General features: G+C 46.5%; 4 protein-coding genes across 24 annotated transcripts; 3 read left to right on the plus strand and 1 right to left on the minus strand.

The window, feature by feature from the left end:
* Positions 1 to 936: 936 nt before the first annotated feature.
* SEC31A (SEC31 homolog A, COPII coat complex component) lies at positions 937 to 44,923 on the plus strand. Of its 19 annotated transcripts, none has more exons than XM_062633939.1 (30): positions 937 to 1,099; positions 1,370 to 1,610; positions 2,180 to 2,262; positions 2,781 to 2,904; positions 5,690 to 5,888; positions 7,189 to 7,284; positions 8,661 to 8,801; positions 10,088 to 10,230; positions 11,046 to 11,145; positions 12,403 to 12,564; positions 12,746 to 12,898; positions 13,599 to 13,838; positions 14,416 to 14,490; positions 16,807 to 16,857; positions 17,664 to 17,741; positions 20,162 to 20,237; positions 20,876 to 21,054; positions 22,978 to 23,104; positions 24,113 to 24,258; positions 25,869 to 26,042; positions 26,590 to 26,763; positions 29,388 to 29,480; positions 30,120 to 30,249; positions 31,263 to 31,616; positions 35,521 to 35,568; positions 37,270 to 37,328; positions 39,376 to 39,648; positions 40,032 to 40,151; positions 43,143 to 43,214; positions 44,191 to 44,923. In XM_062633939.1, the coding sequence occupies exons 3-30, from the start codon at positions 2,184 to 2,186 to the stop codon at positions 44,368 to 44,370; spliced, it is 3,846 nt and encodes a 1,281-aa protein (XP_062489923.1). In that variant the 5' UTR covers positions 937 to 1,099; positions 1,370 to 1,610; positions 2,180 to 2,183; the 3' UTR covers positions 44,371 to 44,923. The 19 variants fall into 19 exon arrangements, with proteins under 19 accessions (XP_062489923.1, XP_062489925.1, XP_062489926.1 ...); XM_062633941.1 differs by having other exon boundaries at positions 35,521 to 35,559; XM_062633942.1 differs by having other exon boundaries at positions 31,263 to 31,571.
* An 8,053-nt stretch (positions 44,924 to 52,976) lies between these two features.
* Positions 52,977 to 86,301, plus strand: SCD5 (stearoyl-CoA desaturase 5). Its single transcript, XM_062633959.1, has 5 exons — positions 52,977 to 53,257; positions 75,570 to 75,700; positions 80,083 to 80,288; positions 83,785 to 84,017; positions 84,578 to 86,301. Exons 1-5 carry the CDS (start codon positions 53,098 to 53,100, stop codon positions 84,766 to 84,768), a joined length of 921 nt encoding a protein of 306 aa, XP_062489943.1. The 5' UTR covers positions 52,977 to 53,097; the 3' UTR covers positions 84,769 to 86,301.
* An 11,506-nt stretch (positions 86,302 to 97,807) lies between these two features.
* On the plus strand, positions 97,808 to 119,368 carry TMEM150C (transmembrane protein 150C). 3 transcript variants are annotated; one of them, XM_062633963.1, is made up of 8 exons: positions 97,808 to 97,868; positions 109,802 to 109,886; positions 110,958 to 111,011; positions 111,131 to 111,163; positions 111,264 to 111,331; positions 114,423 to 114,550; positions 116,723 to 116,900; positions 119,091 to 119,368. In XM_062633963.1, the coding sequence occupies exons 2-8, from the start codon at positions 109,807 to 109,809 to the stop codon at positions 119,297 to 119,299; spliced, it is 750 nt and encodes a 249-aa protein (XP_062489947.1). In that variant the 5' UTR covers positions 97,808 to 97,868; positions 109,802 to 109,806; the 3' UTR covers positions 119,300 to 119,368. The 3 variants fall into 3 exon arrangements, with proteins under 3 accessions (XP_062489947.1, XP_062489945.1, XP_062489948.1); XM_062633961.1 differs by having other exon boundaries at positions 109,805 to 109,886; XM_062633964.1 differs by lacking the exon at positions 97,808 to 97,868 and adding an exon at positions 97,945 to 97,968 and having other exon boundaries at positions 109,805 to 109,886.
* Positions 119,369 to 122,247: 2,879 nt separating this feature from the next.
* Positions 122,248 to 127,813, minus strand: ENOPH1 (enolase-phosphatase 1). The gene is made up of 5 exons (XM_062633960.1): positions 127,583 to 127,813; positions 126,699 to 126,901; positions 123,940 to 124,072; positions 123,578 to 123,701; positions 122,248 to 122,571 (listed from the first exon to the last, which is right to left on the minus strand). The coding sequence occupies exons 1-5, from the start codon at positions 127,796 to 127,798 to the stop codon at positions 122,432 to 122,434; spliced, it is 816 nt and encodes a 271-aa protein (XP_062489944.1). The 5' UTR covers positions 127,799 to 127,813; the 3' UTR covers positions 122,248 to 122,431.
* Positions 127,814 to 130,558: the final 2,745 nt, after the last annotated feature.

Genomic DNA, 130,558 nt, shown 5'->3' on the forward strand with positions numbered 1-130,558 from the left:
CACTCTGCCTTAGCAAACGCCCCCAGCAGTACCTGAAAACTGTGCCTGCAGCAAGCTTACGGTTTCCTCCGAAAGGTGCTGCTTTTCCACCAGCTCCCACAGGACGCTCAGCACCGTTCTGGCCGAGCAGGTGCGGGGGCACCTCCCTGCCGCCGGGAGCTGCTGCTGCTGCTGCGAGCATTCTAGCGGCGGCCGCGCCTCCTCGCTCCCCGCCTGCCGCCCCTTCAGGCTGTAGTTGTGGTCCCTGCGGAGGGGCTGGGGGGAGGCTGCTTCAGAGCTCCGACGAGGGCTTTGCTTCTCCGGCCGGCGCGCAGCGGCTCCTACCGGGGAAGGGAGAGGGGAGGTCATCGCGGCCCAGCGTGGCGGGGAAGAAGGGGGCATGCTCGTTCTCCACACGCACCGGGTGTGGGAAGCGGGAAGGCACGGCGCCCCGCCGCAGCTTCCGCCGCAGCCCGTAGCGCTCGAAGTCGGCTTCGGCAAAGTGCCGCGAGCAGAGGATGGCGCGGCCGCACTCACTGGTGGAAGGAGATGCCGCGCTCCCGGCTCCGCCCGTTGTCGCGAGCAGTGCAGCCCAGCGCCGAGCAGCTCCGTGTCATGGCCGCCACCGCCGCCGCCGCACGGCACGGACAGCGCCCGCCCATTGGCTGCCACCACCGCACGGCACGGACAAGGCCCGCCGATTGGCTACCACCGCCAGTCGTCCACCGCTTCCTCCCTCCCCATTGCGTAGCGAGCTTTCCCGCCCCTCGTCACCGCTCCTTTTACAGCAGTGCTGCAGTTCCGCCTCGGTTTGACGTGAACAGAACCGAGCCAACCGGTGGCAGCGATAGAGGAAAAAGCAGCCAATGGTAAACGGCGATCCTCGCAGCCAATGGGAGCAGCGCTTCCAGCCCCTACATATATAGCGGGGCCAGGAAATAGGGCTCTCTCCTGCCGCGGGGTGCTTGGCGGTGGTGGTCGGGGACGTTCGTGCGGCCGCGCCATGCCCGGCGGCGGGGCCTCTGCAGCCGCGCCATGGCGCTGGGGCAGCCCCCGCCCCTGGCGCACCGTCCGCCCTCTGAGCGGCGGCGGAGCTGTGCTGCTCCGACTGCCGTGAGAGGTGGGTCAGGGGCTGTGCAAGCCGGCGGGCCGCAAACTCAAGTGTGTTAGTTCCGTTTCCCCGCCCCGAAAGGCGGGAGAGCCCCTGGCTCGTGGGCCTGGCGCCTGTCCGGTGATGAGCCTCACTGCTGTTCACATCATGACCGCCATGATTACTGCCATGGAGCTGAGGACAGCCGGCACCAGAGCCCCGCGTTGCAGGCGCTTTCCCCCGGCTCCTCTACACCCCAGAGAGGCGACCGCCCCTAATGCCTGTCTCCCTCTTTCCCAGGGCTGATCGCCGCTCCTGCACCGAGAATCCCGGAGGACAGCCCGAGGAAGGAGGCGGCTGCACGCCCAAGGCTATCCCACACCCCCGCCGCACTCCTTCCCGCGTAAAGGAAAGGTGGAGTCCCGCTTGCCGCCGCCCGGAAGGCGCGGGGTGCGCCCGGAAACCGGTGGCGGGCTAGAGGCGGTTCCGCGGCTGCCACGTTGGAGCGGGCCGGGGCTGGGTGAGCGCCGGGGACGCAGAGGTGAGGGGGGAACCCGCGTTTTCCACCTTTTTAACTTCTGTTCCTGGCGGAAACGGGGCGCCGGCGCCCGCTGACCGTGCACGGTGTTTCCGAGGCGGGGGGGGAGCCCTTGAATACTGAAATAAGATCCAGAAATGAGACGGTGGAGGCTGTTAAACCGTTTTTCGTCCTCAGATCTGGCTGGCTGCTGATGGTGTTCGGCAGCAAGGGTTTTCTGGAGGATGGATAGGCTTCGTGGGTTAAGAATGAAAGCTGCTGTAGGGTGCCTTATGTGTGTCTTGATGCTGCTAGAAGAGGATTTTTCGGAGCAGTTGAAGTTTTGCCCAGGTTTTCCTGTGTTATAATCTGTTTAGCAGCCATCGGTTTCCTCTGTGTGCCCACTGGGAATTATTACTCCCCTTCTCCCTGAGCGTGCTCTGGAGAGGGTGGATTTGATGTCTGTGGGATATCCTTAGGAGAATGAGCACTCTGGCAGCTTCTGCCATGTCCTGATGCAGCTGCTGAATCTGTGGCACTGCAGTCTCCCCATGCTTCATTTAAGCATTATCTTTCTTCTCTTTATTTTTCAGTGAAATGAAGCTGAAGGAAATTGATCGTACTGCTATGCAGGCATGGAGTCCTGCACAGCAGCACCCCATTTACCTGGCCACAGGTGAGTTTCTGGGAAGCATGTGCTAGTAGGCTACATGTGGGGGCTGCCATGAAGCAGTCATGATTCAAAGTTGTAAGAGTTATTTCGTGTCCTGAAGACTGGAACTGGGTATATGGTGCAGTGCCTTTAGTGGAGTTATCCAGTTGTGCCATGCATGAAAACATGGTTTGCTTTCTGCAAGTGACAGCAAGCATCTTCTTCCTTCTGCCAGGGTAAGATGACAGCAATCTTAATTGCTGGCTGTCCCTTGCTGCTTCTTTGTAACTAATCGTTTTCTGTGCAAATCAGGAAGGGAGAGGCACTTGCCCAAAGCTTTTCCTATTCCTATTGGTGAAGAAACCCCCAAAGGGGGAACCATGGGGAGGGCAGTTACGTAGAACTACATCTAACAAACAGAAACCTGACCCCATCCCAGAGTCTTTGTGCAAGCATTATGTTTTTATGCCCCTACTTATGTTGCTTTTACAGTGACTCTTGTGTGTTGTGGCTTTCTCACTGTGAAGCACACTTCTTTGCAGGTACATCAGCTCAGCAGCTGGATGCAACCTTTAGTACAAGTGCTTCTCTAGAAATCTTTGAGTTGGACTTATCAGACCCTTCGCTGGATATGAAGTCCTGTGCCACCTTCTCCTCCTCTCACAGGTCAGCAGTGGGGTTGTAGGGGAAGAGTAATGGCTGTGCAACTGTTAAACGTGGTGCATGTGGAAAGGCCACTTCATGAGGTTTATCTGCAGTTGTTAAAAAGAGGAGCAGAAATTCAGTGCTGAGGTGTGGAGGCATGTGAGTTCTATTGATGTGGAGTAGTGAGCTTGGACTCTGAGGAGTTGCAAGCAGCTCATAGTCTGAAATAAGCCTAAATCTGACGCTGGTGGGTTTGGATATGTACGCAGACTGTTTACTTTGGGGAGCCTCTGGGATTCTCTAGACAACAGAGAAATGTGAAGTTACGAAAATGCAGTCACAACTTTTCACATTGCCCCGTCCTGTTTGTGTTTTAGGTATTTCAGGGAGATTCCTGTAAACTGAATCATGTTGTGTGTGTAGTATCATACCTTACCCCACAGCTGGGAAGCCAAGTTCCTGACTGCAACTCAACTTAGCTCTTAATTCCTTACTGTGCACTTGTCCAAAGAAATATTAGTGTCACAGAGTCCAATTTCCACCTCCCCAGCACTTGTAGCTGCTCTGGCGGCTGGTCCAGTGAGTGCTGCTGGTTTTGATGAGCTGAAACCATGTAGCTGCAAGTGCAGGATGCCTCTGTGGGTAGAGAAGCAGGTGAAAATTTTCACTGTGGTTGGATTGGGTCCATGACTTTCTCATACTAGTTACAGTGACAGCATAACCACTCTTTCATCTGATCATCTGAAACAACGTGACTGGAGGTGCAGACACTTGCAGCATTTTGCCGTTATGTTCAAGTGAGAATTTGACACTTCTTTCGAAGCAATTGCCATCTCCCCCATCTCTGGCAAGAGTAGAAATTAATTAGACGTGAGCCTTCATTACTTGTTCTAAAGCTGTAACTTCAAGACCTAAAGGCCTACAACTGTTTCCTGAAGTTCTGGACCAAATGCAGTTTGCTGGGTTTCTAGAGTTTTGCCTATAAGAACTTGGGAGTGGTTGAAATTGTGTGTCTTTGCACTCAATAAGGTCATGACCCTATGTAGTTTTGCTCTCTTATTTGGCTAAATAATGGTTGTGGTAGCTTTTGCAGGAGGAAGAACAAGGCATTGAGCTGCTGGCTTTGTGCTGTGTCAGTTTTTGGCTTCCCCCCCTTTTTCCCCTGTGTTTGTCTGCATTTTAGTACATGGAGCTTGTGTGAAATGGCCACAGTCTACGTTTAATGCCCTGCATTGTGGGCAAAGCTGATGTTAACACATCCAACTTGCTGAGAGCAGGGAAAGGTGTTTGATCTTTTTGATTCTAAATTTCCTTAGTCTACCTCATTTTAGCTGACTGTGTTTTTCCACCCTCAGCATGTGACATTTGCTTAGAGGATTCCAAAACCCACTCCTTATACCCAGGATGCAGTGCTCCTTTGCAAGTACTTCCCTTGGAGAGCACCACAAGAGTTTGACTTTGCCCCAGAAAATACATTACAAAGGAGGTCAATTTATTTATTTGTTTAAATTGAAGATGACAAGAAGTGCCCCAATTAGCTTTATTTTAGTTTGCAGTGAATTAAAATGTCCAGATGATTAAACCCACAAAAGATAAATCCTGCAACAAGCTTTGTTATTTGTTCTTCAAGGAAAGTAAGGTGTAATACTAGTGCCCAGACAGCCCTGTTGCTCACTCTGTTTCTCATAGCCTTACGTAGTTTGGTACAGAAGGATAAAATTGTACTCGGGGAAAGGGTCTGTCTGATATCACAGACCAACTTCTGTTTGCAGCGTTGTTTGGTGAACCCCCACTGTCAGCTGAACACTGCACTAGGGAGACTAAGCACTTGGCTGTTACGGTATTTGTCACCCAGCATGTGCTTTTTGTCTAGCTTTCTAAAGTATGCATTTTATCATGCTGAAGTTATTGTGACTTAAAGAAATTACTTGAAAGTTGTCCAAAGATAATAAAAGGAATTAATAATAACACAGCGAATGCTGAAGTAACTCGTTGCCACCTTCCAGTCTGTGTTGTTTTGCTTTGTGCTTGCTTAAGAGCTGATATGTGACAGTGTGTCATTTTGCGTAGAAGTATTCATCCTTTGCATGGCTGAATACACAGGAATGCTGTTTTCTTATGCAGCAAGTTCATTTTGTTGAAGGAAATGTGGGTATTTGCAGCTAGACACAGTGGTGTGAAAGTACTTAATTTCTGGAAGTGTGTTTAATTCCTCTTGATTTAGCCTGGAAAATAGACTGTGGTCCAAGAGACAGGTGTGCCTGATGCAAATAAACTACTTGCTGAGCTTTCAGTACAGCAGATGAAACATACATCCAGGAGCACAGTTATGGAAAAGGATTAGCAATGTTTATAGTTCCACCTTTTTCCTCTCTTTGTGAGAGCTGCTCACAAATAGCAGAGGTTTACATCCAGGGATTTTTGGTGGGCTTATAGGCCTTACTTTGATTACCTCTATTGTTTCGCAAAGCTGAGCTCAAAATCACAGTGCAGTAGCGAGCACTTACCTGATTTTGCAGCCGGGAGATGAAAGGAGTTTTATCAGTTTCTCGGTTATTGATTGTGTATGTTGTGACCCTGTGTTTTGATAACAAGCAGAATTGGAACCTGTGGCCTTGCTGATAGAAAGCGTTGAATGTACAGGGACTCTTCTTTAAGGAGAAATGCCTGTAGTGCTTTGATGTGTCTGCTCTGCCTGTTAGTAACAGCCTGGAAGGTTTATCTGGTGAGCAAAATGGGGTGCATCAGCATGCGTGGAGCTGGTGGTGGATAGTTGTAGACCGGAGGGGACCTCTGTGTCTTACAGGTACCACAAGCTGATCTGGGGGCCGCACAACATGACCTCAGGTGAGATGATCTCTGGAGTCCTGATTGCTGGGGGTGAAAATGGAAATGTCATTCTATATGACCCAGCCAAAATCATAGCTGGAGATGCTGAAGTAATAATTGCCCAGAAAGACAAGCACACAGGACCAGTAAGAGCGCTTGATGTCAACATGTTCCAGGTTAGTTTTCTGCTGTTCTTTATCGTGTACCATCATAGATGGGTGACCTGTCTTAACTTGTAACCTCAAATGTTTCTCTCCTTTTCACCTTCCCTGAAAAGCATGAACTGAATTTGATGTTTGAGCACCTGTATTTAGTAGGTAAAACCTGTCCTGTTACTGGTGTTTCAGAATGGGAAATGAAAGAATGTAAGGTGTCTGGTTCATTCCTTCTTGTCAATTTACACTGTCAGTTTGGTGGGTCTTTAGCTCAGCCCATGTGTAAAGTATGGGTGGTTTTATGTGGTGTTTTTAGCCAGTCTCTATTTCTTCTTTTTTTTTTTTTTTATTTTGTTCCATGTGCCAGTATTGCTCTCATCACATGGGAAGTATTTACATGCACTCACTCATGTTTCTGGTGACATCAGATTTTTCTGTCTCTCCTTTAGAGGTTGGGTAGGCCCATCTTCAAGGCCTCTAAGTATTGTTACTTGTGAAGAGGAGACAGACGAAAAAACGTGGCCCTGTATCCTCTTTAGCAGAAGAGCTCTCAAAACCAGCAAGCTTTCCTCCAGCACTAATGAACATTTGTTTACTTCTAGATGCATTAGGTTGTTTTTTCCTTATCTTTACCAGCTGTGCGAGAATTCAGTTTGTTTCCTAAATAGTACTTCTGTCCCTGCACACTTGCTTTCAGCAAGGCCGCCCTGGGTTCATTTTGTCCTCTGAATCAATTCCTTTCCCTTTCTGCCTGTTGCAAAGTCAGGACTCCCTCGGGATGTGATCAAAGGGCTCTCAGTGCCCTTTGGCTCATGTCACCCCGCCTGGACTTTTGCATCCCAGATGCAGGATTGCTCTGGATGACTGCACTCACTGTTGGAGGGTGCTGTCCACTGCTGGAGGCACAAATGCTACACTCCTTCCAGCCTGACCCACATGTTATGGTCTGCTCAGAGTAAAGCTGTGTGGTGCTCTCTAATAGCTGCAGCACTGTTTCCTTATCTGCCCTCTCCCTGAAGTGTCACTCCTTTCCACTTACCTATCAGTGTTTGCCATGCAGTACAAGGAGCACTCCACAGAACAGGAATTTTGGTCATGGCATGCCAGTTTAGTGCAGTGTAGGGACTTCTGTATTTATTCAGCTTTACCTGCAGTCTCAGACTTGCTTTTTTCAGAGAGCTTATGCCCTGTGAGCCAAAGGCTGTATCCTGAGCCAACAGTAGAAATTGGCACAGTCCTGAGGATCTGATGCCTCCTAGCAGCTAAGACTGTGAAAGCTGATGCAGAAAATAATCTTAACATCTATTAATGTGTCTTACAGACTAATCTGGTGGCCTCTGGTGCTAATGAGTCTGAAATCTATATCTGGGACTTGAACAATTTTGCCACACCAATGACACCAGGAGTGAAGACACAGGTACCAGATTTGCATTTGTTAAATACTGCAGACAGACTAATGGAAAATATGCATGTCACTTAAGTTGAGAGCTCTTTGAAACCTACAGTTTTAAAGCTGTCTCACGTAGGGGGGTGCTTTCTGAAGTCTAACGTGGGTAGCAGTTGATTATAGTTGGCCATGAGCTATGTTTCTGGCAATGTTATATACCGGCCTTAAGGGGTGGTACAACAGGTATCTCCTGTTCCTGCATTTTGTTCTCCAGTGGCTTTCCCGAAGGCCAACAAAAATAGGCCTTCTATTGGCACTTAAATTTTGTAATGTGCTTATTAAACTGTGGGTCTTGAGATATTTGTCTCCATGTGACATGCCTGTGACTCAAAGCATGTTTCACTGCATGTGTGAATCTGAAGGTCATGAAGGTTCAGATTGAGGAAAATGAGAGGAATACAAAAAACAGCTACTGAGAAGTCAGAAGATGAGGCAGTAAGTTTAACAGGGAGTGCTTAATTGCTATACTTAAGGGACAGCGTTCAGCCCGTGTGTCTTAATAGACGATCTAAGGGAAACAATAGCCTTTTGTAGTTTTTGTCTTCTGAAGGTGATAGAATGGGAGTAGGTTGTTTCAATGCATATATGTTTCTGTAGCTGTTAAACAATTGCATAGCAGTTTGTGGTTACTGGAAGATAGATTTATTACTGCATGATAATTTAGAGACAACAAAGTGTGGAAATGGGATGAGACATTATCTTTGTTTTAGAGATTTTTACTTTAAACACTGTGGGTTTGGATACTTGGTTTAGTCTGAATTGTTTATTACTGTGTGGGCATTTTGGAGGATGCTCGCCTCAGTTAAACATCCCTGTGTAGGATTTTTTTATATCTTATACTAATTTTTTAGTCCAGGAAATCTTTTAGTCCCTTAGCATAATGACAGCTGGAAATAATAGGGCAACAGGGGCTGGGGTAACATTGCTTTTCATTCTTGGAGTAAAAATAAGCAGTTGGGGGAAGAATAACAAAAATAAATATAATTGCTTGAAGGAATTTTGTGGGCTTTTTTAAGTCAAATCCTACTACAAGGCAAAAGGACAATTCATGTACCTGGGTATACTTCCGTGGAGTAATTTGCTGGTCTTTAAGGCAGTTGTGGTTAGTCGTCTTTAAATGACTAATGTAGCACATTGTAAAGCTGAAAATGCAGATACTAGTGAAATACTATCAGCTGATAGTTTGGGGTTTTCTACCCTACAGCATGTATACATAGAAAACTAGAACACATGCAGTACCTGGGGTGATCTCCCTGCAGATTTGTTGTTTAGCAAGTCCTGAAAATAACAGGCTTTGAGTCTTGGATTTGAAAAGGTTGTGAAAGGCTGTTCTGTGTGTGCAACAGCCTCTTGAGGACGTCAGCTGCATTGCCTGGAACAGGCAAGTCCAGCACATCCTGGCATCTGCCAGCCCTAGTGGCCGAGCTACCGTGTGGGATCTCAGGAAGAACGAACCCATCATCAAAGTCAGTGACCACAGTAACCGGGTGAGTTGGCTCTTGCACAGCTGCATGGGTGCTTTTTGGGAGGCGTGGCATGTCGGGACAAGTTATAGCATCCTTTGTTTTAATACTTAGAGATACTGGTGCCTGGCCCAGTTTTATACGATCTAATAAATATCTAATGCTTTCTCTTAAAAGGTTATGGATATGCAGGGGTTTTGTCATCAATTTAAACAAAAATAGGCAGATGCAGATTGAAGCAAGGCACTCTGATTTCCTATTAGAGCAATAATTTAGTTTGGATAATGCCATTACCGATCTGGTAGGAACTACCACAGAAAGACTTTTATCCAGCTACTCAGAAATGACATGTTTTTTGTGCTGGAGAGATGAGGTTGCAGCTGACATGCTCTGGGTGAGCACATGTACTTTTGCAGAGCAGGTAATGTCATGACTTAGTGCTTGGGCAGAGAGGGCTTACTCCTTAGTTTCACTGGTGGGATGAGCACAAAAGGGCTGAGCCCTGGCAGGACACTGATGGAGCTGGGGCCTGTGCTTCTGCAGTTCTAGACCTGGAAATGAAAGCAGGCTGCAGCTGAGCTTGGAGAAGGCATGGTCTGTGGCCACAGAGGAGTGTTGCCATTGTGTGGGTCACAAGGGACTGCCCTGCCTCGTATAGTTACAGCCACCATGCATGCTCCTCAGGCAGTGTAAATGTAAAAAAAGATCCTGGCAAACTTGTAGAGAGTGACATATCTCTGTATAATCCTGTATATTTTAAATGGAATATTGCTGTAACAAACTTGGAAGATGTAGCAAGAGTTCAAAATGGAATTTACAAATGGATGCTCCTGAAGTAGCTGCTTGGTCACTGCACTAATACTCTGATAAGCTGTGTAACTCTCCATGTTTTCTGTATTTGTTGCCTAATGTAACAGTAGTACAGTGGATTGTCTTCATCTATGATTGTATTCTAGTGATACAATATTTGCATGACAATAACATCTGCCTAATGATGGCTTTTATTATAAAAATATTAGAGGAAAAGGTTTATACAGAAGGCTGCATGGTTTTCTTACATTGAAATGTCGGACTGTGTACAAGAAAGCACAAAGTCTCTTATTTGAGAGGACCTTTGGAAACTAACTGCAAATCTCCTCACCCGTGAAAACAAGGAGAGTATCATAAGCTACATGCAATCAGAAATAATGCCCAGCAACAGCTGCAAATTTCTTTGTTTTACCATGCATGTAGACATATTTAGGTTATTTGTCTTTTGTCCTTTAGTGCTGCTTTGTTATTTTATGCTGTGGCATAATGTTGTCCCTCAGATGCACTGCTCTGGCCTGGCATGGCACCCTGATGTTGCTACCCAGATGCTTCTGGCTTCAGAGGATGACAGGATGCCTGTGATTCAAATGTGGGACCTAAGATTTGCCTCCTCACCACTTCGTGTTCTAGAAAGCCATTCAAGGTAATGAGGCTTACGTGGCCTGCTGCTTCTCAGTGTTTGGTGATTGCATACCAGTTTGTACATCTCACTTCTTGCTCAGTCTCCTGTGAAGATTCAATTGGAGGCAGTGATTCCAGCAGCAGCAGTGTTACATGCTTGCTTGCTGACTACCCTGGTCCTGTGTCCTGAAAGGCTTGCCTTTTGGAGGCCTGCTGATTTATTTGGAGAACAGGCCCCAGAGTAAAAAACCCACCATCCTGCTGAGATACTGAAGTTGCTAGTTTGTTTCTAAATGCCTTTAATTTGGGTACAAGGAAATATTTTGTTCAATCCTTGTCCCTCCTCAATTGCTAGTGAAACTTTCTATATTGCCCAACACGTGGGTTTAAGGAGGGAGAGCAGCAAGAGGTCAGTGTTGCAGCTTCTACCAAAACTGCTGCCAGTGGTTCTGCTGACTTTAGTCTTCTGCTAATAAAAATCAGCTGACAAACTTTGTACTCACCTACCTTAACTACAGGTTTTTGCACTGTATGTTAATGATATCGCAGGCAAACAAGCCCTTTTGTTACATTGGTGTCCAGGTTCTGCATGACTGCTGCATTTAATTTTCACATGCAATGGCTGCACCTTTATACCTCTTCATGCAGAAAATAGGAAGCATCTATTTCAATAAATAAAGTGCTGATAACTTTGAAAAACTTTATTTGTAAAAGGAAGGAGTGGAGAGGATATTTTGAAGTTAAATGCTCAGCTAATGTAGAAACTTCAGTTATAAATACGCTTTATCATCATTTTGTGTTTACATTAAACTTTTTTGGTTGTGACTCTTCACACAGGGGTATACTGGCCATTGCTTGGAGTATGGCAGATTCAGAGCTGCTGCTTAGCTGTGGGAAGGATGCTAAAATTCTCTGCTCCAATCCTAACACAGGAGAGGTATTGTACACACACCATTTAAAAACATCTTTGTTCAGAGGTGGCACAATAGCATATGCAAAGCAGTGTTGGTATGCTTGCATTCCTAGGAGTGATGCTTCTGTGGGATGTTCCTCCATATCCTCTGTGCCTGTGCTTGGTATATGTGCCTTCTGAGCTTATCCTGGTGGTGCAGGATTCCTTCCTGGTATTCCAGTATTACATATTTGTCTTTACTGCTTCTCTCCTAAGCAGTAAGGTCCCTGCTCATTATAAGGGGTAGAAATGGCCCCACTTACACGAAGTATTTGCTTCATAGTCTTTCAATTTGGGGCTGATGTGGCTGTTTTACTGTTACAATTGCCTTTTTCCTTCTGTAAGTGTTAAGAACTTTTATCCAGACTAAAGAGATTTTGTACTACAATAGTGGCAGATCAGTGAAAGCCACTTCAGTGTGTTCTCACCCTGCCCTTTTGTGTCTGGGGATACCTTTCAAAACGAATACAGATCCTTTTTTCAGACAACTTTAGTGTTTGCCCCTTGAGGGCTTTGGGCACACTGGAGGGCTCCTTTCCTGCAGTGGGCAATAATCCTGGGCGACAGAATGAGAAGTGTTGTAAAATTCAGACATAAGCACAAAAGTGAAAAAGCTGTGAGGTGGTAAATGAGTTATCTGAGCTGGATCCTCTGCTATTGGGAAAGCTTTACAAGTGGATGAATCATGCTACATATTTTGGTTAAAAATGAAAATCAGTTTCCTGGGACACAGCAGGACAGTTAACATTTTGCTCCATTTCCTAGTTTATGATTAAATGCCTGCTTCAGTGGTGGGCTTGTCTATTCCAGGGCAGTAGAGGCTTTCTGCCCAGAGTGCAAGTTTCAACGTTCCTAATTTCCTGCAAAAACAGACTTATTTTGGAGCCTGGACATGTCTCTGTGTAGTGTATAGAGATACACAGATTAGCTCTGAATTAGTTAGCATGAATATCAGCAGCAGCTTGCAGTGGGACAACACAGACATACCCTGCCTGCATAGTTTGTCCTGTGTGGATTAAACAGAAGATTTAATGGGAGGAGGAGAAAGAAATTAAGTAGTGGTGTGTTACAATCTCCTGTTTGGGGATTGTTAGGGCTTGCCCACTGTTAGTGTGTACAGTGATGTGGAGGCTGTTGGGAGCAAGAAGAGCAGACCAGTCTCAGGGCAGGCAGAAGAATTCTTGCTGTTGGACATGGTGCTCCATAAAAGCCCTAATTTGTTGGACTTCTTTTGCTGCCCAGGTTCTGTATGAGTTGCCCACGAACACACAATGGTGCTTTGATATCCAGTGGTGTCCTAGGAACCCTGCTATCTTGTCTGCGGCTTCTTTTGATGGACGGATCAGCATTTACTCCATCATGGGAGGCAGCACAGATGGCTTGAGACAGAAGCAAGTTGACCAGGTATTGAAATATGTTCAGCTAAGAATATGGACAGAAAGAGTAGGGAACAAAACATGGGCTTATGGGCAGTGTTTGCATGAGCTGGCAGGAGCACCAATCTGGTGCAAATAAATGCTTATGTTTAGTTTATTGGAGATGTGTCACTTGTCACACACCCTTTTCCCCTGTTTTGTTATTGAAGCTTTCATTGTCATTTGGGAACCTCGATCCATTTGGTACGGGACAGCCCCTCCCACCTTTGCAGCTTCCCCAGCAGACAGCCCCAAAAAGTGTTGTTCTGCCCCTGAAGAAACCACCCAAATGGATCCGGTGTCCTGTGGGAGCATCATTTTCGGTAAGAGGAGACAAGGCTGGGCATGGTTGGCCAGGCAAGAAGGGAAATAATGGTGGCACCTGAAAACACTTTAGGAAGAGGGGAGTTCAAAATTGTGCTCCACCTTGGGAGAAATTCCCTTGTTGGTCATTGTGGGGGGATGTGCTTGTGGCAGCTTCCAGATGGGGCCCTTGGGATAGCAAGCTAGCAAAGGCATGACAAAAATGCTTGGGGAAAAAGAAACAAAGTGGTGTTGTGTTGCCAACAGGCATTTGTTTCTCTCTGTTCTGGAATTAGGACTTTGCTTTTATTTGTGTGCAGTGGTTGCTTTGGAGTTAACAAATATACACTGGGAGGGGAGAATGGGACCAAACTGAGCAAATATGTTATGGTTTTCCAAGAGCTTGCTGTTAGTCTTTTTTGTGGCTAGGCTTTTTGCCTTGGTGACTTTGTCATTTATTGGACTGGCTTGTGTAAATTAACTTTGAGTTATAGAATGAACTAATATTATAAGCCTCTTCTGATTTTTTTTTTTCTTCTGTTGATTTTATTTCTCTCCAAATGATGACACAACTTACTGTCCATTTCTAAGTAGGTTTTTAAATGGTGAACATTTGAGCATATACTTAATCATAGAATGGTTAGGGTTGGAAAGGATCTTGAGATCATCTAGTTCCAACCCCCCTATATTTTATATACTGCATGTGTACCTCAATTCCAGTTTGGAGGCAAGCTGGTTACATTTGAGAATACCAAGACTCAGCAGCAGCAGCCAGGCGTTGAGCAGCAGCAGCAGCGTCACCATGTCTACGTGAGCCAAGTTATTACAGAGAAGGAGTTCCTGGCCCGCTCGAACCAGCTGCAGGAGGCTGTGCAATGTGAAAGCTTTGTCAACTACTGTCAGAAGAAAATAGATATGGCCCAAGCTGACTTTGAGAAGAATGTGTGGGCCTTCTTAAAGGTAAGAGGTTCAGGAGTTCCCCACTGGAAAGTCACTGGAGAGGTGGTTCCTTTTGCACAATACATGTTTTAGCAGAAGAGATGCTGGGATCCAGAAGTGTAGGCTCTGGGAACAGTGCTCATGAACCCTGTCGTTGGAAGTGGCCCACCAGTGGAGAAAGGATCCTTAGGATATTCACGGGGTTCATGAGAAATCATTGCAGAAGCCAAGATGTGGGGGAAAGTATCCTGTGTTTTTTGACATCCCCCATCACTACACCTTTTTACAGTGAGCTGGTGAGTAGGAATAAGGCTTTGGGACATTCTTAGATGTGCTTTTCACTGCTCACTATGAACATTTAGAGGTTTCAAAGTGAAGCAGATAAAGCAGACTTTACCTACAATAACCAGATTGAAGCCTTGCCTACCTGATTGGGTGACAAAGTCACTGTAGGCCTTTTCAGTTCTGTCTATTACACTGTCTCCACTGTCATTAGTTCTCACTGGGTAATCTGTGCCAGTCAAGTAATTAGAGCCAGTGAGGGAGGAAATGGAAAAATTGTTAATTGCAATATAATCTTTAACTTTCATTTTTAAAGGTGAACTTTGAAGAAGATTCACGTGCTAAATACCTTGAGCTTTTGGGATACAGGAAAGATGATCTCAGGAAGAAGGTAAGTGTGCCTGGAAGCTGTGCTTGTGTTAAATGCATTACTGATGGATATATCCACAGAGTAAAGCCTAAAATGTTGATTTGTGGTTGAAGTATTCATTTACTTGAGACTGGAATAGCAATTACCAGTATATCCACAGGCTATTCAATATAATAAAGTTTTATACAACATCATTTTCAGTGTGTTTCCCAGCAGATGGTAGTTGTCAGTGCTGCAGCTCTCCTAATAGCCATAATACAGCTGTTATCTATGGTGCTGAATCTTCTGTTTGAGTATGGCTGATTTGAATAGTTGTGTAATTTAAGGGATTTCTTTGTTCCTTAGGACACTAGAAATCTTCCTCTGTTCTTTAAACTTTGTCTAGATAAGCCACTTGTGACTAACTTCAGAATTCTTACAGCAAGCAGTTTGCTTGGTTGGTGTTTTCCTATTAGCTGTGTCATCTTGGAGTGTGGATGTCTAATGAAAATTTCAAAGCGGGCAACAGACTTCAGAGGCGTGTCTACATGTGACTGTCCAAGGTTGATCTGAAATTCTTACCCATCAAGAAGCTTTGATATTTGCTGGTTCAAGATATTCATGTAATTTTGCTATGTGTCATCTTTCTACTGTAGCATCATCAAATCTGATCTGGGTTTAGCCTTTCTCGTTGAAGAACATGGTAGCAGTCTTCAGGGTTTCATTAACTACCTTGGAGAAACTAAAATAGTCTTTTTTATGCATGGGACACCATTCATTTTTAGGAAAAAAAAAAAAAAACTATTGGAAAGGCAAAGTTTGGATTACCAGGAAGCAATTTGCACATCTTAAGTACAGAGCTTTCTTCCAAGCTGGAGGAAGATTCTTATCTCGATGTTATGGGGGGATACTGCTGTGCACTTTGGGTCTTTGTTGCTTTCCGTGCTGTACCTAGGAACTGTCTAGTATTTTTTTAGTTCTGATTCAGTGGATTTGAATGTTTGACTCATTTTCATTGTATTAAACTGAAGTTTTCCTTTCAAAGGCTGACTTCATAGAAATATTTTTATGCTTATGCATTAAATGGCCTCCAGGGCAAACTTACTACTGTGACAGAAAAAAGCCTGTGGTTTTGCTAACAGTCTGTCCTCAGGTTCTGTATTTTTGTTGCAAGACTCAAAGGCAGTCACAGCAAGGGCAATCCTGGTTTTGAAAAGCAGATCTCAGTTAGAAAATCCAGTTGAAATTTAGAGGTAATCCTGCAGAGCTGCTTCATGGGGCTCACTGCCACTCTTGTCTGGGTTTGATATGTCTTGTGCATGGGGTGAAGCTGGGAAAATCATAGAATCACAGAATGGTTTGGGTTGGAAAGGACCTTAGAGTTTACCCAGTTTCAACCCCCCTGGCATGGGCAGGGACACCTTCCACTAGACCATGTGGCCAAAGGCCCCATTCAGCCTGGCCTTGAACACTGCCAGGGATGGACCATTCACCACTTCTTTGGGCAGAAATGCTGAGCCTACCCTATTATTTCAGTATTTGAGGAACAGATGAGGGGAGTTGCAAGGCCATGTTTTCATGTACCTGTTTCTCAACAAAGAATTCAGTGTCAAGTTGAATCCGTGATTTTAGTGTAAGAAAAAAATTCAGGACAACTTGTCTGAAAATTTGATACCCAAATGATAAACTCACTAAACCAGAACTAAATCAGAACCGGGCTCAAGGGTAAAATAAAACCTGGAATACTAAAAGCAGTAGATAACATGAGCAGCATTAGAAAACACACTCTCTCAGATGCCAAACTAATATCTTTCTGCATGTATTCTAAACTCCATACATTAAATTGGCATTTTTGAGGGCCCTAACTGAATCTGGAGTCATGATTTGCTTTGCAAAGTTGTGAAAGCTGGGCATTTTAAGTCTTCTGTACTTTGGAAAATCCTAGCCCACACCTATATGCCTGCTGTGCTTGAAACCATGGCTTCCTGACAGGCCCACTGCTCCGCAAGAGTTGCCACTGCTTCATTTTCCCTGACTAGAGCAATTGGAGTGTTTTGTCCTCCATGTTCTGATATCATGTTTATTACTGTGGTTTCCAGCAGCTCTAGTGAGTTTTGAGGCCCTTGAGTTAACAATTAAAGGTTTAAAGGCATAGAGTAGCTGTTGTTCCCATCAAAGCTTGGGATACAGAGGGCTTAGCAGTAAATCCATTGCCAGTGTTGGAAAGGAAATAGCTTTGGTTTCGTATTAAGTGTTCTGTAAGCAACATATTAACTACGTGTTCCAGTTTTTCAGTCTGATAGATCAGTGAGTGATCTGCCTTTCTAAAATAGAGCACTGCTTGTGGTTGTTTTCTAGATTATGTCCACTCTGAATGAAGAGAGTCTTACAGATGGTGATTTGGGAGAGGTAAGCAAACACATTTGTGTACAACTCTTTAGTTTTATGATGCTGTAGTCATATGCAAAGTAAGAATAATTTTGCTTTCCAATTGATAGCTGTTCCAAAGTAAGTCACAAATAACCCAGCAAATGACAAGTTCATACATTCAGTAGGATGAATGTACTTCTGAAGAAAAGCAACCACTTTTTTTCTGCTCAAATGCCTTTCCCAACAAAGGGCTCTCAGTTAGGGATCTTGGTGATGTCCCTCCACCTTTACTCTTTGCTGCCTGTTTCTTGCCTGCTGTGACATTTTGTGATTCCTGCTGTGACATTGTGATGTCTGTGAGATATGGATAGGGCAGCGCTTTGCTGACCAGCAGCTTCTTTCAAAAGTAGTACCTTCCCCAGGCTGTAAGAAAATCAGCACTGAGAGTATGGTCCTATAACACTTCCCTGCAAGAGTGATAAATACAGTTCAGCCATTGTAATTGCAATGTCCTGAGTCTACAAAGGGGAGCCTGCGTTGCATTTGTGTCATAGACATTTCAGATGTCATCTATATTTGCTTAATGGGGAAGAAAATGTTTGCTGCATGTTTTCAGGCAGCTAAGATGAAAACAGCACAAAGTACTGTGTGATGACCAAGAGTAAGGAAATGGAGGGCCTCTACCATGCTTGTTGTCCTCAAGCATGTATTACCAATGCCTTTCAGTGATTAGCCGTCAGGGTTTGGGTGTTGTTGGTGGGAAGGTGGCTATACTCTGCAGTGCAAAGTATGTCTTCCTCTTTTGCTGGCTTTTTTGGTTTTATGGCATCTTCTCTCTGCTGAAGGCTTCTGCAGAATCTGATGAATCTGTGCCAAATGAGGGAGGCGAAGGCCAGGCTGCAGAGGAGCAATTCTTGGGAGAGGTATCTGTCGCCCTCTAAACTAACCCTTTTGACTTTCTGTGTATTTACTTTTTTACTATATTAAGTTTGTTGGCTTTTCCTAGTGCTGAGGATATATGGAAATTGAAGAAGTTATTGAGAATGAGTAAAACATGGGCTTTTATTAAGTTGCTTGAGATTTTTCTCATCAGCCTCAGATAGCATGTGAATAGATTTTGGTGGCAATGGAGAACAAGCTCATTTTCTAATAGTCGAGTTGTCACCAGACTCAAGGATTTTATTCTGATGTAATTTTCATTCTGACATTTCCCTAACACATATTAAATGATCTTCTGCCACAACTGTAATGCATTCCTTTTTTTTATTTTCTTTCTCCCCCTCCCTTTCCTCTTTCTTCTCTGGTTGATTATTACGAAGCTGTCACCTTATTACTGCCCTGTTCCTAGGAATAACCCTTTGCAGAGGTGGCAGCTGTGATACATCAAGGCTTTGGTAGCTAGCTGACTTATGAATGTCTGTTGCAACAGTGCAGCCACATTCATCAACAGGCAGCTTGTGCTCCACCAGGTCTGTCTTTGGGATCCTACAGCTTTTATTCATTTCTGTCCATTTCAGCAGCATTTGTTTTCAGCCCTCTGTTTTAAATATGGGGACAAGTCTCTCCCCATATTTAAGGACACAGCCTTTGCCATGTGAAAGTACTAGTACCACTGTGAACAGGCCAGCTTGATTCTTCCCCATTCTCTCAGTCTCTTTTTGGTTAGAATTTGAGCTGTTAGCCCAAAACTACCTGTGTTCCCTGTGCTCAAATCTGTGCTTAATGCTTGTCTGCAGTTGTCTGTGAAGGTGAGTATGATGGTTTATAGCTCATGCATGTTGGAATGGTGCACTTGCTCATATGACAGTCTGTTAAGGGCACCAAAATAGTGATGTCTTAGGCTAGGTGCTTGATTACTTGCTAATTCATTAGACCCTGTAGTGACAGACACTTGTATTTGACTGCTTAAGGCTTTTGCTGTATGCAGTCATGAAGATGTTAGATATCTCACAACAAATGTCTCCTCTAGGAGAGCATTCACAGCCAAACATGATGTCTGCCTACCAGCATGGGTGGTAAATATTTGTGAGGTTGGCCTGAAGCCACTGGGGATTGCTGTCACACACGTAAAGTAACTGGATGGGGACATTATTCCTGTGATAGTCACAACATGCTCTTAACTCATACCAAACACACGTCACACATTATCTGACAGCAAAATAATTTTCTAGGTGCTGCCTCCTTTCATAAGTCAAACCGACTTGTTTCAGACTCACCTTCCCATCCTATATGCTTGTTCTTGGTCGACTGTGTACTTGTTCTTCATCCCCTGAAGTATAGTTTCACTGATCAGCATTTAAGCAGGGTATTCTCAGCAGACTCTTGACCTCCCACTGCATGTACTACCATACTGGCTTATGACAGAGAGGGCAATTTGGGGGACAATTTCTGCACTCTTCTTAGACTTTACTGTGAGAATTGGTGATGGAGAGAGACTTCCCTCTTGGGTTTGTTTTGTTTGTTTAACTGTAAAAAGATTTTGTTTGAAATCTCAAAATCCAGGTACTTTCAGGGAATGGTCTGTAACTTAATTCCTGGTGGAGCTTTATAAAAAAGTAGCTTCTGTCCACTTCTGTTCTCAATACAAAGCACTTAAGTCTGTGTGGACCACACTGGTCTGTGTTGAAAATCAAGGCATATGTTCATGTGCTTTGCATAATTAAACTAGGGTGTGTGCCAAGTGCTGCGTGTTTCAAGGATGAGCTGAAAGTCTTTAAGCGGAGCACAGTGAAACTTAGGTAGCATTATGGTAGTCTGTTCTTGGTAAGGGTTGAAGGTCAAAGAGGAGAGAAGGGAGGTGGTTCCTGATTTTATAATTGTAGCTGTTGTTTGGCTTTGGGGGGTTGTTTGTGTATGGGTGCAGATGTGTGCATGCAAGTCAGTACCCAGGATCCAGGCATCTGGTTGTGGTTATTCGTGATCTCTGTGTATGCACACTTGTGCTTGTATAAGCCTTCCCTGGTGGTTAGAAATCTGGGGCTTCCAGCACTTTTTCCACTTGGTAGCCATTTTAAAAACTCTCATCTCTTAGAACAATTATTTTATAGTGGTATGCCTACATGCACTGGAGGTCCTTTGATAAGCCCAGGCCTTTCCCAGTGTGCATAGGGATGACTTTATGCAGGCACCAAGGGAAGCTGATTATCCCTGTGCTGAAACAGTGACAGGGATACTCTTCCCTTCTAAGTTAATGATCTCTTAGGTGACTGGTAGTCTGAAGGTCTTTTACTTGTAATGCAAGATATGTATGTTTTTAAATGTGTGTATATAGTCTATGTATATATTTTAAATGTTTACATAATCTCAAATACATAATCTCAAAAAATTATTTCCTTTTTCTTAGAGGGTGAAGGACCATAAACAAGAAATGGAAGATTTGGGAACTGCAAAGACGACATTTAACATCTCTGTTAGTGGAGGTAAAAAAACCCTTGATACTGATTTTAGTGTAGTGCTGATATTTATAAATACTGATGTTGATACTGGTGTTCCAGTGAGAAGGCAATTTTCATGCAGATTGGAAAGATTATCATGACTTTCCATTCACTTCAGTCTCAAAGCACATGAAAATACAGCTTCTCTAGGGAAGGAAAGGAAGTATACAGCACTCGCATATCCCATAATTGAAATGCAGCTACTCTGAGTGATTTATGATACGAAAGAACACACACCTGATTAGGCATGAAGAGCTAACATTTCTGTTTGTACAGAAACTCGTAGCGGATGGTGAATAACACAGAAGCCACTGATCCCTATCTAGGCTTGACTGTTTCTGGCAGTGTATGCAGGGTAGTTGTTTCAGAGATTATTTAGACCTCTAGCACGTTGCTCTGGAGTAGGTAAGTGATGCTTGACAGTGCCCCACCTGATGTTGCTGTGACCGTAGAATGTTTGAGGCTGAAGACGGACCTAAGCATCCCTATAAGTACCTGCCTGGAGCAGGCTGATTTGCAGAGAAGTTTGCACAGTGTTGTACATTTGAACAGAATCACGTGCTGTTACATATTTTAGTGACTGTTGTGCCATCTTTTGAAAATGCACTCCTCTCTTGTTGCAGATGTGGACGGTTTGATTACTCAGGCTTTGCTGACGGGTAACTTTGAGAGTGCGGTAGATCTCTGCTTGCATGATAACCGTATGGCTGATGCCATTATCTTGGCCATCGCAGGCGGACAAGAGCTGCTTTCTAGAACACAGGAAAAGTACTTTGCTAAGATGCAGAGCAAAATTACCAGGGTATGTTTTTTCAGTTAAGAAACAACATGCATGTTGGCCTTTGGCAACTACCTTTTTCACCTTAAAAGTTTTCTTGTGATTTCATGGGTTTATTTCTGTGAGAAAGAATACTTATAGCTGAGAAGCTATTTAGTATCCAAGTCATCCACAAGATTTCAGAGCAGAAGGATTTCAGTTTTCTGGTTTTAATGCATTGATAAGGAGAGAACAGGCACATTACCTGGATATCAATATACGAGACAAGTATTCTTTACGTTGTCTCCAGTGTCTGAGTTGCATATACACTAGTAGATTTTCACTGCTAAAGATAATTATCTTAAGCAGCACACATTTCAGTCTCTTGTGTTGTCCCATTTTTCAACAGTTACACATGACTCATGTTCCATGCCAGCAACATTGTGTTGATTTCTGCCTATGATTAGTCTTAACGCATTTTGCGGATGCTTCATTGCACTGCATGCACAGAAGAGAGCAAAGTATGCCCAGGGTAGGTCAGTCACCCTTTGTCTAGGAAACAGTGTTATGGCCAGCTGATTATTATTCTTTTCAGGTTTTTGCAATGCTAGGGATTGCTGATGCTGCTTGTTCAAATCTTTCTTCTTTACTATTGTGAGAAAGTAGCAACAGGGGGATATGAAGCAGGAGAAGCAGCCTTAAAAGAGCACTTAAAAGGACAATAGTTTGGCAAGTATGGCCACTTTTAGAGGAGGGGAGAAAGTTGCTCATGGTCACTTTTTAGCAGTCTGTTGCCAAAGAAGGATGTTTCATACAGTTAGCAGGAAGCAGCCTATAAAAATGGGCATGTGCTTAAGTGCTTTCCTGAAGCAGGGCTGAAGGCTGCAAAGCGTAGTCATTTGGGTAGTTACGGCATGCAGCACCAAGGGCTGGGGTCTGTAAGTGGGATTTTGCTGATCATCGCCTGTGATCCAGTTCAAGATAGGAACAGTTTATATTTGTAGTAGTGGACAAGTGAAAAGAGGAATGTCTCAAGTATTAAGACTGCAGGATTTCTTCCCCTTTGCTGTCTCTGGCCTAATCAGAGAAAGCAGAATTTTGTTGTGCATGGGGAATTTCTTCACTGTAGTTCATCCTCTGGGAAAAGGTATTTTTACAGAAGGCTGACCAGTTATTTGTGCCTGTGCTAATACATGAGGGTTAACCTTGTAGTTAGGACCTTGCATTTGTTGTTCAGGTGTGGGTTTTTTTTTTTTATTTTCTGGTCCCAAACTGCACACTCCGAATTGTTTAACTGTTTTCTGAGCTTGAAATCTTGGCATGACAAGGGCTCTGTTCACTAAATAGCACAGCTGCCAGGTCTCTATTGTCTGAAGCAAAATAACTCGACAGTTTCAGGTGAAACTGGACTTTCATTCTGAAGGCCTGTGGACAGGCAGCCTGTGTTTGTGGGTGCAGGGTAGGGATACTGCAGACAGCTCAGGCTGGTAGTGCTGCCAGGTTGCTACTGCTTTTCAGGCAGCCTTTTCCACTGCCCCTCACTGATCAGCCTGAAGCCAGGAACTAAAAGCTGAATGAATCAGTTTGACAAATAAAATTTATACACCTTTCTGGACGAGATTTGTAGCTAAATACTGGATATGTTACCATTGTCTGAAGACAGCGCCGAAAGCCATCTGCAGCAAACCCAGCTTTCAGAGATTTGTACATTCTTTTCTTGGATGTTTTGTAGCAAGAATAACTGGCCTGTCTGTTATCTGAGCTTGTTTTGTGATTTTCACTGATATCCTTTTGTAGTAAAATGTACTCTTGTGTGGCTGTTGAGTTGTAGTGCAGTACCTTCTGTGACCCTGGATACAGTGAGGATAAATACACTTTAATAGATACATATTGTACTCTATACTAAAAAAAAAAACCAAAGGAAATCCTACCAGGATCTTAACTGCAGTCTCTCTCCTTCTGGTCTAGCTCATCACTGCAGTGGTAACGAAGAACTGGAAAGAGATTGTGCAGTCTTGTGATCTGCAGAATTGGAGAGAGGCTTTGGCTGCAGTGCTCACTTATGCCAGGCCAGATGAGTTTGCAGCCCTTTGTGGTAAGGATACTTTACAGACTGGATGTCACTTATTCCACTTACAGCAAAACTGCACTTTGCCAGATTGTTTTCCTTCAAGTAAACTATTGTAATGCCTTTATAGATAGCTTCTTTGATGGATAATACAGTTCTTTGGTCCTGTTGCAGAAGAGGAGGGGAACCCCTGGGGTGCTGTCTTCCCAGTACGTTCCCTGATTGTCTAAGCACAGAACCCAGACCCTTGCATGTAGCTGTGTCCTGGCATCGCCTGTGTAGTGCACGGCTGCTGGTCTCTTACTGTTTTCAGATGGATAACAGTGATGTTTATGTGATAAATGTTTCAGCCAAGGGACCAGTGTCTTGGAGTGTGTGTGGAACACAAGTGGAAATGTGTTCAGGAAGCACTTCACTCTTATTTCCTATGAGCAAATTTAACTTATTGGAAGGAGTCTTTTTTCACAGGCAGTGTGTGTGACTGCCCTTGTGTTGCATGGCAGACAGCTGGCTGGGTTTTTAACCCCGAGGGAAGTTATATTGCCAATAGGTGTGTATCTGACATCCTGTGCCTCTCAGACACCAGCCATGGTGTCTGGGGAGCTGTATAACTCACTTTCCACACCTTGACCTGGAGCAGTACTGGGGATTTGTCGCTTACAGTTGCAGCGTCCAGTTGTGCTCCTGAAGTGAGAGACTGCAAAAAATGGGTGGCAGAGAGGAGACTCAAACCCTGGCCTCTTGTCCTTTGTCAAGTTGGCAGATGGGCTGTCCTTTCTGATGTCTCAGGATTACAGGCATTTGGCAAGTTCTTGCTGCCATGACAGTAACTGCCTCTGAAATGGCCTGGGCTCCCATGAGATTGTCTGTGTGGGATATCAGAGTATATCCTCACCAGTGGAACCCCTAGGCAATATCCTTTCTCCAATGCTCTGAGTAGACACAACAGGCATTGCAGGCTTCCTCTGCCTTGGCAATGATGGAGGGATTACCCAGGTGATTCATCAGTGTCTTCTTTGTTCATGTTTTTCCTAGACCTCCTGGGTAACAGGCTGGAGAACGAGGGGGACAGCCTTCTGCAGACACAGGCTTGTCTCTGTTATATCTGTGCTGGCAATGTGGAAAAACTTGTTGCTTGTTGGACCAAAGCTCAGGATGGAAACAGCCCCTTGTCCCTTCAGGTTGGTAATTCTGTAAGAAAGATGTTGGAAGTCATGCACTGCAATCATTCTACACTTAAATGATCTAGTATAGAGCTTTGGTGCTGTCATAGATGCATGCGTCTCAGGATGCCAGGCTTTTCATTCTGGAATGGGTGGCTTTCACAGAAATAACATAAGGTATGGTATTGGGAAATGTGTCATGAATCACAATGGCCCTTGTCTGCTCTGTTCTTTGGGTAATTGTGCTAATATGCTGCTTGTATTAAAAGGTAGTTGTAGGGCTTAGGGGGTTTTGGTAACAAAGGAGCAGCTTTGAATGCTTGTATCTTTTGCAATAAGGGAATTCTTGGATATTTTTGCTTTTGAAAGAGATGTCATGGATGTTCAGGACAAGAAATCTAATGAATTAGAGTTAAATCTGGAGATAATTGCTCATGTTAGGAATGTTCTCATGAGAGTTTTCTTTAGGGGGTTGCACATACATGCTTTGGTTTCCAGCGGTGAAAATATATTGCATATAGCAAGTATCTTGGGGGAATAGGATTGATGGCAGTGAGATGAAGCAATTATGGAATCATTTATTTTATACTATAATCTTAGGTTTTTCCATCTGTTCAGGGCCTTTGAAGGACCAGTTTTAGAAAGTACTTACCATAATGTTACCTGGTAGTGCTGTGAGTCTCTCTGTAGTTAATTGAAGGAACTGGAATATATGTGAGCTTTGCTTCACGTTATTAACTTCCCTCAGTTTTGAATTATCAAAATTACTTTCTAGTCTCTTGATTTTGAGGGCTCTGTTTCTACATTTACCTTTCAGCTGAATTTGCATTTTGATTTCATGGCTTTGCTTGCTGAGACACTAAAATTGAAAAATATTGTTGGTGTCATTATCAGGCTGCTTGTTTACCATGATGTGGAAGTGCTGAAACTTGTAGAAGCTGCTGCTTTGAATTGTTTTTTTTGCATTTTTTGAAGTACTGATTTGTTGGGGAAAAAACAAAAATGTATTATTGAGCAGTCAGTAAACTGCCCTTATTAGTGATGTGTGGTTGGAATCCTGTGTGTCAGACACTCTCACTAGATCTATTACAAGATTTTAAAGAGGGATTGCATGTTAATACTGGCAAATGAATATTTGTAGTATCTTCCAATAAAATGCAGTGAAAATAAGAAAACCATGAGAGAACTGACCAGGAAATGTTCCTGGAATTTAGTACTACGAGAAAACCCAACCAAGACCAGCTCTGGTATTTGGGGATGTGCAAGGAAGGCACAGATATGGAGTATTCCTGGTGAATACCAGGAAAACCATTTTTGCAGTAACAACTGGAAGACCATGGACAACCTCTCCCAAGGAGCTGTGAGATCTTTTTGATTAACATAGTGAAGAAGTGACTTACTAAAACACTGCAAATGAATGTGCAGGACCCTAGCACTAATAGCAGTGATTGGGCACGATGTTTCTCTTCACTCTCATGTCTCTCACCAGATATTGTTATGAAAGCATACTCTTTTGGTGAACATGCTCAGTGCTCATAGGGCTTTCAAATCCTGATTAATAAAAGCAGTACTTTTGGCTTTGGACTCCACCCAATGTTTTTGGTTTTGGTTTCTTCTTTCTCTTCCAGGATTTAATAGAGAAAGTTGTAATCCTGCGCAAAGCTGTGCAGCTCACCCAGGCTGTGGACCCAAATGCTGTGGGGGCCCTTTTGGCTGAGAAGATGAGTCAGTATGCCAACCTTCTGGCTGCCCAGGGCAGCATTGCTGCAGCTTTGACTTTCCTTCCTGCAAACACCAACCAGGTACAGGCCATTTAGGTGTTTAACTCCCTCTCTCTGTGAGCAAGTGTGCTTCAAGCAAATGTCTGTATATGTAGGTAGCCAGCAGGACTGCCATTCGAAATGCACCTTGGGATGTGACAGACTGTTTCTCCGCTCCCTGTGTTGGCCTCTCTGAGCTGGCAGAAGTACATGGGTTTGTTCTTCTCCCTCTTCATTTCACACCCTTGTCCTTGCAGCTAGTGGCTGCCAAAGGGGCAGCTGTCTCTCCTGCAAGCCAGACACAGTGAAATATATACCTTGACACTTGGTTGTTTTCTTCTGATTTCTCATCTTCAGTCAGCTGCTATTCTTCATTGGCAGGCTATCTTGGGAATAATGGAGCCCAAGATAGGAGGCAAGCAGTTCTAGTGGCCCCATGTCTCAGGCAGAAAGGGCTTATTCCAATCAAATAGCCAGAGCAAGCTTCTGAGAGAGCTCATCACTATGTGGCCAGTCAGCCTCTTGATGTGATGCACTGGGTGACAGGCAATGCAGTTAACCTTCCTTCCCTGTCCTTTTCTGATTGCAGCCAAACATCATGCAGTTACGAGACCGGCTTTGCAGAGCCCAAGGGGAGCTTCCACAGGGACAGGAGTTCATCAAAGCACCATATGAGAGACAGCCCATGCCCAAAGGACGAGCTGGCCCTGTGGCTGGACAGATGCAAGGGCCCCAGGCTCCAGCTCAGCAGTATTACCAACAGGTAAATGGCTTTTGGCAGTCAGTGAGGAACATGGTGTTTGAGTTCTGGAGAGTGATGGGATAGAGGAATTTGTCTTTCTCTTGATATGAACTGGAGCAATATGACATGCCTCTGCTGAGAGCCTTGTGGTGGAAGTCATTGGTGCTGCTTTTCAATCAGTACAGTTGGCATCCTTTACTCCTTATCTGGAAACATCTGTTAAACACCTTGTCAAGTAGCCTGCTTCTGAAGATCAGGCGTTTTCCCCCCTTTGTTTGAAAATGTGCTTCAGTGCCAGAAATGACTGTGGGAGAGCTCTGCAGGATTTTTCTGTGCTTGCACTTTAGTTCCTGATGTTGTCCTGTCCCTGCAGACCTTGGGCTGCTCACTGGCCTCTTCTGGGGCTGTTGTGTTTTCTCCTCCCAGCTTTGGTGTTGGCTGCAGAAGCAGCCGAGCAGTGGCAATAGCAAACTGCGGGCATGTTTCAGCAGTCATGGGTCCAACCTACTATGAAAACACCTTCCCAGCTGGGCATAAGGTGGCATAGGCATGGGCCAGGGTGGGATAGAAGTGGGAAACTGACCTAGGCTGAGAGTGATCTGCTTGAGAAGAAACACCTGGTGAGTATGGGACTAAAAAGGGAGCTGGAGGCTGTGCAGGGGGGAAGAGGAGAAACAGAGGAGGCAGATGCCCTGGTTTTATCTGTAGCTTGAGGGTGACATTGCACCAGACCACACTGGCACATCAGAGTGTGGTACAGTGGGCAGCCCTGACTGTGTGAATGTTTGAGGACCATCACCAAGTCTGTAATCCCTCAGCACAGAGCTGGAGCTCATCTGGCCATGCTTTACACAGGAGCTCTGGGCTAGGCTTTCCTGAGAGCAGAGCTGTGTTAGTGTTGCTGGTGTTTTCCTTATGCAGAGGAGATTGGCACAAGCAGAAGCATGTTGCTGTCAGTGCTGCCTTTCAAACACTGCCTGCCAGAAAAATGGGGCAGGAGAGAAGAAGAACTGAAAAGCTAGGGGGTTGGACTTTGTTCTCTCCCTCTTAATGTTAAGAAGACATCCCTGAAACAACCACAGAAGAGGGAACTGCCCATTTAAAATGCATCAGTGTTATTGAGAGGAAGAGATGCCTTTAGCTTCTCTTCAGGGTGTTCACAAGGTAGTTTTCAGAAGGGACAAAGCCTTCGTCCTGTTCATGCCAGATTACCTTGCTAACACCATTGCGTATAACTCTAAATGCATCATTGTCAATAACTACTGTTTCCTGCATCTGTTGCCTTCCTCCTTGTAACTGGTGAATTTCCTTGAGAAGCAATGCTGCACTTCCCGTTTGGCTGTGGAAAATAGCAACTGTCCTGTAGGTGACAATGCCTTTTGAGCCGGAGTTCCCTCTCCTACTGCTGTTTCAGGAATGCCTGAAGCTATTATTCTGAGCAAGCCCTGCTCATTTATAAAAGGCTGGGTGTATCACAACCCCACAAGCACACTGTGAGTGTGAGTTACCTCTGTGTTCTTGGCTTTCCAGGGAGCTCATGCTCGGCAGGAAAGGCTTGAAAGAGACAAGTGCTGTGTCAGGTGCCCAGCAGTATGCTGGTGAACCAGAAGAGAAAGAAATTATATATTTGAGGAAGTGCATACACAGGGCTTGTTCAAGCATGAGGCAGCCTTTTTTAAATTGCTATCTGAAATAGGACCATGTACTTAAAACTTAGTTTCCTTTCAGCAAAGTTTTTGAACCTTCTTTTTCATCTGAAAAAAAACAGGCATGCAAGGGTATGGAAGAGTCTTCTAGATGAATCCAGTGATGACTTATGCAGACATTAACAGTGGTTGTTGTACAGCTGACTGCACCATCAGTCCAGCACTGTAAAGGGCTTAGAGACAGATATACTGAAGTCAGCTGGGCCAGCCAGGACTTTAGGTCACAGCTTTCCCTCTGTCTGCATTCCATTGTCAGGCTCCTGACCCTCACTGTGCATGCCAGGCACGGCACATCTTCTCCTTGCTTGGGAATGTCACAGGCATAGGAGGTTCCTGTCTGATTGGAAAGGTAGTAGTGGTCATATGGAACTGAAAGGCTTTGGAGTGGAAAAGAAGTAAGGTAGAGGAAAGTTGCTGTGAGAGACTGCCTGGGAAGCAGTTAGCATTAAGATGTTTGTGCATGTGCAAGAGTTGAATATCGACTTTTAACCTTTTTTTAATTAATCTAAAGCTCAATCTAAACTGACTGCTTTTGTGTGAGGCAGTACGTTTGAACTTAATATGGAGCTTCCGACTGTGGTTAGCAATGCTCGGTGTCCTGCAGTAGTCTCAGGGGAGCTTCCGCCATAGGAAGGTGTGATGAAAGAGGCAGAACTGGCTCACTGGCACGTGTAACCCTGCACTTGCTCCACAGCCTGTTGTAGCTGCGTCTCTGCTGTGCTTCGTCTTCACTCTGCAACTCACTTCAGTTCCAGCGCACAGTGATTTCATCTGTCTTGAATGCACTTTTCCTTCTTCCCCTGAGATTTTATGGCTGTGCTGCAAGTGCCAGCATGCAGACCTCTTAGTGTCACTTCTTTGCATATCATTCTGTTGAAACCCTTTAGAGTTATTTTATTGTTTTGTTTTCCATGATTGGTATTTCTTTGTTCGATTCAGGTTAGAATTGCCCCTACTGTCACTACCTGGAGTAACAAAACTCCTACTGCCTTTCCCAGCCATCCTCCTGCAGGCTGTCCCTCTGACACACAGGTATAACCTTCATTATTCCTCTCTGAGCCCCTGATCTACCCCAGTATGTCCCCTGCTGTAGTCTGTGTGCTTGACACAGTCTGATATGGACAGATGGAAAGAGCAGCTTCCACGTGGTTTTGCTCCTCTATGTCTCTTTTTCACCAATGCCCAGATGAGTGGCTCTGCGAAGCCTTGGGTGGGAGGTCAGTGTGACCTGAGCCCCCTCAGCCCTTGCCTTACACTGGATGGTGTGGTAATATTTTTCTTTTCCCTCTTTCCCATGGAAATTAGAAGATTCAGAGTTAATGTTTAAGTTTTTTGGTTGAAAGTTGTGGATGGCAGAGCACTCTCAGACTGCTTGAATAACAGGCAGTGCTGGCAAGGACCTCTTCCTTGTGCAGGAAGGTATGTGCTGCCCTGCTGCTGCTGAAGTCACTGCACATACAGGCTGTGCTTTCAGTGTTACGCTGAGCACCCTAAGGCACTGGGGTGGTTGGAGGCATTTGTCCCTGTGCTGGTGGTTCTTCCAGGGAATGTGGTTTCAGACCTTGAAATGTGAACTGATCATTTTGTTACAGTTCTGTTTCACATTGCATTGCCATTGCTGACTAAATCTTATCTTACCCTACCCTTTTTTCCTGCAATCTTTTTCTACAGGGAGACAACCCACCTCCGCCAGGGTTTATCATGCCAGGTGCCATTAACCCCAACATGCCACCTCAGCAAGCCACATCTGACAATTACAGCATGTACTCACAAGCAGGGACCCGGCCAACGTATCCACAGAGTGAGTAACAGCAGCTCCCTTCTCCCTCCTACCCAGATGGGTCAGCCACTGATGAGGTTGCATTTACTTGGGGGTAGCCAAGTTGGAGATGGAAGTGTTCAAACCATGCCAGTTCCACATTTCTTGGGTGGGAAGCTCCTGAGATAGTATCTGGGGCTTGTTGTTTCTTGGTGGGGTGCAGCCATCAGGCACCCTCTGTCAGACCTTGTCTCCTCTGCTGAGGGGTCCACCCATGGCTCTTAGACTCACTCCTCAGCTGGCCCTTCCCAAGGGTGTGTTGGGATCAGAATCCCCTTAGTGTGAGTCCTGAAGAAGCAGTATGGGCCTTGCAAAGAGTGACCCAACTCATTTGTGTGTGTCTGGGCCATCCATTTCTCACTGGGATTCCATGAAGATGGGAAGAAGGATGAGGAGGGAAGGGCAGTAGTAGAGGTGGGTGAGGAAGGGAGTAGAGTACTGACTGTACACTCAAAGCAGGAGACTGAAAGTACAGGCACCAGGGAGGAATAAACGGGCATAGTTGAGCAGAGAAGAGGCCGTGAAGTTAACTAAGCTGCAGGGGCCCACGGTGAAAGGCTGTGAGCTTGAATTCACTTCCAGAGGCTGCTGTTCACTTCTTTGGCCTAGGCTTTTGCTTTTTGCAAACCGGGGGTGGGTGTTTCTCTTCACTGAGAGGCACCGTGAGGATTGTAGTGGTCCAGAAAACAGCCAGAGCATCAGCATTCATGTGCCCCAGTCTCAACCCAAGTGGCATGGTGGGTCTGGACAGAAGAGTTTGTGAGGTAGAATGGGATTCCTTGCTCTGGCACCCCACTCCCAGTGCAGGCTGAGGTTTTGAGCAGTTCTGTAAGTACAGGCAGAGTTGTGGGAGACAGATTTGGGTGGGCAGGTAAGTGGTTTGAGGGGGAAGGGGCAAGAAGAGAGGAGAGTCAGGTGGAGAAGGAAGCAGAGACAGATGAAACTTGCTCCTCTTATGAACTCACTGACTAAATGCCTTTTCTCCCTGTTTGTAGCATATCAGGCCGCACAGCAGTACTCCCGTGGAGCAGGGGAACTAGCTCTCTATCAGCCTCAGCAGCCTACTGTTGCCCCTGCTTCAGCTTCTTACCCAAACCCTGCTCCTAATACCACCCCTCCTTACCCGCCCTCTGCCCCTGCCCATTTCATGTACTCCCCACTGTATCCCAGGCAGCCCCAACCCTCCCCAACAGGCTTGAATCCCTCTTCCTTCCCTCTTCCTCCTTCGGGTGCATCCTTTCAGCTTGGCAGGCCGGGACCTCCAGCAACTTCTGTGGCTAATGCATTACCTACTGGACCAACAGGTACTCTGCCTGCAACCAGTGACCTTCCTGCATCCCAGAGAACAGGTCTGCGCTTGGACAGGGGTGGGCAGGCAGGGAGGGGGGACGGGGTTTGCTTCACTACTCACTCAAATATGCACCTTTTCCTTGTGAATGCTCCGTACCAAGTTTTCTTTTGCTTAGAGGTCAAGTTAAAGCATTTCTAAACCACATCATCTTCCTTGTGAATCTAGCAATGATATAGCTGTGTTGCTGCATGAGCACTTGCTGAGCAGCGCAAGCATTCATTTTTCTCTTGCGAGTCAGACCTTACCACAAACTCAGAGCTTTTCATAGCATCATAGAATGGTTTGAGTTGGAAGGGACCTTAAATCTCATCCAGTTCCAACCCCGCTACCATGGGCAGGTGCACCTTCCATGAGACCAGGTTGCTCAAAGCCCCATCCAGTCTGGCCTTGAACACTGCCAGGGACGATGCAGACACAAGCTTCTCTGGGCAGCCTGTGCCAGTGTCTCACCACCCTCAGTAAAGAATTTCTTCCTAATATCTAACCTAATTCTCCCCTCTTTCAGTTTAATGCCATTCCCTCTTGTCCTGTTGTTACATGTCTTTGTAAAAAGTCCCTCTCCAGCTTTGTTGTAGGCCCCTTCATAGGAGAGGTGCTCCAACCCTGTGATCATCTTCATGGCCTTTCTCTGCACTCACTCAAGCAAGTCCACATCCCTCTTGTCTTGGGAGCCCCAGAGCTGAATGTAGTACTGCAGGTGGGGTCTCACCAAAGCAGAGTAGAGGGGAGAATCACCTGTTCATGCTCCTTTTGAGATGGATTTTTGACCACTTTTTACTTTTGATTGTAACTTTTGACTTGCCCAAGACAGGGTGCTACAGCATTGTTTTGTTATGAGGCTGTCATATACTGTGGGTGGATGGTGGCACAGTTTTAAACTTGTGAGGCTGGTGTCAAAACCTATGTGGCTGAAGAGTAAAATACAGAAATTAGCAAGTTTTCCTCATTGCTGCAGAGAAGTTGATGCCAATTCTCCTTGCAGAACAACTTTGAAATGAGATTTGTCCCTGTGTCCCTCGTTTGTGCTTCACATTTCAAGCCAAGGGTTGGCAGCATTTTTAATTCTAATAGCATTTCCTGTGGCATCAGCTCCCACTATTATTTTCCTAACCACTTAGTGTGATGGGCTATAATGTAGCTGTGAATGCCTTAAAAGATAGGAAGAAGTGATCTAGAAATGCTTTTACATGTCTCTTTCCTCAATATTAATTAAAAGCATGTGTGTGTGGCTGACACAAGAGCATGTTTGAGCACGCATGGTGAGAGAGCATGCACTGAGGTGGGGCTCAGTATCTCCTTGTGACTGCCTGGATGTGTAACTGCCTTTGCAATGGGACAGTGACCTTGCTTATGATGACAAACCTGCCTCTTCACTTAGTGGTCTCTGAAACAACAGTTTTGCATATGTCAGACTGTATGAGCAGTACTTTTCTAAACCTGCCCGTAAACATACTTCGCATTTGGGTGATCCAGTTGGAGAGCTGCGTTCCAGATTTGGAAAGGAGGGAGTAGAGGAATATTAGGCAGGATTTGAGGGATGTTCCAGAGGTGCTGACTGCTGACAGGCCCTAAGGACCCCACTGTGACTCCCTGTCTTACTTTAAGTCTGCTAGAGGTGATGCAGTGCAGAAAAGGCATATTACCTTTGTCTTTGTCTTGGCAGCAGCAGCAGTCCTGTGAGTTCTGCTGGCATCTGTAAGAGTGGGAGCCCTCACCTCTCCAGCATTACCTACAGACAGGCAGACTCTCTTTTCCCCACTCTGTTTGCAGAGAAAAAGGGTGTTTTGCTCTGTCAAAAGATAGAGAGGACTGGTATAGCGCAGCTGCCAGAGCTGCTAGTAGAAGATCTTTCAGCTCCATCCTGCAGCCAGATTCAGTGTCCTCTCTGTTCTTGGAGATGCTGTACTGTGGTCTCTCCTGACCCTGTGGTATGAGGCATGTCTAACTTGTTTCTCTAAACCAGAGGAATTTTTATATTGGACAGAGGAAGAGATGTTGGATAGGGTTCTAAGCCTGGGGCATGAAGGAGCACATTACAATGCAGACAGCATAGCTTCTGCACCTGCAAGGAACAAGAAAATTGTTCCTTCTTGGACATTTTACTACTTGTGTCACTGGCAGGCACTTCAGATCTGTCACTTGCTGGGTTTCCTGTGTTAACATTGAGGTGATACAGTCCATGCAGCGTACTCAAAAGTGGGTGAAGGTCTGTACTCCAAACAGTAGAAATTAGGGACACAGGGAATTGAAGCAGTTGTTGCCCATGTTGCCTTCCTAGATTTCCTTTCAAAATTAGAAGTTGCTCATACCAGGCTTTTTGAGAGCTATCAGTGCTGCCTATGCCCTTCCCAGCAGTGGGGGTGAGAAGGTGGCCAGTGCAAACTGTCAGACCTTCAGGAACCCAAACTTTTGTCGTTGCCTCTTATTCCTGGCAAACACCAGCCTTGCACTGAAATGCAGAGGTGTGGACTCCAGGGCACAGTGAGGTGCTGAGGCCAGATGGTTTATGCAAGTGGGCTATTGGCTTGCAAATTCTGCCTGCAGCTGGATAGCTATGGAAAAAAAGAGGTACCTAAAGAGCACACTGTCCTTTAGATCACACTTGTCAAGAAAACAAAACAAGAAGGAAAAAAATGTGCTTTGTAAATGCAGAAATGACAGTGTACATGCTTAATATGATTAACCATCAGCATATTCTCCAGAGTAGCTGCACTGCTTAGTGAAGGATGCCTTAGCATGAGATTCCATAGAACCACAGAAATCTGCAGCCAGAAGTAGACAGTGATCTCACCTTAACTCTGGGTGTTGCAGTACAGAGTGTATAGTGATGCTGATCTTGGCTTTGAAGTGGTGTGCTTTTGGGTGTGGTAATGATCTAATCTGGGAACATCATGTTTCACTTTGCAAATGTGATTCATTTCAAGGTGGAGATAAGGGAGGACAGAAAAAAGATCTCAAATTGAAGTCTTGAAAAGCACCTGATCTTTGAACTAGCTTGGATTTAAAGATGCACTTAGAAATGGTTGTATAAACATGTTTATTGCAAACGCATATAACATCAGAATTTTAAGCTGTGCTTGGAGCTCCAGTAGGCCGGAAAAGCCCACGTTTCATTTTCAACCTATCTCACTTTGTCTTGTGAACCTGCTGCCAAGGGAGTTCTAATTTTCAGTCTTGAATCTTGTTTGAAATTGTGATAGAGCATTTCTGAGCTAGGGGAAGGGTTTGCACTATATGTGCATCAGTCCAGCCCCAGCGATGGGAGTTATCTCATCCCCAAAGTTGTTTCCTATGAAATGGCAAAGGCTTTATTTGCTGCACTTTGCTGTTTGGATTTGTTGCTCAGTCTGAGCAGGCAGTGTGTCTTTTCACATGCGAATAAAGCTGCTGTGTGAACACACAGCTTGTTATTCTACTGGGCTGGATGCAGTCAAGAGCGCACCTTGATTTGGGAGAATACTTGGCATCCACCTTGAGTTCAAGTACTTTAAGCATCTCCTGAAAAGCTTTCTGGAGTGGTAAAATGATGGTGAGAAGATTGTTGCTAAGAGTAATGATCTGTTGTCTGCGCTGCCTGGTAGGAATAGAAAATATGAACACCAGAAGAGGTAAGAAAGTGGGCCAAGACTCTGCAAGATTTCTTAGGAACAACCAGAAACACAGATTTACAGCATGGAAGGACCAACAGGCTTGTTTTCACAGAAGGCAGACAAAAACAATTCCCCAGGGTGGTTTGGACAAATGACATGTCTCAAAACTGGCATTGTAATTAGGTTAGGTGCTTTTCCCCATGACTTCTCGTGCTTATGGAAACTAAATTGCTCATCATAAGCTACAGACCAGTTGTTTTGTTATTTCTGAAGAACATCTCTGGTTTAGTTCTTTTTGCATTTTATCTGCAGAAAACTCACCAACTCAAGACCAGGCCTCTCCTTTCACAGGTGAACTAGGTACCACCTAACCTGAACATAATTACAGCCACTACCTGAAATTAATTGAACAGGCATCAATAATGCACATGTTCTTCAGAGAACATGAAGTGTGCAATGCTGTTTGCCAATTAGACTTTAATAAAATCCATTTTTAATTCCTTAATTAAAACTAATAACAACAGATCTGGAGTTTTTAACCACAGAAATAAATGCTGCATTTCCTTTTTTAAAGTAAATTATCCCAGGAAATTCACAGCAGTAACAGTCTGGGAGATTTTCTTAACATGTTGCCACCATCAGCACTGCAGAAACTAGACTTACTGTATCAGAAATACTCTGGGATATTCTGGATAGGTAGGAACCTAACTGTTGGCAGAGGGCAGATTGGTTCAAAATGAAGCATATGTGAAAGGGGTTTTAAATTGTTTTCCATTTACCCCTTTAACATGCATTTCCCTCTTCTACATGCATTTTGTTTAAGAAAAGCTTGAAAGCAAATGAAAGTTTAGATAAACAAATTCTGCAGTGATGTTAAGCTCTGCTGTCTGAGGTGAATTCATCATCTGCTAAGTGAAAACACTGTGGTGAAAAAGTCCATTGAACAAGGATTTGTCTTGTTGGCTTTTTGTGCAATAAATGCTGATTACTGGGCAAGGTAATGCTGTGGTTCCAATCATATGCGCTTCCTGATGAAATGGGGAATTACTTCTAATGCACTAGTGTGAGCTTTGATGTACCAGTCTTGCAGCTGCACAGAGAGTGCTTTCCTGGGAGAGCAGAAGGTTTGGTACAGAACAACATGCTGGACTCTGAATTTGCTCAAATATCCTCTGTGCTGCTTTCAGTTTCAAACAAACTGCCCCTGGTGCTGAAAGCTAGATTTTGCCACCTTGCTCTAGCAGCTCTGCTTTGCTTTTGGGACACAGCACCCATAAGTGCTGTAGCTGGCAGAGGAAACTTGGTTTTATGCCTCTTCTGTGTCTCCAGGGTGCCTGGGTGAATCTTGCCTGAAGTGTTTAAGGCTCCTTTTGCCTCTTATGCCTTCTCTGTGTGTGATGTTGCTGCGGAACACGTCTTCACTGTCATCTATAAATCTACCACAGAACACAATCGCAGAAGCAGCAGCTCTTGGGGGAATGGATGCAGCTTAGTGGTTTTTACTCACCCATGGGTTCTGACATCTCTGCTGCTGATTAATGGCTATGATAATGTTATGATGATGATTAATGGCTATGATAATGTTATGGTGATCATGGGTGAAAAGAAGTTCAAAACTGGTTCTTGTTCTCATACTGTACAGATGGAACTTTCACTGATAACTGAAGCTTCTCTTCATGTATACAGTCTGTGTAGCAGAATAGTCTGTGTTTTGGGCAACTGACTGCCTTTTCAAAGGTGTCTGCTCAAAGTTGCTTTCATGCAAGAGAAGAAAAAGTTATGACTAAAGAAAAGGAAGCTACTTCTTTCAAACTTGGGAACAGTTGATCTTGATGCCAAATATGCACAGTGGGCACAGAGCCCAAAGGGACTGATGGCTGGGATGTTGGGAAGCTCTGGCTGGCACAGGAGCTGTGCTGGCCCCCAGGGAAGCGCAGAGGAACAGGCAGGCAAGGGTTCTGCCAAACCCCTGCCAGTAGAGCTGTGGCAAGGAGCTGAGCTCAAGAAGACACTGCTGCACTCATCCAAGGTACTGAAAAGTCTGTTTTCTTTCTGTCCCAGGGCCTCAGAACGGCTGGAATGATCCTCCTGCCCTCAACAGAGCTGCCAAGAAGAAGAAGGTACTCCAGGAAATTCTGTCTCAACACAATTGAGTGCTGACCACTTGAAAAGTAGTAACTTCAGCTGCTCATGGGTGGGAGAAGGACAAGGAAGGGTTAGCAGCAAACAAAAGCTGCACCTCATTGGAAGAAATGGCCTTTATGCTTCTCCAATATGCATTATCTCTCCAAGTATTTAAGCCTTTAAAGAGATAGTGGGGTTTTGCTAAAGTTGTGGTTGTTAATAACATTGATCCTGGTTTGAGGGAAGAAAATACCTCAGGTTATTTTCATTTGCAGTAAAGCAGATGGGTTTTGCAGGAAATGATAGTTGCATGAAGTGATGAGGCCAAGCAAATTGTTACAGATTACTGACTTTGGTGGAGCTGAAAGCAATTTCTCCTGATTAAGGGTCTGACCCTGAGAGATCTACTGAGAGTATTACAATTTTCCTGATGGAGGCAATGTAGTTTTCTAAAACGCATTTAGATTGCAGCAGGACAGAATAACTGGGGACATTTGGCACAGAGCAAAGGGAGCACTTGCATCCTTTGGTGCTGCTGTAGTCTTGTGCATCCCCACAGCAGCGTCATCCCTGCTCTCTGAGCCTGCTGCATTTGGAAGCAGGAGTCAGTCTGGTGTGTGTGAAGTATGGGGAGAAGAAAAGAAGTTGCAGCAGGCAAGGTCTAAGTGATGGTGAAGGCAGAAGTCTCCCTTTCCCTTTGGGTTTTGGTCTCTGCAGCTCAAGATTAAGACGGTTTTGGAGGATGGATTAGGGGTTGCTTTGTGTGCTGCAGACTGCCCCACTGCTGGGACATCCATTGCATGGCAGCTGGGTTGCTGCCTTTCAGGGCTTCAGGCTCTTAAGTAGAAGGAGGAAAGTTGTCAGTGAGAATAACTGCTGCAGCTCAAGAAGCAAACAGTTTTGCTACTGCTGTGTGTGAGTCACAGCCAGAATTTCTGCCATAGCAGGGGCTTGAAGGTTGGCTCCCTTCTAAATGAGGATCCATGTTTGTTGCATTACCTGTTGGGTATTCAACAAAACTCTGTCAGAAATGTTTGTGTTTGTTTCTCTTATGTCCACTGTATGAGGCAGTGGTTTAGGATATTATAAAATGACTCACCGCATTGCAAACCACAGCATAATTTGCAACTGTCTTCCACCTAAGAGCATATTCACTACTCAAGAAGTTTATTGCTGTGATTCATTGCTTTATAAATGACTTTTTTGGTGCTAGATTGGGAATGTTTTTCTTGCTGTGCCAGACCACTAGTTTAATTCTGGTTTCTTTAATTCAGGGTAGCATTCAGTGTTCTGTAATATTTCCTTTCTCCATGCACACCCAAAGAAATGTGTGCATTCCCATGGGAATTTTCCTTTGGATTCCTGTATGATCCACAGCAGAAGCCAGTAGCTCATTTTGTTGTCTCTTCCATCTGCCAAATGCTTCTGAAATGTCTCTGTGTAAAAACTGGCAGATGCTTAGGGATAAATCTGAAATGCGCTCATAATCTGTTTTAGTAAAAACCTGTTGGCCAGAAGCTTGAAAGGCTTTCACAAGCTTTATTGGTGCGTGCAGCTAGCAGTGACCTATGTACTGCATGGACAAAAACATACCCTTAAAGTGAGATGAAAGAATCTAAATAAAATATAATCACCCGATAGTAAGAGTAGATGTAGGTGTGGGTAAGTTTCCATTACTGCAACTCTTCTTCTGTTAGTGCTGCTCTGCCAGACCTCTGTTTTGTGCTCTTAGCAGAGGGAGAGTGGCTCTGATTTGAGGTGGCTGTACTCAGCTCTTGTGCCAGGCAGAGCACTCAGGGCTAGAAATCCTGGAGGATATTACTGCCCCTGAGTACTTGCAGTTGCAGCCAGAGGAATGGGTTTGTTTAACCAGACTGAAATCCTGCATCCCTGCCCCTGTTACTTCTGTATCCTGGGGGCTAGCACTCCGCTTGGCAGAGCTCACAGTTGCTTTGGGTTGGCAGTCAGTCAAAGCTGAGTGTTGTGCTCTGCCTGCAGCCGACACAGCAGCATAAATGCACTGTTTGTTGTTTCTTTCCCTAGGTCCCTGATAACTTCCTGCCCCCAGTTCCCATCACGTCCCCCATCATGAACCCGCTGGCAGATCCTCAGTCCCAGATGCAGCAGCCTCCAGCTCCAGCAGCACCAGCCGGTGCATCCAGCTTCCAGCTGCCGCACGTGTCTGCAGGGCAGCCAGTGCTGCAGGGTGGCTGCCCACCTGCTTCCCAGCCCCTGGGGCCAGCCAGCATGCCACCCACTGCTTCCAAAACCAGTACGGAGGGGGCCCCTGGGGCTCCCATTGGCAATGCTATCCAGGTAACGTAGCTCCATCACTGCACCCGTTTGGTTTGTTACATCAGCAGAGGCTGTTGGCCTGGTATTTCTTACACCTCCAAAGTGTAATGCAGACTTTTTAGTCACTAGCTTTGCACCACGCTGTCATTTTGCTACTGTAATCACCTAGGCACTACCTCTTGGCAGTTAATACTCAGTATGGACCAACAAGCTGTTTTCTTTTGCAACTTCACAGCTCTCCAAAGGGAGTGACAGCAGATGCTGATAACGTCACCTCCACACTCCCCGAGGGGAAGAAATAGAAGTTGTGCCAAGCTGGCTAATAATGCCACTTGGTTTAGTTGAAAACCACATGTGGTCACAGTGACCTGGAAAAAGCCTCACCTGCTCTCTGTGTTTCTCAGCATGTGCAGGCACTGCCAACAGAGAAGATCACCAAGAAGCCCATCCCTGAGGAGCACCTTATTCTGAAGACTACGTTTGAAGCTCTTATCCAGAGGTGCCTGCTGTCTGCCTCTGATCCGGTAGGTCTCTCTGGTATTCCCAGAGCACCCCTGTGTTTGGGTGGATAGGCTGGTACCCGCAGCACATCCAGCTGTCAGAGCCTCCCCTGAGATAGCTGCTTCCTTCTGACAGCTGCTTTGAGCACCACAAGCAATGTACAGGAAAGCTGCATGCACATAAGAATATGGCAACCTGGGGCTAAAGCACAGCCCAGCTGCCCAGTCACTTTGAGTCTGGTCCTTACAGCCCTTAGCATGGGCAGAGCAGGATGCTGTTCTTTATGGGCAGGAAATTAACCCACTGCAGCCCTCTCTGCTGTTCTTTTCTAAAGAGGAGGGTTGGAATTGGTTACAGTTGAGGTTTTGATGTTGATGGTTCAAAGAATAAACAAGTACAAAGGGCTGTCCTTCCTTCTGTTAGGTGATCACTGTGGAGGCTTTACCTGTGCTTAACTGCTTCTTACTTCAGAGCAGGAAGCAGCTGGTATTATGCCAGGTGTGAGCCAAGGCTCACATGATAACATGCCTCAGATTTTGTTCCGTAAGCTGTGATTTGCAACAAACTCATTTCAAAAGGAAACAGTAGGTATCGGAGAAGTGGAAGGTTATGAGCTTTAATGTGACCACTGAAGCTGGATAGGAAAAACCTCTTCCGTAGCAGTCAGTACTTTGTAAATGAGCCATCTGCCTCAAAGCTTCTCATTTCTTTCCAGTGGTCAGTAAATAACACACTGCCCCAAAGCCCAGATGCTGACTCTTCAGTTTGTCCCTGCCACGTGCTGAAAGGTGGATGATGAAAGACAGGCTGGTGGTGTACTGAGGGCTTTGTGCGCTAAATGTGCTTGGTCAGCAGCACAGACTCTCACTGTTGTTATGGTGACTGGGAGCTGAGGGCTCTGTGGCAGTGGCTGTGGGAGTATATTGGGCATAAGGTGTCAGTTCTGTGTTATGTCTGCTGTACAATACAGCTGGCTCTGTAGTTTAGACTTGGGATCTGCATATACATACTTCTTTTCCCTGTGGATCTCAGCCCACAAGTTTCAGGGTGGACTCACCCACGCACTCCTTTACAGAAACTTTTTGAGGCCAAAGACCTTTCTTTGGACAGACATTACAAGGTTCAGTGGCCTTTGATTACTCAAAATTCTTTCTTTAAAGGTTAGGCTGTTGAGTGCAGGGATAGAAGTCATATACTGTGTGGACACATTCACCTGTTTTTCCTCCGAGTGCCCCTTCTCCCAGACACAAAGAAGGCAAAAGCATTCAGTTCACATCTACACCCAAGAGTTCTTTTCTGCTCTGTCAACACTTTTTGCTTGCTTCTTAAGTTTGATTTTCTTAGGCAGAGCAAGTGCTTCCAGCATGCAGCAGTGAGAGAAACCACTCTGACTGTATACATAAGTTACTGTCAGAACAAACGCAGGCACTACTCAGTTAGAATCATAGAATAGTTAGGGTTGGAAAGGACCTTAAGATCATCAAGTTCCAACCGCCCTGCCATGGGCAGGGACACCTCACACTAAACCATTCTCACCCAAGGCTTCGTGTAACCTGGCCTTGAACACCGCCAGGGATGAAGCATTCACAACCTCCCTGGGCAACCCATTCCAGTGCCTCACCACCCTAACAGGAAAGAACTTCTTCCTTATATCCAATCTAAACTTCCCCTGTTTAAGTTTTAACCTGTTACCCCTTACTACAGTTACTACATTCCAAAGGGGACAATGGGAACAGGAAGCAATGAGTGAGGAGAACTAACAGTTTGCACTTCTTTCACCTTGTTTGTTTTGGCTGGATAGATGTGTTGCTGTTTACTAAAGACAATTTATTCTTCTTTGCCCTAGCTGGCCATCTGTAAAATGAAAATAGCATGTACACCTTTACACAGGTTTTGAAACAACTGTTCCAAAGTCATGTATCTGAGAAAGTTGGCCAATACAAAAGAATTAGCCAGTTTCTTACCTGCTTCTCCTGGGGCACAAGTAAAAGTACAGTTTCTTCTTACTTGTCTCAGTTTCTTGGCAACATAACTACTGCTTGAGGGGTTTTCCACACATGGCCGGAGATACACGTGCATGTTCTCCTTTACGCCCTTTGCCATCTGAACAGCTTTCTTAATTTCCAGCACAGCAGACAGCCACCAGTCTGTCTTTATCCCGAGCTAGAGCATTCCCTTAGGTTTTGTTATTTTCTCTCTGGGCAATTATTTAATCCAGGGAAACATTTCCAGTTGCCAGGGGAATGGCACTGTCCTAGAGAAGATGGATTGATGTGTGTACTGATTTAGGAGTGTACTTGTGCACTGATGTCATTTCTACTGCTGTTTACCACCAATTTTTTTGTGCTTCTGTGATTGTAACCTTGATGCTTTGTTACTGTTCTATTATTCTGGATTTAAGTCTTCAACTTCGGTAGCTTTTTGTTTAAAAAAACATGGAAACACCAAGGATCTATAAGAACAGTTTGGGTTAAGCTGTTAGGGTTTTTTTCTGTTGACAGCAAAAGCTTATAAACAAACTCTGGGTTTTACTAATCACATAATGAAAAATATTAGGATTTGCCATAAACGATGACCAGGTTGTACATACTTAGTATTCAGTGACTGCATGTGCCTTTAAGCTCTCATTGACATTGCTGGATACTTGATTTCAGTAATAACTTTATTCATCTATCATGCTTTGCCAGTAAGCCATAGAAAAAAATGATGGTGGAACTTGGAATTCTGTTACTTTCCATATCTTATATGCCAGTGGCTTTTGGGATACACTTCCACAGTTTACTGTTCCCTGTAGCTAACTAGAGCAGTTAAGTGTGGAGAACTACAGTGATATCACGTGGGGTTTTTAACTAGCAAAATCAGGAGAGAAAAGTACAGTGCACAGAATTCAAACTATGTGTAGGGAAAATGTTGTTGAGAAAGGACTTTATGTTCTGTGTGGACCTTTTGCAATTATACCAGATCAATATGGTGTTCATAAAATCACTGTGGTTTAATTTACCTATTTCTTGCAGCAAACCAAGCGGAAACTAGATGATGCAAATAAACGCCTGGAGTTTCTGTATGACAAGCTAAGGGAACAGACAGTAAGTTCTGGTTTACTTCCTTCTCCTCTGCACCCCCAGCCTCCCATCAAATACTGCAGATATGGTCAAAAATTTCATCAGTGGTGCAGACCCCTCTGCAATATGTAGCAGGGGCTTGTTCTTTCTTCAGAAGTGTGCTTCAAATCCATGTATTGTATGCTTCCATGGCATGGGGTTTGGAACTAGATAATCTTAAGGTCCTTTCCAACCCTAAATATTCTATGATTCCGTGTATTTCCCAGAAACAGCTATGTATAGTACTTGCTGTGCAGACCTTAGTGTTTTGGGGTTATGTCATGAGTTTTATGTTGCTGTGCAGGGACTGTGCTGAGCCAGAGAGCATTGCTCCTTGCAGTTGGAGGCGTTAGGTGAATGCATCCAGAGGGTCCCTGTCCCCAGGTGCTGGTAGAATGAGCCAACACAGCAAGTTCCCCTGCTCCCACCAGGAAGTGAGGCATGCAACATGAGGTCAGAAAGAAACAAACCAGAAGATTTAGGTGTTGGAGGCTCCCTGGCTTCACTGGAAGGGAGATGCTGAAAATCTGGTAATTTTTCCAAAGTGTTTCTGGAGGTCTCTGCAGAACAAAGGAATAGGCTTAGAGCTCTTAGTACCTTAGGATTAGATACTTGTCAGGCCATCTTTGCTGAGCAGTGAACCTTATGCAAAGGCTTGAAAGCTCAGTAGGTCTTTCATGTGCCAGAGTCTGTCAGGGCAGGTCTCATACCTCAAGGAATTGCATCCAGGAGCTAATAGTGAAGGCTAGCAGGGCTTTGCAGTACTGCAGAGAAGGTATGTTCTGGTTGAAGTCTGCTGTTACTGTACCCAATATGGTACAGCTCAGGAGATGGCTATCTTTAATGGAACCAATTGACGCACTTTGCTGAGGGCCAGACGTTACAGTTGGGATTTTTCTAGCACTCATGTATGTACTGTTTGTTTCTTTCTGCTGACCTGCTTTGCCTGGCTTCCTTGCAGCTCTCTCCAACCATCGTGACTGGTTTGCACAATATTGTGAAGAGCATCGAAACCCGCAACTACCAGGAAGGACTGAACATCCACACACACATAGTCAGCACCAGCAACTTCAGTGAGACCTCTGCTTTCATGCCTGTTCTGAAAGTCGTCCTCACCCAGGCCAACAAGCTGGGTGTCTGAAGGAACCCTGCATTTGCAAAGCCCTGAGGGTTGCTTTTCCAAAGAAGTGCATTTCTACAGCAAACATGCAGGAAATGGACCAAATGCTAGTTCCTCATGGCACGTCACAGTAGAGCGCTGACAAATGGCATTACACTCTCCCTGCAAAATACTTCGTTCTAGGAGGGCCATGGAGCCCTGGTGCTTTTCTTTTTATTTTAATCTTTTTCCCCATCCCTAATGATTCTTGTCTACAAATAGTATATTTAATGAATTATGCCCCATATTGTCAATTTTTAGATGCATGTTATACTGCTTAACAGTGGCTTTTAACAACAGATATATGTGTTAAAACAACCAGATAGGTTGTGTATCAGACCCTAAACCAGATTATTGCCTTCCAGCAGATTAAAGAGTCTGATTGTATTATAAGTGTATTTGGTCTTTCATTTTATGAAGCTGCTTGCAGTTCTGTTATTACCGTTTACATGTTCAATAGCTTAATTTTGCACTGGGGCAAATGAGCAAAATAAAGGCTGATGTGATATTTTCAATAAATGTTAATTTATTAAAATGTGTCTTTATGAAGTGCAACTTGGAGATTCTGAAACCAGAGCACAGTGGGCAGCTTTCTGTTGCAACCTAGGTATGAGGATGTTTGTTTTTTTACCTCCATGCTCATCACTAAAAGCTATGTTTAACATTTATACTGAGTAAGAGATTCACATTTCAAAGAAAGGTTTAGCAAGGACTCCAAACACAGCTGTGTGTTCTTTAAAAGCTCAGAGAAGAAATAATGCAGAGTGGCTTAAGCCACCGGTACAGACACATGGGTATTTTGTGTGTAAACAAGGTGCAAATTGTTTCATGCAGTCTCCTGAACCTGAAGGTTGCTGCCTCTGCTGCACTGTTAAACTGTTAGCATGCTTCTGATGGCCCTTGGCAAGTTGGGTCAGGTGAGTTTCACAGTGTGTTGTCCTTTCCTGTGGCACAGCTGGAGCTGGCTTTAAGTCTAAGAAGAACAGCAGCTGGAAGAAACGTCCAGGTTTTGGGGCCTTTTTTTGTTTTTAAAAAGGTAGTTCTGCCCAAAACCTACCTAAAATATCAGTGCCTGTGGCATGTAGGTTTGGCAGTACCTACTGGAAGAAATATTATAAATAACGATGCAAATCATTGCTGGCTTCTATGATTTAAACTGATTATGAGCTACAGATTTGTCAGGCAGAACTGTTTTAATTCCTCTGAGAAAATTGAGCTTAATTTTATTTCCTTACAGCCTTTTCTAAATAAGCTTTTATAATTGGTGAACATAAAGCACCAATTTGGACTGGCTTTGTTTCAGGAGTTTAAAAACACAATTGGAGTAATTTTTTCCCTTCAATCTAGACTATAGGTTTCTAAACAGTGTTATAAGTATATTGTATTCCACTCCTGTTATGGGGAAGGTTTGAAGATATCCTTTATTCATCTTTGCTCAGCAGACTCTGATATTGGCAGAATCACATCAAAAACGCAAGTTTGTTAATGCTGCCAGAAACTGGTAGTAAGGAAACAGCAGACTACCTCAGTGGGAGAAACTCACCAGCCCCGCTCCTGAGTACTCAAACCACATAATTTACTCAACGTTGCAGCACTTCCTCGTGCAGATGAGAAAGGGTGCTCCACCTTTCATCCCCTTGGACTGCATCCTGCATGCTTGAGATGAAATGCTGGGGCCCTGATAACAGGGAAGACAGGATAAAAGCAGCTGCACAGAAGCAGGAATGTTACCATCTGCAGCAAAAGCAGAATTCCAATGGCTTAGTTGCCTGGGATCTCTGCACGCATGGAAATATCTGCTCCTTATGAATATGACCTTCAGTATTGGTGCCTCAGAGCAAATGGCATGGTGCAGCCACAGAAACTTACAGCCTTAATTCAAGGTGAGAAAGAACAACTTTTAAATTAGGGATACTTAAAAGGTAAATGGGAATTTAAAAAAAAAACCTCAGTAGGGTTTGTATAAGCCTTCATGATACTTCCATCCATGTAAAAGAGTATGCCAAGTGAGAAGGGACAAACAAGGCAGGTAGATGCTGGTGACCAAAGAGTTTAACAGGAAGAAGCTAAGCTGCTTGTTCAGCTAGTGAAGAGCACATGGAAATCAGGCTGACTGGAACTAAAGAGCAGGGCTAGCATGAGAACAAATGTGGTATGAGCTGGCCACAAGTAAGCTTGGTTGGGAAATTGAAGTCAAAGTCAGAAACGGTGTTTTCTCAGTGGGGTGATAGTATCTTTGGGTACTGTGATGATGCACCACCTGCCTGGACTCCATACATCAACAATCACCGTCCTCAAGAGCTTGGGACTGGACAACTGCACTGCCTAAGTACGTAACAGGAGTGGATGTGAAAATCTGCTGCTTTTCTCCTCAGAGCAGGTGCGACGAATAATAACAGTTAACTAGTTATGCTGCCGTCTGTTCATATCTTCAGGGAATGCCAAGCAATTAGCCACCCATCTGATGTTATAAATGCAAATGGCCATCTTTGTTTACAGAAGGCAATGAAGCCCTGCCAATTTACAGTGGTAAAGAATTTGGCCCCGAAGCCTAATTTTGATCTCGCTGAATGAGAAGATTTATACCATGGTATTAACGCCAACCAAGCTACTCCTCTTTGCGGCCCCCCCCAGGGCTGCAGAATTACCAGAAATGGGGATGGAAGGAGATTCAAGGATGTAATCTGCAGCATCGTGGGTCTTGTCCAACAGCAACTGGCACAAGGAGGTATCTTGCTACTGCAGTTACCACCATCGAGGCAAAAGCACCAGGAGGAGAGTTTGTGGGAAGGGGCAGTGTTAATGCAGTTCTGCTGCTGGGGCAGACATAAGCGGGGATATAATGGGGCAGTACTGTAGAGCAGGCTGTTCTGTGGGCAGAACATCTAAATACAGTACTTGAGTGAAAACCTTTTTCTGCCTGTAAAGCTTTGTAATGGATTTACCTTGGTTTTGCTGGCAGAAGCCCAAGGTCAGCATTATACATGAATGTTAAAGATTGTATTTTAATCACTGCAGCATTTCTAGCCTGTGCCATGTTTACCTCAGATTTGTTCTGTGTTGTGCCTTTTGGGTAACACAGTTCCCTAATATACAGATTGGGAACGTGGATTTACTGTTTAGTAACCTTGTTTTCTCTGCCCAGAAGCAAGCATTACACTAGATTGATTGAGCTATTAAGAGAGAAGGGAGGGAGATCATGCTGCCATAGCTGTTTATCCCCCAAAACTATGGAGGGGGGGCACGTGTTTTGGCAAGCATAGCAAAAAAAGAGCAGCGGCAAGTATCCCCAGAGTCCTGCAGGCTTCCCTCAGCTCTGTCATCACCCTCACCACTATGCTGGTGCTTTGCTTCAGCACCGCAAATGTCACTGTGTTGTCAGCCTGCCTGAAGCCTGTTATGCCTGAGTGGGGAAAAGAAAGGATCTCCTGGGACAGATGTTTCCCTCTTCTATCCCTGCACCACATCTGCAATCCCACGTGGCTCGGCACCCGTCAGGGCTTACTGATGTGAGCTACGTTAAGCATCCATTGTAAAAATGGGGCGGCATGTATAGAGCCAGGAATGGCTCAAAGCTAAAGGGTAAAACAGGCTTATATGGCCAAACATCTGCCAAACACCTGATTCTGCCTCCCCTGCAGGGGATGCTGAGCATCCCGTTGGGGTGCTTGTGCCAAGATGAGTCGCTCAGCCTTGACTGAAAGCCGTGTCCACTGTCAAAGTATAGTGAGGAGTGTAGTGAATAATGTACTGATACCAGGAACAGCTTCAAAGTGTCCAACCTTAAATGGGGGAGCCCTGGGTAATCTCCCAGCTTTGATTTGCTGCATGCTGAGTTGGTCATTCCTATGTTTCCTCTGCCAGTGGGACGAATCAGACAGATGTATCACCAAATGGCCTGGCAGGATCTATGTACATGTAATGCAATCCTTGCTCAAAAGAGGCTAAAGCCAATTAAAATTCTTATAAGCTTTAGGGCTGCAAGTTAGGCAGGAGAGAGTCTAATTAAGAGAAGACTTATTAAGGAGCACCCTTAAAGGCAATTGCAGCTGACCTCATCAGTAAATCTGTGCCTGCCTGGACAGCACAAGGGAGACTTCTTGGGAACCTGTTGCTCAGCTGCTTTGCCAAGTACACATTCACTATGTGAATTCACTTCAGTACATAAACACTGAGTGCATATTTCTTGTCCCTCTGATATTTTAGGCTTTATTTCCTTCTTTACCACTTAACGCCTTCATTTGAAAAATGCTTTGGGGTCATTACTTCGTTTTTTATGGCAAGAGAAAAGAAAAATAACCAATTCTTGTCAACATTTCAAATAGCTTTGTGTTGAAGTGTGATAGTAGCAGGCACCAGTCACATTAAAATGATACTCTCTGTGTTCTCATTGAGGCCCTTAGTGACATGGTTTAGTGGTGTACTTGGCAGTCCTGGAGTAATGGCTGGACTTGATGCCTACCTATTAAGCAACCTGGTGCAGTGTTTCAGCCAGGTTCAGAAAGGCACTCTGTTCCAGGAGGAATCACACCCTTCCATGCTGCCTCCAAGTGGATTTGAGCCCATAGTCCAGTCCTCTCACCCATCAGTGAGATTTGGGCAAGAGCTGTGCTGGAACATACAGTGAAACATCTTTGAAGTTAATTAGCTATAAGCTAACTAACTTATAAAGGTAGCACCAAGGGCTACATACAGGTAAACCTAGACCACAGCTAAATATCAGGTGCCTCTTTCACCTGCACAGAAAAGGCATTATTGCAGCAGAAAAGGGCAAACCTAGCAAGGAGACAGACATGCACAACAGTGGGAAGTCCACCTGGGATTGCCAGAAAAGGCAAGATGTGCAGAAATGAGAGGGGCTGTAACCTTTCTCCCCAAACACTGCCTTGAATTCTCAGTTCCAGCATGTCTGCAGTCACTACACCTTCACTGCTAAGTGCAGCAGCCAAACCCAAGCAGTTTCCAGATCTCTGAACTACGCACAGGCATTCTTTTTTTGGACTCAATCCTTCACTTTTAGAAATATGAACCCTGGAGTGTTTACTGAGAAAACCTCCTTTTGAGTTTGTTGCTGTTTTGGTTGCAGCTCCTCAGTTTTTTTTCTCTAGGAGATTCTGGCTCACAGATTTATTAATTTTTTTTTACCACGGGAAGCAGGAGTCAGATTTGAAAAGTCTTTTCTTTGAATTTCTGGTACTAGCAGTCCAGATCTTTGTCTGTGGTACATAGTCCTGACATCATGACCTACACAGCTGGGTAGCTTTTTAAAAGAGAGATGTTTTCATAGCATCACATCCCAAAATGTGCTGCTGCCCACAGCCACTGCAGCCAGCCTGGAACAAAGTGATGTTATCACTGAAGTGCCACTGCCTGAGTGGTGATTTCTGGGGTCAGTGGAACAGCAATGCGCTCCATTCATGAGGAATGACACTGTGCAGTGACCCTCTCAAAGGGGTGACTGGTCTGGCTTGGGCTTCACCTGCTTCTCCACTGGGATCCGCAACTCCATGAGCAGTGGGGACCCCTCTGGTCCCAGGTCAGGTGGGCTGGGTACAGGACAATGCCCCCCTTCCAGTTTTGACAAGCTTTCTCTGCATGCTACCAGCTTTGCTAGGACAGGGGCATGAGAGCTTTTCTTTCACAGAAGATACCAAACAGTGCCACCCTAAACATCAGCACTCCCTGCACCCAAAGGATATCCAGCCACATTTGTCATGTCATCTTTGTTCACCTGCTTTCCATGCTGTGAACTGGAAAGAAAAGTAGGGTACTAAATTACAGTACTGCGTGCAAAGGTAACATTGCGTTAATGCACTCTGGTGGCAGAGGGAGCCTTTATGGATGCATTCATCAGTGACACAGATTAGTTGGAAATCTCATTTCCACATGTGTTTGCCTCTTGCCATGCACCCTGGTCTCCTTATTTCCTTGTTGCCTGCTATTAGTCCCATTTCACTTGCCCTGAGCCTTGACCTTCCTCCACTAAGCACTTAGGGCAGCATGCCTGTACGAGTTGTGGTATACAGAAGTGAACTTGGTCTCTGCAGTTTGCTCTTGTAAGCCTGAGGGTCACCCATGACACAGTGTGCCTGGGAGCAGCCAGTGTGTGAGGGATGGGGGCCTTTTTCTGCTTTCAGACATTGAGAGGTGGAAGTCATTAGATGTCTCTTCACATTAGTCATTAGTCCTCTCTTCTGCCTGCCCCCAACATTGTATTGCAGAGTCCTAAAAGTAAAGTGAGTATTACATAGTAAATTGGTAGTAGGTACACTTCAACGTAGCCTGACAATTGACCTTGAGTGTGTGAAGTCAGAGTTAAAACACCCCGCAGCAATGAAAAGACACTGCAGGCTATGAATCATGGAGGAGTCAACCCACGACGGGGAGGAGGGGTGCTGACACATCCGTGCTGCCCCCTCCTTCCCTCCTGTCCTCACAGAAACATTCAAAGCTAAACAAAATGCCTTGTGGACAGATGTTTTATCTAGAGTTAGCATCTGGTTCCCACCTAATGACTTAAAACCCTCTGCACACTACTGGTGTGAGATGTTTCCTGCTCCACAGCAGGTAAACAGCCTCACCAGTTTCAGTGAGCTACTCTATGCCCACTGCTCCTCTGTGCATCTGTGTCATCCTTCAGACACTGGTGAACTCACCATGAACAAACCCCATGCTGGCACCTCAAATAACAAGAGGTCCTTCCTCTCCCACAGCAGCTTGCAGAAAGAGGCTGCAGCAGCATCAGGGGGAAAGCATCCCCAGGAAACCACATGCGAACACTAAAACCTCAGTCTGTGGTGGGGCAGAGTAAAGAAGAAGTGTGGCATACTCTTCATTTGGGTAGACACCGGTGGTAAAAATCTTGTTGTTATTTGGCTTTCAGTGCCCACGTTGTTACTCCCAATGTCACCCAAATCCAGGAAATAAATTCCCTAAACAGAATGACAGGTTAGAAAGCCAACATTACTTTATTACAGTACGGGTTCATGGGGGATTGCATAGCCTATAACACAGGCCAAAGAAGAGACAGTTTACAGTTTATATACCACTGTTATATATATTCATTATAATTCCGTGAAGCACCCAGCCAATTCTCATTACCCATCACATATGGTAATTTGGGTAGCTAAGGTGCGGTGCAGGCGCTAAGAATTTGGGTAGTAGTCTCTGGGGGTTGTGGTGGTCACCTGGGGAGAAATAACCCTGCTCATTTTACTGTTTCACGGAAATCCGTTAGTTTAGAACATTGGAAAGCATGTTTAGTCTTGCCAATTAATTAAATGTTCTTGTTTGGGTTCATTTACAACCCTGAGAGGCTCCTTGAGCCGTTTTCTTTTGCAGCTGTTCACCCATTTCTCAGGCCTTGTCGACAGGAGGAAGGCCCACACTGAACATGAGCCAGCTTCAGTGTGCGCTCACATCCCAGAAAGCCAACCGTATCCTGGGCTGCATCAAGAGGACCGTGACCAGCAGGTTGAAGGAGGTGATCCTGCCCCTCTACTCTGCTCTTGTGAGACCTCACCTGGAGTATTGTGTGCAGTTCTGGTGTCCTCACCATCAAAAGGACATGGAACTGTTGGAACAAGTCCAGAGGAGGGCCACGAGGATGATCAGGGGGCTGGAGCACCTCCCGTATGAAGACAGGCTGAGGAAGGTGGGGCTGTTCAGCCTGGAGAAGAGAAGGCTGCGTGGAGACCTCATAGCAGCCTTCCAGTATCTGAAGGGGGCCTATGGGGATGCTGGGGAGGGACTCTTCATTAGGGACTGTAGTGATAGGACAAGGGGCAACGGGTTAAAACTTAATCAGGGGAGATTCAGGCTGGATATAAGAAAGAAGTCCTCTACTGCGTGAGTGTGAGGCACTGGGATGAGCTGCCCAAGGAAACTGTGAATGTTCTATCCCTGACAGTGTTCAAAGCCAGGTTTGACAGAGCCTTGGGTGACACGGTCTAGGGTGAGGCATTGGAACTAGATGATCTTAAAACTTAAGGTCATCAATTAGATGGTCTTAAGACCCTAATCATTCTATGACGTGAAAAAAGACATCTGGTCTTTTTGTTGCATGTTTTTCTTTTCATGAGAATCCTTGCAGCCTTGTCCATGGCTATGTGTGTATGCACCATGAAACACTTGTTCAATTCGGTATCAGCAGCCAGATGAACCTTATTAGCTAGCTCGTGAATCTGCTCCTCCCTAGGACCGGTGGCATCTTTTACTCAGGTTCCACAGGCTTCCAAAACCAGACGTCTTTCAAATCTGCTTCTCCCGCACAGCGTTTGTCCCCTCACTCCCCCAGGCAGCCGGCGGGAGGGGTGCCTGCCGCCCTCCGGGGACAGCCGTCTAGAAAGGCGCAGGCACGCTGGGCAGAGGCCTGCTCCTCTCGTCCACCGAGCGCGGACGGCCAGGCGCCGCCAGCCACCCTCCGTGCTCCCCCTCCAGCCACACCAGCACAGCCATTGGGGCTCCCCGTGAGGAGGGCCTCAGCGGGGCGGGGCCGTCCGCGGCCGCCATTGGCTGTCGCTATGCAGGGCCGGCGGCCGCCCGCCCGCCCTCCCCCGTTCCTCCGCCGCGGTGCGGGGCGCAGCCGGCGGCGCGGGAGCTCTATGGAGGCAGCGGTAGCAGCAACAGATGCGGGGCAGCCCGGCCGCCCCTAGCCGCTTCCCGGCCGCGCTGCGCGGGGTCCGCCGACCCTAGCGCGCCGCGGGCGAGATGGCCGGGTCCCGGCGGGCGGCCGGCGGCGAGGCGGGCACGGCGGGCTGCGGGCAGGCCATCGTCTGGCGCAACGTGGTGCTGATGGGGCTGCTGCACCTGGGCGCCGTCTACGCGCTCAGCCTGGTGCCGCGGGCGCAGCTCCTCACCCTCCTCTGGGGTGAGTGCGGGGACGGACAGAGGCTGCGCCGCGCCACAGGTTGGGGGGGAGCGGACGAATGGAACCCCAGTGCGGCCCCGGCCGGGTCCGGGTGATGGGGGGGATGTGTGGGGGACAAGCCGCGGCTTGTTCCCTCTGTCTTCACCTCCGTGCGTTGGTGCGCTCGTTCCGCGGCGTTCGGCGTGGCGGGGCGCGGACACACCCCGCGGCCTCCGCCGCTTTTGTTCCCGTACCCCCCACGGCCGCTGCCGGGATGCCATTGCCCGCGCCGCGCCGGGCCCGCGGTTGCTGTAGAAACGGGAGGCACTCTCCTTCCGGTTATAGTGAGCGGTTTGTGGTGGTTCTGGTTGTTAGTGGGATGTCGTTTCGGGTTTTTTAACTAAAAAGAGATAAGCAGCCGATATTTAGGTTTAAGGTCTGACAGAGAACGGCGTTTGTCTTCCATTTGCTGCTGCTTCTTGTTACTTTATGAACACCCACATCTCTCTGCTCCAGCCGCGAGCAGAAAATCACCCCATCCTTCCGTCTCTTGGGGAAGGTGAGGAATGCATCTCATTAGGTCAGATTTAAAAGGCCGTGTATTTTCTTCTGTAACACACCGGTAAGGAGAAAATAAGGCTAGCTGTGCTTTTTGAGGTGAGGCAGCTTGCTGTGCTCTTCCTGCTAGCTGAGGATTTGGTCTGGAAAAGAGAATATGAAGTACAGTGTCTTTACTTCCATCCTACAGTGAGGTCCTCCTTTCTCCCCAGAAGAATGATGCTGGGAGAAGAGCTACATAGAAGCACTGCAGTACCATGCAAGGTTTCTCAGGGTTTGTGAGGCTAATAGATGATGGATGTCAGCATCATCCTTCGCTGGGCAGAGCTGCATATTGGGTCGTGTGCACGAGGGTGGCCAAGAGGATAACAGATTAAATACTGCTTCCATCTGGTGAAATTCCTTGGGTAAAAGACCCACTTTGGAGAGCTTTTGAGTGGATGGAGAATGTAATGATCTGGGACTCTTCTATGCAAAATGAGGAAAGAAGGGTCTCTGCTGCCAGGAACTCGCAGACAGGGAATTCAGGTTGTTAAGGTGCCATCAAGTAGTATTGACATAAAAATCAAAAAGCCCCAGCCAAATGCATTAGAAATCAGGTTTATTTCTCCTGTTTGAGGAATTCCTGAATCTCTTTTTCAGTGGTTCAGCTTTTGATACTCTGTCTTAAACCCTTAAGACACAGACACCATTGCTGTTTGCAGCTGGAAAATGAACCCTTCTGTCAATTACCATCCTCTGACAAGTTCTTAATTGGGAAACTGTTTCTGGGTCCCTTGTGGGGACCTGGTTTTTGACTGGCTGCCTGGTTTGTACTGTTACCTGGCTCACTCACAACCAGAAAAGACTGGGGGGGGTGGGTGGCTGTGTTTTGCTTTAGTTTCCTTCTGTGAATGCTACGCCTCTCCCCTCCCTATTCCTGGTTGTGTTCAGGCTGATTTATTGTTTACCTTGGCCATAGCTTGATGGCTGGGGAGACCAGGAGAGCCTGCGGGAGCTGCGTGGCCAGAACACGCAGCCTGTGGTCTGCTTTCAGCCTTTCAGGACCCATAGCGTGTGGGGAGGTGAGCTTTCTTTTCATCTGTTTTTGCCTTTCCAAGAAGACAAGATGAAATAATGTCTGATTTCACTGTGTCTTAATTACAAGACTCACTCAGGCTGGAGCCAAAGGATTGTATTACCAATTCAGCCCTCCGTCCTCCAAGGTAGTTTTTCCTAGTTGAAGTTAAACAGATGCTAAATAATAAACAGGTCTCAGCAACTTTGCAACTTAATGCCTTTCTTTCTGAAAGTGAGAGCCTCCCATTTCTCAACATCATTATTTTTAACAGCCACCCTCAAGCAGACCACAAAGTTTTTACGCGGGTTTGACTGGTGGTATTTATAGGGGCTCTGCAGCAGGGAGGGAGTGCACTGCCTCCAGCCTGCAGGACACTGCGTTCCCTTCTTGCAGCTGGATGCTGTGAGGTCTGTCTCCATCCCAGGTCAAGGTGAAAGCACAGGATCTCCTGCAGAACATGTCAGACAAAAGTAGCTTGCTGTCATGCTGTAGACCTGTGTCCAAGGTCACTCTGAGGGACTCTCACAGGATAGACAAAACCAGGGTTGCTGTTTAAGTTAAACCCACCTCACTGCACTCTGGAAGGAGCCAACCAGCAATGTGTCAGAAGGAAGAAGTGTCAATCACACACGTCCCAGTTCTGAACATCTTCCCTGTGCACACTGGCTGTGAAGCTGCCAGCCAGACTTGGGAGCAGGGCACGGAGAGGTTGGGTAATGCTGGAGTGTCAGGTAAGTGCAGAGATGAGCGTACGCTGAAGGGTGCAGATGGAAGAGCTGCAGCCCTGGTTGCATCCATCCGTAGTTTTCTCTTCCTGAGCTTGCCTGTGACTTGGGAGGGGAGCTTCCCAGTGATCTTGGGCAAGCCCTTGCTTTGCTCTGTGCAGTGCTCCCCACCACTGCTCCTCCATGGGGAAGCTGCAGGAAGAAGTGTGCAAAGTGGTTTGCAGGTGCTCAGTATGACCTCAGGAATGCAGCTTCCCGTGACTCACCGTTGCCCATTTGGCTTTTTATTTTCTCCTCCCCTAAGGCATCTTTGAGTTCTCAGCTGTGGGGCTCGAGTAGACCTGGTGCTTCCCTTTCTCTGTGCAGGGTTTACTTTCCTTCTTCCCACCCCTGAAGGCAGTTGGTAATCCCCAGTTCACCACTGCTTGCTAAATGGAGCTGAAATGCCACTGTGCCACCTAGAAAACAGCTGTTCAAGCCAAACTGCCTGCTCAGCAGGGCTCATTTCCATTGGTAATTTATTGACATTCATCCAGCTGTATATAATAGACAATGAAAACATGCTGCCAAGCAAAGGCTCGGCTGGCTGTTTACTCAGAATTAGCTGTGCTCCCCTGTTCCCATAGTCTCCTGCACTAATGCCTTGAAGCCTGTGTAAAAGCTTCCTGCACCTCACATGGAGCCAGAGTTGTGCAAGGGATCCCAAACAGTGTTCTGGGTGGTGCAGCCACCTCACCCAAGGGGTACTCAGAATTGTCTTTCAAGTGATGTACAGATGAACTGATTAAAACATAGGCTTTCAGGGCCTTCACAGTGCCTCTGGAATTTGGTTTCAGTCCAAGCTGAGCAAAACAAATAAAATTGCTCATGTCAAAATTTTCCACAAGCTGGGAACTGCCTTGACCCAAAAGGCAGCAGATTATATGTGCAAGGCATCAAGCAGCTCTGGGCTGTGCCATGGGACATCCATGTAGCTATCCTGGCAAATCCCACTGTCACTGCGTATTTGTAATGTCCCCTGCTCTGCGAGCCTGACCATGCCCACTTGGGAGCTCTCTCTTTACCAACCTGATGTGGCTGGGGACAGCAGCATGTGGAGAAGACCCTGTTGCCTTCCTCTTTCCTTCCTGATCCAGAGCCAGGCAGCTTATGTTAACTGGTCCTTCCTTCCTCTTGGTGTTTTGCTGTCTGTGTCTGTGCTGTTTCATAGCTGACAGCTGCTGCTCGGGGGAATCCCTGCACTCTGGGTTTCCAGGCTTGGAAAGGGGTGGGAGCTGTTGAGGAAATGTACCTTTTTCACCAGCCATCCTGCAAAGCCCAGGCATGGTGCAACCCCAGGTAGCTGGCACATGGACCTTCCCCTTCATGTCTCTCTGTCCATTTGCTTGTGCAGGACTTTGGGCTCCTGGTGCTTAGCACCCACTGTAGAGAGGTATGAAGGGGAGGGGTGACCATTCCTGGCAGACTCACATCAGGACCTGAAGCAAGGTGGGAGCACCTCACTGTCAGTGGGGCCAGAAATCAGGGACGGCATGATGGGTCATCTTGCAGCTTCCCCAGGAATGAACTTGTGCACAGGGGTCCTTGTGGCCAGCTGCGGCTGTGGATGTGTCTTTGGTTTGCCAGTGGCCTCTTTTGGACTAGACATGCTGAACTTCCTTCCACAGGCCACTTGTTAGGAACCTGTGCACAGCTTTTCCCCTAAGTTTGTAATGTGCCATTAAATTATGCTTTTTGACCAGGATCCTCTTTGTTCCATCCAGCTCCGTCCTCTTGCAGTCCCAGCAGGGCTGTCTGTTTGGGTTAGGAAAGCAAAGCAAAAAACCTCTGAGATCTCTGTACAGAGAAAATTACCAGCATGTTTCACTGTGGGGCCCAATGGTTCTGCTGCTAACAGTTTCTTTTGATGGGTTCATGGTAGCTTCTTTGTCTTAAAGACACCATTCTGGGGGAATACATGATGTGTAAGGGGCTCAGATTTTGCTGGAAAAAGGTCCTTTTTAGCCTTCACAGGGGGCTTGTGAGGAAGCAGTGGGAGTAGTTAAGTGCATTGTAGGAAACATGAAAAACCTGCAAAAGATTAAGCTGTTTACCTGCTTAAAAACCTTTCCTTTTAGGTTGTTGAGCATTACTAGTACTAGCAACTTTAAACACTGGTGTAGGCATGGCCATCCAGAAACCCTGCATCATTCAGACATGTCTTGCAGAGCTGCCTGATAGCTGAGCGGATGTTGGTTCACACATGGGTGCACCTTGCCAGAGTCTGGGATAGGAGAGGAGGATGGATGGCCTTGCTCTAATGCTGCTCATATGGGAGGGGAGGCTTGTTTCTGTTGTTTTAGCATCATTTAGGAGACATTTTAGTGCTCTTGACAATGCCAGATTGATCATGTTCCGCTGTGGTGGGCCCTGTGCCATGCTTACCCGCAGCTTTCCCCTGTGCTTGAGCTGAGATCGCAGACGGAGCGGCGGTGCTGACCAGCTGCACGCCTGCCAAAATGCAAGCTGCTCCCAGGCTCCGGTCTGGATCCAATCCTGCTGCCTGGATGGATCCTGGGGAGATTAAAGCAATTGTGGTTTTAGCACTTTGGATTACTGTGGTGCCTGGAGGGTGCCACGGAGATCATCACCTCTTTCTCAGCCCTTCTGGTATGTTAGGAGGCACATGTTGCTGTTGTGCACTGCAGATGCAAGTTCTATTGGTCTTGCGCATTTCTTGCGTATTCTGGAGTGCCACCTACAGGCTTTTTGGTTATTAACTGAGTTTAGTCGTTACCCATTTCTTTGTACAGCATTAGGAGCTCTGCACAGGTGGCTGTAAACAAAAACATCCTAGCTTCAAGGAAGTTCCACTCAGTATCTCTGTAGATGAAGGGGAGTGGAAATATGTCTCTGTTTCACAGACCTGAAATGGAGGCCTTTGATTAAAACTTCTATTACGTTTGCACTTCCTGCTGCTGCTGTGGCAGGAGCATCCCCCAGGCTCTGCAAAATGGTTATGCACAGGTCATTCTGTAGGCAAGGTTTTGGGTCTGGAAACAACAACTAGCAAATGCTTTTCCTCCGAGGTACCTCTGCAGAGGTGCCTGTGACCACCTTAGTGGGGAGGGGCTCAGTGAACAGGAGGACCTTACCTCACCTTATTCCCAGGAGCTATCTGTCTGCTGGCTCATAGTGCCAGCAGGGAGCAGCACTGGGAGGTTTCTGTGGCGTACAGGAAGTCAGCCTTGTTTTCTATCAGCCCCCAGCTCTCCAGTGCTTTCAGCAGTTCAGGACAGCAGCTGGTCCACTAGATGAGCTGAGAAGAGGTGGACCTTCAGAATAGGAATAGCATCCATCCATCCATATATATATATATATATATATATATATATGAGGTGTATACCAGCACTGGGGAATAGCCCTGCTTATCTCCAGAGCTAGTTGGGACTACCTTTTCCTCCCCTAGCCCACTGGAGAACATGGTTTTACAGCTGTCTCTCTTAGTCAAGTTCTTGGTTTGTTCCTTCCCCCCTAGCATCAAGAGCTGAACTTCCATCATCTCTGACAGGAGCAGTGCCTTTTCCCAAATGGTACTTCTTTCCTTAGAAGTGACAAGTGTCCTGGGGGTGGCTGTAACATGCTGTTCCCTAGGCTTTTGCATCTGGGAACAGTCTGGGCAATGTGTCCACTGTAGAGCAGAACATGCCCTCCACCTAGCAGTGCACAAGACATGAGAGTGGTCCTGGGCCTGTTCCAGATCGCACCCTTAGATGCTGTACTGTAGAGAACACTCACACCCACCAGGTGTTTTCCTTTCCCCAGTGTTCTTGTTTTAACTATTGCTGGAAGTGATTCCTTAAGGTTTTGTCTGTGAAGTTCACGATGTTCAGCTTTAAGTAGGTATTTTTGTTCCCCGTCTTAATTTCATCCCCAGTGCGTTGGTGGTGCTCTGTCTTGTTTCCCTCTGTTTTCCATGCTGTATGTCACGTGGTCACTGTGAACATGATAAAGAAATGGGGAAAAAAATCTCTGTGGGCACAGAGCTTGCACGGATGTATGTGATGGCCCTTTGGTCCTGTTGTTCTCAGAAGGTGGGTTCAAGGCAATCCTAACCGCTTCTTGCAGTTGGGCAGCGTGAATGGGTGAGTAGCGAAGCTGTTGGTGTTTAGACAGTGGGATGCTCACTGGCACAATGCACTGCTGGGCCCTTGGCTGCTCTGAGTCATGCTCCAGACAAACTAGAAGAACCTCAAATGTATTCTCCCTTTGACCTGTGTGATGCGGACAGAGATGAGAGCTGGATCCAGTAAAGGTAATAATCCCTGCCTCTATACCTGCTGAACTGGACAGCAGGCTGCTCCCTGGCATTGAGGGGGGTTGGGAGAAGCACCCCCCCCTGAAGCAGCCCCATGAAGGAAAGAGCAGGGGAGGTTTGTTGGTATCCCCAGCCTGTGTCATATACAGAAGCCCAGCCAAGGGCTGCAGAAGTGTGAGATGCCTCTTCTAGCCCTAGCCCACTAGCTCCCCAGGCAGGCTCTGGTGAGGCAACAAGAGATTTGTGGCTCTAGCTTGTTGTCTTTGGCTACAAAAGACAAAGGAAGTGGAGGTGGGGAAGGCAGTACACAGGCTCTGAGGAGTTTCCATGCTTGAGTCTCTTCAAGTAGAGAGAATGCATTGGTCAGAATTGTGTTGGCATCAGAGAAAGTCTCAAGGGTCTGGGAGCAGATAAGATGCTTCTTCTCCAGGAGATGCCATCAGGCAGAACAATGGGACCCATTCAGACCTACTTGTCTGGGATTGCTGCAACTGTTGTCGAGGAGGCAAAAGCTTTGCTCTCTCCCTTGGGAGAGCTGGGTTGGAAAATGTCGGCTTGCCAACCAGAATGTATGCATCCTCCGTGCTGCTGCTCCGCCTTCCCTCCCTGCAATTACAGTTGCACTTGTAATTAACACTGATGGTATAATTGAAGCCAAGCAATTTCTTGCAATCAGATTTTATTTTTACCATCTAGGCTAACAATAAAATATGCTGCCCCACCAGAGAGCTGCAACATTAACAATTACTGTGCTAAGTTAAGCAAGGCTGATATGAAAAAGAGGGGAGGGTTGTTTGTCAGATGCTGTCATCAGGAATCCTGCACGCCATCGCTCTTGTGCAGGGACCTCAGCACCAGGAGGATGGGGATTTCTGGAGGGAGTCTGAAATTAGGATTTTTCTCAACCCATTTTTGGCCACTGGCTTCTCAGATGATGTTCTGAGTGGCTTAGAATAAAATAACCTGGCCTTGGCAAATGGAGGAACTCTTCTTAATTGGACTCTGTACTTTGTCTGGTTCTTTGGCTCTGTTCTTTGTCTGAGTTTGTATTTTTGAGTGTTTCATGTCTTCCTCAACTAGGCCTCACTGTAGTGCCTTCTGTGCCTGTGAGATCCTGCTGTTAGTGGAAGGGGTTGCAGTTTGGCTGCTCCTACCCTGCCTTTTGCATCTGGAGTGGTGCACAGGATGATTCCTATCATTCCCACATAGCTGGATCTGTGAAGGGACTTCTGCCCAGACCTTAGGTGGCATTTCAGAAGAAAGGAAGAAGGCATCTGGAAGGGGTTTGTGCTGCTCTAACCAGCAGTTGCTGCAGTCCAGGGGTGGGGTGTACAGACAAGCTCCCTGTGTCCTTCTGGACATGCAAGAGGTTGGAGAGAAGCTGGAGGCCAGGGTGAGACAAGGTGTTTGTGAGGCTTACTGCATGTTCTTTATAAATGGAGCGGGAGGAGTTGATGCAGAAGGATGCAGCTCATGTAGCGAAGTGCTTGGGCTGAGCAGCAAAAGCAGGTCCTGATGGGAAAGAACTGGAAATGGATTATCTGAGCTCTGGCAGCACATGAGGTGGAGGGAGAGAAGTCCTGAGCTCCTGCTTGGTGCCTGTTGCTCCCTTTGGGTGATCCTTCAGGCAAGGCCATCACCATGGCACTAGAGAAGGGTATGGGTGCTGGGTGACAGCACATACATTGGAAATGGCAGCATGTCTGAAAATGTCAGAAACTCAGTATTTTATGGGGGATTGAGGGTATAAGAAAGGGGTTTGCCTTTTAATAATTCTTTTGGCCAGTAGTTAACCGTGAGGTTATAACTTATTTCCAGAATACATTTGGCTGTTGGTGTGGAAAATAGGACCTTTATGGTCAACTGAAGCAATGAGTTGTAATGGTGGTCGTAGATGACAATTTTCACTCTTAGCTGCTCCTTCCCTCCCTTGGTGTACTCGGTTGGACTCGGCTGCGGTGAGGCAGAAATACAAGTGCAGTCAGACCTCCTTGAAGGAGCCATAGCAAGGCTCTTCTTGTTTTCCGCTGCATTTGGCTCCTGCCTTTGATGCAGAGGGGTAGACTTGTGTGCTTGAGTTGGCTGAAAACTGCCTGGCCACTATTCAGCAGGCAGATGAAAGCTGGCCTCCTTATGCAGTGTATACACAGGTGGTGGTGGGAAAGTAGGTGACATGAAAAACATCTTGCTGAGTAGGTGAAGGTAGAGACTCGGTGTGTGGGCCTTCTCCCTGTGCTAGAGCTCACTGCAGGACCAGAGCTGGCCTGGAGGGGCACAGGGACCAGTCATTCATCTAGCACCTTCCTCTAACCTGGTGGCCCTGGGTAACTGGCCTGCCTGCTACATGTTCTGCTGGATGCAAGAGGCTTGTGCCTTCTGATTTTTATGGGGTGTAGCACTTGCAGCTCAGCTCTGAGGCTCAAATGGGAGAGGCCATTTTTTTGCAACATCCTTTTGTATGAGCTCTGGTTGGTTTTGGAAAGTGAAGGAAAAGGTTTAGAGCTGTCAGCATACAAGTGAAGCAGGCACAAAGCATCTGGACAAGATGTAGTGATACAGATGAGCAGCTACATCATCCAGAGTCTGAAGTCTTGAGAAGTCAAAACCAGGAGAGCTCTGCTTCAGCAGCCGCTGGCTGGCCTGGGAGGTTGGAGCAGGGTCTGTTCTGTGCAATGAATCCTGTTAACAGGGAGCTGGGGCAAAAGTGCTGCTGCCTCCCCAGGGAATTGCGCCTGGAGGCCTGGCAGTTTGGAAGGGGATCGCTCCCTGATAAGCCCTGCTCCTTTCCTATGCCCCATGACTAGAGATCGTAAAAGGTGGAAGCTTTCAGCTTCCTCAAATCACGAGTATGTAGTACGCCTCATCTTTTTTTCTAATAGCCCAGAATCTGCTGCTCCCTGACTCTGCTTTGAGTGGTCTTGCCAGCATGCACAGTGTGAGCAGTAGGATGGAGCCATTCCCCTGCCATCACCTAGCTTTGGCCAGTGATGGGCAGGAGTGCTAAATATCTAATCCTTCTTCCTTGAGGCAGAGCTGTGTGCTGAATGCATGGCTCTTGAGCGCCATGCTAACGGCACTATTTCTTTGCTCTGTCCTTGAAAAAAGACAAAATTGGCATTAATTCTTCCTTGGCATTTATAGAGCATTTTAAAACCACCAGAGCCCTAGCCAGATTGAGGACAGCCGTGAGGTCACTGGGAAAGAAGTGAAATCTGCCTGTGGTTTAGTGATGACGCAGGACTCAAATAAGCTGAGAGAGGCTACACATAAGTATCATCAAAAATTTCAGAGAAACCAGAGCATCTTCCGGCCTCCTCTTTTGATCTAAAAATATATATAAAATGTTCAGCATCTTAAGGCAATCTTCAGTTGCTGGGGAGTTCAGAGAATCTGTATTTTCTTCCTAGGAGAATTTTAGGATTAGATGGAATACTTGCTGTCAACCGTGATTTCCATTGCTTTATTGGCTTTATTTATGTCACATTGGCTGCAGTTGTCAATGTGAACATTTCTGCTATTCCAACCGGAATAAAGTCTTTTGTATACTCAGCCAAAAGGGCTGGCTCTGGGGAATGTTCCTGAAAATGCGTAACAGGCATATGTATCCAAGCAGAGATGGCCTGGATTTCATGAGCTGGTGATGGCAGGGCCAAGAGGATGCAACAGATGGCTTCTCCTGGAGCTCCTCCACTGGGATACAGAGGGGCAGGAGAAGGGCCTCATCTGAACTCCTCTGTGGCTCTAAAGCTCTGCTTTCCCTCCGTCTTTGATGTGCTTCCTTTTATCTCCTTCTCTCTTGGATCAGTTTAGAGTAGTTCAGAGAATAAGCTCATCTAATTATAGATGAACCTGCTTCTGGCCTGAGGTTTCACACATTTGGTCTGCACAGGAATGCACAGCTCCCCATGAGAGCTGGCATGCACTGCACGGTGGAGGACTCAGAGAATTGGTGCTGCTGCATGTTGGTGCTTTTTATCTCTCTGTTGCTAGTTTGAATCCAGCCCAAGGTGCTTTTGATGCCAGCCTTTGATAGTTAGCAGGGCTCAGTGAGCAGTGGGTTGGCCAATTTACTCAGTCTGCTATCAGAGAAGTGTTTCCTTCCCAGAGCCAGAGCACTAATTCAGCATTTCTTCTTGGCAGCAATTTAGGGACTGAGGTGGAAAATTTCTCGCTCCCTAGCAAATGTAGTTCCAGGTCAGGAAATGAGGCTTTTTTGGTAGGATGATGCGTATTAAGTGCCGTGTTACTGCTCCTCTCATCTCTCTGCTACAGAAGAAGAGATCTCCAAGGTTGTCCTGGAGGCTGACAGATCTGTACTGAAGACTTGATATCTACTGTAGACCTAATAATAATGCATGTTGGACCTGGCCCTCTCACTAGTGCAGTGCATGACATCAGCTGACATTTGTAAACTAGATGTTTGGATAGACCAAGTGTTGGTTTAATTGGCGTAGGAAAGCTTTCATTTCTGAGGGCAGATACGGCATTTTAAGAAAATATATCCCAAAATTTGTATTACCTGGTTAATGGTAGCAGAAAAAAGCATTGTGTTACCAGGCACCGTGAAATTGTCTGCATTTCTGGTCTGATCCCTTGTGTTGACTTGGCAGAGAATTTTCTGCTGCTGTTTGTATGTGTAGTAAAGCAACGGGTCTCTGAAGTGTTCAGGAGAGCCCAAGTGCGGTGCAGCTACTGAAATGGATGGCACAACACTAGTGGAAGTGCTTTCACTGGTTTGGTCGGGTTAGCTGATGTGGTTCATTAGCCCTAAACCTGCCACTGAATAACAGCAAAAACCTGCAAGTGAGGAGGAGAAGGCAGATGCAGGGTACGCAGCTGTAATTTGATTTTTAGAAAAGAAAAAATGCTCACTGTAAGGTACAGAAGTGCTGCGTGTTTATGGCGATCAGTCAGCTTTGTGATGTTCACTTTGTGCTTGAGCAGCTTGCTGTTTGTATTGCTTGTGCTGTTCTTGTAGCCTGATGGAAGACCTCAAGTTTTATGTATTGTTATTAACATTCCCTAGCAAGCCATTTTGATCTGGTTGAATAAGCAGAGGTAGAATGCTGGTGTGGAAATGGATGTCCATCCCTGTTATTTGTAATCCTCAAATAGTTATCTATACAAATAAGACATCCCTTTATATACAGGGATGGAAAATAAAAAAGAGATGAAAATTTATTGCCAGGCTTTGTCACATGAAGGTTTTCCTGAGACTTTGCTGGCTACTGCAGCTGTGGAGAGAGTATTTGCACCAAATGGTGTCATTGCACAAGGTGTCTTCATCATGCAACAGCCTTTTTAAGGTCAGTTATTTTTAGCTGCCCTATTGTTGAAGAAGTAACAGATGTCTACAGGTGAAGCACAGCCCTTGTATTTATTTTCTTCCCCAAGCAAAAGATGTGCTTTCTCGGTCGTGAGTGTCACTAGAATTCACATTGTCTTAAGAAATACTCTCTCCTGTATCCACTGGATCTTGCCACCTGATCCGTGAACTGCTAGAGGCATTGTGTGCAAAAGCCTATAAGCCTTTGCTGAGTATAATTTCAAGCACTCCCATCTGGGGCTGGGAACCCATCAGATCTTGTAGGCTAAACAGAATGTCATTACCCGGCAGTGAGACCTCCAGCAGAACAGGGTGGTCCGTGGTTCTGAAGCTGTACTCAAAGGATGGCAGTAGGAGAGCTAATGGTATTCCATGATAGCAGCTGAAAGCCGTAAACACCACTCAAAGAACAGTTCCCTGAGCAGATACAAAATAATGCTGTAGGTTGGTTATGAGTGGTGCTTTACATCAGGGGGCTGGGCAGGAGGCGGCTGCAACATAATGCTTAGGAGAAAGTCAACCTCATCCAGAAACCAGATGGTCTTCAGCAGGAGGTTCAAACAGCATGTGTCTTGCGTGGCTGAAGCATGCAGATTTCTCCTATCCTGGTTGTCTCCACAGTGAGCACGCTGGATGTTTATCTGGTTCATGTTTCATTGTTGGTGCTCCTGTCTTTCTTTGCTGGCTTGTGATCTTTCCATCTGCCGTAGCCCCCGCTGAGTGGGATACCATGGAGAGACAGAGTAAGTGCTCAGCAATCTGAAGAGGGATCTGATGGTCCCAGCTGGGAGTCCCCTACCTGCTCACTCGAGGCCATGGGAACAGCAGCTGCCAAAATCTGTTAGGGCTGTATCTGTCAGTGAGAGTGGCCCATCCTAGCAGAGAGCAGTGTTTGTACAGCTTTTTCCCAGCTGTCTGCACTGGGTGCTGTACCAGCACATGAGTAAATAGGGCTCATATCCTCAGAACAAGACGTAAAATGAAGGGCCTGACCCTTGAAGGCTGTCTTGATCCAAGATCTGTCAGCCTCCTGGTAAGAGTGAGTGTGGTAACAACTCTGGGGCAGCCTCCAGCCTTGGTAATTACTTTCCACATACTCTGTGCAAAATGCCACATCTTGAAGTCTACCAGTGTGCAGGTACTGTTCCTGCAACAATATCTGGCCTGTGTGGTCTTTTTTCCCCTTTTTTATTTATTTCTTTTTTCTTTTGTGTCCTCTGGATAGCAGCTCCTTTTACCCCCCTTGGCAAAGCGTACTGGGCTAGGTGAGCCACTTTTCTGACCTTGTAAGGTATGTAATCTGTCTTGTTTGGAGTGGCCAGCTCTTTCCCTGACATGTTGGTCCTGGTGAAACCAGGTGAAACAGAGGTAGTCTGGGAGTTCCTGGCACTTGTAGAACATCCCCATGCTGGTTGACCTAAGATTTGTAATCACTTGACTTAAAATTGAGTCAGTGATTTGCTACATCAGGTTCAGAAAAGCATTTGTTGCATTTTGCAACCTGTGAAAAAGCTCAAATGTTCACAAAACTTGCCTAACCCCAAGGTGTCCCTGGAAAATGAGGCTGTTGTGGGGGTCTGTATTTGGTACAACTCACCTAAACCAAGCTGCGAGGAGGATGGCTCTCCAGACGTGTGTTAGGTTCAGAGTAGTCACCTTGCTCTGGTTGAATGTAGTGTCCAGGTCCGTTATTTCTGCAAGGGACTGTGAGGTTTTTAGCTACGTGTGAGGGAGAAGTCAGCAGTGGGACTGGCAAGGACCGATTCCCTTCCCTGTTGCTGCCCCGTGTTCCCTCCTCACAGCCCCTGTGCAGGCAGGGATTGCAGGCACTGATTGGTGCCAGGCTGTATGTGTCGCTGCTCCATGAAAACAGTCATTCTGTATTTTAAAGATGTTTTATATGTTGACAGTAGCACCACTGTGAATGTGCCATTGATCTGGTTTCACCACTACTGGATTTATGTCTGGTGTTTTGTCCCTCAGAGATAAGTGCAATTTGCTCATTGGAACGAGGTTATGTTTGACATCAGCAACATGCAGATAGTTCTTACCCAGTACAGTGTCTCCTTGTAATCTGAGCCTAAGAAGGATGTCCAGTCATCTCATCTCTTTCAGGAGCCAGCATTGTCTGTTCAGATGGCAGAGTGAACCCAGTGCTTGTTGGGCTTCTTGGTTTAGTCGATTTGTGTGGTTTTTTTTTATGCAAAAAAAAGTCAAAAAGTCAAAAGTAACCTGGAATCTACTGGATTCACAACCAGTAAATACATACCATGTTTCTAATTAGTCCAGGTTTCAGAAATGGAAGAGGTTCCAATTTTTGTATTCATCCTACAACCAAGCTGGATTTTTTGGCAGGAGAGATCTGCTCCAATTTAAATAACCCCTTAGAGCAGAGGATGATTTCCTGAGGCCTCTGAAGTAGCCACAAACCGTGGCAATATCTTCTCCTTCATAAGAGGTCAGTCCTCAGGATACTCAGGTTTTCAGGAGAGTTTGGCACGGGGCATAATAAAGGTTTTCTGGAAGCCCAGCCATGGGGATAAAGAGCTGTTCTGAAAAAGATAGCTCAAATGTTTTATGCTGCTGATCTCCCATCCCATCCATTTTTAAACAATTTGCCTGGTATGGTTTTCGTTGCTTCTCTCTGGCAGTGAGATGATACCTGTGTGCCTGCTGTTCAAAATCATACTGATGTCTTGTTGCCTTATCATGTTGCACACTAGGAATATTTTATGAGCTGTTGCTGATCCTCCTTGCAAGCATCAGTTTCCCCAGGCATCTCGTCCTTGTTGCAGATCCCTGTCTGCAGTCCTCACCCCCTGAACTACATTACTTTGCTTATTCTATCCAGGCAGATCTTTATTTTGAGCCTTACTTTCCCTGATTCTGCATGGATCCTCTTGTGTTTCTTAGCTCTCTCAATGCTACTCGAAATTTAGCATCATCTGCAGTTGTAATTAATATGCTGTTTGCCTTTGTTTCAGGTCATTAATAAGGATGTTGAATAAAAATCTTCTGCCTATTGATTCTGGCATGTTCCCATAAATAGCATCTGTGCACAGGCACAGTGTACTTGGAAGCCTAGCAACCCACAAGCTCCCCATTGGCACAGTAGTTTAACCTCATGTATCTTGTCTCTCTTGCATCCTCTCCTGGTCCCTGTGCACTGGTTTTCTCTTTTGTCCTTTTGCACAGGCTTCCTTGTTTTCTCATTCTTCTCTTTTGCTTTGTTCCTTCCCTTGAATGCTTCTCCCACTGCTGCAGTTTAGAATCAGTTTGCTTATGCTGTGCTCTACAGAGTGAGCTCATGGCTGGAAATGCTAATCAGACCTTATGCTTCTGCAGGGCTCCAGGGAGGTGAGCATGCTACCTGCCTGGGGGAGTGATGTGTGGGGTCCTACTCACCCTGGAAGTGTTTAACACCAGCTTACTGGTGTTCAAGCTCTGTATTACAGAGCTTACAGGGAGGGTGTTTGAGACAATGGAAGAAGTAGAATTCCCATGTTTGAGAGTAATTCTGCCTTGAACTCTTGAGAAAGAGTGGGGACAAACAAGGAGGAACGCACTTAAAACCTCTGCGGGATTAGATCATCCTTCTTAGAAACAGATCCTGATGTAGCATCCAGTCAAAGGTAGCTCTGGGCTTGGTGTCTTGACTTGTGGAGCACATAGCTCTTGGCATAAGCTCTGCTGTTTCAGGTACTTGTACCCAGGTCTCAGATCTCTCCCGGACCTGCAGCAAGCCCTAAACCTCCCTGCAGAGTTTTTGGGTCATCATTAGAATGGCTGTTAGGGTTGTTGTCTGGGGACATTGTTTGTGTGTGCTGAGCATAGAGCTGTGGCTGGTGCTGCAGCTCAGCTGCCTGTGCTTGAGGATCCAGTTGATGGAGTGATGAGATCAGAGCTACCTCCTAGATCTTTCTGCAGAGCTGTGGGCACCCTCCCAGGTGTGATGGGCATAGCTGGGGATGACTGTGGGCATGCCTGTGACCATTACTGTAAAAGAAGGTCCACAGGCCATGTTTCTAAGGAATTGTTTTGAAGCCAGCATGTTCAGATAAATGGGAGGAAAGTGGGCTTGACCAAAGCTAAGGGCCTGTAACCCTTGCTTTGAGCAGACAGAGATCCAAAGCAAGCCTTAGCCAGCTGAAATCCTCTAAAACGATGTAAACTTGGGCTCCACTACCTCTCCAGGCCAAGCTAGCTATTGCTTTGGGGAACAGCAGGCATGCACATCATCCTGTGGAGTAGAGAAGGTAATTCAGCTCTTGTTCCAAGTAAAATTTCAAAATAAGCAATTTTAAAGTAGCAGAAGCGGGAGTAAAGGCCCAAAAGGGCCCTGCGGACCTGTGAAGCTCCTTGCTGTGCAATGCCACAGTATCCAGAAGGTGCAGATGTGTGAGGATAACACCTGCCTAATAATACTGGTATCTGCATTAACAGAGTAGATCTGAACTCACATACTGAACATGGTAACAGGGAGCTGATGCTAAGGAGGAGCTGGTTTTGGGTCTGCATGTGGTAGGAGAACCCTAGTGCAGGTGTAAGGTGGACCACAGCGGCATGGTGTCAGTGCTGGGATGTGTTCTCAGCCCAGTGGCACGCTTCAGCTCCGTGCGAGGCTGATGGCTTCTGCACAGCAGATGCTCTACACTGCCTTCAGTCCACGAGTGAGACAGAACAGAATAAACCATCAGACAATGGCTTGAAAGGATCTCCTCTTCCCCCTCTGGCTTTAGTGTGAAACTAAGCTGCACAGCTCTACCTTGTACTCCTGTTTTTTCAAAAAGCCAGCCTTAAATCCACTGTCTTTCACACATCTGTTAACTGGCTGCTGTATTTCCTCTCTCATCCCAGGTCTCTCCAGACAGCTATTTTTGCTGTGTTACCTTTTGCTTTTTCATTTTTTACCTCTTGAAGTCTCATTCCACTATTTTTTCTTTTAATATTCACCCCCTACCCCTTCTTTTACTTTGGTATTAGTGTGAGACCACCTTTTGTCAGGTGGCTTCAGACCTCCTCTTTAGGCTGATGTACTGTTGCCAGAACTCTCTTAGATGCTGGCCCTGCCTGCCCGTCAGCTCTGTGTGCTCTGTCCCCAGGCTTGTGGCTAGTGAGTCCTCACCCAGCCCTTTTCTAGCTCCATCTTCCTTTTTCCTCAGGCAGCTCTTGTTTCATAAGCAATTCTCTCTGTGCAGTCAGTGCTTGGCTTCCCACTGAGGACAGCCTTGTGGAAATGCCTCTTTCCCTCATAGCAGGGCATCTTGGGGAGGTAGGGATGCTGCCAGCTTGCTGTTCTTCCTTCACATCCATCATCAGTGGCTGCTGACAACCTCCTCTGCCATGCTTCAACACAGCCCTCTCCGAAGCTGAGCTCTTGCCAGCCCTGCAGTACCAGTTGAGGGGAGGAAAAGTAGCATATTATTCCTCCTCAACACGATGGTCATCTCTGCTCTGAATTCTCTGGTACCTGTGGTGGCCTGTGTTCGTGTGTGAAGCCAATAGATACATATTGCACAGCTCAGTCTTCGGTCTATAGGTTGAGTCTGAAATACTGCCAAATCCTTGTGAGTGTGATTTTTGTTTTCATAAGTCAGCCCAGTTGCAGAGTTAGCTCACTAAAACATGCAGAAGACTAATCTGGCTGTTTTAGCATCGTTCTCTTTGTACATTAAGTACCACACTAAATTAAGAAGAACTGTATCATTAACTGTTTGAATTCCAGGTTGTTTATTGGTACTTTTGGTGTTCATTTCCCCCCTTTTTCTGCAATAACTGTGGTTTTTACTCTTTATTACTTAGGAGACCTGTTTAGTTACAGGTCTAAGAGGGGAAGTTGCTATTAACTGAGCTGCTTTGCTTCACAGTGTAATCCTTTTGTGTTTCATGGTGATGCTCACCTCCCACATGTATTCCTTAACCCCCCCCCAAAATAAGCCAGGTAGGTGAGTAGCGGCTCTCCTCTCATGCAGTTACAGTAGCTGTGCATGATTAATGTAAAATCACATGGTTGATTGATAGTCTGATTTTTGGCTTAAGTTCACAATTTATTCTGCAAAGGAAACCTTGAGACCTATCTCTACACAGCAGATACTTGTCATCTTTGCTGTTTGTGCACTGGGAATTACTGGCTGGGTAATATTTGCAGTCACCCTAATTCCTATAGGAGCCACAGAAATCTGGTATCAGTGTACAGTGCATTTGTCTGGTCACCAAACTGTTGATTAATTTTGTTTATTTCTGGGAATGTTTCATTCTTCAGGATTTATATTAGAAAAATTCCTGCTCCTATGATTCCTCCTCTGCAAAGCCAGAAAGTAGGCATTTTGCATGAGTATAAGCCCCAGCCGTTTTAGCTTGATCACTGCTGTAGTGGCTGGGGCTAGCCCTGGCAGACTACAGAGAGCAGGAGGATGGAGCTAGTGGTTGTGGCCCAGGGAAGCCCTGGGAAAGCCCTATTTAATCAGGGCAGCATGTTTCTGGGAGGCTCTGAGGCCATTTCACTCTAGTGCTTGTTCTCTGTTGTCTTTCTGCCTCTGCTTGCTCAGGCAAGAGCAGGCTGGTTCCGACCCTGGCTGTTGGGAGAGCCTGGTGTGCCAGCTGCCCGCATGAAACAGGTGTCCCTCTCCTTTTGCTGGGCACTCCACCAGTCAGTCCCTGTCCTGAAGCACAGCTGAGCTTGCCTGCTTGTGGTGGATGGGCTCCTGCAGAAATGTTTCAAGTAAATCGTTCTCCCATTTGGAGCCCAGGGAAGTGATGCTGGGAGGTGCTGACCAAAGGTATGGACACAGGGTGGGTGGCATGCAGACCTTGGGGCACCCATTAGACTCCCAAAATACTCTTGTCCATTCCACTGCAGTGGTGGCGAGTGCACTGAATGAAAGGGTCTCTGTTAAGTTGAGCTCTGTAAGAGCTGAATCATCAAGTGGCATAAATCCCTTTTATTCAGTGCAGCTATGCGGTCTGTATGTTACCTTGTTCAGCCACTTTTCTTGGACTGGACAGAGAAGGAAAGTGAAATCAACCTTAATGTTGTGGTGTCTCATTCTATCCACTAATCTTTAACTCTGCTTTTAAACAATTGATCATGATCAAGATGGATGGATGCTTTGAGAAGCACTTGCTCAATTAAATGATCTATTGCTCTGAAATGGGAGAAAAGCCTCTCTCTGTGCTTTAAAGAAGCAAAGAAACTGCTGAAGACAAGAGATTTCAGCCCCTGTGACTACCATGAGGTTAAGCAGTTATAAAGCCCACAGACAATATGTTCTAGTAATGATTCAGGACTATAACCTTAATACTTTTATGTTAGCTGGATAATGTCAGGTTTCCGTGTGTCACAGATCTGTTCCCACAATTACAGTCATTTGAGCTATTTGGAATGCCTTATTTAGCGATGTTTCTGCACAGCTCAGCATCAGGTACAAAAAATGACAGGATAGTTTCTCCCTATTTCATAGAAGTCTGAGTGCTTGCAGTGAGAAGGCATGTGCAAGAACTGCAAGACCCTAGTGGAGGCTGGAGTGTGAGTTGTGCTTTGGCATTTTTACTGCTTAAGAGTAATCTGGAAATGCAACAAGCTCTGTAAATAACATGCGGAGAGAATGCATGGATTTCAGTTTGTTTCTGCACCTCCCTTCAGGAAGCAGGCAGAAGTCCCAATTGGGTGACAGGCTTCAGCGCACTGGACATATCTGTAGAGAGGAGCCTTTTCTGGGAGTAGCTCTAGCACTGCAGCCTGCTGAAAAGGGGAATTGCATCTTTGGTGATGGTGTCCAAAGTGGGTTTTAGAAATTCATCATCTTTACTGACACCATTCTGACTCCATTTGTCTGTTGCATTTTATAAGAAAGGTTTTGGTTTGCTGTATGACAAAAGTTGGGCCGGGTACATGATGTGAAACAGTTTGGGTAAATCTGTTTTTGATGCATCCACCAGAGGAGCGGGTAAGGTCCATTTACTCCTTCAGTCTGCAGGGCTGACAACATGAAATATGGTTACTGTTATTTTACCAAACAGTTTTCTATTCTATTTTCCCTTAGATGCTGTAATTTCAAGCAGTGTGAGTTGGGAGTTGATGGAGGAACACAGTAGACACTCACCTACATATACTGGTTTTGGATTGGTTTGGTTTTATGAGTTTTTTTAACAGATGTTTTGCATTACATTCTGGGAAAAGCTGATTGTGAAATCCTTTCTAGCTACTGCATGTTTAACAGGGTTCCCTTGTGGACAGACTTGTGCAAACACAAGCAGAAATCCCCTTTTGGTGGTGGGGTTTTCCCTTTTCATTCCACTAACTCTATTAGTGTATTTGAAGTAGGCTGCTTTAGCTAAAACATGCCTGTGTGTGTAGGGTGGCAGGGAGTCCTGGCTAAACAGCATGTCACTTCAGACCATGCAAATTCATTTGAGATTGTCTTGTAATATTCTTATTGTTTGAATCTGCTATTGTTTTAATTTTACACCTGTAAAATGAGCCTGTTCTCCTTAGGCACAGTATGAGAAATAAACGCCTATGGAATAGAGACTTAAGAGTCTATATATCATGACAGCTGGGTGTCTTGAATGTGAGTAGTTTTAAGTGGTCCAGTTTAATTAGGACTTACATAACACTTTCTTCCTAGCTGTCCCCATTTTCCCATCAGCCTCTCACCAAAAGTTGGAGCAGCTCTAATGCACTGTTCTTCCAGCTGTTTGCCATAGTTTTCTCTTTGGTTGCAAGTCAAAACAACTCAGGCTGTGGATAGTCCATCACACAGGAATTCAAAGTCACTAGAGATAAAACCAGCCAGCATGTCAAAGGAGAGGCAATCAATGCACAGATGCAAGGCTAGAGCAGGTGGTCCACTGTCTCATTCTGCTGCCACAGCTGTTTATTCCCCCTGCCTTGGAAATGCAAGGTTAACCAGCCGAAGCATGTGTAAGCAATGCGCCTGCTAAAGGAGAACCAGAGAAATACCAATTAGAATCACAGACTAGTCAGGGTTGGAAAGGACCTTAAGAACATCAAGTTCCAACCACCCTGCCATGGGCAGGGACACCTCACGCTAGACCAGGTTGCTCAAGGCTCTGTCCAGCCTGGCCTTGAACACTGCCAGGGGTGGAGCGTTTACCACTGCTCTGGGCAACCCATCCCAGTGCCTCACCACCCTCACAGTAAAGAACTTCTTCCTTATATCTAATCTAAACTTCCCCTGTTTAATTTTTAACCCGTTACCCCTTGTCCTATCACTACAGTCCCTAATGAAGAGTTCCCTCCCCAGCATCCCTATAGGCCCCCTTCAGGTACTGGAAGGCTGCTATGAGGTCTCCACGCAGCCTTCTCTTCTCCAGGCTGAATAGCCCCAACTTCCTCAGCCTATCTTCATATGGGAGGTGCTCCAGTCCCCTGATCATCCTCGTGGCCCTCCTCTGGACTTGTTCCAACAGTTCCATGTCCTTTTGATGTTGAGGACACCAGAACTGCACACAATACTCCAGGTGAGGTCTCACGAGAGCAGAGTAGAGGGGCAGGATCACCTCCTTTGATACCACTTTTGATGCAGCCCAGCACACGGTTGGTTTCTGGGCTGCGAGCACACACTGCTGGCACACGGTCAGTTTCTCATCGACCAATTCTGCAGTGGTGGTCAGTGGAGGTATTATTTGCAGCATGGGGGGTACACCATGGGCCACGTCTTTGGGCTGTGTGTCTAGCCTGGAGGCAATGTGGTAGGGAACAGACGTGCTGCCATGCTGTGTTGGCCATTTGAAAAATGCTCAAAGCAAGTTTATTTGGGCAGTATTTTAACTGAGGGAAGGAAAATCAGTTCCTGAGACTAAGGGAGGTGGTGAATGCCCTGCTTCCTGGTGCTTTTTTATTACCAAATCATGAGCTCCTGATAAGAGAAGTTTTTTATTGTGGGAAGTCGTGACACAGCTCGTATCTTTAGAGGTGGGACATGGTGCTGTTAAATTAGCTGACACATTGGACTCAAGCAAAGACCTGTCTGGAAGAGGCTGACAGTGCCCTCTTAGGAAAGTTGTTGCTACTCTTCTAACATGAACAATGAACTCTCACACCACTGTACTTGGCAAAGGCAGATGGTATAAACACGTCACAGCATGGTGCTTCAGCGTTGCCAAACCCTCCTGAACAAGGCACTGGCTAAATGGGGAGGGGTGGGAAGTGGAACTAAGTGTCTGTGGGGCTGGGTGAGCAAAGGTGGGCTGAGAACATCACCTCCTGTCTACCCAGCCTTAGCTTCTGAGTGACCCTGCAGGTACTGGCAGGCGGGGGCAAGGATCACCTTTACATCAAAAAAAGAAAAAATAATGTCTGTTGTCCTCTGGCACATCCTGTGTTTTCTTTTTGTGTCTTTCAGCATACTTCTGTTTCCTGATGACAGCCCTGGGCGTGACAGCTGGTGCGCATCGCCTGTGGAGCCACCGATCCTACAAAGCTAAGTTGCCTTTGCGGATCTTCCTGGCTGCTGCAAACTCCATGGCTTTCCAGGTGGGGTTGTGGTTACCCATGCAGATTCTTGGCCTCCAGGCAACTTTCTCTCCCGTGCAGTAGAGACAGCCATGTATGCATTGGACAGTCCAGGAGCCATAATTACTTAAGGACCAAGTTGAACATATCCACTCAGGGGCTCAGCGCCTCAGCAATCAATCTGTGGCACAGGTCAGGCCCACACATCACAGGTCCACGTGGAAACCTTTATAAGGGCCAACTTCATACAAAAACATGTCTGTGTAATCAAGCCTGTTTGTCCATCCAGACAGTTGATTTTGATGTGCCCAGAAAGGAGAGCAGGCATCCTCCCACGGTCTTAATTATCTCTGTTTTATGCAGTGTTTTTCACCAGTAAAATTCAAATATGTTTGCAAAGAAGTGTGTTACTAGCTCTGGACTTGCTGATAGGCAGTCTTAGACTTCAAAAATGTTTGTGTAACACCCAGCTGGTGGTAGGAGTTAGCCCAGAACCAGGATCTTCTTGGTGTGAATTTAGTTACTCCTTTGGCTGAGATTAGAGATATGAACCTGTACTAACATTAAACTTATCAAGCTTGACTGCTATAGCCCCTTGTGGCACCAAATAGCCCATGTATGTTGTGCCTTGAGTTTCCAGATTTTTTTCCCTTCGTCTGTTTGGTTGACTTGTTCACATACCTTGACAGAAGATTAAAAGAGTCCTTTGATCCACTTCTGTACTGTTCATTTATCATCCCTTTTTTTCTTTTAAGATGGAAAGAATTGATCTAGTTAATCCCTTTAGACATTGCAAAGATCACAGCGCCTTTGCTTAAATATGGGAAAGTGTACATTTTGACAGTACCTTTCTGACCCATATTCTGAGCCATATTTCAGCTGCTTTGTGCTGCTCGGTTCCTTGCACAGCTTTACAAGTCCTTTGCTCAGCATGTCAGACACTTGTTTTGAGAAGCCCCTGGTTCTGTCCTCCTGTTTTACAGCTATCTGATCTTTCATAAGTAATTTAAATGAATGTGTGGAGCAATCAATGATTGCAGTGAGTCTGCACATTGGGATTTCTTTGCGTTCTGCTCCCCTGTTGCTATGGATTTTGCTCTTGGCTGCACTGGCTTCATCACTGCTTTTGGCTGAGGACTTGGTGTGATTCTGAGGCACAGAAGTACTTCGAAGTAGCTTCAAACTACCTTTGTGCCCTTCATAGTGGAGAGAAAATAAAAGGCTAGATTACCCACTCAATGTTTTAAATAGTCTGAAGCCTGCTCCTAATCACCATGACATCCATTGTCTGTTAAAGGCTGTTTTCATCACCATAAGCAGATAGTGAATGAGTCTTCAGGTCCATCCTACTCTGGGAGGAAGAGGCAGCAGTGGAATACTTGTAGCATCCCTGGATGCTGAAAATTAAGGAAATATTCAGACTTCTTGAATTGCAGGTGAAACTCTACTCAGGAGTTTTAACTGGATGCTGCATGGGCTGTGGCATGCTGTGCTTCCTCTGAAATACCTCCAGATGCAGCTATTTTTGTCCTGATTTTTTATGATTGGAGCACACTGAGCTGTGTTACTTCATCTAGTGTAAATCTCTCACAGTTTTGAAAGACTCTGCTTCTTGCTTCAGAGAAGTAATACCTGGCTTATGTCTGCTTGATCTTCTAGTACGTAAGTTTCAGCATCTCATTTGGGGCGTGCTGGTGTCTCCTCTGCTAACTCTGTTGTACTATTGCTCCTGGCCATCTCTGAAACCAGCTGTGTTGTTCAGCTGAGGTTGTGCTGTGAGTGATGCACACAGCATCAGTGGTTGTATGGAAATTTGTGTCAGCACACTAAAGTTGTTCCATAGCCGAGTTTGCTGTTATGTTACAGTCTGCAGGTGTATTAAGGGACCTGCTAATGAAACCTCATGTCTCCATCACTATCAACAGCATGATGCTGTGGTATAAAAGACCAAGTTAATTTCTCAGTGTCATTGCTTTGACCTGGTTATTTGCTGTCCCACAAAGAATTCAAGTGCTCTTGTGGCAAACTGATTGATAGTCTCACTCAAAGAAACCCCCAGAAATTTCTGGCTAATAAGGAGGACCTTTCCTAGGTGTGCCTCTTGCATAACCCAGCTTTCTTTTCAAATTACTTAATCTTGGCATTTTCCAGTCTTCTGGATACTCCCACTGAAGCCACTTGAAGCAGTGCAGAGGCTTTAATTCCCTTTGATATCTCTGCAGGAAAAAAATAAGATGGCAGCAAGGTAAAGATCTCCCCTTGGGGATCTCACTGAGGGGTTTGGTCACTTCCTTTGCTTCACTCAGTTTACTTTGTTTTCTTCTGCAACTGGGCAATTAAGGCACAACATACCAGAGCACTGGTAAGGGGCTGCCTTCCTCTCAATGAGTCAGTGCTGCAGAAATACATTCCTCTCATCCCCAGCCCACTCCCAGCCATGACATGACAACAGTAGAAGGCTGAGCACTACTGAGTGCAATGGGCTTTTGTCCTTTGCTTGTCCTTTGTGGACTTTTGCAGGCAGAGCATCTTTGCAAGGCTGAAATGGGCACAGGCATTTGAGCTGAATTCTTTAGCTGCTCTTTATAGCTGTTCCTGGGGTCCCCTCAGCAGCACAGGTGGCCTCAGTGCTTTCTCTCAGTGTTGGCAGCAATAATTTCTGCGATGCTTTCAGCACAGGGCTTTTGTCCGACAAAATACACACAGTTGTCATTAGCCTGGGCTTACAGTGTCCTGCAGCACCATCGTGGCTGCTGTGCTGCACTTAACTTCACAGGCACCACAAATGGTTTGCTCAGCTCTGCTGGGGTCAAAGCAGTTGGGTGTTGTGGGTGCTACTGCCATTCCTAAAAGTAACCCAAGGCATTCCTTTGGGTATTACTGCTTGGGTAAGTCCATGGCTGTGCCAAGATGGAAATAGCATAGGAAAGCACACTCCACTGAGCATTCTCTGATTAAAGTTCACACTGTTGTGGATCTGGGCATTAACTAACATTTTGCTGTTTTGGTGCGGTATTGGACAATTCAGTTCATAGATGAGAGTGTGACCTGAGTTTTGCAACTGCTGTCCATGCTTACAGTGCCCTGCACTAACAGCTGGGCAGCACTGTAAAACCCACCAGTTCAGTCCAATAGCCAGTGTATCCTGCAGAGCAAACTGGGAAGCTGAAATCCCTTCAGCTGACTAAACTCGAACTCTCACTTCATGGGTCCAAGTGTGAAACTGCAATATACATAATCCCATTTACAGCTATAGGGCATTTCAGTGACCCACGGTTGCTGACAGCTTGAGCAGAGACAGGACTGAATTTGCCTCGTATCTGCTCTGGATCCAATGCTGAGCTGATGTTACGGGTGTGAGACTTTTATTCCACACTGGCTGCAAATGCAGGACTTGATTTCCCATAAATCAAGCATATCTCACTTGGTATCTTAATCGTTGAATGCTTTGGGTTGGAAGGGACCTTAAAGACCATCTGAGTCCAACCAGGTTGCTCCAAGCCCCATCCAACCTGGCCTTGAACACTGCCAGGGATGGGGCAGCTACAGCTTCTCTGGGCAACCTGTGCCAGTGCCTCACCACCCTCACAGGGAAGAATTTCTGCCTAATACCTAATCTAAATCTTCCCTCTCTCAGTTTAAAACCGTTATCCCTCATCTTATCACTACACTCCCTGACAAAGAACTCTCCGCATGGTTCCTATGGGCTCCGTTTTAAGTACTGGAAGGTTGTGCTCTTGCATACGTCCCTGCAGACAGAGCAGTAATTTAAGTGGAGGTGTTGGTTTTGTTGTGGAAGATGAATCCCTCCAAAGGCTGAGCAAGTTCAGCTCCTTCCTCTTCAGGTCAGGAAAGGCACATGTAGCATTCCACAACCTCTGTCCTGCTTTCAGCACTGCTTTTGTGCCTAGAGGGTGTCAGTAGTAACCAGCCACAACCAGCTTAGAAAAAGGATGCCAGAACTGGGTGGCCCTGCACAGTAGTGCCCTGAAAATAAGCATGCAAGCTGCATGTGGCAAGATCTTAAAATAATAATGTAAACATGTATGTACCTGGTCCCTCCAGCCCAGTGCCCATCCTTAGACAATGAACATCCAGGGAGAATGCAGGACCAGAGCAGACTGATGATGGTAACTCCCAAGAGGCCATTGGCTTCCAGTCCTGGGATGTGTCCCATCTGTGTCACCAGTTCCCAGAGCAGGTTCCACTCTGTGTGGGCACTGACAGGAGCAGTGTGATGGGCTGGCTGGCTGCAAAGCTGGGGTCACCTAGGATATCTTTAGTCAGTGACATTTTTAGAGTAGCATCAGACAGGGGCTTGTTGCTGTTACTGTGTGGGGAAGGAGCTGGAGGTGGTGTGCTAGAACAGCACCCAGCCTCTACACTCTCACCCTGCCATGCAGAATGACATCTACGAGTGGAGCCGAGACCACCGTGTGCACCACAAGTACTCGGAGACGGATGCAGACCCGCACAACGCCCGGCGTGGTTTCTTCTTCTCCCACATTGGCTGGCTGTTCGTGCGCAAGCACCGGGATGTCATAGAGAAGGGGAGGAAACTGGATTTCACTGATCTACTGGATGACCCTGTCGTTAGGTTCCAAAGAAAGTAAGTGGGAGTGCTGGGCCCTCAAGTGAGGTTGTCTAGTTGTGGCTCATTCCTTACTTTTATCTTTCCCTGTTCTCCCCCAAGATATCCCTGCCACCTTTATTGCAGGCATTAGGACTTCCGTGCCTTTAGCCGCAGCTATTGACTGCTATGGCTGATGCTTGCTGACTGTCCTTGCAGGCTCCACTGCACAGGCAGTGAGCCCCATCTTTGTCCCTCTGCTTTTCCAGAAAGCCAGGGCTGCTGGTGAAAACAGCCACAGCCGAAGTTGCTGGGATCTTGTCTTTCCCCTTTGATCACTAGAACGAATGCTGTAATCAGTAACTGCCTTAAAGCAGAAGTGCACATTTCAGTCTGCAGACTCATCTTTGGCAGCTGTGGGCCAGTGCACACCAAGCACTTCCTCTCCCAAAACTGTCATTCCACAGGATTAATTATCTGCCTCGAGAATTAGCACAGAGGTGGTTCAATTTGCTGCACACTCTGCAAGAGTAGCGAATTGAAACATGCTTTGTCCTCTGTGTGAGTCCCTGTATTTTAGGCACAAGAAGACTGTCTTGGCCTGCAAGCAAGGTACTTCGGGAAACAACATGAGGTTACTTCTGAGTGTTTTATGGGTGAGGGGAGCAGTTAGTTGAGCTCAGAAATCTGTTTCTTTTTGCATTAGAGAAATCCATGCACAGAATTACCCTACACTGAAAATGCTCCAGGAGTGAGGAAATCACTGCTCTCCACATATTGTTGCTTTTACTAGTTCAGCTTGTTTGCAAAGGCTCCCTTGCAGTTTGCTGCAGCTCCTCTTGGTCGCATTGTTATCTTTACCAAGATAACAGCATCCCACAAGAAGCAGGCTCTACTGCTTTGGTTATGCTGCAGATGCTGTGTAGTGAAGAAGCATGTTTTCTTCAGGGAAGTCATGCCTTAGCAAATGTCTCATCTCTGGATTTGAATTTAGGACTTTGAAGTTTACCTTCTTTTATCTGGGAAGAAAAATTCAGGTTTCTCTTTTCTGTAAGGTTTAAGTGTTGTTTGGTTTTGGTTGTTTGGGTTCTTTTTTATAGCATGGAAAATCTGGCAGGTCAGTAAGAATCATACTAAACCTTTGTCACATTTTGTTTTAAGGATAGATTGTTCATTTCGCTGAATTTAATGATTCTGGTGAACTGTGGATGAGGTACCACCCAGTGAGTTTAAAACCACATCACTTCAGCTCAAATCACAGTACTGCTCCAGGCATGACTGACACCAAAATTTACCCTCTGTGAATAACAGAGCAATAATCCTGCATGTGATGTGAAAGAGAGGCTTACAGGTGAAATGTCTTCATGACAAAGTTTTCACATGGTGAGTGCAGTGTTCCCCAATACACATTCCTCAAGCGTGTATTGAGGCATTGTTTCCCTGGAACCCCAGGTAAAGGAGGTTTCTTATTCCAGGGTGAATATTTCAAAGGGAGACCAAGAAAAGGTTGCTGAGTGCTCATTCCAATGTGAGATTTCACGTCTTCATCAAAGACTTCAGTCTGAGCTTGTTTCATGTCACAGAATGGTTTTAATTGGTGCCTGATAAGCTGTTTTCATATTGTAAATACATTTTCCTGGAATGGGAGAGGCTTTGAAGGAGTTTTCTGGACTGGGAAATACTTTTCTCCTCTAGCTTGACTTAAATCCTGGCCTTGAGTTGATGAGGTTTGCAAACTTTATCCACAGCCTTGGCCAAAAGTCAGTCAGATGAGTGAGAAAATCTGTTGTCTTTGTGGGAGTGAAGAATGGGGAGTGTTTCCTATGGAGAGCTCAGGTAAATGAACATCGAGCTCTGTGAGAGAGCTCAGGAGACGCTGTCTTTTCACCATGGCTGGTGTTGCTGGAGAGCTGCAGATCTCCTTTTGGAGCCCAGCATGTGAGGCACAATCTCCAAACAATAACAAAACAACCAACCAAAAGAATGAAACAAAGAGCTTGCAGGGCAAGAGCTTAATTTACTTCATATAAAAGATGATGAAAACTAGCTGGTGTGTTATAGATGAGAACTGTGCTCATGGAAACTGACTTCCTTCCAGAAATACTGCTAATATTAACATTTTTCCAATCTTCTGTGGGTTTTAATTGAAAACTGTTTCTTTGTTTTTGTCAAACCAAACTGACAGTTCTTCCTATCTGAAAAACTTGCAGCAAATGGAAATTTTTAATAACTATTTAATAAATCCAAATTCTGTTCTTCTTCATCCCTTCCAGAATACTCAACAAAAGCAGGGGTCTATTTTAAACCTGTCATATGGGCACAACTAAGATGGGTCTTGGTGTTTCTTTTCTTTCTGTACCATTCAAAATCTGTCACCTCAGCCTGCTGCTCCAGTTTTATGTGGCAGCTTGCTTTGATGATGATACCCTGGGATCACTGTGGGCTGTAGTAAATCTGGGCTCCAGGGAGGTGGAAGGGCTCAGTGGGAAGACAAGGCCTTATTTCTTCTTGAGCTGGGGCACCCTGTAAGTGGCTCCCAAGCTGTGCTGTCTCACCGCACTCTGCTTCTGAGCAGTGTTAGCCCTTTCTCCATTTAGAGTTATTTATTTCCTATCTTGCTTTTGGCTTTGCCTCCTCACTTTATGCTGAGCTAATACTCCCTTTCTCCACTTGCCTTGAATTTTCCCCCGGCATGATTTTACTTTGTGTCTCCTGCTATGATCTCTAATCTTCACCTCTGTGTTCCCTGCATCCTTTACTCTCTTCCCTGCCTAGCCTAGGCATATGGCTTTAGCTGTACTATAAAGCTTCCCTCTTTGTACTCAGACTGTTCAGCTTCCTCAGTCCCCATTTTGCACTGCACACTGATTGCTTTGTCCAACACATGCAGGAGTGACAGGGCTTGTGCCAGCCATTGGGCCAGGAAAGCAGCAATAACCTGGGCCCAGGCCAAGATGGATCTTTCTCCTCACCTTTGGTGGGGTCCCTGTGGCTGCTTTGGCACCTGCTTTGGATGTACTGCTGCTGTTGGGGCTCACGCAGCAGCAGGGGTATAGAAAGGAGCCGCTGCTGTGCTGTGCTGCAGGTTCCCATATGATCTGAGCACAGACTAAGTCTTTGTGGACTTTTAGCAGTGACTGTGTTTCTGACACAGCTCTGCTGATGCCACTCTAAGCCCTGGGCTTTCCCAGCCGCAGATCTGGACTCCAGGCACAGACTGTGAAGCCAGCTGTGTGCTTCCCCAGGTTTAAAGGTACTCAACGTGGGAGGCTTGCTCTCGGACTGGGTCTCAGCTGTTCAGCTCCAGTATTTTGGGTCGTTTCAGGGGTTTGGGTTGTCTTGGTATTTTGATTTGCTCTTAGAAAAATTATGTCATGACTGTGGATGTCTGAAATGTTCCTTGCTGCCCAAACTATGGGGCCAGTCCAGGTTATGCCAGGGGTTTCAGGCAGAGCCGTATCTCCAGAGATTCAATCCTACTTCACCCCAGCTGTCATTCCCACCACAGTAATGGTGTCCTTTTCCTTCCACACAGGTATTACAAGAGTTCAGTTGTGCTGATGTGTTTTGTGATCCCTACCTTTGTACCATGGTACCTCTGGGGCGAGAGTCTGTGGAATGCCTACTTCCTTGCCTCCATCCTCCGCTACACCATCTCCCTCAACGTCACCTGGCTGGTCAACAGTGCTGCCCACATGTATGGCAACCGCCCTTACGACAAGTACATCAACCCCAGGCAGAACACCTTTGTCACTCTGGGAGCTATTGGTAAGTGCTGCAGCCCTGCATGTGAACTAAGTGACACCCCGTCCTGTTTCACCCTGCCTGGGCCTTTGGCCATCTGCAGCTGAACACCTCTTGGAGCCAGAGCTTGGAGGAGGCTGGAGCTTGCACATCCTAGAGGAAGGTGCCCTTGTTTCTACTGATGATGCCCACATACATTGAAGTAATGTGCCCACATACAAGGAAATCTCTGGGCAAAGATTCACAGTAGCAGTCCTCTCTTCTCAGCAGTCAGCTGGGGACAGCAGAGCAGCAGTGACTCTGCTTCTTACTCAGTTGTGGTTGCCCCTCTTGAAGCACTTACGGCTTTCTTCCTTGAGTGTAAGGGGTGGGACATCCCCCTTCCTTCTGAGGAGGAAAGCCCAAAGCACTGAAATAGTCTGGTGCGGGTCTGCACCAGAGCTCTCCCATAGCCAGAGGTGGAACATAACCTGCAGTGGATTCAGGACTTGGGAAACAGGCATTGGGATGTCCCACTGGGGCATCTTCCTAATCTCATAAATGTCCCAGCGATGTGGTCTTTAAACTCCCTCTCTGTTTTTCAGGTGAGGGTTTCCACAATTACCACCACACCTTCCCATTCGACTACTCAGCCAGTGAGTTGGGCCTGAAGTTCAACCCCACCACCTGGTTTATTGACTTCATGTTTTGGTTGGGGTTGGTCACTGACCGCAAGCAGGCTCCGAAGGAGATGATCCAGGCTCGTAAGGAAAGGACTGGAGATGGCAGTGCTTGAAAAGCAATGCTTCGCTGTGCCAGCACTGTCATACATGTTGGTTGGGGTGTGTGCATCCCTGTGCCTGTGGTGGATTTGTTTTCCTCTGGGTAAAATTAGTTCGTTTCAGTTGGGCTGAATTAATTCCCCAAGGATAGATTCAGCCCCAGCTTTTTTTCCTTATTAACTGTCTTATGTCCAAACTTCAGGCTATTAAGTGTAAAAATGTTATATATTATTTAATATTATAGTTAAACAGGAGAGAGATTTGATTTTAGTCACTGTAGTTCAGGTCTGAAATACCTTGTAATTTGCTTGTTCATGGTAAACATTGGCCTGGTGGAGGAACTAACTTTCCTTTCCAAGTGCACCTAAGGGAGATTTTTGTTTCTACTATTAATCAGATAAGCTTTTGAGATGCATCTCTTGGAGGGAATGGATCAGGGCCCAATGTGCTGTTTCAGCTACAGACTGATGGAAAAGACAGTAACAGCACCAATGAAAAACAGGATGTCCAAGGGGAAAAATCAGCCTAAATTTAGTTAGATGTTAGTTGGAAAACCTGCTTTCTTCTTTCTGTTAGCCCTGTTAGCCAGCCCAGTGCGCTGCTGTCTTTGCTAAATATGAAACCCATTTATTGCTGAGCAGGCTTTTGTGTTGAAGATTAGTCTATACAGGCCAAAATACCGACTGACGCTATGTTGAGATGATTCCTTTGTTGTTGCATATGCATTGTAATTTGTAAAGGTATAGAGCTGAACCATGTCTTAAGCCAAATAAAGCTTCAGTTTCAATGCTGGGAGACCTAAGTTATATTCTAATCGGTCATGGCCATCGATGCATGCATATTTTAGCTCCTTTTGCACAAGAGGCCTCTTCATTTCTTTTTCTGCCTTTGACTAGCGCGTCTTAGAAGACTGACCTTTATCTAAGTCTTCGTCTCTACTAATATTTCAGCTGCATGCAACATCCATTGATTTCTGAGCAAAATATAAAGACAGTTATGTAGCTTCTGGATTTTAACAGTTGCCTTGTTTGACAAACAAAATAAAAAAGGGGAAAAAAAAGGAAAAAATATAGAAAAAAAAAGAAAAAAAAAAAGGCATGTGGAATTAATGGGACTTGTAGCCCTTTGTGTTAGATGTTAGCCAGTGCAGGAGAGAGGCTTTGTACTGTCAGCACTGGACTGCTGGAGCACTTTTGAAGATAGAGGGCATGATTTTCATTTATAAAGAAGGTCACTGCCTTGCCCCCTGGGGAGGGAGTGCCTGTGTCCCAGCTGCACAGCCCCATGCCCTGGGCAAGGCAGGGATGTCGAGATAACTGAGACTCAGGCCTGGATATTTTCAGGAAAGATGTAGAACTGGAGGAAGAAAAAAAACAAACCTAAAATGATTTCTTTTCTGTTCTGTTTCTTGTTTTTTAAATGATGCCATATAATATGGAAGAGTTGTCTTTAGTCTGTATTTCATCCAGCAGGTGTTTTAACAGTGTTACTTTGCCATTAATGATGTGTAAACTCTTGAGTGATTTACAATAAACAGTTATGACTTACCCTGGCCTCTGTGATTTATTTGGAGATGTCTCACAAAGCGAAAGGGCTTTGTGCACCACACGTCAGAATTACAGAATTGTTTCACTTGGCATTTCCAGCTATTCATTTGCTGCAGCCTTTCCCAAACACACACCCCCTTGGCGTTTCTGGTTTCCTCATTAGTGAAAGAGGAGTGTTGTCAAACAGAAGGGCACCAAGACATTTGATTAGTTTGGGCTTAGCAGCCAAGCTGGTAGTGGCGGGGAAAGAAACTTCAAGCTGACATAAGGTTGAAAAGAGACTATGGCAACTTCTTACATATGAAAATCCCACTTCAGTAGCAAAATATCAGCTCAGTGTGGCTGCAGGACGGTGCTTTGGCAATAAAAATGAAGCGTTTTGTTTAGGTTTTTCTGGGCTTTTGTCCCTGTTTCTGCTGAGATGTGCTTGAAAACCTGGGTGTGCCACAAGTGTCTTGTTGTGAATTCATCTGGAGCCAGGGCCATTTGACAGACACACACACAGGCAAGCAGGAGACATTTCCCCACCATCTCCTACAGTGCCTGCAGGAGGGGCTGGACACAGCTCCCAGAGCTGGGACTTTTCTAACCTCCTGGTTACAAAAATAGCACAGTTGCTTCCTTCTTTGCATGGTTGATGGGAAGTTGGAGAGGGAAAAAATCGATTCAGGTGATGGCTTTGGACTTGATGTTTGAATGTAGGATGAAGCTGGGAATATGTAAAAATGCCTGATTTTATTGGTGCTCCCATCATTTCATTTGTGCAGTTTCCTAGCTGAAGAACTGCAGTGAGTGTACTTTAAAGGCACTTAGATACACATCTTCCTGTTGATCTTTATCATACTTTAGATCCTTTATTTTTCTCTTCTTCTTTTATACTGCTATTACTTGAACTTCCTTAAGCCAATTTCTGTCATGTGCATGATGAAAGAAGAATAACTGGCCCTTCAAAGAGGTACATGCTTCTTGTGGTTTAAGCCCAGCCGGTAACTAAGAACCATGCATCCGCTCCCTCATTCCCCCAGCCTTCCTCCCCTCACTCAGTAGGAAGGACTGGGGAGGAGAATCGAAAGAATGTAACTCCCACAGGTTGAGATAAGAACAGTGCAGTAACTAAGGTATAATATAAACCACTGCTGCTACCGCCAATAATAATAATGATAAGGGGAATAACAAGGGAAGAGAATACAACCACACACCACCTGCCGACTGATACCCAGCCTGACCCGAGCAGCGATCTAGCCCTTCTGGGTAACTCCCCCCCAGTTTATAATACTGGGTATGATGTGCTGTGGTATGGAATACCTCTTTGGCTAGTCTGGGTCAGGCATCCTGTCTTTGCTTCCTCCCACCTTCCCCTCCTCCCTGTCAGAGCATGAGACTCACAAAGTCCTTGGTCAGACTAAACATTACTTGGCAACAACTAAAAACATCGGTGTTATCAGTGCTGTTCCCAGGCTGAAAGTCAAAACCACAGCACTGCCCCAGCTACTAAGAAGAAGAAAAATGACTGCTACTGCTGAACCCAGGACAGTATCCACCCCTTATTCCATACCATTCATGTCATGCTCAGATCCCACATTTTTCAATATACCCTCACTCTTGTCTTATATATATGCATATATATATATATATATATATACATATATATATATACATGCATCCACACAGAGAGAGATCATTCCTTAGTGCATGGACCAATCCCTATAACGCTGCTGAGTTCATCTGGTCCATGATGTCGGGCTCCATATCTTGTAACAGTCTTTCAGAGCAGGTGCGAGAGTGTGATACGGTCAATCTGCCAGGCCTCCCCATATTTGTACTTCAGCCATCATCCTCCGTACCAGAGAGGCTTTAACCATTTAGCTTGTTTAATTGCAGCACATGTTTCACACTCATGAATAACCTGGGCAACAGTGTCCATTGTTAAGTCCACCCCTTGATTACAAGCCCATCTGTATGTTGCATCTCTGCCCTGATGGCCTGAAGTGTCATGGGCCCACCGGGCCAAAAATAATTCACCCTTATGTTGCCAATCTGAGCCACTTCAATCTTAGCAGCTTTATTCACTTGTTGGTTGTTCTGATGTTCTTCAGTGGCCCGAGTCTTGGATACATGAGCAGCTACATGGTGTACCTTCACCACCAGGTTCTGCACCCTGGCAGCGGTATCTTTCCACAGTGCAGCAGCCCAGATGGGTTTACCTCTGCGTTGCCAGTTGCTCTGCTTCCATTGCTGCAACCACCCCCACAGGGCATTTGCCACCATCCATGAGTCAGTATAGAGAAAAAGTACTGGCCACTTTTCTCATTCAGCAATGTCCAGGGCCAGCTGGATGGCTTTCACCTCGGCAAACTGACTTGATTCACCCTCTCCGTCAGCAGTTTCTGCAACTTGTCATCGAGGACTCCATACAGCTGCCTTCCATCTCCGATGCTTTCCCACAATACGGCAAGAGCCATCAGTAAACAAGGCATACTGCTTTTCACTTTCTGACAGTTTATTATGTGGTGGGGCCTCTTCAGCACGCATCACCTCCTCCTTTGGTGACATTCCGAAATCTTTGCCCTCTGGCCAGTCCATGATGACTTCCAGAATTCCTGGACGACTGGGATTTCCTATTCAAGCTCACTGTCTAATTAGTGCAGCCCATTTACTCCATGTAGCATCAGTTGCATGATGCGTAGAGGAGACCCTGCCTTTGAACATCCAGCCCAGCACGGGCAACCGGGGTGCCAAGAGGAGCTGTGCTTCAGTGTCAATCACTTCTGAAGCAGCTCGAACCCCTTCATAGGCTGCCAGTATCTCTTTCTCAGTTGGGGTATAGCTGGCCTCAGATCCTTTGTATCCCTGACTCCAAAAGCCGAGGGGTCGACCTCAAGTCTCCCCTGGAGCTTTCTGCCAGAGGCTCCAGGTAGGACCGTTCTCCCTGGTTGTGGTGTAGAGCCCATTTTTTACATCTGGCCCAGTCCGGACTGGTCCAAGGGCTACTGCGTGAACTATCTCACGTTTAATTTGCTCAAAGGCTTGTTGTTGCTCAGGGCCTCATTTAAAAATCATTCTTCTTCCGGGTCACATGATAGAGAGGGCTTACAATCAAACTGTAATTTGGGATGTGCATTCTCCAGAACCCCACTGCACCCAAGAAAGCTTGCGTTTCTTTCTTATTAGTTGGTGGAGACATTGCTGTCATCTTATTGATCACATCTGTGGGGATCTGTCTACGTCCATCTTGCCATTTTATTCCCAAAAATTGAATCTCCTGTGCAGGTCCCTTGACCTTACTCCGTTTTATGGCAAAACCAGCTTTCAGCAGGATCTGGATTATTTTCCTCCCTTTCTCAAAGAATTCTTCCACTGTATCACCCCACATGATAATGTCAGCAATGTATTGCAAGGGTTCTGGAGCTTGCCCCTATTCCAGTGCAGTCTGGATCAGTCCATGGCAGATGGTAGGGCTGTGTTTCCACCCCTGGGGCAGTCAGTTCCAAGTGAACTGGACACCCCTCCAAGTAAAAGCAAACTGTGGCCTGCCTCTGCTGCCAAAGGAAATGAGAAAAATGCATTGGCAATATCAATCATGGCATACCACTTGGCTGCCTTTGACTCTAGTTCATACTGAAGTTCTAGCATGTCCGGTACGGCAGCACTCAATGGTGGTGTGACTTCATTCAGGCCACGATAGTCTACTGTTAGTCTCCACTCTCCATTAGACTTTCACACTGGCCATATGGGGCTATTAAAGGGTGAGCGGGTCCTGCTAATCACTCCCTGACTCTCCAGTCTATGGATCAGCTGATGGATGGGAATCAGGGAGTCTCGGTTGGTGAGATATTGCCGCCGGTGCACTGTTGTGGTGATGATTGGCACTTGTTGTTCTTTGACCTTCAGCAACCCCACAACAGAAGGATCCTTTGAGAGACCAGGCAAGGTGGACAGCTGCTCAATTTCCTCTCTCTCCAAAGCAGCAATACCAAAAGCCCATCGGTACCCTTTTGGGTCTTTGAAGTACCCTCTCCTGAGGTAGTCTATGCCAAGGATGCATGGAGCCTCTGGACCAGTCACAATGGGGTGCTTTTGCCATTTCCTCCCAGTAAGGCTGATTTCAGCCTCCAGCACAGTCAACTCTTGGGATCCTCATGTCACTCCAGAAATATAAATAGGTTCCACCCCTTGACAGCTTGATGGCATCAGGGTACACTGTGCACTGGTATCTACTAGAGCCTTATACTTCTGTGGGACTGATGTGCCAGGCCATCTGATCCACACAGTCCAGTAAATCCAATAGTTCCCTACCTCCACATGCCCTTCTTGGCTGCTTGGACACAAGCTGCTCATGTTCAGCTTTGTCATTCAGCACCCCCAGGTCCTTTTCCCTTGGGCAGCTTTCCAGCCACTCTTTCCCAAGCATGTATCATTGCATGGGGCTGTTGTGGCCCAATTGCAGGACTCAGCCTTTTTCCCTGCTGAACCTCATACCACTGACCACAGCCCATCAATCCAGCCTGTCCAGATTCCTCTGCAGAGCCTCCCTATCCTGCAGCAGTTTTGCTCCGGTGCTGTCACTTACAAACCAACACAAGCAGCCACCTTTCTAAATCCATACCAAATGCCAGAATCGAGCTGTTATACATCATCAGTTTATTGGTATTTTATATACAGTCTTACTAGCAGCCAAGTAACACTCCTTCACCCTGCACCTTTGGCCTTCATGCTCTGAAGAGATTTTATGGCTTTGACCCATGGGGATTACAAACCCCTCAAACCACAGCTTCTCAGAGCAAGTGCAGCACCAGCAGGTCCACTTGAGCCCTTACCGAAGTGGCGCATCTCTGCGGTGGCGGCACTGCCAAGGCAGAGGACAGCCTCTCTCACAGAAAGGTAGCTGCTGTGTATACTTTTCAGTGTTTTAAAGGCTGAGGGAGCTATTTTTAGAGCAGAAATAACATTCTTCCTGCTCTGGTATTTCAAATCTTGTGTTATCCTGAACTAATAAATGGCTCCCTGAATCATTTGCTTTTTGCAACCCCACATAATCTGAAGATCTTGGCCATGTTTTCCCTGTGTATGCACCTGATGCTGCCATACGGCACCACCACACTAAGGTGCTGCAGGCCACGATAAGCAACTGCTGGGCATGGCTTTCCTCAGGCAAAGAGGTGCTATTGCTCCCACACCACTAAGCCAGGCCCCAAAATCAGGTGCCTGGAAAAAAGCATGCCTGCAGTATGCATTAAGCACATCCCTGACTGCAAGGCTTGCTGTGATAGCAAAAGTCAAGCAATCTCACTTTAAAAGTAACAGAGCAGAGGTCTTTGAGATCAGTAATATGTCTTTCAGCAGCCAAGGCTGAAGAAAATCTCCTGTCAAACAGGCAAGTAGTGACAGCCCTCAGCCCCAGCAATTTTGGCCAGAAAGGAAAACCCAGCAGTTAATCAGAAACCGCCTTAGTCACTTCACCTCCGCCGTCAGCCAAAGCTGGAAGGAAAATAATGCAGCATATGGTATTTTAAAGCAATTTCATTTTTTATAAACTCGGAGTGTCTGAGACATTTTGTTCACAGCTCTTTTTTGAGCAGATGGTGTCCCTTCCCGTGCTGGAAAATGCATGATTCTGACAGGCCCATCAAAGACCTCTCACAAATTAAAGAAACCATGGCTTAAAGGAAGGGCACAGCCTGGGGACAGCAAGAAAGAGCTACAGCCCACAGAGTGCAGGACACAACAGAGGTGCAGGGAGGCACCAGCCATCAAGGGGTGGTGTTACATGGGCCCATGGGGATAACTCCTACAATCCCTTCTTCACAGGACACCATGGGAGGAGCAGCCCCCTTCCCATGAGCCCTGTCCTGCAGCATCCCACTGCCAAGGGGTGCAAGGGTTCAAAGGTAGTGAAGCAGGGCATGTGGGCATTCTGCTTTTGAGCTGTGGGAAGTCTTTCCTTTTCCACATCTCCACCGACCCCACCTTGGCAAAGATGAGTAGCCACAAGTACATTCCCCATCTCATTTGGGGTTACACCTGGCTTGCCTTTCTGGAGGCTAACACTGATGTCCCTCCCTGCTCAGCCCATGACACAATTGGAATGATGCTGGTGCACGGACATGGCAACAATTCTGGGACGCTCTGAGCAGTGCATGACTTCTGCCCCAGTCCTCACTGGGTTTTCCTGCTGGGCCACTCAGGCCCACAGGGGATCTGCCTGGCAATTGGACTGGCCCAGAAAGGGGACCTGCTCCAAAGCAAGCAAATGTTCAAAATGATGGCTTTGTTTTCCTGTCTTTAATTAATATTTCCTCCCCCCAGTGCCTTACAGTATGTGCATTTTCTCTATCCAAATTTCACCATATCAGGGCTCTTCACAGGGACTGAACTGTATGCCATCTCTGCAACTGCTTTCTTCTAGCAACAGAGAAGTGGGAAGGCTGAGTCCCCATGTCCTGACAGGAAGTAGCAGGATCAGGCCTTGTAAGTATATAATTTTCCTTGTAGACCTCACTCACAGCTCAGGAAGAAACAAAGCAACCTCATTTTGCTCTAACTGCAGTCCTCTCCAGGATGATGTTACCACTGAAGACTGGCTACAGTTTTACTCGGCTGGGGTTTTTTTGAGGGCAAAAAGCACACAGAGGTGAGAAAAATGGAAAAGGGAAGTGCTTTGAGTTTGCTTTCATTCCTGAGAACTGTAAGTCTTGTGAAAATAGATTTACCAGCTGGTTTTCCTGTTCTGCTCCAAAGCCATAGCAAGGCCTGCAAGAAGCATTGCCCACCCAGGATAGTGAGTGGCAGCGAAATGGGGCAGCAGCAGCCATTGGAGTTGCTCTCTACCCTGGGTTAAATACAGTGCCTAAACAACTGTTTCTCAGTTAGTGTTAACCCTGATTTCATTAGCCAGATGATGTCTCATCAAAGCAATCTGTTCCTTTAGCCAGCTTTTTAAATATTGTGATAGGCTTCATCTCTCCAAATGCCGCATTGCTGAATGGATGCCATCAGAGCATGTGCATCTTGGCATTGGCATTAACGGGTGTTCTTTGGAATGTGCTAGGAAGGCACTCACCTGCAAAATGCTCGCTCTCTCATGAAGAGATACCCCCAGATCCCAGCCCTCCAAGATGAAGTGCCTCTTCCCGTCTTGCCCACATGAACCCAACTGAGAAAAATTCACCTGGATTTGGGACTGGAGCAGCAAATTGAAGTACCCCACCCCATCTTGCTGCAACAAAGTGACACTATTTACATGGTAAGAGGGAAATTGAGAAAATGGATACAAAAACTCAGTATTTTTTTTTCCCCATAAAAAGATAAGTAAAAAACCATGATGGCAAATACATGGGATAAACAGGACTTGCCCATGATACGGTAAGGGTCCTAACTCTGCTGGAGTGGGCCCAGAAATGGGCAACGAAAGTGGTGAAGGGCCTGGAGCGCAAGTCTGATGAGGAGCAGCTGAGGAAACTGGGAGGTTTAGTCTGGAGATATGAAGCCTCAGGGGCAAACTTATCACTCTCTACAACTGCCTGAAAGGAGGATGGAGCCAGGAGGTGGATGGTCTCTTCTACCCAGTAACAAGGGATAGAACAAGAGGAAACAGCCTCAAGCTGCACTGGGGAGGTTCAGACTGGATATTAGGAGCAATTTCTTTGCCAAAAGGGTGGTCAGCCATTGGAGCAGGCTGCCCAGGGAAGTGGTGGAGTCACCATCCCTGGAAGTGTTCAGAAACTGTGTAAATGAGAAGAAACCTTGAAGTGCTGGTGTGTGCAGATGAGAACTGCAGCTTGGCAAGTGCAAGGGGTGATTTAAACAGCAAAAGCCTTCAAGCCATGTGTTGGGCAGCTCTGCCCATGCAGGAGCCCCCCCAGCTCCTCCACAGACTCAGTGCTTTGCTAGGTTTCAGGAGTTTGGGGTTTTTCCCCTGTCTCCTGCTGCCTAGTGAGACTTACATTGCTAGGTGCGTACCCCTGGATGCCAGAGATTTCAGCTCCCGGGCTGGGCACCACTGAGCCAGAGCCACTGTGGGAGCTGGGTGGGGCACATGGGCATGTGTTAGCAAATGTCTCCTTTTCACACTGGGCTCTGCTTTTGGTTCTTCTTTTTATTCTTCTTCTTTAAAAGATCTTAAGGGAAATTGTACCTTGATTCCCAAAAGGTGGTCAAAAGAGCCACATAACTCCCCGTGAGACCCTTTCCATATAAAGGTACAGCTACAAAGAAGTCCAGAAGCAAAAATATCAAGTTAGACCAAGTCCAGCCTGGCCATGCCTTTGGGGCCACAGTCTGGTAGCTGATACAACCCTCAGCTACTACAACTCCCCCCCTTCTGGGAGCCCTCCCAGCTGCAAATACCCCAAACAATCAGCTGACCGAAGCCCATAGCTCTGTCACCATGTTTCCAGCCTGGCGTGGACTCCCAGGCTTGCATGGACATGATTCCTTTCACAAGACTTCTTGCTTTCTTCCTGGGAGCCTCCCACTCCAGCTCCTCAATGTGATACCTAAAGTCATTTCCCATCTGCAGGGCTTATTCCCAGAAAGCCATGTACTGGCTACTGATTTCTGGGTGTGAAAATTAATCTGTGCCAGCCAGAGGACAGCAGTTGCCTTGCACTTGCAAGCCACAGAGGGAGATAAGGTTGCAGACACCACCCCGGGTTACAAGGGAACAGCAGTCAGAATCTGCCCCCGATGCCTCAAGCAGCTTTCTCTGCATCCCTGCACCCCTCCAAGCAATCTCTCACTTCAGTGCCAGCACCCTCTCTCTCACCAGAGCCCCTTTTCCAAGGTGTAACTCTAGTACCAGCAGGTTTTGCTCAAGGGGATTACCTGAACACAGCCCAGCCTGTGTACCCAACTGCAGCTGAGCTGGGGTTATAGACGGAGCCTGAAAGCTCCTCCATAATCAGCTATCACAACCTCAGCCTCACACCCACACCCTGCAGGCTGTGTTTGTGCACAGCCCTGATGGGATTTTATCAATGTTTGCACAGCCAAGTACATGCTGTGAGCTGCAGCTGAAATCCTTCCTTAGAGAATGTGCATAGCATTTTCTTGAGCCACCTCATCGTAGAAAGCAACTTGAGCAAGGTTTCTACTGTGGAAGGAGCACCTGGCTCCTGAGCTATCACTGCACTTCCCAAGGGCCCCACACCAGTTCTGGGATAAAAGGCAAAAAAGATCAAGTCCCTGCTGTGTGCCAAAACTGAGAGCCTGGAAACCAACATACAAAACCCTCTTGTTCGCAGTCCTACATGGAGTTGTTTCAGATAGTTTAACATACCAAAACCAGAGTTAGATAAAACGGAAGACCAAGCACTGTCAGACCATCAGGTCATAGAAAAGTTTGGCAGTCTCTATATATCCTTGGCTTAGCCTAGTCTACAGCCAGCCACCCATGCTTTTGCACTGCTCAGAAAGTGGGGTCCTTCTGGGGACGTTGACTACCAGAAGAACAGGAGTGGTGCCAAAGCCCTCAGAAACAAGTGCAGCTCGTGCTTTGATACCCACCTTACCAAGGATTCACGACTTACCCTTGTCCCTGCATGCAGCTGCAGATGGATCCCCCTCTTCCTGCCTCCCAGAGATCGTACATCTTGAGGAAGGGGAGTTGACACTAGAGAACATGGCCAAAATGACTTCCAAAACAAACAGAAAGTTCAAACCAAGCCCCTCCCCCCCCCCCAAAAATCATAACTACTAAGCAAGAAAGTAAATGCATGAAAATGTTCCTTGTTTTAGCAAAATTCAAGGCATTCTCTTTGAAATAAAAACCTAGTTCTCCTGTAAAAGCTAACTGATATTTTTTGATCAACTCCACCACAGGGAGAAGTTCATCTAAAGAAACAGGAATTCTGGTAGCATAAGCTCCAAGATAGGACATCTGATGGAGGAGCTTTCCCTTTTCTGAATGATGTTTACTTGCTTTCAGGTTTTCAAACCTATGACTAACTTGCTAATGAACTCAAAATCTCAGCTCCCTAAATCCCACTGGAGCTGCTGTTGCTGCTGCAGTCTTACACTGGCAGGGTTAGGGAAGGAAAAACCTACCTTGTTGACATTTCAGGTAGTCAGAGAGGTTCAAAACAGCATTGTCCTGGGTTCAGCAGTAGCAATCATTTTTCTTCTTCTTAGTAGCTGGTGCAGTACTGTGGTTTTGACTTTCAGCCTGGGAACAATGCTGATAACACCGATTTTAGTTGTTGCTCAGCAATGTTTACTCTGACCAAGGACTTTCTGAGCCTCATGCTCTGTCAGGGAGGAGGGGAAGCCAGGAGGAAGCAGAGACAGGACACCTGACCCAAACTAGCCAAAGAGGTGTTCCATACCACAGCACGTCATGCCCACTATATAAACTGGGGGCAGTTACCCAGAGGGGTTAGATCGCTGCTCGGGTCGGGCTGGGTATTGGTCAATGAGTGGTGAGTGGTTGTATTCTCTTCCCTTGTTACTTCCCTTATCATTATCATTATTGGTGGTAGCAGCAGTGATTTGTGTTATACCTTAGTTACTGCACTGTTCTTATCTCAACCCATGGGAGTTACATTATTTCAATTCTCCTCCCCATCCCTCCGGGAGCAGGGGGAGGGGGGAGTGAGCGAGCAGCTGCGTGGTTCTTAGTTACCGGCTGGGCTTAAACCACGACAGTTTCTTGTGGTGCCCAGCGTGGGGCACGAAGGGTCGAGATAACGACAGATCTGACGAGAGTGTGTCTAATCATATTTATGATAAGCAGTCATTGTTTTGGATTAATAGTCACTCGTCACAATGCTGATTTATTGGCTCTCAGAGTTGTTGCTCTTGATCTCACAGCTTCAGCATGTCGTACCTTACTTACAGCTGGTGTTTGCTGTCTTAGTGTTTATTGGCTGGGGGGCTTGTGCTAAGGTTCTTGTTTCGCTGTACTTTATGGTAGTGACTTGTAATACAATAGACTCATTGATCATGGAACTGATCTGGCTTGTGTTCCTAGTGTGGTCATCACCCCTATACTTCGGGAGGTATGTAATAGGAGTGTTTAGCAATTACACACCTTTTTTTTTATATCTCCTCAGGTGACCAACCTATGAAGGAGACATTCCCCTATTTCCCCAGCTCCCCCACCAGACTACAGCATCATTTGAGAGTTCTGAAGGTTTTGGATGGCCTTTAGGTACCCTTGAGACCTGCCTGCTGATTGTGATGGGGATCACGGTGTTGGCACACATACAGAGTGTGTTTTAACCCACGACCATTTCGTCTGTTCTCTAAAGTTAAGCAGAGTTAGGTTTTGGCCTTGCCTAGGGTTTGATGATGATATAGGAGGACCGAAAGGTTTTCCCCGAGGCTGGACAGTCATGAGAGGCGGGGTGTGTGGGTCACCATGGGCACGGATCTAGGCCAGCGGGCCCCTACAGTGGGCGCGGCGCGATTTTCCTCCTCGCCTCCCCGTGGCTCCCCAGGGCCGCCGCGGAGCCGGCTGCAGTCCCCGCCTATCCGGGGCGGGGCGGTGCGGCTTTTACCGGGTCCCCCTCCCCCCCGCTCGCTGCCGCCGGGGCTGGAGGTGCCATCAGAGGCAGCGGAGCCGCCCGCAGGTAGGAGCCGTCCGGGAGCGGCCGTTGGGAGCCCGGCCCCTCCTGGGCCTGCCTGGCGCAAGCGTGTCTCTCTCCGCCCCGGTGGCCGTGCTGTGTCTGGGTGAGAAGGAGCAGGCGGGCTGCGGGTGGCGAGCGCTCACCTCCCTGAGGGGCCGGCGGCAGGTGCCGCAGCGCCGGTCAGTAGCTGGAGTCCCGGTGCTGGCTATCCGCCCCGGAGCTTGCTGGTGTAGGCGCAGGGTGGTGAGCACGGCTAGAGCCGCTTAAGCCCGGGCCTGAAGGAGCCTGCTGTGGGAGAGAGCTCCTCGATTATGGTTTCGGCGTCCCTCTTCCCCTGGAGCGCCCCTGTGGCATCCTTTCGGGGCTGAGAGAGGTGATGGTGATAGAGCTCGGTGGGGCCGTCTGCCAGGGCCTCTTCGCATGGGTCTGTATAGAAAATTTCCTGGGTTTAGGCTGTGGAGTGGGAAGGTCCTGCCTTCTCCAAATCTTGTCGGGATGCCTGGGGTGCAGGAGTGAAGGGGCTTCAAGCAAGGCTGTTCATGTCTAGTGCTGTCTGTTAGGGAAGGAAGTGTGGGATCCTGCCCATGAATGGTAGAAAGGGAAAAGCCGATGCTGGGTGCTAATGTCCCAGGGTGCTGAGGGGGTCACTTGTGGTCTCAGTCAGCTTTTTCTCTGGCATGCTTGTGCCAGACCTTTGATTCAGAGCCTTCAGGTTGTAAAGGTTGGAGAAACACTGAACTAACCCTCCCTTCTGCTTCTTATTTATTTATGATTTGTTTTAACAAAGCTTTTCAGGAAAGTGACCTTAAGGACTGTTTAATCGATATTCACACAGTCCTTACACCAACCAACAGTACACTTGCATGGTTAATTATGAATAGCAACTCAATATGGAAGGGGGGAAGGGTGCGAAAGGTATATCCTAGCACACTGACTGCCTGTTATGTCTTGCTCAAATGGATAAAACTGCCTAAAAGAAGGGGGCTTCTTCCTGCTGGCTTTCTGCCTTTGCATAACAGGGTAAATAAAGAACAGGTACTCATACTTGCTTGATAAACATCTGGCTCCTGTTTTCACTGTTCAAAGTCAAATTATTTTCCTTGTGCCCAGCTGTTGGCATTTTCTGAGCCCGGGTGGTGGAAGTCAGTGCTGTTTCATTTCCCTGCCTAAGATTCTCTGTGCTGCAGTTTTTGCTTTTTCAGATGCAGAGCAGGGATGTGTGACTATGAACACCAGCATTTCCAATTGCTTTTTCTTGGAAGAAATCTCTTCAGCATGGTTTTCTCTTCTCCCCTAGCTGTTTCTGGGCAGCCTGAGATTGTGAGGATAAGTGGGAGCAAAGAAGCAGAGGAGGGTCTGTGGGAAATAGGAGATATGGTCCTAGGCAAGAGTATGAGAAGTATAAACTGTGAAGGCCGGGGGGTGGGGTGGGGGTGGCTGGCAGATAAGGAGGTTGCTGTTGCAGTAGAGGGCTTAGACCAGGATTCGGTGGATGCTCCTCTGTGCCACCAATTGCCTGTGTGACCTCATGGTCACTACCCCAGTTTTCTAAAATGCGAATAATGGTATTTTTTGCTGTCTCAAGAAGACCTGTAAAGGTCTCTAAGTGCCTGGGTCCCTGGCCTTGCATCCCCACAGGTGGCAGAGGTTGCATCTGAAGTGCAGTGATGAAGGCAGGATGAGAGGGGTGAAAGGGAAGCAAAGCACCTTGGGAACAATTGGAGAGAGAAGGGTGCAGTGGGTGAGGGGAGAGGGAGGAGAGGTATAGAAGACTGAGGAAGCCTCAGAAGCCGCTAAAGGAACTGTTAAAGCAGCTACAGATTACCTTGCATGGGGTTTAATGCAGATTTTTAATGTTGAGGTTGCTTCTGCATGGTCATGCCTGCAAGGGAGAAATGCCTACTAGAGCAGCATCCTCTGTGAGAGTGCTGCTCGCTTAGTCGAGGAGTGTTTGCTTTTGGCAGGCATGCAGCCCTGCCTCCATCACGGAGGGCTGCTTCTGTGTGCAGGACCGGAGGGAAGCCCGCCCTCCACCTTGCCTGCTCCACAATCAATCAGAGGCCTCCCCAGCACCCAGCACTTGCTGAGCTGTGCTCCTGTGTGGAGCAGGGTATGTTTGGCAGGTCTGGTGGGACGGGAGGCAGAAGTGCTCCCTGGTGCCAGTAGGAGAGGTCTGACTGCCTCTCCCATGAGGAGCCCTGGGAAGGGACTGTCTGCTGCCAGTCTGCTGCAACGGTGGAGGGAGCGCCTGGATTCCTCTTTTTGATTTCCAGAGTGGGGCAGATCCAGGTAGTTGGGGAAAGAAATTTTGCCCTCCCAGTCTTATTTCCTGCTCCCCGTGCCAAACTGCTGGGATTAGTAGTGGTGGCTGCCTGAGCAAGAAGACATTTTTGTTACCGCAGGGCTGTTACTAGGTCCTGCACTTGGGCCACAACAAGCCCATGGAACTCTGCAGGCTTGGGAAAGAGTGGCTGGAAAGCTGCCCAAAGGAAAAGGACCTGGGGGTGCTGATAGAGCTGAACATGAGGCAGCTTATGCCCAGGCAGCCAAGAAGGTCAACAGCATCCTGGTCTGTACAAAAGCAGTGTGGTCAGGAGGAGTGGAGCAGTGTAGTGATCATGGCCCTGTACTCAGCACTGGTGATGCCGCACCTCAAATCCTGTGTTCGGTTCTGGGCCTCTCACTGCAAAAGAGAAATTGAGGTGCTGGAGCAGGTCCAGAGAAGGATTATGAAGCTGGTGAGGGGTGTGGAGCACAAGTCTGATGAGGAACGGCTAGGGGAACTGGGGGCTTTAGTCTGGAGAAGGCTCAAGAGGGGACCTGATCGCTATCGCCAACTACCTGAAAGGAGTATGTAGTGAGATGGGGTCGGTCTCTCCTCCCACGTAACAAGTGACAGGACAAGAGGTAACAGTCTCAAGCTGCACCAGGGGAGATTTAGCCTGGATCTTAGGAACAATTTCTTCACCAGAAGGGTGGTCAGGCATTGGAACAGGCTGCCCAGGGTAGTGGTGGTGTCAGTGTCCCTGGAAGTGTTTGTAAAGTGTGTAGACAAGGCCTTTAGTGACAGGGCTTAGTGATGGACTTGGCAGTCCTTGGGTAACATTGGCCTTGATGTCAGGGAGAGTCTCCCCAGTGTGATCTTGGCCCAGATGAATATTCTTAGAAGTGGTTTAATGCTGTCTCTTGCGGCACAGAAAAGTCTGTCTCTGAAAACATTTCAAAAGACAGCAGAAGTTTTAAGCGCTCTGGATTTGATGGAGATTCTGGTCAGAGCAGGCTTGCAGGCTTGACCCCTATTTAATGAGTGGAAGCTGTTCTCTGGTCCCCTCTGTCAATTGTGTTTGCAACAGGTTTGCATGAAGTGAAATGCTGTTTGTCACCTTCCTCCTGTAACTCGCCTGGGTACCCTGCAAACAGCAATTTATGGTTGCAGCAGCCTGGAATACCAGTAAATAAATGTAACTAATTCCTGAAAATGAGAGATGCTGGCATGGCAGTGAGGAACACCACAGAAACGCCTCTGTATGGTTGCTTACCTTGTGCTTGTCTCAGGGCGAATGACTCCCACAGGTCTCAGCGGAGCCAAAAGACTGACATGGTAGTTTATACCCTTGACACCCTCTATGCTGGGCTCCCCCCTAAAGAAAGGGGACCTCGGTTTGCCATGTGAGTAGTGGCTGAAGAGGCTGGTGAGGGAAAATTGCTCCGTGTGCTGTGCCATTGTTTCTTAAAGCTCCACAGGCCTTGTGTTTTCCCCATGACTGATAAGTGCAGACTGCTTGGTATTTACACTTCTGCTGGTGTAAATGCCAGTGGTGTTGACTCGTGTAGCTGAAGGAAATGCTGCTTTGAGGACAGTGCACATATCTTCAAAAATGTAGAGCTGCAAAGTGCAGTGAAGAAAGGAGCTTGTGTTTCCAAGTGATAGATAAAAAAGGGGTGGAAGAGGCAGGAGAAGTGAAAGATGAGATGAACAGGTGGGAAGAGCCCTGCTTATTAGGCATGGGAAGCTCTGTAGCTTGAGTGTATGTTTTGTGTTTGCTGGGGAAGAAACAAGGCAAGGTAGCAAAGGGAGTGAGACCTGGAACTGTTCTTGCATTCTAGGGCATGCGCTCTCATCCAAAAAATACAGGAGAAGGAGACAATATAACCAGGAGTAACTGCTCTGTGCAGTCTGCTCTTCTGAGCTTAGTCTGTCTTTCTTTACCTTCAAAGCTGTCTGTAAGTCAGCATGACATACCTGTCTCTTTCTTCACCAGGTTTCACTTCCCTGTGGTGTTCACCACTCCCTACACTTACATTGTTTTCCTGATAATGGGACAAACCTTTCAGCAGGCTTCCTATTCCCTTCCGTTGTAATGCGTGTCTTTGTTTTGCTTGCTCATGCACATTAGAAATGCTTGAAGGCATTCATGTTTTTTGGAAATAAAACACCTCTGCAGACCCTATCAATCTGTTAATACACTGTTGGTATCACTGTACCTTATGGGAGGAGGAAACACCCGTTCTGCTTGCTGCTGGTTCAGGCAGCAGTTATTAGATTGGGGTGGTTAATGTGGAGGATGATTACTGGACAGCCTGTCTGCATGGTGCCTCAGATTTTGTTGGCTTTGCCACAACATCAGCCCGCATTTGTGTATTACTTGCAGGGCAAGGAGATGTTTTCAAGAGACTCTTTCCTCACAACATAGCTGAAGCAGGGAGAGCTTTGCTGTCTTTTGGTTTACAATGAAATAAATAACCCTCATTATTTTCTAGCAACTCTTCACTGTGGGGTTCAGATGAGACTTTGGGCAAAGTGCCATTCTCATAAGTATCCCAGACTAAAGGGCTGGCTAATCATGCAAGTTAAAAATACACCCTTGTGGTGATGGTGTGGGATTGTGAGGTTGAGTCTGCATTGAGGTTCTGCTAGAGGCTTCCCTTGCATCTCAGGAGAGCTCTGGCTAAAGTGGCCCCAGTCTTGAGTACCTCCCCTCTTGGAGAGGGAGTAAGGCATCTGCCTGGGAACAAGGGCTGTGCAACACACTCACACTATGAGGATTTGCTAGGGACTGATGCCACCCGTCTCTTGCAGCTCCTGAGGTCATTGAGGGCTGAATCTTGCAATGGGCGCTCCCAACAGAATGGAGTCCTTGGGGCAAACAAACACACAGCACCTGCAAATGCTCCTCAGCTCACTGTAAGTCTCACTTTAAGCTGTGTCTGTTCCCACACACACCTGTGTCTGTTCACTGCCCACTGACCCAGCTCCTTCTGTCTAGGCTGGGTATGTAATTCTGCCTTACCTGTCTCCTGCCTCTGCCTTCTTTGCCTATTGCAGGCTGAGGGCCATGACTGCCCAAGCCCTGATCGTGATACGAGTGGGATCTCGTGGAAGTCAGCATGGGCCAATGTAGTTGCACAGGTTAGACTGCATCACTATCAAAGCTTGCAAAACATCCCTTTCATCCTGAAGTGGCAAATTATTTTCTTTTATAACAAAATAATCTTTTTATGGCAAATTAATGTTTCTTTTATAATATCCAGGAGCCTAGAGCAGGATGTGCCTGGTCTATACAACACCAAATGTGAAAGGGCAGACTCAACACTGTTTCCTAAGTGGCCTTTAAGTACAATATGGAGAAGGAAGCAGCATACTAAGGGCACTCTTTGAATGACAGTAGAGTGCAGAGGGGTGATGCTGGATTATCTCTGGGTAGGCCATGCTGTTGGTCTCATGGTCTTCTTACCAAGTCTTCAGGCTGAATATGTAGAATCATAGAATGGTTTGGGTTGGAAGGTACCTTCAAAGGTCATCTAATCAAAACCCTCTGCAATGAGCAGGGACATTTGCAGCTAGATCAGGTTGTCCAGAACCACATCCAGCCTGGCCTTGGATGTCTCCAGGGATGGTACATCCAACACCTCTCTGGGCAACCTCTGCCAGTGTTTTGCCACCTTCATCAGGTGATAGTATGGGCAAGCAGATGCTAATACAGCCTAATCTGTCACCATGTTTTGGTGACTAGAAGGCTCCATTTTTTTTTTTTTGGTACACTTCCCCTATCTCCATTAGGTTTGTGTTGGCCCAACTTTTTCCTTAGTATGCTGAATGTATTTATGGTGTGTGAAATGAGACAAGAAACACGTATGGATATGGATCTTTTTGTAGGTGGAAGCATTGCCTCTCAAAATTGTTGCAGGATTACTGAAGCATTTCCTGCTTCCTCCGTGCACAACCCAGAGATGTGTTTACCTTTTCCCATTCCTCTGTTATGTAAATGAATGAAAATGGCTTTTCTGTGCACCCTTGAGATGGTAAGTGGGTACCTGGAACAAGCAGAGCATCATACCCTGCTGAGGGACAGGATCGCTTCTTTTCCTGTTACCCCATTGTTTTATTTTCCTGTTACTACTTACAAGTCTTTGGTATGCCTTGTCTCTCTCATTGTGCACTCAGGCTGGGAACATTGAGATAATGAGATACCTGAAAATAACTGCTTTGTTATGTTGGCATTTGTGACTTGTAGGTGGCAGGTTGTGTAATGTGCTGGTTTGTATCTGCTCAGTTACAGTGGTTAGGTATCACTTGACTATGGTTAGTTTTGCTTTTAAATGCAACAGAGAGCTAGAGTGGGCTCCTCCAAAAGACAAATTGTGTTTGTTCCCCTTCATTGTTGCTGTCAGTGATCCTTAATGACTTGCCATTAGTTTTGGACAATGTCCTCCTTCTCCCACTGCTTCTGTCTCTGTACCTATTCTCTGAAATGGGGCAATGGCCTCACACTCTGGAATGCAAGAGCATTGCTCTGGCTTATTATGCAGCTAGTGTATGGGCCCTTGAAATGCATGCTGTAGTCTTAAAAAAGACATATGATGCTGTTAATGTCCTCTACATTTATGTTCTTTCATGAAAGCAACTTCAGGAAGAACCTGTACCTTTGCTTGGCAGATGAAATTAAGATGCCAACATTAAATGAACCTTGAGCAAGCGGCAGTACATGTTTGGTGAGCTGCCTGCTGTAATTGAAGTGCGTACATTAGAGGAATGGGAGCTTAATTGGTCGAGGGGGTGTAGTGGGGCAATGGTAATAAAAGCAGAGCAAACAGTAGACACAATCTGAACAGATGTAGAGATAAAAATGGGACTAGAGGTAAGGGAATAAGCCTGTATTAAAAGAAATTCTCAAGACACACCCTGTGGCAGTGCTGATGTGAAACCCTTTGCAGTTCTGCACCCTGACCCATTATAACTGGCAGCAGGAGTGAGCCTCGATGGGTTTTTTGCAATGCTGGGGTGAGACCATGAGTTAAGAGAGACTGGAAAACCAGTGGTAGATTTTGGGAAGGTGGGCTGTCTCTAGCTGGGGTGTTCTATGAATCTGAAAATGTATTTTTATTAGCCTTGGGGATCCATTGCACCACAAAGGCTTTCTGTCACTGAAAGCTTACTGAGCAAGCCTTAAAAATGGAAGACAAATGGGTCTGTGTAATTACCAACTGCCTTCTGGGCACAGTGGGTTTATTTGGGAAAACATGGGCCAGGAAAAATGGCTGTTGTCGCCAGCTGGAGTTGACTGCTCAGATTGGCATCACTGGTCATGACAGCAATGCAGAGCAGAGCTGTGGAGAGCAAGGCTGGCTTTATGTCATCCCTGTGGAGCAATTAGCTGTCAAAGAAATTGTTTCTGTGTTTCCCACAGAGAATTTAGGTTATTTTTCCTATAGCTCTCAGCATTTTATTTTGGTTAAACTGCTCTGGTGCTGCAGGCAAGGCTGTCATTTGGGTTCCTTGTGCTCTTATTTCTGTCTGCTGTTAGAGGTGCTGGTCTTAGCATGCACAGAGGTTTCCCAGCTTGAAGACAAGAACATCAGAGTCACCCCTGAAGAGGAGAGGTTAATCTGAAGGGAACTGCTGAGAATGATGTCCGCTGAGCACTAGGCTCAGCAGTAGGCAGGTTTGCATGTGCTTGGGGCTGCTTCTTCGAAAGGAAGTGAGGTTACATGTAACTTTGCTCTTGGCACTCCAGTAACACAGGAAGGAGTAAATGAGAAATGTGCAGGAGCTGAGTCCTGGGTTTAAACCTTCCTCTGCCCACGTGGGTATGTTGAAACATCTTCAAGCACATGTGGGATATGTCAATAGACAGCATTGGAAGGTGTTGCTATTTGGGGACATGGGGGAAAGGGACCCTTCTCTCCTTCTCTTGGTATTTCATCCACTAGATGCAGGCAGTTCACTCCCATGTGGGCTGCCAGGGGCCAGCAACACTGTTGGTCCAGTCATTGCTCACCTGCTCTCCTCCAAGGGTATGCCAGAGAGTCCTTGCTCATGCTGTCCTGCACCCATTCTATGTGGAGCCTGTGGGAGGAGGGTGCATAGTGGCAACATACTTTCCTGGTCAGTTCTTGTTGCTGCTGTGAGAGGCAGGTTTACATAGAGCTCGGCAACCTGTATGGCTGGCTGGCCTGATGTGGAGTGCCTGTTTTCCAAAACATCCCAGCCCTGGCTGCACTGAGCTCTGGTGAAAACCTGGCTCTACAGAGGTCACTGTTGTACTCCCTGGGAGTGCTGTCCTTCCTCTTTGGTGTGAGCCCAGCCATGGTGAGAGGTGCGCAGGGAATGTGTTCTCTAGGTGTTTCTTTTTAACCAGTTGAAATGAATGTGTTGCTCCAAACTATGGACCTGGGTTCCCATTGGGGTGCTGAGCTCTGCCATAGTCATTCGATGGCTTGGCTTCGCGAGTGAAGATTTGGGAAGGGCTTTAACCACGCTTACTATAAGCACGATGACCAAGGGCAAGTGGGATATCCAAATCTGATTGGAAAAAAGGGTGCTTAGGCAATCAGGAAGTGTCTGACCACAACTGTCAACTCCTGAGCTAACTCGAGCTACCCATGCTCTGGTCCGCCCACATGCAAGGTTGGATCTGCAGCTTCCCATGACCTTGTCACCTACCGTTTAGACCCTCGCCCGCCCATGCAGACAAGTGAGAGTAAGCTCTTCCAGCCTGTGCAGTGGATGTTTTAGGTGAGGCGCAGCTTGCGCAGAACTGGCTCCACCTTTTACACCTGAGGTTTAACTGCCACGGCCTAGCTAGCTAGGATGGTGACGGCAAGGTCCACAGGTAGTAGGCTTTGTAAGAGTGTCCTCTTTGATGGAAGACCATACAAGGCTAGATGATTAATATTGAGTGATTTTGGATGTCATTTTCTGTTAGTGGTCAATAGAAGGGGACTCTGTATGGCATAGTGAATATTGAACACAGGGCTGTTTTCCAAGGGAGTCTGTGGCTATGTCACACTGACTTTGATGAGGCTGAGCTCCAGACCTACCCCTGCTCCATTGCAGAGCTCAGCAGAGAGTAATGGTTAAATGGACAGCGTTTTTACATTTCTCTGCCTCATCCTGGTCTGGAATCTCCCTCTCTGTGTGCTGACTTGCTGCTTCGCCTGGGGGAAAAGCCCCATAAAAGTCCTGTGCACCTTCCTCTCTTCATGACAGACAACGATGAAATATCTTGCAGAGGCTGCTGTTTCTTGTCTGGGAGGCATGCTGGAACATGGAGGAGCTGTGGCATTTGGTTAATGAAGACAAGTGTAACGGCTAGTATTTGCTTTTATTGCATAAATGAATCCTTTGTACCTTTCCAAAGAGGAAGGATAAATCATAAGATCTGCCATCCCCTGACCTGAAAGAATTGTGTTACCTTGGCTTAGTCCATCCACCACCAGAGAAAGGAGTGTTGAGCGCTGGTTAGCAGCAATTACGTTGCAGAGGAAACGTGGGCTGTAACAGAAGGTGACCTGTCCACTTCCTTTCAGCCAAGACAGGGATTGGGAACTTGGCTATGGCTGCGGCTGCTGTGTGTACTGGCATCTGGGGACTGTACTGCCAGGGACACGGCACCTGGTCCAGGACATTTCTGGTCCAGGTCTCCCAGTACCAGAACAACAGTAACACCAGATAAGGGATGCTGCTGCATGTTGATGGGCTGCATAAGTGCAGGGGCAGCACTTTGCAGAATAATTGCAACTGCTACAGCAGGGGCTATATGGGGAACAGAGCTATGAAATGCTTTGTGTCTCCTGTGCAGGAGAAAACAAATAGAGATGAGATGAGTCCACCCTCATTGATAATTTCCTCTGACCTGTTACACTGTGCTAAAAATCTGGATTCATGTCAGAGCTGACTGCCTTTTAAATTGATGTACTTAATACTCACATCATTTCATGCTCCCTGTCTGCAGTTCTCTGTGCTCCCAAGCCAGGGGGGAAACATTATCTGATTGCTTTTCTGTCTTTTAATATTTGCAGTTCAGCCTCACTTGAGGCTATCTGTACGGATAGTACCAAACCGTGGCCTCATGGTTTTGTGCAAGTGTAGGGTGGCTCAGGGTACTGCAAGGGTGTTCTTCTGTGTGCCTGCCAGGTGATGTACAGGGAAGACCTGTAGGGGCAAGCCTGATGTTGCCCTGCTTTCTGAAGGGTCTGGGGAGCCTGACCTCGGTTCCTTCAGTCTCTGCCTCTGTGGGACCCAAGCAGTGTTAGGCCAGTGTTGCCTTTGCAGCCCATGGCTGTCTTGTGGGAGTGGTGAGCTAGGGAGCTGGCTGTGGCACAGTGAGGATGCTCACTCTTTTCTGTGGGTAATCACAGAGGGGAGAGAGCAGAGTAACAGCCCAGAGAGACCATGGTTCCCGTGCAGCAGATATAGGAAGGCCTGGAGAACTGAGAGGAGGACAACTTCTTTTCTTCTCTGGAGCAAATGGAAGAGTCATTGCTTTAAGGACCTGGATGAGACAACTGAGCTGCAAATACAAGCAGGCTGTAGTGAAAGGCCACCATGCCTGAGCTGCCTTAACACCCCAGGGTGCCTCACTGTCCTGTGTGGATCACAGTGACCCCAGGGAATGCCTGCCCTACAGCAGGCTGTAGGAGAGAGAAGGCTGCAGAATGCAGGGGTGCAGGTGCTGCTGCTGTGGTGAAACTAAAGCAGGTGCTGGAGCCTTGAGCCTCGCGTTGTTTGCTCCCTATGTCTCTTGGCTATGCCAGTGCCTGGAAGAACACTTACGGAGGAGGACAGAGCATGAGGAAATATTTGATCTGTTGTCAGAGAATTGTCAGGGAGGCACAGGACTCTGACCACAGCACAGCAACACAGCAGCATTTCTGAATTGCACATGTCACAGGAACAGCCCCTGCATCTCAGGTGCTCACTGAGTAGTCTTGCCTGGAGGACAAATGCTTCCTCAGGAGGTGGTGTATGCAGCATCCCTAGCCCCTTGCAGGATTTCACAGTGCCTACATGTCAAGAGCTGATCCTGTTTGCAACGCCTTGTCCTGACAGTTCTTTGGGTGCTGGCACTTGAGCTTGGCTCTGCTCTGGATGTGGCTGAAGGCTATTTTTAGCTGACTGCTGCAACCAGGATGGGAGCAGATCACGTGCTTTGTGGACATGAGGAAACGGCACGTGCATCCTTCCCTCTTCATGCTGCAGGCTTTGCTGAGGCAGCATGTGTGGAATCGGTAATGATCCTGGGAAGGAGGCTGCTTTGCCTTATGCCTATGGAAAGTAGCAGGGACTTAGTGCTGCGGGTCTTGCCGTGTCACCTTGTGGAAAATGCTGGAGAAAAATACTTAGAAAGCCACTCAAATTCTGTAGGTATGTCTGAAAAGTCTCCCCCTCCACAACTCTAGGCTCTCTGTGCCTTGGTTTTTATGCACAGCACGGATGATGCTGCCAGTGTGCAGCAGCTTAACCCCTTATGGCAGTAATGACAGTATGAAATGTTTGCAGCGCCTGCTGCCTGGCTGTTAGGAGCTTGATCTTGGAATGCTTCAGCACCTGTGGATGTGTGGATGCTCTTCCTGCTTTCAAAGTGGTGTGTGTGTGAGATGGGTGGGTAACTCTGCCCTCTTTCTTTTGTTTTTACTTTGTTCTTTGTTTCTAGCAGGTATGGATGGCAAGAAATACAGCGTGTGGATGTTTTTACCTCTTGTGTTTACTGTGTTTACATCAGCTGGATTATGGATAGTGTAAGTTATCTTCTGCTGGTAATTTGAGAGAGCAAATGAAGCTGGGGCAGTTGGAAGTACTGCTGTGGTGTGGGCTGCATATGGAGAGTTTTTTGGGGATGCTCTGTCCTTGAGTTATTGTGGGTTGGGAAGGCAAATGACAGGGGCAGGGACCAGTCTGTACCAGTTCATGGCCTGGAGGATCATATTTTTGTTGCTGAGTTACTGTGCTCCCCAGGCCAAGATTCTGACCTTGCCTTCTTCCTGGCCCATGTTACTGGTGGGAGCTGCTTGAAAAGAGACAGACAAAAATGCAAAAATCCCCTTTTGTCATGCTGTCTTTAAATGACTGGGCAAAGCTCACGGAGAAACACTTAGGCCCTGCTTTGGGGTGCAGACTCAAAATCTGCAGCATCCAGCACTGCAGTGGCAACCTGCCAGCGTCTTAATGCTGACACCTCACTTTCTCACTTACGCTTTGTACAAAAATGCCCATGAGACATGCATTTTCCTGAGGTGGGGTCTCTCCAAGCATGAAGGCAGACCACTGCAGCATGAATTTGGGAGTGATAAATGTGCAATCAGCAGCTGTGCTCAGCTTGAGAAGCAGTTATATTGTAGGATATGACTTTGACTGTCCTGTGGATGTTACTTTTCAGCAGTGGGGGCAACTTAAGCCATTTATTTGATCTGTTGCTTGTTGTTCTTCTTGTCCCATCCTGTCTGCATTAAAACAGCTTTTTCCTGAGGCACCAAGGTAAACCAGGTGGATCAAATTCTTCAGATTAAAAATGAAAACATTCAGCTGGTTGGTTATTTTTAAGGCAGCTCAGTTCAATGACCCTGTTTGTCTACCTGACCATGCAAAACATGCAAGACAAAGAAAGGTGCATAGTTAGGCTGGGAAGTGAGCAAAACTGCCTGCTTGAACAGAGAGGAACACAGGCTGCCTCCACTTGGTCCTGCCAGTGGGCTTTGAGACACTTAATGTATTGTTTGAGGGATATTTGGAATTGAAGCTAGGATGAGGTCTTGCACTGTTTTCATCTTTTGTTGTTTTGTGTTTTTTTTCCTTATTTTTTTTTTTTACAGGTACTTTATAGCAGTGGAGGATAACAAAATTATCCCACTAAATGTACCGGATAGGTAAGAACTGGTTGTGGACTTTACGGTCAGTCACTTGTTTCTTTAGAATAATAAACCAGTGAAAGCTAGATAGCAAAGAAAATCTTGACTCTTTGTTCCTATGCATTTATCTCTCTTAGGACACCCGGTTCCAAAAGACCACCTTATATAAGGTAAGCGGATGATTTTTCTTCCAATTACTGTTCTGACTAATGGCTGTTATTTATGTCTTTGCCATCTAGAGTTACCATGACACACTTTGTATTTCCCAAGTATTGCAGGTGACGCACCTCCTGCAAGCTGCGTGTTTAGCCAAGTCATGAACATGGCGGCATTTCTAGGTAGGAACCACCAGGGAAATGTCTCTTTCTCTCTCATCATTTGTTTTAAGAAGTCACTGAAACATAAGTGATATCCCATACATGTTGTTCTTGATGGTGTGAAATAATTTAAACTGCAATTACCACTGATTAAGATGGTATCATTTTTGTCTTCTTTTGTAGAAAGGCAGAATGAAGCTGGATGCATTTGTGCTTTATTGGTTTCTGATTTATTCTGATTTATCCTTGGTCTTGAATCTGTGTTTTTCATTGTATGGTGGGGCTTTGTTGTAATCTGTAAATGTGAGATAATTGCATGGGAATATCAACAAATGAGGCAACTGATTATGCAAAACAGCATCCATACTGAAGTCCTCCCTCACCCCTTCCTAAATTCTATTACTTAATCTGTGAAAGTTCACTGACATTTTTCCAGCAGTGGAAGTGAGAGGGAAACACCATAAAGACAAGAAATATCTGACTAGTACTTGAAAAAAGTTGTCTGTTTTTGGTTCTTAAAACTGTTTGTTACCTTCACCTGTATATATTTTGAGCAAATTATCCCAAACTTAAACGGCAAATAACTCATTCCGTGATTTGCTCTTCTTTAGTAATACTTGCATTTGTCTTTTTCTGTATGAGGTGATTTACAGTTTGCTCTGAGCTATTCTGTCAAAGTATGGATTCCACCCTTGCTGCCTGTGAAAGGCACAGTGTTTCTTCTCAGAAACCTGGGAAATTCAATTCAGTTGAGTTTGAAATTAATCCAGACCTGTATGTGCACTAGTAAGATACTTTACCAGTCTTAATCTGACATAATGAAAATGAGGCTTCAGGTGTGAAACCTGGTAAAATGTTTAGTCATGAACTTTTACATGAATTTCCTTGTTTCAAGTATCACTTGAGAGTGGACTTCAGGCATCCTTACACCTTGTTTCTGTGTATGGCTTTATTTCAAACTTAGATCCTGATGTACATATTGAGCCAGGGTCTCAATTAGTAGAAATAATTCTGGCTTCAGTTTGTGCTAAGGCCAGGTCTTGCACACATCTTATTTGTGTGCCTGACACCCAGTGCAATGTAATTACCATGATACGATTTCAACTTCTGCCCCCCAAACCACTTAAAACAACATGTGCATAGCATGCTGCTTCTTACATTAATGTGGCTGTTTGACAGCAGTAAGTACATGCCTGCCTTTGCAGCTGCTTCCAGGTAAGGCCCCATTTCTGCAGATCACTCTGTTCATGCAGCCTTTGTGGACCTGCACCAAATCCCAGCAAGTCCAAGCATGTTATGAAAAGTCAGGAGTTGGCTTGATGACCATTCAACATGTGCATTGTGTGGACATGGGGGTAGCAGTCACGAGTGTGAGGAGAGCAGCTGGTGTGAAGAAGGCAGGCAAACAGAAGCTTTATGAAGCTAAGCTGTACTGTACAGTTTTGTTGCTGCTTCTTCCCATGACAAGAAGAAATATAACCAGGGAACCTCCAGACTGCAAATGTATTGTGGGAGACTTGCTGGTAGGTGGCTGCCTTGGCCATAGTGATCATGAAATGGTTGAGTTCAAAGTGTGTTGTAATGAGAAAAAGGACAGCAGAATTGCAGCACCGGATTTCAAGAAAGCAAACTTTAAACTGTTCAGGGAGTTGTTTAGAAGAGTACCCTGGGAATCTGCTTTTGAGGGTTTAGGATTCCATCAGTTTTTAAGAATCACCCTTTAGAAGCACAGGAGCATGCAATCCCAATGTGTCATAAGTTAAGCAAGTGGAGCAGAAGACCAGCTTTGCTGAACAGGGAACTCCTCGTGGTGCATAAGAGGAAGAAGAAATTGTATGGTCTCTGGAGGCAAGGTCAGGCTTTGCAGGAAGATTACAGAGCTGTAGTTCATATATGGAGGGGGAAGACACGGAAGGTGAAAACTCAGAGTTGAAACTGGCCAATGATGTGTTAGATGACAAGAGGGGCTTTTTAAAGTATGTTAATAGCAAGAGGTCTAAAGAAAACATGGGACTGATACTTGTTGAAGATGGTCACCTGACTAATAGATTAAGATAAAGCAGAGACATTCACTGTTTTTTTTTTTGCCTCAGTCTTTAATAATACTGATGGACCTTGGGCTGTATGGTCCCCTGAGTCAGTACAGGAATGGTGACTCTCCATTTGTGGATGCTAGAATTGTAATGGACTAGCTGTATCGGCTGAATGTTTACAAGTCCATGGGGCCTGATGGGATTCACACAGGCAATTTACAATATGACCTGCATGCTGTCTGTTTGAGCATAAGCATAAGAAGGTGTTTGGCAGCAACCAGTAAATTTCCCTGTTCATCTATATTGCTTTTTAGTGGTCTGGTTTGAATCCCATCTGAAGGCCAAATGATTGCCTGGCTTTCTGTGTTGTTCCATGCAGCATTCCTTAGGGAGGGCAAGAATATACGATGTGAATATCTCCTGGGGTTATATCATATCATGTCATATCATGTATCATATAACTTATCAGAATGCTTGGGCTAATTATAAGCTTGGAAGGACTGCTCTTCCAGTTTTCCCAGAACATTAGTGCCATATTTTGGCTTATGTTCATGGCACCAGGGACGCAGTCCAGAAGAGGAGAAGAGGCAGTGGGCATTTTGGCAAAACCTGCAGAAATATGTGTGTGTTGTCCATACATTTTCTAATGCAAGTGGAATTTGATGTACCTACCACAAGAGAGCTCATGAGTGGAGTGAAACTTGATTCAAGCCGAGCTGCTGTGATGTGGCTGCATGGTATATATGTGATAGCCTATGTGCTGGGAACTCCACAGGCAAATAGGAAGGTGGTGTTCTTTCCCCCAGAAAATTTGCAACCCAGATCCTAGACAAAAAACATCATGGGAAAAGGAAACATGGGAGCTTGGTGTAACTGGATTACAAGAGCAATGCTTCCTGTGCTTAGTCTCATCCATGGCTATGCAGGAGAGGGCCATGCAGAAGCACTCAGTTAGCTAGCGTGCACTGAGCTCTGCCCCTGGGTGGGAAGAGGGTGAGGGGTTTTTGAGTTCCCAGCCAGGTGGGTTATTGCTGCATGTTCTACCTAATGACATGCCTTGCATTCTGTTTCCTTCTCAGTACTTGTTTTGGCTATCCTGCGCTTCATTCAGCTGAAGCCGAAGGTGCTAAACCCTTGGCTGAATGTCAGCGGCCTGGTGGCATTATGCTCGGCCTCTTTTGGGATGACCCTACTCGGCAACTTCCAGGTACTCCACTCCAGGCTTGGGCTGCTGTGTCCGTACTCTGAGGTTCCTTTTGCTGTGAGGATCTGCCTTTCTAGGTGATCTGCTTAGGCCTTTGAACTACCTGTGATGTGAGCTCAGAAGACCATGTGTCTGGCTGTGCTGCAGCCCTTCTCGTAGCTGCTCTGCCACCTCTGTGGCTCCACTAGCATGCTGAGATGAAGGGCCACAATCATTTTTCATGTGTTCCCGGCAGGATTTGCATCAGCATGCTTGCACTTGACCTGCCAAAAGCCGGAGCAGAGAACCTATTCAAACTCTTGAGCCCTGGGTGTTGGCACAGATGGTCCTAGGTAAAAAGACTGAGTTTATGTATGCATCTGTGCCAACAGACGCACAGGTGCCCGTACAGGGGAAATGTTGTGTCCTTCCTCTGAAATACGTTTAAATCTATCTCTTGCTTGTCCTCAGACTGGCCACGAGAGGGACTTTTACTAATGTGAGAGGCGCCTCAATGCAGTATCTCTGATTCTCGATCTGGTCTGCAGTGTTACACAGACAAGCTGCCAGTGCCACAGTGTTGCACTGTAGGGTTGGGTGTCCACTGTGATCATGGGTGTCTGTTAGTTCTGCAGTGAAAATCAAGGCAGTGTCACTTGGATTTCCCCATCCCTTTGCTGTCTTTGATGCTCTGTCTCTTTCATTACGTGCAAGTAATGACCCCCAGAAATGGCAGGAACAGAGATAGGTCAGTGTAGGCTGTCTTCTTTCCTGGGTTTGCAGGCAGGGAGTTGTTTCTCTTGCTAGTACAGAAAAAGTACTTGTTTTGTGGGGGGTGAGTACCTGTTTGGGTTGTGGAGCAATTGCAGGAACTTTTTGTCCTTTACAGCCAGCATCTTTTTGTTTGGTTGCTTCTTTTTTTTGAGTGAGGTGTGAGGTAATTTGACTGTTTTGGACCTGATTTTCCTAACTCCACAGCACAAGTCGTTTTTTAACAAGAGCTTCCCAGCTAGGAGCTATGAGGCTTTTGTAACAGCTTTGTCCAGATGTGGGAAGAGTATTTCTAGTACAAAGCAGGCACTAGAAAGCAGTTTCAACCTCTCCTTTCTTTTTCATTCCTCAGAGCAAATAATTGTGATTTAGAAGTGGGTACTTTGAATCATATCTGGTTATAAATTCTGAACTAATTACTTGTTAGTTACCTGTATCTCTGCTTATATTTTTTGCCAAGCCATGAAAGTGTATGGTAATGAGACCTTAGTCCATGTTTTTTTCCTGCCTGACTGCTGAGCTGAATGTGGCATATTTCTGATTAAATAATATTTCCAGAAAATTACAGGTTGTATGTGTTAGAGGGACATTGTTGGCTGAGTCCCTTGTAGTGGGCTACCTTGGGAAGGGCAGCTCAATCCCATTTTTGCCTGTGCTATGATTTGGACCTACCTTTGAAAAAAAAACTCGAGGAAGGAAGGAAAGGGATCAGCAAAGGCTCAGTAACTGGGCTGTTACCTTGCATACTGTGTCTTGTTTGATGGGAATTTGTTGAATCACCAAACAGGAATCAAGGCTGCAGGGAGGAGTTACAGACTTTCTAGAAAAGCGTCTGAGGCAGAGGGAAGAAGGAAATTGTTTGGCTTAAGTCTTGTCCATGCTGGACTTTCTGAATGGAATTACAGCCTCAAGGGTTCTCTTTGGAGATTCTTGCTTGTTGAACCTATCTGTCCCTTTGCCTTGCAGTATTGCACAGTCATTGACCCCCGTGAGACACGGGAGCCCTTTGCTCCAGGCAGCACTGCTCCACGAGGCTGGATTCACAGTTTGCATCCATTGCATAGACCTGTACAAGGCCACAGCAGGTTGTTCTTGCCTATCCTGGCTATTGCGTCAAGCCAGGGAAGGATTTATTTCTGAGCTCTGCATTGGTGAATCTTGTCAGGGAGCTGTGGAGACAGTCACCAAGCAACTGTGTTTTCCACTGTGCTTGGGCCTTGGGCAGAAGATCTGCTTGACTGTAACAGCCATCAGCTCATCTTGATTATGTTACACCTTGCACATCTGCCAGAAGAAATGGTACAGCATCTCTGTCTCAAACCCCAGTGATTCCCACTCTCCTTTATCCCACCCCAGCAGCAATCCAAGGTAGCTAGCAAATAATCCCTGTTGCATCCAAACAGTCACTGTTTTATTTGTTCCTAGCTTTCCAGTGATGAGGAGATCCACCTTGTGGGCACATCACTGACCTTTGGTTTTGGGACCTTGGCGTGCTGGATCCAGTCTGCCCTCACCCTCAAGATCAACCTGAAGAATGAGGGGCGGAAAGTCGGGATTCCACGAGTCGCCCTGTCAGCCAGCATCACCCTCTGCATGGTGCTCTGTATCCTTTTGTCCCGCTCCGTGGGAAGCTGGGTGTCATACATGTCTGACACATGCTGTAGCAGGGAGTGCTGGCTCTTCTCACATCCCTTCCTAGGATCTCAAAGAATTAAGGAATGCTGCTCAGCTTGTGTTTATGGCATGATCCTATGATTGGCTCATTTTGGTACTTGTGTTTTGCCAGGACACACTGCTTCATAGGTGGGCTTTCTTACTTCATAAAGATCTCTAAAACTTCTTAGTAATATCCAAAGGGGTTACAATATTGAATAGTATCTGTGTGATGTGATAACACTGCTGCTTACCTACACAGTAGCATTTAAGATCATGCAAAATACCGAGATAAACAAACATGCTCAGGAGAACAAAGGAATGAAGGAAGAAGTCAGGTTTCTGAAGACAAAAAGATTTTGATGTGCTTGTTGAAATGCTCCCTGGTACTGCATCCAGCTCTGCTGCTTTTTAAGACAGTTATCACAGTTTAGAGCTGCTGAGTCATGTGGACCTTGGGTTAAGCCTAAGTGCTTTATGAATGATGGGCTGTGGGGTCTAGGGTCACTCAGACTGGATGTACATGTGGCTTCCTCTCCACCTTGTGCCTGTCAGCCCCACTCCAGCCCTTCAGTTCACACCAGCAGCATGTGCTCTGGGTATTTGTTTAAGGTGGATCCATTCACTGCATAGTTGCATCAACGTTAGCTCTGGGATTAAGCAAGAAAGCAGGAATAAATGGTGAGGAATAAACTAATCCCCCTCTTCATGTAACAGCCTATTCATAAAACAATTCTCTTAGTCACTCAGTTGGTTTGGAACATTTCAGCCAGTGTCCATAGGAATAGCAGATGGGTATGAAAATGTATCATCAGTCGCCTCTTAAACTTCCTTGGAAAAAATTGTATCTGAGCATCATGCTTTGGTATTCATAATGTGGGACTTTGCCTGACTCTTGTGGTGCTCCCCTCCTCATTTGCCCCAAGCCCATAGCTCCCCCTACATGTGTTGGGGTAGGCAGGGCTGCATGCTAGGAGATGGGCTTCTGCTGTGCTGCTGTTTTCTGAGGTCTGTGCCAGGAGTAGCCAGGTAAGCCAGGGTGTTGCTACTCCTGTACTGACATGCTGGGTGCACTCAGCCCTGCCCAGCCACCTGCTTGGTGCTGAAGGCCTTGGGCCTTCTTGGCTCCCATTCTTGCCTCCCAACCCCGGCTTTGCAAGGGCTTGGAGCTGGCTCCCTATCCCATGCAGCTTGTGCATAACTCTTGCACTACAGCAAAGGCAGAAGATCCTTAAAGCCAGACACAGAATGCTGTTTGCTGAAATAAAGCTTTCATCACTTACACTAAGCCCAAGAAGAAAAGTCCCTGATTACCTGCATTGTGCAGTTAAAGCATGGGAGAGGCTGCTTACTTACTTGTTTGTTGTACCTGTGAAGATGTGTGATCCCGCATTCTTGGAATGCGGAGGACCTCCTGACACAAGAAAGCCAGTAGGTTTAGAGATGAGCATTGGGCTAGAGCAGGTCCCCAGCTCAGGAAGGTGTCCTCTGCTTCAGGGGAGCTGAGATTTGCTTTTATGGAGTACTCCAGCACAACCCAAGACACAGCAAGCGGCGAGACCCTGATGCCAGCCAGTATGCAATCCAAGAAGTATACATGAGCCTGGAGGACAGTTTCTGGCTCTGACAAGTGTTGGTTTTCCTGTCAGCATAACATGCCATACAATGTAGACTGATGCTTCCAGATTTCACAGAAAGGGATGATTTTGCAGGTGCTGTGAAGAGAAAGAAGGATTGCACAGGTTGAAACATGCTCCCATTGCCTCTAGTGCAGAGGTCTGTTCCAGTTCCTGCTGGGAGGCTCCTGGCAGGTAGGGGTCCACAGCCAGATCCCCAGCTTGCTGGCTCTGTCACTGGATAGTTGGATGTGCAAGCAAGCCAGTGGGTAAATGTTTATCAGCCTGAATTGGGATCAGGAAGCCCTGGCATGTATAGGAGAGCTGCTGCTCTCCATGGGTGTTGTTGGATACCTGACATCCCTTCCATCTTTGCCCTCCATGTTCATGCTTTCCTGATTGCTGGATGGGTTGACTGTCATCCAGGGGACTTTGTTAAGATTTGATTGTCTTCCCTGTTGGCTTTCTCTCACCCCAATTGGTGTCTCTGCTCCCATTAGTTCTCCTTGACTTTCCTCTTCCAGATTTTATCCTCATGGCACAGGGCATTCACATGCATGCCTCCAGGATCCAGTGGGGCCTGGTGATGTGCCTTGTGTGCTTCTTTGGTACCTTCGCAGCAGAGTTCAGGCACTACAGATTTGAAATCGTTTGCTCTGAGTATCAGGAGAACTTTCTGAGCTTCTCTGAAAGCCTGTCAGAAGCCTCTGAGTACCAGACGGATCAGGTGTAGCTGGTGCTCTGATGGGGGGAGTGGGGTAGGTGTGGTCTCATGGGTTAAACATGACCTCATTTACACTTCTTTGATGAGTTTATTTTCGTGTGCAATCATGATTGTATTGCCAAAGGCCTCTGAAGGTGGCTGTTGTGTTAGGAGCCACACAGCTGTCTGCTGGAAGAGGAGTGGACCCTTCTCCATGGCAGCATGAGAGAGCACAAGCTGTTTAGCCTGCTACCAATGACTCTGAGTGACTGTGTCATGCTGTTCAAAACATTCAACAGCCAGTCCTCATGATGCCCCTCCAGGACAGGGCATTCCTCAGCCTGTTTTGCAGAGGAAGAGATGAAGAAAACTGATTTCTCTGGACAGCAGGATTCTTCAGGAGTCGCTGTTTCCCATGTCATCAGACTGCAACTTTTGTGAGTTTCTTGTGTTGTTTTCTTTGCTGCCAACTCGTGTAACTTGGTTGGGTGAGAAAGAATGGTTGTTTCTTCTGGACCTGGAATCAGGCAGTGAAAGACCCCAGCTGACTGGCTTCTGTGGTGAGCAGGCAGGCATTTTGTCCAGCCTGGAAGCTGGGTTTGGGAGAAACTGCTGTGATCAGGAAGCAAGACTTGGCCAGTGCTGCCCTCCAGCTGGGCAGGCTGTCCTCAGGCCAGAGGAGATGGCACAGTGGGGTGCTGTGCTTGGCTTCATGTTTCAGACTCAGTGGTGGATACTGGTGGAAGTAAGGTGCTGAATTAAGATGGGAATGCCTGTGAGCTCTGAAGATGACCCAGAAAAGGCTGCAGGAAAATAAGCAGAAATTAAAATGGTGACAGGTGTTTGAACAGGAGCTCCATACTGCATATGGCATTTCTAGCAGAGGGAAAAGTCATGAGGGCATTCAGTCTCCTGCAAAGGCCAAAGGCCTCTCCTGAGAGACAGCTGAAAAAAACTTGTGTCAAAACTAGTGTAAGCAGGAAGTTTTTAGCCAGCCCCTTCATCTAAGGGCCAAAGCTTGTTCTCATGCAGCTGTGTTATAAATCCAGAGCATCTCCAGCCAACAAAGTTGTTGCACTGCTGAGGACCTCCTCCTTGTAGCTGTGTCCTTACTGGGAAGCTTTCCTGGAAGGAAGTGCAGAAGGTAGCCCAAGTGTACCCAGCAGCCCAGCTGCAGAGCTCCTCCTGGGCAAGGGCAGGAGAGGATGGAGAAAGATGCAGGTGGGAATCCTCTTACATGGGCACACACACTCATTGTATATGGAGCACAAAACAGAAATTCGTTTTAAGGGTGTTTTACTGTAAATAATCCACTGTGACTTTTTTTTAATCCATTAATACTTTCAGTTTATCATTTCATAATTTGTAATTTTATCAGAGGAACAAAAAGATTGTTGTTTTGTTTCCTTTTTTTTCTCTCCTTTTCCTATATGCAATCCAAAGTGAACTTCAGGTTTTTGGTGATAACTCTGTACATTTCTTAAGAGTATTTCTAACAGCACATTTCAGTACAGCTGAACTACAGCTGATACACACTGAAGCACGACCACTAAATAAAGTGCTTTTATGGAGAAAGTGTGTTTTATTTTTGTCCCCTACCCAAAGCATAGCTTTCTGATGGCAAAGACAAAACACGAGTATTTACAGTGTCATGATTACATTTAATCCGTTAAGGAAGCCAGGGACTATTCAGCCATGCACACGCACTTATTGCCACTGTGCTAATTAGCAGGCTCTTTCTAAGAGGAGGATCCTACTACACAGCCCAGAAGGGCATCCAGACTATATGCCTTAACTGCTACCATTGAATGTTTAGAAGAGAAATGCTGGCATTAGGTGGTTTCCTCCCAGAATGCATGTCTCTTGCTTGTTCTTTACACAGCAGCCTCCACCAACAGGAGCAGCTGTAGGTGCAGATCAGAGCTCAGGAAGGCACCACATGCATTACAGTTCGGCTGTCCCCAAGGGAAAGCTCAAGCACAGCTGCACAGAAGTAAGTAGCAAGTGACACCATGCAGGAAGTGCCAGCAGCAGTGAACTGCGGTTTCAGACTGCCTCTGCCTACTCTACTGCTAGGTATAACCTAGCTGTGGCTCTCGCTCCTGCACCTCCACTGAGCCCTTACTAAAACGGTAAGATTGCCAAGCTTCCCTGGCAGGACAGGATTGCTTTAAGGAAAGGACCAGGGAGGGTGAAAGCAGGAAAAAAAACAAAGTGCTCATAGGTTTAAAAGAAACAAGAGATTTGCCTTCAGGTGCTGGGATCACTGGTGATAAGGCAGGAAAGCTAAATGGGATGGAGCGAACACAACAAAAGCAAATAAATGGGTTTTATTTCTGCATTAGGAAAGCTCCATAACCATCTGATATAAATTGGCACAATTTTGATGGGGTGGATAAAAATGTCAGGGTTTTCATTCTCATCAAACACAGCAGAATGTCCCCCTCAGGAGCAGCTGTTTTCCAAGGTTTGCTCACAGCTGACCAGTGCTATGAACATGTGACAGGGTGATGTTTGCTACTGAGAAGGAGCACCACAAGTTAATGCTAAGGGAGATACTTCAGAAACATGGTCAAGCAGCCAGTAGGATCCCATATCCCAGCACCATGAGGCAGCAGTGAGGTGGATCCAGAATTGAATTTTTAAAGCTGTATTTATACATACTCTATTTCATTCTTGTAGGCTGGCCGCATAGCTCTAAAAACTCCTGTTTTGTACCTACACTTGCTCTGGATATAGGCAAGACTGGTCTGAACTTGGCTGCAGCACGGGCTAGCTTTTTCTGTAGCCGTCCAAACCTACTGTACTATAGCCCACAGCTGGCATTTTCCTTTGGCATCCTCACCTGCCTTTGAAAGCTCTCCCTTAGCCATCAGCCCTGTCTGCAGGGAAAAGCTCCTATGCCCGCATGGTCCCTAGAGGTCCCTCCAGAACAAAGGGACATAACACCTTCTTTGCAGACTGCTTCTACAAATGACACAGCTTCGTCCTGCGGCACAAAGGACCCCACACCATACTCTCCATCCATACCTGCCTGCACTAGTCGTGGGTCCAAGACACGATGTGGGTTTGGCTTTAAATTTTGATTATGGACAAAATTACCTAACGTTACACAAGGACAACTCAGGTGAATCAGAGTCTTTTGTGCATGCACCACTTCCCCTAAGTGGAGGAAGGCAGGAAAAGTTCAGTGAAAGACGAGATAAGGCTGTAATAGGATTTCTCATCGTCTGTCAGTCCTGCATTGCCTGGTCTGATCACCACAGCTACGTGAGTATCCGCTTCCTCGGCTGCGTTGGCTTCTGAAACAGAGGTGGGGAGAGTGATGAGATGTGTTTACTGAGCTTTCCACCTGAAGGTCATCATGGTTTGAAGATGCCCCAAAATACTGAAGTGCTTTTAAAGGCTGAGACTGAGAAAGCAGCATTTGCGCTGCAGGGCTGTAGAGAAGAACCAGCTCCCAGCTGACCTGCTGTGACAACTGTAGCTGCTGTGTAATGTGAGTGGACAGGAGCTGGCTGCCTTGTGATGGCAGCTGATGGCTGTCCAAGGCACCGTGCAGGCAGCACACACCAGCAGCTCAGTTGCCGTCATGAAGAAGCTAGGCCATGGCATTAGTGAGTCCCAACAACCTCACCCCATCCCTGCTAGGGGCCACTTTTCACAAGCCTCCTTCAGTCCCTGAGCACAGCAAGAGGCCACAGGAGGACAATATAGGGAAAGGGAGATAACTGCAGCTCCCTCCAGCTCTGCTGGAGGCTGGGGAGGAGATAAGGGCTAACTCCTGGGGGTGGAGCTGGCTTAGACTGAGATCGCAACCCAGTGCCATCTGTGCCAGAAAGATCTTTCCAGCCAAGGTAGGAACTTAAATTAGGTTCCTGAGCTTTGTTTTCCAGGGGTCAAGTCCTACTGACCAGGAACAGTGTCTTCCTGATGCGGAACACAACCTAATGGTAAATGGCACTAAGAACCAGGCACCATGTGTGCCACATAGCAGACTGTTCCCTAGAGTACAGGTCATGAAAACCACTGACCCTGTTTGTAAGTGGGGCACGCCAACTGCTTCAGCAAATGCTCTGCTTTCACACTGACTCCTTGCTTGCTGGTGCAAGGGCAGGTTTTCTGCTTGACCTATTTTCTCACAGTGCAGCACTGCTCACAGATATCCCACTGCTGTGCGAGAGCCTGGATGTGTAAAGAAGGAGCATGGCAGCAGCTATGGGGATGCCACTGAAGCAAGGTGGTCTGCAGCACTTCTGGGGAGCTTCTGACAAGTCTGGAGGACAGTAGGACTGTCACGACACCTACCTCGAGGGACATCCGTCAGGAAGAGGATATTGTTGGTGGCGCACCCAATACTGGCAGCAATTCTTCTGTAGCTCTCACTTTCTATCTTGGGGCCTATTTTGGTATCAAAGTGGCCATCAAAGAGCTGAAAGAGAGAAAAGCAAAGGCACTTGCTGAGTGCCACCTGAAGAGCAGGGCTAAACCTCACTCCTGAGTGAGACATCCCGTTTCTTTTCAACCACAGTAAGAGGGGGTGATGGCTGAACTGCAGGTCAAACCCACTGCCCCATCTTCCTGTAGCAGGAAGTTATCCATGCAGTGTTACAGCAAGGGAAGTGCTCTGCAGAGGGAGAAGCTGTAAGGAAGGTGATAAAGTTATCTACCTCTAGAATATCACCTTCTGTAGAATAGCCGAACAGAAGCTTCTGGGCTTCAATGCTGCCCGAGGAGTAGATATAGACCTTCATCCCAGCTTCCCGCCACTTCCGGATAGCTGGAACCACGTCCTCGAAGATCCTGGAGCAAAACAGGGCAGGAGGTAAGGGTAAACCCAGAGGTACCCAGAGGGATACCTTTATCCAGTTGCCCTGATAAATGTCCTGTTAGTTTGTAAAGGGACTTCATTCTCAACCTGCTCAAGACTCCTGCAGCTGGGGAGTGTATTTCAAGCAGCAGGTGAAATAGTCTTAGCTCCAGCCAACTGAGCAGCTCATTGACTGTTATGCAGACAGCAGCTCTGATGAGCCATTTCAGACATTTGGCAGAAGCTTCTCCAGCCCCTTCAATTTATAGAGGGGAGTAAAGGTTGGGGAAAATGGTATCCCACTGCTTTTCTCTGCAAGGGAGGAATAAGGGGGGAGACAGAGAAAACAGGCTCTTGTATCTTGAGCCCCACCTGCTTGCAAGCTACAAAGGCTTCCTGTTGGTAAGAACTGTGGCCATAAGCTGCATCCATATGGGACAAACATAACTCACAGATTCAGGCTCTGTCCATGCATAGGGAGGAGCTGAGAGAAGGTTGCAGCGGAGAAGCTAAACTGAGTGGCACTGTATGAACTGTTTGAATGCAAACAACAGCTTGGGAAAGGAATATCCCCCTAAGGGACTGAGAACAGAGCTATTCTATTCAGCAGCTCAGTCAGGTTGTACAGTACTAGGCCAGATCCCTGCCTTAAGTGCACTGTAAAGGGCGAAAAAGCTCCTGTTCACTAGGCAGCAGCATCCTTCCCCTTATTCTTCCAGCCTTGCAGTGTGCTGGGGAAGCAAGATACAAGTATAGCAATGGGCTGATGAGTCTCAAAAACATGAGCTCTGTCTAACTCCTGGGTAATAGCTGCCCAAAGACAAGCCCAGCAGTTGGGAGCAAAGCAGAGGGAAGGACGACCAAAGCCAAGGTAACTGTTGTGTAAATGCTAATGGACATATCTGTCTGTTTCCTCATACCCTTCTCATTTATACCATGAGGCCTCTCCAGTGCTGCACTTATAGTATGTAAAAGCTCTTTGCATGCAAAGGACATTTACAAGATGACACATGTACTGGGAGAAAGTGAAAGCTTGAGGATGCTCAAGAAGGACAAAGTGAGGCTGACAGTAAGTCCCTCAGTAAAACACTTGATGTTTGATAGGGAAAGGCCACAAACAGCCTTGGAATGGTAGGGAGGGTGTTTGAGTTTGATATGGCAGAAGGATGCAGAGAGGAGCTGGAGGAGACATGATACCCAGGGAACCATTTTCACCCCAGTCCGAATGGCAGCCTTTCTACCTGCATTGCACAGCTCCATGTGGCTACTTGGGGCCACTTTACTGCCTGAAAAAGAGGATCTGAGCACTTGGAGGAGGGCTCCCATTAGATGCAAAAGGAATGAGTTTTGCAGACCTGTAGCAATCAGCTGGCCCTTTCTTCATCCTCAGTTTCTTGGCCATCTGCTCAGAGCCTTGTTATGTTATGAATTAAAAAATGTTCATTTTTTTCATAGTTATTTATCAAATGTCTCTGGTGTCAGCTGAAACTATTTGTTGCACAACACCTGCAAAAACTCACATCCACCCTCATGTCTTCATATGCTGAGTTGAGCATCTGGATTTCAGACACTGATGTGCCAGCTACAGTTGAGCAAGAAGGCGATTTTAAAGATCTCACTGCTTGGATGCTGCCAAGCAGCAAGGCTAGCTCCACAGTTTTTGGGCCACTGTAAGACAATTAGCCCTGCTGTTTAAAAGCCACCCAACAGGATGGCTGTTCCTCTCGACTTGCTTTTGGGTTTTGTTGCTTTTTCTCATGGATGTTTACATTTTCTGTGAGCTTTTTCTTCTTCCTCATTCTTCCTTTGGCAAAATACTTTGTGAACTTCAGGGTTTGGTCTACTTCCTTAGGAACTTGAAATGGATAGTTTAACCAAGCATCTCTCAACCTAAATAAGAAAGGCTTAACTCCAGTTGTCCCTACTTATGCACCCTTGTGATGTGGCTGAAACATAAAGAGAAGCCTGAAGATAAACAGAAGTGGAAAGGCAGGAAACACACAGGTAAAAGACAAAGCAGGAGGAAATAACAACGGGACCCAACCCTGCAACCCTGGCTTTTTAAGGCTTGTTCCAAAATGTGAGTGCAATTCAGGAATATCACATGCAAGACAGAGAACTGCAAGAAGGTCATGCTTGCGCCTCATTCTCCTGCTTTACCAAGAGATCTCTGTATAAAAATATTGAGACATTTTCTGAATTCCTAATGCAGAAGATAGTTGTCCCAGAGTAATATTCTGGTGGTCGTGGAAGCAGAATCACCCATGTCATGCCCTCATTACCTTCTGAGGCCCTATCTCCTTTACAGACACTGCCCAGGTGGCTGGAGAATTGGCTGTTCCCCAGCATGTACCTGCCATTTATTCCTTAAGGAGAAACGTTCTCACCCACTTGTAATCTTCCCAGCAGGGACTGAGACAACTTGGTCAGTCCCAGGATTACTCTAAACTTTTGGTTGCCTAAGATCCAAAGACTGGATTAGTGTTCATTGCATGATCAAGTTTGAAGTGAAGTGTCAAATGTGTTGGCTTCTCCACTGAGGTGGTAATTCTGTTAACAGACATCTAGCACAGATGCACCCCATTCCTGCCCCAGGGAAAAGATCACACAGTTACTTACTCTCCTTTGACAAGCCCAGTTGCATAGGCTGCCCTCCACATGTGCCCCTGAAGCTGCTTCAGTGCTGTGGTCTTCCTGTCCATAGACATCTGCCAGTGCACATTGTCTACGACTGCCTGGATGACCCGCTCCAGCTCCTCTTCCCCACTTCCGCTCTCTAAAGGGATTGGCACGGCTCCATCCAAGCTAGAGTCCTCCTGAGCCTGGAAATAATCCATGATAAAAAGAGGTGAGGGAAGAGATGGAGCAGTCTCACCATCTCAGTTCAGGAAAGGGGTATTGCAGGACACAGCCTGAACTGCTCTTCACATGAAGGGTGACAACATTGTTTGAATGCTTCTCTCAATGGGAAACTCAGACTTCCATAATGTCTAGAAATACTTGCTTGGACTGTACTTTCCAAGCCCAACAATTAGCACTACTGTAGCTGTATTACTGCAAATAATAATGAGAATTATACTTGCTTAAGTATTTGATTACTGAAATTAAGGCAAAGAAGCAAACCTATCTGTTGGCTTCAGACAGCCCCTGATCTCAAATTGATGCCATGTCCCTGTACAGAGGCAGGATATGTTGTCCTGTGCAGGACAAGTACTCTGCCATCGCTCCCTGCTGCTTCTTAACCAGGCATCTGAAAGCCACAGGCAGCAAATTCAGCAAGAGAAGGGCACAGTGCAGGCACACAGCTGAAAAGCCCTGGTTTGACTCCCACTCTCAGGGGCTGTGAAGACCAAGGCAGGCATCTGAGCTGCTGCCTACCATGCACCAGCCCTTCCCTAAGCACAACCCCAGACTCCTGTTGGGTGACTGGGGGAGTCTGAGTGACCTGAACTCTGAGGCATGCTGTGAAGCCCCAGAAAGACACAGAACAGCTGTTACTGGACCTGTTTCCTCAGAAGTCCGACGTCCCGCTGGCACTCTTCCTCCTCCCAGTGAGCACGCAGATACTCCTTCACGTTGTCCTTGATGTAAGGGAACAAGGTCTCCTGGCAGCACACAAGAAAAACAGGCAGCGCCTTTAACCTGGCAAAGGTAAGGATGACTTGCTTTTGAGGCAACTGTTTGCACGTGCTGGTGTGTATGGTTACTTTTCCCTGCATGAGCTTCCACTACAGTACTACAGCTTGTGAAGCTGCCAGCCAAGGGTGTCTGCTCACTGCAGGCAAGAGCCAGCCTTAAGCAAAGATTAGTGCAGGTGGATTTCTTGCACAAATGCTTATGCAGCTGTAGCTTTTACATCCCTGAATGGAAAGGTGGGTGACAACTTTTCCCGGGGTTGCCAAAAACATGACTTAAATAGGCAGGCACGACTCCCAAGCTCCCATGAGCTGAGGAGTACAAGGCTGGCTGTGTGTATACTCTGTAACTTATATTACAGTACTTTTAATGGGGCACTTGTCCTAGCAAAGGTTGTTCTGAAAACATGTCTCAACTTCTCACAAGGGTTAGAGGACCTTTTCCAAAGGGAAAATCTAGTCTAGTGACACTGAGCTCCATAGGACACTATTGTAAATGAAATGAAATGGGGTTAGGGAAAAAGTGCCACAGGAGAATTACAGACCTTCCTGGAGATCCCCAGAGCACCCAGAAATAACTACAAATTGCTCTCATTAGTAGTGTTTCACAACTGAGAAGCCACGATGGCATCTCTTGGTGTGGGAAGAGCCTCAGGACAAGGGGAGGGGCTCGGAGCTCCTTCCTTTGAGTACAGAACCGAGCTTTTCCTAACTAAGAAGTCTGGGATGGGCAGGAGGTGGGAGGAAACTAACCTGAGCTCACCTCTCCTCAGAAAATGATCAGGGATGTCTTTCTCCTCACTGTATGTCAGCTTTCACTTGTTACTGAATTAAGAAAATGGTGGTCCTGAGAGCGTCATGTGGTGGCAGAATTGCAGGATTTTCTATTACTCTAATGCTGTGTTTTCCATGTTGTATATTTAAAAACTAATGTAAATTTAGGAGAAAGGAAAAATCTCTTAAATGCCTAGAAAATGACCACAGCCCTGCAATACCCCCAGTTACTCCCTCATTTTCTTTACTTGAGCTTAGTTGCTTTCAAACTACTTCTTAAATTGCAGAGGGCTCCTCAGTGATATCCAGCCCCAGCTGTGGCTGCCTCAACACAGCTTGGTGGGATGAAGGAACAGCCATAAGCAAGCACACCCTGACCCCCCCCCCAAAAACCTTTGCAACTGCTCACAGCAATGTTACAACCAGTATACGAAGGGTTGTATCTTCCCTATCAGTAGAACTGCAGGTAGGACACTGTAATGAGTGCTCGCAGGATTTCAAGCAACATGCAGACAAAGTTCAGTCACAGTCTGCTCTTTTACACGAGATCCAGCAAATCCCAGGGATGCTGTTTATCACATTACATCTCTCCCCTGAAATCCTTTCTCTGCCAAAGGGGACCCAGCAAAAGCGAAAACTAGGGGTCATCAAATATTCTCCTTCCTGCTATCTTTTCTCAATCCATCCATCAACTGGCTCATTCTATTTCCCTACTTTGCATATTCAATAATTCTGACACTAAAGAAAGGATGAAATGCAATCCTTTAAGGAATAAAATGCCTGCAGAACCAGCAGTGGAACTTTTAAAGGGAAACAGAAATTGTGGAGGTTAACTGAAAGTCCAAGTGAAATAACTTGTTTTGAGCATCTTCAGATACCCAGCAAACTGAGTTTTATTGAGAGCTATAACTCATTTGGCCTTCCTGCAACAGAAAGACTTTGGGTAGGAAACCATCTCAGGCGTATTGCATGTATCTGCACAACAGCAAAATGGATTCAAAGTGGATATATGTAAACAACCCTGTGGCTCCATTAGATGTCTGAGCTGTTCAAACTTTTAATTAAAAGATATTGAGGGAAGGAGGCAGCTGTAATGCCATCTAGACCTTAAGTTTCAAGAGCACTGGAAGAACATGGGACAGGAAAGATGTAGGTTATGTTGTTCATCTGTTAAAGTGTTAGCACAAACACCTCGAAAACCTGGCAAAAGCCTACACCCCTCTGTGCATTACGTGGGTCAAAAGAACCTTCCATGAACTACCAGCAAAAAAATATCAATCAAAAGCTGTAATGTCTCATGAGAAATACAGGGTTATGGCTGCAGCAGGGATAGTGTCCTTTAAGTGTCTTAAATACGAGCAAATTGCTCCCTCCTGTGAAGCAGATGAGCCTGGTTGGGGACCAAAGCCTCTTGGAGAGGAGGGACCTGCAGCGGTTGGAGAACTGAGAATTTCAATTGCATGTTTACAGCGTTTGTCCTGATGCCTCCTGCTGGTCTCGCGGGCTTCCAGCCCCCCTGGCTTCTGCACCTCATCCAGCATTTTCAATAGCCTCAAGCCTCCTCCTAGGCAGAGGACGCCAGTCACACATACTGTGAGCACAATCCTCCTCATGTACACCTGATGACGGGCTACCCTTTCCCTGTGCTGTTCCTGTGCATGCAGGAGGAAGGACACACCATCTGTGGTGACACTAGAGGGATGTGACTGTGCCACGCTTCTGAAGGGGAAAGGCAGCGGATGGATAAACACTTCAGGCTCTCTGCAAGCTCGGGTGAGGTGCTGAGCTCCAGCCATCAGAGCAAGTGATGCTCTAGGGCTTTTTGTAAACGAGGCTGAGAGCACTCTGACTGCTCTATATACCCCCTCCCCCCCCCCATTTACTAAACAGAGCAGCCCCGTTTCCCTGCCCCCAGAAGTGGCATGCGATGGGTATAACGAGACGCGTTTTCTCATCGAGCATTATTCAGAAAACACGGAAAACGTGTCACGGTTTTACGCTTCTGTAGTGAGCTCAGGCCTGCCTTCCGCAGCCCCCGGAGAGGCTTCTCCCCGCTACGGGGGGGCCGTG

The sequence above is a fragment of the Pezoporus occidentalis genome, unplaced genomic scaffold (genome assembly GCF_034315485.1).
Source record: "Pezoporus occidentalis ecotype Australia unplaced genomic scaffold, CSIRO_AGI_Poc_V1 ctg409, whole genome shotgun sequence".
NCBI classification, from domain to species: Eukaryota; Metazoa; Chordata; class Aves; order Psittaciformes; family Psittacidae; genus Pezoporus; species Pezoporus occidentalis.

Coding starts and splice junctions, on each gene's coding strand:
- SEC31A (XM_062633939.1), top strand. CDS start 2,184: ATGAAGCTGAAGGAAATTGATCGTACTGCTATGCAGGCATGGAGTCCT. Junction 7,285..8,660: donor CACCAGGAGTGAAGACACAG/GTACCAGATTTG, acceptor TGTGTGCAACAG/CCTCTTGAGGACGTCAGCTG. Junction 13,839..14,415: donor ATGTGTGGGCCTTCTTAAAG/GTAAGAGGTTCA, acceptor TCATTTTTAAAG/GTGAACTTTGAAGAAGATTC.
- SCD5 (XM_062633959.1), top strand. CDS start 53,098: ATGGCCGGGTCCCGGCGGGCGGCCGGCGGCGAGGCGGGCACGGCGGGC. Junction 75,701..80,082: donor CAAACTCCATGGCTTTCCAG/GTGGGGTTGTGG, acceptor CCTGCCATGCAG/AATGACATCTACGAGTGGAG. Junction 80,289..83,784: donor GTCGTTAGGTTCCAAAGAAA/GTAAGTGGGAGT, acceptor CCTTCCACACAG/GTATTACAAGAGTTCAGTTG.
- TMEM150C (XM_062633963.1), top strand. CDS start 109,807: ATGGATGGCAAGAAATACAGCGTGTGGATGTTTTTACCTCTTGTGTTT. Junction 114,551..116,722: donor CCCTACTCGGCAACTTCCAG/GTACTCCACTCC, acceptor ATTTGTTCCTAG/CTTTCCAGTGATGAGGAGAT. Junction 116,901..119,090: donor CACCCTCTGCATGGTGCTCT/GTATCCTTTTGT, acceptor TTCCTCTTCCAG/ATTTTATCCTCATGGCACAG.
- ENOPH1 (XM_062633960.1), bottom strand. CDS start 127,798: ATGCAGGGAAAAGTAACCATACACACCAGCACGTGCAAACAGTTGCCT. Junction 123,702..123,939: donor CAGAAGGTGATATTCTAGAG/GTAGATAACTTT, acceptor TCTCTCTTTCAG/CTCTTTGATGGCCACTTTGA. Junction 122,572..123,577: donor CCTGACGGATGTCCCTCGAG/GTAGGTGTCGTG, acceptor CCTCTGTTTCAG/AAGCCAACGCAGCCGAGGAA.